At 37.1% G+C, this 126,317-nt stretch overlaps 20 protein-coding genes across 29 annotated transcripts; 10 read left to right on the top strand and 10 right to left on the bottom strand.

Annotated features, from left to right (window-relative positions):
• The first annotated feature begins 3,158 nt into the window (after window positions 1–3,158).
• Window positions 3,159–5,534, top strand: LOC119984954 (serine carboxypeptidase-like 45). 2 transcript variants are annotated; one of them, XM_038829082.1, is made up of 8 exons: window positions 3,159–3,456; window positions 3,549–3,650; window positions 3,755–3,850; window positions 3,944–4,101; window positions 4,176–4,469; window positions 4,572–4,696; window positions 4,820–4,912; window positions 4,992–5,534. In XM_038829082.1, exons 1-8 carry the CDS (start codon window positions 3,210–3,212, stop codon window positions 5,257–5,259), a joined length of 1,383 nt encoding a protein of 460 aa, XP_038685010.1. In that variant the 5' UTR covers window positions 3,159–3,209; the 3' UTR covers window positions 5,260–5,534. The 2 variants fall into 2 exon arrangements, with proteins under 2 accessions (XP_038685010.1, XP_038685009.1); XM_038829081.1 differs by having other exon boundaries at window positions 3,161–3,456; window positions 3,938–4,101.
• A 14,034-nt stretch (window positions 5,535–19,568) lies between these two features.
• LOC119985890 (protein AGENET DOMAIN (AGD)-CONTAINING P1-like) lies at window positions 19,569–21,968 on the bottom strand. 3 transcript variants are annotated; one of them, XM_038830345.1, is made up of 3 exons: window positions 21,789–21,968; window positions 21,494–21,585; window positions 19,569–20,153 (listed from the first exon to the last, which is right to left on the bottom strand). In XM_038830345.1, exons 2-3 carry the CDS (start codon window positions 21,497–21,499, stop codon window positions 19,710–19,712), a joined length of 450 nt encoding a protein of 149 aa, XP_038686273.1. In that variant the 5' UTR covers window positions 21,500–21,585; window positions 21,789–21,968; the 3' UTR covers window positions 19,569–19,709. The 3 variants fall into 3 exon arrangements, 2 of the variants coding, with proteins under 2 accessions (XP_038686273.1, XP_038686272.1); XR_005465172.1 differs by having other exon boundaries at window positions 19,571–20,158; XM_038830344.1 differs by having other exon boundaries at window positions 19,571–21,585.
• Window positions 21,969–24,777: 2,809 nt separating this feature from the next.
• LOC119986183 (salutaridinol 7-O-acetyltransferase-like) lies at window positions 24,778–28,434 on the top strand. Its single transcript, XM_038830740.1, has 2 exons — window positions 24,778–26,071; window positions 28,205–28,434. The coding sequence occupies exons 1-2, from the start codon at window positions 24,778–24,780 to the stop codon at window positions 28,432–28,434; spliced, it is 1,524 nt and encodes a 507-aa protein (XP_038686668.1).
• A 4,433-nt stretch (window positions 28,435–32,867) lies between these two features.
• LOC119986181 (salutaridinol 7-O-acetyltransferase-like) lies at window positions 32,868–34,250 on the top strand. Its single transcript, XM_038830738.1, has one exon. The coding sequence runs from the start codon at window positions 32,868–32,870 to the stop codon at window positions 34,248–34,250; it is 1,383 nt and encodes a 460-aa protein (XP_038686666.1).
• A 2,536-nt stretch (window positions 34,251–36,786) lies between these two features.
• LOC119985134 lies at window positions 36,787–40,594 on the top strand. The gene is made up of 6 exons (XM_038829321.1): window positions 36,787–37,045; window positions 37,898–37,962; window positions 38,080–38,109; window positions 38,218–39,178; window positions 39,364–39,636; window positions 40,240–40,594. Exons 1-6 carry the CDS (start codon window positions 37,007–37,009, stop codon window positions 40,306–40,308), a joined length of 1,437 nt encoding a protein of 478 aa, XP_038685249.1. The 5' UTR covers window positions 36,787–37,006; the 3' UTR covers window positions 40,309–40,594.
• Window positions 40,595–41,271: 677 nt separating this feature from the next.
• LOC119985681 (double-strand break repair protein MRE11) lies at window positions 41,272–57,437 on the bottom strand. 2 transcript variants are annotated; one of them, XM_038830003.1, is made up of 23 exons: window positions 57,302–57,437; window positions 56,728–56,771; window positions 56,176–56,311; window positions 54,818–54,975; window positions 54,197–54,287; window positions 50,115–50,234; window positions 49,959–50,027; window positions 49,782–49,873; window positions 49,495–49,597; window positions 49,266–49,373; window positions 49,105–49,167; window positions 48,967–49,038; window positions 48,753–48,830; window positions 48,133–48,195; window positions 47,975–48,035; window positions 46,710–46,792; window positions 46,391–46,504; window positions 46,126–46,203; window positions 45,540–45,611; window positions 45,152–45,408; window positions 44,032–44,164; window positions 43,154–43,348; window positions 41,272–41,845 (listed from the first exon to the last, which is right to left on the bottom strand). In XM_038830003.1, the coding sequence occupies exons 2-23, from the start codon at window positions 56,742–56,744 to the stop codon at window positions 41,813–41,815; spliced, it is 2,196 nt and encodes a 731-aa protein (XP_038685931.1). In that variant the 5' UTR covers window positions 56,745–56,771; window positions 57,302–57,437; the 3' UTR covers window positions 41,272–41,812. The 2 variants fall into 2 exon arrangements, 1 of the variants encoding a protein (XP_038685931.1); XR_005465116.1 differs by lacking the exon at window positions 44,032–44,164.
• A 3,531-nt stretch (window positions 57,438–60,968) lies between these two features.
• Window positions 60,969–62,234, bottom strand: LOC119986179 (protein ANTAGONIST OF LIKE HETEROCHROMATIN PROTEIN 1-like). Its single transcript, XM_038830737.1, has 2 exons — window positions 61,499–62,234; window positions 60,969–61,411 (listed from the first exon to the last, which is right to left on the bottom strand). The coding sequence occupies exons 1-2, from the start codon at window positions 62,232–62,234 to the stop codon at window positions 60,969–60,971; spliced, it is 1,179 nt and encodes a 392-aa protein (XP_038686665.1).
• A 264-nt stretch (window positions 62,235–62,498) lies between these two features.
• On the bottom strand, window positions 62,499–63,700 carry LOC119986178 (L10-interacting MYB domain-containing protein-like). Its single transcript, XM_038830736.1, has 2 exons — window positions 63,200–63,700; window positions 62,499–63,116 (listed from the first exon to the last, which is right to left on the bottom strand). Exons 1-2 carry the CDS (start codon window positions 63,545–63,547, stop codon window positions 62,499–62,501), a joined length of 966 nt encoding a protein of 321 aa, XP_038686664.1. The 5' UTR covers window positions 63,548–63,700.
• Window positions 63,701–67,220: 3,520 nt separating this feature from the next.
• LOC119985616 (cyclic nucleotide-gated ion channel 4-like) lies at window positions 67,221–72,991 on the top strand. Its single transcript, XM_038829902.1, has 7 exons — window positions 67,221–67,804; window positions 69,365–69,580; window positions 70,783–71,096; window positions 71,587–71,695; window positions 71,780–72,016; window positions 72,122–72,208; window positions 72,302–72,991. Exons 1-7 carry the CDS (start codon window positions 67,277–67,279, stop codon window positions 72,815–72,817), a joined length of 2,007 nt encoding a protein of 668 aa, XP_038685830.1. The 5' UTR covers window positions 67,221–67,276; the 3' UTR covers window positions 72,818–72,991.
• A 356-nt stretch (window positions 72,992–73,347) lies between these two features.
• LOC119984979 (dynein light chain 2, cytoplasmic) lies at window positions 73,348–74,145 on the bottom strand. Its single transcript, XM_038829120.1, has 2 exons — window positions 73,884–74,145; window positions 73,348–73,667 (listed from the first exon to the last, which is right to left on the bottom strand). Exons 1-2 carry the CDS (start codon window positions 74,019–74,021, stop codon window positions 73,488–73,490), a joined length of 318 nt encoding a protein of 105 aa, XP_038685048.1. The 5' UTR covers window positions 74,022–74,145; the 3' UTR covers window positions 73,348–73,487.
• A 1,238-nt stretch (window positions 74,146–75,383) lies between these two features.
• Window positions 75,384–77,562, top strand: LOC119985146. Its single transcript, XM_038829341.1, has 2 exons — window positions 75,384–76,153; window positions 77,074–77,562. Exons 1-2 carry the CDS (start codon window positions 75,692–75,694, stop codon window positions 77,431–77,433), a joined length of 822 nt encoding a protein of 273 aa, XP_038685269.1. The 5' UTR covers window positions 75,384–75,691; the 3' UTR covers window positions 77,434–77,562.
• A 284-nt stretch (window positions 77,563–77,846) lies between these two features.
• LOC119985123 (probable glycosyltransferase At3g42180) lies at window positions 77,847–78,596 on the bottom strand. Its single transcript, XM_038829302.1, has 3 exons — window positions 78,450–78,596; window positions 78,208–78,365; window positions 77,847–78,126 (listed from the first exon to the last, which is right to left on the bottom strand). The coding sequence occupies exons 1-3, from the start codon at window positions 78,478–78,480 to the stop codon at window positions 78,016–78,018; spliced, it is 300 nt and encodes a 99-aa protein (XP_038685230.1). The 5' UTR covers window positions 78,481–78,596; the 3' UTR covers window positions 77,847–78,015.
• On the bottom strand, window positions 78,498–80,278 carry LOC119986177 (probable glycosyltransferase At5g03795). Its single transcript, XM_038830735.1, has 5 exons — window positions 80,171–80,278; window positions 79,799–80,083; window positions 78,911–79,188; window positions 78,694–78,755; window positions 78,498–78,604 (listed from the first exon to the last, which is right to left on the bottom strand). Exons 1-5 carry the CDS (start codon window positions 80,276–80,278, stop codon window positions 78,498–78,500), a joined length of 840 nt encoding a protein of 279 aa, XP_038686663.1.
• Window positions 80,279–84,152: 3,874 nt separating this feature from the next.
• On the top strand, window positions 84,153–89,214 carry LOC119985926 (probable serine/threonine-protein kinase abkC). Of its 3 annotated transcripts, none has more exons than XM_038830405.1 (6): window positions 84,153–84,416; window positions 84,979–86,317; window positions 86,793–87,062; window positions 87,437–87,592; window positions 88,300–88,422; window positions 88,829–89,214. In XM_038830405.1, the coding sequence occupies exons 1-5, from the start codon at window positions 84,409–84,411 to the stop codon at window positions 88,417–88,419; spliced, it is 1,893 nt and encodes a 630-aa protein (XP_038686333.1). In that variant the 5' UTR covers window positions 84,153–84,408; the 3' UTR covers window positions 88,420–88,422; window positions 88,829–89,214. The 3 variants fall into 3 exon arrangements, with proteins under 3 accessions (XP_038686333.1, XP_038686334.1, XP_038686332.1); XM_038830406.1 differs by lacking the exon at window positions 88,829–89,214 and adding an exon at window positions 88,559–88,783; XM_038830404.1 differs by lacking the exon at window positions 88,829–89,214 and having other exon boundaries at window positions 88,300–88,783.
• Window positions 89,215–90,383: 1,169 nt separating this feature from the next.
• LOC119986206 (ubiquitin carboxyl-terminal hydrolase 14) lies at window positions 90,384–100,527 on the bottom strand. Its single transcript, XM_038830769.1, has 20 exons — window positions 100,283–100,527; window positions 98,674–98,845; window positions 97,374–97,486; window positions 96,924–97,260; window positions 96,663–96,757; window positions 95,267–95,400; window positions 95,130–95,186; window positions 94,964–95,041; window positions 94,681–94,735; window positions 94,542–94,580; window positions 94,115–94,195; window positions 93,540–93,738; window positions 93,402–93,459; window positions 93,199–93,321; window positions 93,000–93,088; window positions 92,729–92,818; window positions 91,956–92,126; window positions 91,709–91,833; window positions 91,454–91,589; window positions 90,384–90,822 (listed from the first exon to the last, which is right to left on the bottom strand). The coding sequence occupies exons 1-20, from the start codon at window positions 100,388–100,390 to the stop codon at window positions 90,644–90,646; spliced, it is 2,439 nt and encodes an 812-aa protein (XP_038686697.1). The 5' UTR covers window positions 100,391–100,527; the 3' UTR covers window positions 90,384–90,643.
• A 3,312-nt stretch (window positions 100,528–103,839) lies between these two features.
• Window positions 103,840–105,721, top strand: LOC119985881. The gene is made up of 2 exons (XM_038830332.1): window positions 103,840–104,454; window positions 104,891–105,721. Exons 1-2 carry the CDS (start codon window positions 104,098–104,100, stop codon window positions 105,452–105,454), a joined length of 921 nt encoding a protein of 306 aa, XP_038686260.1. The 5' UTR covers window positions 103,840–104,097; the 3' UTR covers window positions 105,455–105,721.
• Window positions 105,722–106,060: 339 nt separating this feature from the next.
• LOC119985879 (tRNA (guanine(37)-N1)-methyltransferase 1) lies at window positions 106,061–112,607 on the top strand. Of its 3 annotated transcripts, XM_038830329.1 has the most exons (9): window positions 106,063–107,020; window positions 108,151–108,249; window positions 108,804–108,923; window positions 109,027–109,193; window positions 109,395–109,465; window positions 110,030–110,172; window positions 110,640–110,751; window positions 112,095–112,207; window positions 112,342–112,607. In XM_038830329.1, the coding sequence occupies exons 1-9, from the start codon at window positions 106,166–106,168 to the stop codon at window positions 112,483–112,485; spliced, it is 1,824 nt and encodes a 607-aa protein (XP_038686257.1). In that variant the 5' UTR covers window positions 106,063–106,165; the 3' UTR covers window positions 112,486–112,607. The 3 variants fall into 3 exon arrangements, with proteins under 3 accessions (XP_038686258.1, XP_038686259.1, XP_038686257.1); XM_038830330.1 differs by lacking the exon at window positions 108,151–108,249 and having other exon boundaries at window positions 106,061–107,020; XM_038830331.1 differs by lacking the exon at window positions 112,342–112,607 and having other exon boundaries at window positions 106,061–107,020; window positions 110,620–110,751.
• Window positions 112,608–113,346: 739 nt separating this feature from the next.
• LOC119984973 (universal stress protein PHOS32-like) lies at window positions 113,347–116,242 on the top strand. Of its 2 annotated transcripts, none has more exons than XM_038829112.1 (3): window positions 113,347–114,187; window positions 115,639–115,699; window positions 115,874–116,242. In XM_038829112.1, the coding sequence occupies exons 1-2, from the start codon at window positions 113,401–113,403 to the stop codon at window positions 115,644–115,646; spliced, it is 795 nt and encodes a 264-aa protein (XP_038685040.1). In that variant the 5' UTR covers window positions 113,347–113,400; the 3' UTR covers window positions 115,647–115,699; window positions 115,874–116,242. The 2 variants fall into 2 exon arrangements, with proteins under 2 accessions (XP_038685040.1, XP_038685039.1); XM_038829111.1 differs by having other exon boundaries at window positions 113,348–114,187; window positions 115,861–116,242.
• Window positions 116,243–118,010: 1,768 nt separating this feature from the next.
• LOC119985990 (zinc finger protein CONSTANS-LIKE 9) lies at window positions 118,011–119,080 on the bottom strand. Its single transcript, XM_038830499.1, has 2 exons — window positions 118,497–119,080; window positions 118,011–118,322 (listed from the first exon to the last, which is right to left on the bottom strand). The coding sequence occupies exons 1-2, from the start codon at window positions 119,022–119,024 to the stop codon at window positions 118,149–118,151; spliced, it is 702 nt and encodes a 233-aa protein (XP_038686427.1). The 5' UTR covers window positions 119,025–119,080; the 3' UTR covers window positions 118,011–118,148.
• Window positions 119,081–124,855: 5,775 nt separating this feature from the next.
• On the bottom strand, window positions 124,856–125,673 carry LOC119986200 (calcium-binding protein PBP1-like). Its single transcript, XM_038830762.1, has one exon. It carries the CDS (start codon window positions 125,498–125,500, stop codon window positions 125,171–125,173), a length of 330 nt encoding a protein of 109 aa, XP_038686690.1. The 5' UTR covers window positions 125,501–125,673; the 3' UTR covers window positions 124,856–125,170.
• Between the last annotated feature and the right edge of the window lie 644 nt (window positions 125,674–126,317).

The raw sequence follows: 126,317 nt of genomic DNA, 5'->3' as shown, positions 1-126,317 counted from the left end.
TATGATATCCAACTCCCATCCAATTTATTGTTGAAAGCTCTCTGTTATAAGATAATTGGACTATAGTCTAGTTTCCTTTGGCTGCTCGCCCTGTAGGAGGTTTCTTGATAAAGATGCCATATCATCGTATTTGGTGATTAGTTTGCCCACTACTGCACATCATTATCAGAAAAACCCTTTTACTTATTAGGAAAGGGCAATTAAGCCCTTACATTTTTTTTAAAAAGTCAAATCAGTACTTCGACTTCAAACAATGATACAAAGAAGCATTTTGACCACTTTTTTGTGTGGAAGACAATTTTTATCACTGAAATGTCTGATCAAGTTCAACTCAGTCACTCATTTTTCAAATATTTCAATTCAAATTTATAAATTGTTTCAAACAAATCATACGTGCAGTTTTTAGCTATTTCGAGTAGTTAAATTACCTACATGGCATAAAAAAACTAAAAAAAGAGAGCTTACTTGACATTAAAAATTAAAACAAACATAAAATATATCAATAAAACTTCTTTGCTCTCCCAGCTTCTCATCTTCTCTCCAGTTAAATCCATGAACCCTTACCAAAATACTAATAGAAGTTTGGTCGTGGTGTTGTGTCCTGCTAGAGAGCAATTTGGAACTTTTGAATATTTTTTTATGTTTATTTTCTTAATATCCAAGTCATCCATTTGTTAGGTCACACCAGTAAAAATCAGTTGAATTTGATTTTTTTCTGCCATGTCACAAGTTTGATTGACCGAAATAGCTAAATATTGCCCGTGTGACATGTTTGAAATAGTTTAAAAATTTGAATGCACAAATTGAAACATTTAAAAAATTGGTGACTGAGTTTAACCTTATCAAATATTTAAATGACCAAAAGTTATCTTTCCCACTTTTTTGTTATAACGGAGATGATATGACAATTAACTGGTGATGCATAAATTTTTTTGTTCAATTAATATTTCACGTGGAAACACTTTTTTTTATTAATATTTCGTTGCACATGGAAAAAAAAATGAACATTATTTACACCCAATTAAACTTTTAAAAACATACTAAAGTGGAGTGTACTTAATAAAAAATGGGATACAAATAATGTTTATATAAAAAAAAATCAAATCTAATTCTTATCTCCATCTCTCTAGAGCAGCGCCGCCGGTGGCATCATCACCATCTCCATTTCTCTCATCGAATGCCGAAGCAGGCATCAAAAGGGAGGAAATCCACATACACACAGTGTCTGACGAGATCGAGGAAATCCATCTCTACATGTACACTGATTCCCTATTTCAATATGGAATTGAATCAGCACACACAAGACAGGAGAGAGAAATGGGATTATTCTTGTGAAGGAGGGCATTTGATCTTTCTCCATTATACTTGTTCCATCTCTTCCCTTGAGATCAATTGTATGAAAGGTATCATTCATACAAGATAGGTACTTTGTAAATAGTTTACTATTCTCATTTGCAGCCATTTTTCAATCCATTTTGGATTTTGGACAACAGAGAAGCTAATATAACATGAATCAGACAAATAACCATCTTAGGCAACATGCTTTGCCTCTCAATTCCATATAATCAAGCATAAAGTTAGTGAGGTACAAGGGCAAACTCTTTATGCAATAGATACTTCTTGAGAATCTATTGTAATAATTAACATCGTCAGAACCAATTAGAACCCACATTAAAGAAACACAGTAATACATTACAATCATTTTCGCAATGACATTTGCTGCATTGGGGATGTCAGAAAATCATGAAAGCTCAAAGATAAGTAAGAAATGAGCTCATACAAATTTGTCATCATCTCATACCCTTTAATTAGTTCCAAAAAATAGTTCGTCTACACTTCACACATAAAGCCAGTGTGACAGTTCACTGTAACTGGCTTTGTCATGGCCTAATTTCATTGATGCAAATAGTTGGGGTCTTTTATCGAACACCTGGTGTGCTCTTTCATTCTTAGTAGCTTCAATGCATAAACATCACTTAAGAAGCTCCAATCCGCAATAAATTAAATCTCAATATGCATATATCAGTTCACTAGCTCCACTGGGAAATCCACCCAATGCAACCCAACAACAATATCAAACGCAAGGCGTGTGTGCCACAAAATGAGTATCTGACCAGGAACATAGTATAGGGTTAAGGGATGTTGATTGGAGGGTTTTTTTAATCAGACTGAAAGTTTCTGCACGTTATTTTATATTCATTTGGCCTTGTACCAAACTTATGACCTTACTGGTTACCAACATATGGAATTATAATCTTTCATTCTCCTTGAGGAATGAGTTTGCTCCCATCTAATTCAACCTTTCCCACGAAATCTCATATGGAACAGAATTCTCAAAGTCCTAATACGATAACAATCGCAAGCAATTAGATTAATATCAATCAGACATCCAATCAAGCCCTCCGTAACTCGAAAAGCAAGAAGATATGAAGCCAATAATAAAATCTGTTTCTACGTTGTTGAAGCAGGACATCAATCCAGAAGATGAAGACGGAGCAGGAGGCGAGAGGGAGACGGTGATTGTGCGCGGAGTTCCTTGACCACGGCGGCTAGTGCCTCCGGGTTGAGCCCAAGGCCGCATAGTGCAATGATGAGCGAGAGCCAGATCCAGTGACTCCCTAGCCGTCTTCGCCTCCTCTGAATCCGTCTCCGATCTTCCAAAGCAGTGAAGCAAAGTTTCACAACAATAGGCCTGATAAACGAGGCCCGATTAATCTTGCTCAACCTACAAACCCAGTAAGAAACTCTTCTAAGCCCAATATTTAAGCCCATATGTCAAACACACGATTAAAGTCCACCATTCAGAATCCCTAAATTCGATTTTAAAACCCCTAATTTGCTTTGTCTCGGGCGGCTTGATTGACCTGGTCATCCTCTTTATTCCTAATCCTACTTTCTCTTTCTCCAGTTGTATATGATGTAAAGTTTCGATCAGTAGTCCAAGTTGGAGAAAACAGACTGTGGACTCTGCTACTTTTCTATCACAATAGTCAAATTTTCTCATATATTTCATTTTCTTGGATTGAAACTTTGGAACTGATTGATCAATTATTTCCACAAGTATGTTCTCAGGCAACCATCTATCAAGCCTCACGCCTTATGAGCTTGCATTTGGTGGTTCGAATTCGCCATTCCAATTCACTATAAATAGGTACCCTGTCCTGCTTCATTCCCTACCTTTCAAATGCGTACATAAACAACGTGCGGTGATGCAGATTCTTAAATGCATGATTGCTCTGATAATCTACTCATTTTTCATTCACACATGCTTCGTTTCAGGGGACCCAACAGAGGATTTCAAGATTGAGAGGTTGCCAGGGCAACCCTATTTCACGTTTCAACAGTATGCCGGCTATGTCTACGTCGATAATGCAAAAACGAGGGCTCTTTTCTTCTATTTTGTTGAAGCAGAAACTCAGCCCGAATCAAGGCCACTTGTTCTTTGGCTTAATGGAGGTGAACTTTATATAATTTTTTAGGGTTTTTGCAAGATTGTGAAAATCAATGCTATGTGGGTTTTGAACTATCTATTTGTTTTCCTGTTCAAGGTCCTGGTTGTTCAGCTGTTGGTTCTGGAGTATTTATTGAGCATGGCCCCTTTAGGCCAAAGGGAGATATTCTGATCAAGAATGAGTATAGCTGGAATAAAGGTTCCACACTTTCTCTTCCCGAACAAAAAGCCATTTTTATTTGTTCTGTTTCTTTCTATCAACGAAGTGAATGAATAGTGTGGTGTAATTTGTTTGCTTTGCAGTGGCCAATGTGTTGTACCTGGACGCACCAGCTGGAGTTGGTTTCTCTTATTCAACCAACAAGTCTTACTACACCTTGGTGAATGATCACATGACTGGTTGGTATACATGCATTATGCACATTGATTTAGCTATATCTTTTTGATATAAAACCGTCGTTGGATCATACTCTTTTTTGTCTGAAGCCCAAGACTCTCTTGAATTCCTGAACGGCTGGTTTACCATATTCAACAAGTACAAGGAACATGATTTCTACATTGGTGGAGTGAGCTATGGAGGTCACTTTGTCACACAACTTGCGAACCTTGTTGTTGAGAAGAAACCTTCTTATAAACTGAAGGGGATAGCTGTGAGTTTTTTTTACCTTCCTATTTTTAAAATGAGATTCATTGAGCTTATGCAAACAATTATCATTTGATTCAGCTCGGTAGTCCTCTTCTGGACTTCAGTACTGACTTGAATGCACGGGATGAGTTCTACTGGTCTCATGGATTGATTTCAGACAATGTTTACCATCTTCACCTGACTGTTTGTAACAGTTCTCAGAACTTCAGGGAGTCGATGATTACAGGCAATATTTCTAATGCGTGTAATACTACTAGTATCCTTTCTCTCGAACAAGTTGGTGCTTCTACTAATCTAGGTGATGTCAATGGTGATATCTGTTTATCATCTGGTACATCACAGTCGCAGACAGACAGCTCTATAAATCCTCAGGCAAGGCCAATACTATTTGTCAACAGCTTACGTTTTGTTTTGTAAACTAATTTTAAGTTTCTCTTCTACCCCAAACTCATTCATGTTTTCTCTTGCTTATAGAAATTTGGAACATACGTAGACGTCTGTGCAGACGAGACTACAACCAAGTACTTGAACAGGGAAGATGTGAAGAAAGCTCTTCATGCAAAACTTGTTGGAGTCAACTCTTGGGAACTATGCAGCGGGTAATGCATGGTCATTTTCTTTTAATTGGAGTCCTCAGAAAACATTGAACTGAATGTTTCATTTTCTTTTAAAATGCATGGTCATCTTCACTCTTGTATTTTGTTTTATGCTGTTGTTTCCAGAGTCTTGAGATATGATTACAGAGACCTTGAGACACCAATGCGTGGTATCTTGAGCTCCTTGATTGAGTCTGGCCATAGGGTCCTTGTTTACAGGTAACATATATATATATATATATAATTTGATCATTTTGAGGTGGAAAAGTGATGTAACTTTAAAGAAATATGATGACAGCGGAGATCAAGATGCAGTTGTACCATTCCTTGGCACTCGAACTCTGCTAAATGAAATAGCAAAGGAATTAAAACTGAATGTAACTACTCCTTATCGAACTTGGTTTGAGGGAAGACAAGTTGCTGGATGGACTCAATCTTATGCTGATGGTAGGCTAACCTTTGCTACTATCAGAGGAGGAGATCACCAAGCTCCCTATAATCAACCAGCAAGATCCTTTACACTGTTTGAGGCATACCTTGCCGGGAGACCACCACCGACACGGTGACTGATTATTGCATGCTTATTTCAATAAATATTATGTGATTCAGTCCTACCGTTTTGAAGTATTCTGTATGTATTGGCATCAATTGAGAATGTAAAAGCATTTGCCATTCCAAATAATTATAGGTTTGGTTGTATATGTAAAAATAAAATTGTGTAATGTGGTTGTGGTCGTATATGAGTGAATAAAAGAGCAGAGCTTTTAACATCTGAGTCTTGAACAATTATTTTGATTGTATTTCTTCAAACTATTGCAGGTGACCTCCGATTACAAATTTACAACTCAATTCTGTCAAGACTTGTGATCCCACATCGCTTGGTATTCTCCAAGACTCCATTTCTCTCATCGAATGCCGAAGCCGGCATCAATAGGGAGGAAATCCACATACACACACAGTGTCCGAGGAGATCGAGGAAATCCATCTCTCTACATGTACACTGATTCCGGCGATTCTCGGAGAAATCAACGGTTGATATTGAATCCACATACACCATTGCTATGGAGTCGATTCTGAAGAACCAAGGTCAAAACCGATTATGTTAAAATTATGGGTTAATTTGTTTAATTTGAATTCTACGACACCGCCACCATCCACCGCACTCTCTCATTTCCAGAAATTCTCTCCCAATTCCTCTCTCTATCAGTTCCTCTCTCACATCTGGATATCTTAGTTATGGAATTGAATCAGCACACACAAGACTAGGAGAGAGAAAAATGGGATTATTCTTGTGAAGGAGGGGATTTGGTCTTTCTCCATTATACTTGTTCCATCTCTTCCCTTGAGATCAATTGTATGAAAGGTATCATTCATACAAGATAGGTACTTTGTAAATAGTTTAGTATTCTCATTTGCAGCCGTTTTCCAATCCATTTTGGACAACAGAGAAGCTAATATAACATGAATCAGAAAAATAACCATCTTAGGCAACATGCTTTGCCTCTCAATTCCATATACTACCTGTTTGGCACAGCAAAAATCGGAACGGATTCGTTAGCCGAGCCGTTTCAGCTTCTGCTGTGCCAAACAGCACAATGAAAACAGCGGATCTGCTGGCGCTTTATAAGCTCCCAATGGGAGTTTATAAAACGGTTTCCACTGTCTAATTTTTTTTTTCACAAAATAAAACGTGGGGCCCACAGTGGCCCCACATATCATTGTACTTTACTTGTTTTTTATTAAAAAACAGTCGGTACCTACAATCTCATTAATATCTTTATTAATATATTATTCAAATAAATTCTTTATTAATATATTTTATAACAATTTATTACACATGGGACCCATGTAATATAAACAGTTTATTCATTTTCCTTTAAAATTTATACTTCAAATTTAAGTAATAAATCACATTTATTAAATTAAATTTAAGATTAAATTATTAACAGCATTATTTTAAAATATAAATTTTAATAAATTAGTTATTTTATTAATAAAATTAATTGTGCTTAAAATTAATTTTAATAAAATTATATTTATTATATTCATCTAATATTAAATTTAATAACAAATTTTAATATAAAAACCAAAAAATATAATATTATAATACTTTATTTCAACAGTTTTTCCTCTAGCGTCAGTTTTTAATTCACCAAACACCTCACAACATATTTCATAGCTTTAAATTCATCATATTTTTCACAGCATTTCCGTTAGCATTGAAAATCAAGCTTTCCGCTATGCCAAATAGAGTATATAATCAAGCATAAAGTTAGTGAGGTATGGGGGCAAGCTCTTCATGCAATAGATACTTGTTGAGAATCAATCGTAATAATTAATATCGTCGGAACCCATTAGAACCCACATTAAAGAAACACAAGAATGCATTACAATCCCTCTGAGCAATTGGTAGAATCTAAAACATTTACGCAGTGACCTTTGCTGCATTGGGGATGTCAGAAAATCATGAAAACTCAAAAGATAAATAAGAAATGAGCTCATATAAATTTGTCATCATGTCATCCCCTTTTTAATTAGTTCCAAAAAAATGAGGCAAAAAATAGTTCATCTACCTTTCACACATAAAACTGGTGTCACAGTTCACTGAGATTACAGTGGGACTTTTCCTCTGCCATTCAAACATTTCGAATAATTAACGGACAATACTCAAAGAGTAGACTTTCATTACTAGGAAAAATCATGTCAAATTCCATTGAAATAGATGTTATTTCCTCACGTTAGTGTGTTTCATGGAAGGCACAAACTATAAACAGATCGGTCTCATTGAATGCTTCTCAATTCAAAGATAAAGCTAGTGTGACAGTTGAGCAATGTATTGATGCAACACCACATATCTTTGTTGGAATGATCCCACTGATAATCCTCCACAGAAATAATTTCAATATGTTTTGAATTTGTAGGTACCAGAGTTTGTTCCACTCTTTGCTGGAGAATGGATTTACATGAGAGTGATGCTCACGAACAGCATGGAAAGCTGATGATTTGACTGAGAATTCACCATTCTTGGATAAAGCCCAAAGAGTTCATAGTAATCAAATGAGAAATCAAAATTTCTCATCCAAAGTTTGTGAGGTATGGGGCAAGCTCTTCATGCAATAGATACTTCTTGAGAATCAACCGTAATAATTAATATCGTTGAAAACACAAGAAAGAATCCATTACAATCCTGAGGGAGGCACACTCCCTTCGGACATCAGGCAGAATCTAAAACATTTTCGCAGCGGCCTTTGATGCATTGGGGATGTCAGAAAATTATGAAAACTCGAAGATAAACAAGAAATGAGCTCACATAAAATTTTCATCATCTCATCCCCTTCTAATTAGTTCCAAAAAGTAGTTCATCTACACTTCATACATAAAGCTAGTGTGACAGTCAACTGTAATGATGCAACACCACATAGACATTGAAAAATCCACTCAATGAAACCCAACAAGAACATCGATTATGAATTTTGATCCCCAGCAATCGAACAAAACCTTCCCAACTTCCGTAATTTTTTGACGATTGAGTTGTAGTTATAATATATTCAACTTCCCCTAACATCAACTGTTTCAACTTCCGAGCAAACCTTCATGTAGGCATTTCGCCATTCGGAAATGTAAACATGAATCTCTGAGAAGACCATCTATGAATGTCCACCATGCAAAGAGTTGTCAACGAGGATCGTGTATGGAAACTGGAAAGGGAAAGTTTGGCAGTACGATAAGATAGGGATGATATCTCAATTGGGTTCGAGTGGGATTCTCATGGAGAACCACACAAGCAATAAAGGCATCACAAACAAAAAGCTGCAACAGTGGATCGCTTGGAAAATAAAAAACAACGGAGCACATTTAGTAACACATGAATCAAACAAATAATCATCTTAGGCAACATGCTCTGCCTCTCAGTTCTGTAACAAATAATCATCTTAGGCAACATGCTCTGCCACTCAGTTCTGTATAATCAAGCGCAAAGTGTCAGTACATGTCAAATGAATGTGATGTCATGCCACTTCCAGGAGCTTACCCTCACAGTTATGCACAATTGATTCCGGATTCACGAGGGGGAAAACTAACCCATAATAAGGAAATTTGACAAGCATGGCACAGAAGCTCAAAGGAAACAGTAAAAAGACCTTATAAATGAGTAAATAACCCTTTCTGTCCAGCAAAATGTCATTATCAAAGAGTTCATAGTAATCAAACCAGAAAGAAGAATTCAGAAAATCAATAGCCATCGAGTGCTTCCCCATGCCAAGTTCCTCTCTCACCGTTCATTAAATCTTTTTCAATTTTGAAATTCAAAGCCAAGTGTACAGTAAAGGCTCCAGGAAATAGATGTTATTTCCTCGAGTACGCATATTTCACAAAAAGCACGAAATATGCACATTTAGAGCTTCTCACTTTTTCACCATGCCAAATCCTCTCACACCATTCATTTACTCTCTTTCATTTTTGAGATTCTAAGTCAAGTTAGTAGCCAAGGCTCCAGGAACTAGATGTTATTTCCACATGCTAACATATTTCATGAAAAGCAAAAAATTTAACGAACCTACCCATTGATTGCTTAACACTTTTTTCATGTGGCAAAGTCCTCTCTTACTGTTCATTCCTTCTTTCTTTTTACAGTACATCAAAGGCTCCGACGAATAGATGTTTCGTATTGAGTATATTTCATGGAAAACACAAAATTTAAACAGACCTGCCCATTGAGTGCTTCACACTTTTTTCCCATGCCAAAGTCCACTCCCAACATTCATTCAATCATTTTCAGTTTTGAACTTCCAAAGCAAGTGTACAGCAAAGGCTCCAGGAAACATATGCCATTTCCTCAAGTTAGCATATTTCGTGAAAAGTACAAAATATGGGCCTGCCCATTTAGAGCTTCTCACTTTTTCAACATGCCAAATCCTTTCTCACCACCATTCATTCAGTCATTTTCATTTTTGAAATTCCAAGTCAAGTAAGTAGCCAAGGCTCCAGGTACTAGCTGTCATTTCCACAGGCTAGCATATTTCATGAAAAACACAAAATTTTAAACCGACTGCCCATAGAGTCCTTTACACTTTTTCATGTGCCAAAGTCCTCTCTTACCCTTCATTCATTCATTTTTTTTTTCCAGTACAAAAGCTCCAAGAAGTAGATGTTTCCTACTGAGTATATTTCATGAAAAACATAAAATTTAAACGGACCAGCCCATTGAGTGCTTCTCACTTTTTCCCCATGCCAAAGTCTTATCTCACCATTCATTCAATCCTTTTCAGTTTTGAAATTCCAAGCCAAGTGTATTCCAGGAAAAACACAAAATAAAAACGGACTTGCCCATTGAATGCTTCTCACTTTTTCACCATGCCAAATCCTCTCTCATCATTCATTCAGTCTTTTTTCATTTCTGAAAGTCCAAGCCAAGTGAGTAGCCAAGGCTCCACGAAATGGAAGATGTTTCCTCAGATTAGTGCATTTCATGAAAAGCACAAAATTTAAAAGGATCTGCCCATTGAGTGCTTTACACTTTTTTCATATGCCAAAGTCCTCCCTGACCGTTCATTCATTCATTCATTTTTTATTTTTTTTTGTTTCAGTACATAAAAGGCTCCAGTAAATAGATGTTTCCTATTGAGTATATTTCATGAAAAACACAAAATTTAAACGGACCTACCCATTGAATGCTTCTCTCTTTTTTCCCATGCAAAAGTCATGTCTCACCGATCATTAAATCTTTTTTCACTTTTGAAAAACCAAGCCAAATGTACACCAAAGACTCTAGGAAATAGATGTTATTTCCTCAAGTTAGCATAATTCATGAAAAGCACGAAATATAAACGGACCTACGCATTTAGAGCTTCTCACCTTTTCCTCTATATATATACATAGACCAAAGTCTTATCTAACAATTCATTCATTCATATATAAAAGAAAGGTAAAGAAACATACATTTACAGAGGCATTGTTGATTGTTGATGTCAAAGAAGGATTGATGCAAATGCACCGAAGGCGTACTCATTTTTCCATCCACCTCAGCTTAGACAAAGAAAGTCTTATATAAAGAAACCATAGAAATCATCATATATGGCACAATTCAACAAATCAAGAGAATCGAAATAATTGTATGAAACAATAAATTGCCCACATTAAATAAAAATAATCAAATTCAAAAATGACAACAGAGAAGGAAGAAAGAATTAAAGGATAAGATTAGTTTCTCAAAATACTTGCCCCTTTGGTACCATTATATTCGTTCCTTCTCGATAGTGACCTTTCTGTCCTTTTTCCACAGGGGTAATTGTTCACTGTCCTGCAATGAAATAGAAATGACATATGAATAGGATTTTGATTCGATAGCCCCCAAGTACTTGATGAAAAAAGAGAGTAGGAAACCAGATATCACTAACCTTTGCATCGGGTGGATCGTAACTGAAAACCAGATATCAGGATCATAACTTTCAGTCACTCCCTTCTCTTCAGAGCTCTATCGATTTATTCATTTTCATTGTTCCCCACCAATATCTCTTTGATTCTAAGAAATCAAAAACATAAATCTGTAAGTAACTATGTTGTCTGACCACTGACCAGCTATGACATTTGCCATCAACCCACAATTCAACTCCGTTTGTTTCTGCGTCCACCAGCACAAACTTTTATTTTGCGTGGTTCTTCTCCATTCCTCACTACTCTAGCCACAATTAGAGTCCAAAAATGTCAAGCAACTAAAAACTTTCCATGACATACAAATAGAGCTTTACTGCCTCAGAACTATAACCCCAACAATAAATTTTCTCATTTTGAACAGTGCATTTTCTGGGTGTCTTTTACTGTCAATTGAAAGCAAGTGTCCAAAAATATGAGACGCAAAATCTAGAAGTGCCTACCCTTCCTGTGCTGGGTGTTCTTATCAAATCTGGCATCGTAATCTTGGTTTACAAGTAATGAAAATGGAGTTAATACTCCTTAGTCCCTTCCTTTTTCACCATTGCCTTGACCAAAGCCGACTCTACCGATGCTTTCAGACAAAACATATCCCCTGAGAGCAGTAATATAAACACTTTTATGGGGATAAAATGCCATATATTCTCAAAAAAACACCCTTTTGCATATCACTTGGAGAATGACTACCTAAGACTTGCATCTAATTGGTTTCTGTTATGTTTTAACATATATCTAACTTCAAAATTCTGCAGTGGAGATCAAGACTCAGCGGTCCCTCTGACCGGAACACGAGCCCTAGTAAATAGATTGGCAAAAGTAGTTGAGACTAAACACAGTATTGCTTTATAGGGTCTGGTTTGAAGGAAGACAGATTAGTTGGTGAATGAACATAAGTTCTGAACTTAGGCTAAAATATCTGGTATACATTTACGCTGGGGCCTTTGAGCATTGGGGATGTCAGACAATTATGAAACTCAAAGATAAACAAGAAATGAGCTCACATAAATTTGTCATCATCTCATCCTCTTTTTAATTAGTTGATAAAAATAGTTTATAGCACTGTTTGGACTAGTTACCCAGAGGGGCTTTCCCCATCTAAAATCTACTCCATAAAATGGAATCTTGCACAAGCTTGAGGACACATAAGTATTTACTGAGTTTTCCAGAAGTTTTCTATTTTCGATGAGAGACTTGCACATTGCCTCATATAGCTCATCACCATGAAATTTATTCACGTCTTCATTATAGAAGTTCAATGAACTTCTACTTATATTGCCAACCATTTTGTTTAGTTCCATCTCATCTTCCTCAAACACTACTGGAATCGACCAAATGATGTTCACCATCGTAACAAAGAACACTTTTCTACTACTTGCTTAGAAGCCACCTGTTCTTTGGCCAAATGGAGGTATGTACACAATCACGGTCCCATTGGACCATTAAATCGTTAAGGGCAATTACGTAAATGAGTAAATAACCCTTGCTATCCAGCAAAATGACATTATCAAAGAGTTCATGGTAATCAAATCTGAAAAAAGAATTCATAAATCAATTACGTAATCTAATTTAGGTACCAGCTAGTAGAATGAAAACGGATTTTCTCATCCAAAGTTAGTGAGGTACAGGGCAAGCTCTTCATGTAATAAATACTTCTTGAGAATCGACCGTGATAATTAACATCGTTGAAACCCATCAGAACCCACAGTAAAGAAACGCAAGCAACAATGCATTACAATCTTGAGGCATACTCCCTTTGGGCATCAGACAAAATCTAAAACATTTACGTAGGGGACTTTCTTGCATTGGGGATGTCAGAAAATTATGAAAACTGAAAGATAAACAAGAAACGAGCTCACATAAATTTTTCATCATCTCATCCCCTTTTTAATTAGTTCCAAAAAATGAGGCAAAAAATATTTCATCTATACTTCACACATAAAGCTAGTGTGACAGTTCCCTGTAACGGCCTAATTTCTTTGATGCAAATAGTTGGGGACTTTTATCGAACACCTGGTGTGCTCTTTCATTCTTAGCAGCTTCAATGCATAAACACCACTAAAGAAGCTCCAATCCGCAATAAATTAAATCTCAATATGCATATATCAGTTCACTAGCGCAACTGAAAAATCCACCCAATGCAACCCAACAACAATATCAAACGCAAGGCATGTTTGCTACAATCTGAGTATTTGACCAGGAACATAGTATAGGGTTAAGGGATGTTGATTGGAGGGTTTTTTAATCAGACTGAAAGTTTCTGCACGTTATTTTATATTCATTTGGCCTTGTACCCAACTCATGACGTTACTGGATACCAACATATGGAATTATAATCTTTCATTCTCCTTGAGGAATGAGTTTGCTCCCATCTAATTCAACCTTTCCCACGAAATCTCATAAGGAGCAGAATTCTCAAAGTCCTAATACGATAACAATCGCAAGCAATTAGATTAATATCAATCAGACATCCAATCAAGCCCTCCGTAACTCGAAAGGCAAGAAGATATGAAGCCAATAATAGAACAGGAAAAATTATACCGTTATGAAGATAAAAGTGACCAACTGCCATTAGAAAATAATGATTGACCCTTCTGAACGAGCCAGCGACAACCAGAATCCCAATTGTCTTGATCGACAATCGAGTCCTCCGATTTAATTGGGTCGATCAAACGAAAGGGCACCAAGGCGAAACCCAACATGAAATATCGAACCCTAGATCTTCCAAAAAGAACCCGTAAGGAACAACAATCATAACCTCGTCTGATTTTCGGTCTCGAATTCAGAAAAGCAAAATCTGAAATAACCACCACCCATGGAACGACAAAATTGAACCTTGACAGTCTCAAACATGAATTATCATCAATAATTAGTAAAACCTAAACCCACAAAACCCATCTTCAGAGTCCAATCATCAGGATGCCAGAAGATAAACTCCGACAATCTGTAAGAAGAAACTTTATTTAAAAAAGGTCTCTATCATGTCTGTGAATCTCAATATGCAAATATCAGCTCACTAGCTCCACTTAAAAATCCACCCGATGCAACCCAACTAGTATATCAAACAGAAGGCATGGTTTGCTACAATCAGAGTATCTGACCAGGAACATAGTGTAAGGTTAAGGGATGTTGATTGGAGGGTTTTCAATCAGACTGAAAGTTTCTGCACGTTATTTTATATTCATTTGGCCTTGTACCCAACTCAAGAAGTTACTGGAGACCAACATATGGAATTATAATCTTTCATTCTCCTTGAGGAACGAGTTTGCTCCCATCTAATTCGGGATGTTGTGGGTTCTACATCAGACGGAAACTCCCTGCATGTTACTTTATATTTGTTGGGTAAAACCTTACATCTTGGAAGAGTAAGAACAGAAGAGTGGTTGCAAGGTCTAGCACAGAATCAAAATATTCAGCTATGACTTAGTAGTATCCTTCCACTCTCCACCATCATATGCTTCTCAAGAATACATCGTTTGCCCTTATTTGACCGCATTGCAAGTAATAAGCTACTACCCCATGGAATTGCAATCTTTTCATTCTCCTTGAGGAATCAGTTTGTTCCCATCTAATTGAACTTTCGTATGAATGCATTTTCATGTTCAGTTAGCAACAATTTTGAATATTGATCACAAGCAATTGCACAAAACCCTTCCCAAGCTCTGCATTTTTTGACAATTGAGTAGTAGTTATAATAGATTCAACTTCTTCTAGCATAAACTATTCGAGGAAATCAGGAAACCTTCATCTTGGGTCCTCCCCATTTCAGAATGTAAACATGAATCTATGAGAACACATTTCTCCAACCCATCCACGAGGACCATATATGGAAAGGGAAGTCTGGCAGTAAGAAAGAGGTGATATCTGAATTGGGTCCAAGAGCAATTCTCTTGGAGAACCAAACAAGCAGTAAAGGCATCCGAAACAAAAGGCTGCAACATTGGATCACGTGTAAAATAAAGAGCAACAGAACAACAGGTAGGGCAAGCATTTGCATTTGCATGTTTCAATCACACTGCAGAAAGTTCCCAAAATAAAAATCCAATTGCGAGGAGTAGAAAACCCACACGATTTACATCAATATCAGACGTTAGCCACAGTAGGATCTGCATTGATGCAAAAATGTCATGCAACTGCCCGAAAAAAATGGAATCTGAATTCTCAAGTATAAAGTATGACTCCTTCTGAAAAGAGGCAATCCATAATAATTCCAAGAACATTCTCCCAAAAGCCACCTTGCCATTTAGAGTAGATGAGGATAGAATCGTTTAGGGGAACTACTGATTCAAAAGTTTCTCAACATCGTAACTTCCAACTATAACCAAGCCCCAATGAAATTCATTAAATTGTCAAAAGAAGTGTTGAAAAATGATATATGGATCATATAAATAAATGGCTTGAAGACTGCACGATTAGAGCCCCATAAGAATTCTCCAATTAAAGTTAAAAAAATGTGAAAAGGTAATCAAAAATCCATCATATCTAACAAAATAGAAAGTAAAAATCAGAAAGTCCAAAAATAGTAATATATATATATATATAAAAATAAAAGGCTCGAAGACAGCACAATTAGAGCCCCATAACAATTCTCCAATTAAAGTCCAAAAAAACGAGAAAAAAGTAATCAAAAATCCATCATATCTAGCAAAATAGAAAGTAGAAAGCAGAAAGGCCAAAAATAATAATATATATAAATAAAAGGCTCGAAGACGGTACAATTAGAGCCCCATAAGAATTCTCCCATTAAAGTCCAAAAAAAGTGAAAAGGTAATAAAAAAAATCCATCATATCTAGCAAAATAGAAAGTAGAAAGCAGAAAGACCAAAAATAATAATATATATAAATAAAAGGCTCGAAGACAACACAATTAGAGCCCCATAAGGATTCTCCATTATAAAACGTGAAACGATAATAAAAAGTCCATCATATAGCAAAATAAAATGTAGATAACAGAAAGTCGAAAAACAATAATATATATATATATATATATATATATATATATATATAAAAGGCTCGAAGACTGCACAATTAGAGCCCCATAAAAATTCTCCCATTGAAGTCCAAAAAAACGTGAAAAAGGTGATAAAAATCCATCAACCATCTCCTGCTATCGGATTTCATGCCAATTATTCCAGCAGTTTTTCTCATTGCAGCATAGTTTTCTCTAGAATCAAGTAAATTAGGTTTAGCAACCAAGTAGGTTAACACTGCAACTTATAAGTAGCTTCTGAAACCAGAAACAAAGTACTTTTCATAAGAATAAGATATCATCATTGTCGAATCTGAATAGATCATACAAACAATTAAACAATGTAGAGAGAGCAAAAACATCTTATAAAAATCTTCCTTTCTTGTGTCTCAATCTTCTTTATGTAGGAAAAATATAATTTAACACTCCACAGGATATCTCAAGACAGGTATAGCAAGTATCCAAAATAAAAATCCCACCGCAGGGAGTAGAAAGCCCACACGATTTATATCAATATCAGACATTAGCCACAAACAGTTGGGTCAGCATTGATGCAACGTCATGCAAAAATTATAATACTGCCAGAAAAATATGGAATCGAAATTCTCAATGCCCTAATTCGATAACAATCGTAAACAAGTAGATCAATATCAACCAGGCATCCAATCAAGCCCTCTGGAACTCGAGAAAGCAAGAAGACATAAAGCCAAAATAAAACAGGAGAAATCATACCGTTATGACAACATCAGTGACCAACCACCATAAGAAAATAATGATAAACCCTCTGAACGGACCAGCAATAACCAAAATTCCAATTGTCTTGAACGACAATCAAGTCCTGTTGATCAAACTGAAGGGCTTCCATAAAACACCAAAGACCGAGGCTAGACCCCAACATGAATCATGGAACCCTAGATCTCCCAAAATGAACTTAACAACATTTCGGCCTCGAATTTCGAAAAGCAAAATCTGCAAAAATCACCGCCCACAGAAGTCATCTTTCATGAATTATCATGAATATTAGGAAAACATAAACCCACAAAACCCAAAGACCGAGGCTAGACCCAACATGAATCATCGAACCCTAGATCTCCCAAAATGAACCGAACAACAATCAAAACCTCGACTTATTTCGGCCTCGAATTTCAAAAAGCAAAATGGGTAAAAATCATCTCCCACAAAAACCATCTTTCATGAATTATCATGAATATTAGGAAAACCTTAGCTCCCACATCTTTCGATGTGGGACAATCCTATCAATACCCTCCCCTTCAAGACCAATGCCCACGTTAGTCGTGCACCATGGCAGACCACTCCGGCAGGCGCACCCCCGTTGGTTGAGCACCATGGCCGGTCACTCCACAGGCGCGGCCCCAAGGGCCAGGGGCACAAGGCCCATGAATACCGGAGCTCCCCACAGGGCAGGAACGAGGGCTCCGATACCAATGATAGAGTAAGAGGACCATCACTCAATAACCAAGCCCCAACCCATCCACAGGCCATTGGGCCTGGCCCATACCATGCAGTCCAAGGCCCAAGGGGATTGTGGCCAAGCCCTTCTATGGAAAAAGCTTGGTTACTAAGGAAAGAGAATACCTCTCACCTATATACAGCACTTCCTCCCCTCTCCTAACCGATGTGGGACTCTATCAATACACACCCCTTCAAGACCAACGTCTACGTTGGTCGAGCATCTTGGCCTGCCATGGTAGGGTACTCAGACTCAGGACTCGAGACCCTTCCCTATCCCTATCCTTTCGGCCCCATATAACAGAACACCAAGGCCGGTCACTCCGCAGACGCGGCCCCAAGGGCCAGGGGCACAAGGCCCATGAATACCAGAGCTCCCCATAGGGCAAGAACAAGGTACCCAATACCAATGATAGAGTAAGAGGACCATCACTCAATAACCAAGCCCCAACCCATCCACAGGCCATTGGGCCTGGCCCATACCATCCAAGGCCCAAGGGGGTTGCGGCCAAGCCCTTCTATGGGAAAAACTTGGTTACTAAGGAGAGGGAATACCTCTCACCTATATACAGCACTTCCTCCCCTCTCCTAACCGATGTGGGACTCTATCAATATCCACCCCTTCAAGACCAACGTCCACGTTGGTCGAGCACCTTGGCCTGCCATGGAAGGGTACTCAGACTCAGGACTCGGGACCCTTCCCTATCCCTATCCTTTCGGCCCCATATAACAGAACACCCAAGTCAGGCCCAATGGCCTGTGGATGGGTTGGGGCTTGATTATTGAGTGATGGTCCTCTTACTCTATCATTGGTATCGGAGCCCTCGTTCCTGCCCTGTGGGGAGCTCTGGTATTCATGGGCCTTGTGCCCCTGGCCCTTGGGACCGCTTCTGCAGAGTGGCCGGCCTTGGTGTTCTGTTATATGGGGTCGAAAGGATAGGGATAGAGAAGGGTCCCGACTCCTGAGTCTGAGTACCCTGCCATGGCAGGCCAAGGTGCTCGACCAACGTGGACGTTGGTCTTGAAGGGGTGGGTATTGATAGAGTCCCACATCGGTTAGGAGAGGGGAGGAAGTGTTGTATATAGGTGAGAGGTATTCCCTCTCCTTAGTAACCAAGCTTTTCCCATAGAAGGGCTTGACCACAACCCCCTTGGGCCTTGGACTGCATGGTATGGGCCAGGCCCAATGGCCTATGGATGGGTTGGGGCTTGGTTATTGAGTGATGGTCCTCTTACTCTATCAGTTTCTGTAGTGGAGATCAAGATGCAACGATTTCTGTAGTGGAGATCAAGATGCAACGATCCCATTGATCGGTACAGGCATTGGCAAAGTAGTTGGGACTGAACACTACTGTGCCTTATAGGGTCTGGTTTGGAGGAAGACAGGTAAGTTGCTGAATTTAAGAAACTTTTAGGGCTTAAATGTATGATATACTTAATTTCGTTGTTGCTCTTCAGTTTGGTGGATGGACAGAAATCTAGGGCGACAATGTCTTATCTTATGCAACTATTAGAGGAGCGTCTCATGAAGGTCCATTTTCACAGCCAGAGAGATCACTTGTCCTATTCAATTCATTTCTAGAAGGAAAGCCAATGCCTGACCAAACTCATGCAGGATTAATCCTTTTGATGATCTGATGTTGATGTGTTTTTTATATTGTTTTGTTTTGTTTTGTTTGGAGATTGAAAATCTGATAATGAGTAAGACAAAATGGGTAATTGTGTGGTCTGACTCTTACACATGGAAAAATCAGTCGCTTGACTTTCCTTCAATCACCAAATATATTTTCCAATTTTAAAATTGAGAGTTCGGATGCTTTCTAATTGAAAAAATCTCCCAAAAAACCCTCCTTCCCTAACCCTAATGAGTAATGACTACAACAAAGAAAGAATCTAACAAAACAGAGTGAATGATTTTCAACACCCAACTGAGAGCCATAACAGATTAAACAAACCAATTCAGTAATCAAATAGCAGATAAACTCACAAATTGAATAATTTTTTTGAAAAAAAAAATAACACAAATTTTGTTTCAATTGCTTGTACGAGTTCAAAAACAAAACAGAGATCCTCCGAACAAACCCAGTAACCACTAAACACTAAAATAACAACAAACAAAATCAACCCAGTTTGATTCTTCAATCACAGACATCAGAAAGATCTCTTCTTTTTTGAACCCAACTTGGAATTCAACGATTCAAGCTCCGCCTTCCTCTTTGAAGAGACCCACATTCCAGAAACCCAATCACGATGAGTCCTCAACCTGTAAACAGGGTAAGCAATCATTTCACTAGTAGTTTCAAAGTAAACAAAGTAATCCACTCCTCTTCTTGCAGTCAACCTCCCAACCCACCAACCATCATTGTGGAGCGCATCAACTGTGTCTCCCACACAGAATCTTGTCCACAGCGGGGGCCCTGGAGGCCGTGGCCGGAGCTCGCTCCCCGACACGGTCTCGATCAGATGACTTGATTCGTCTTCGGTGAACAAGTTACTGTACTCAACTTCGTACGATTTTGGGCCTACTTGTCTCAAAACTCTGGCTCCGTAGAATGAACCTTCAAATCCTTCTTCTTTGCTGCATACTTCAACTCTCTGGCCTACGAGAAAACCACCCATTGATGTGATAAAGAAGAAGCTTTGATTGTGAAAACGAGAGGACTCTGTTCCATGCTTTTAAGGAGAAGCAGTAGCAGAGAGAAACTTGGGGCGCAAGGAAATTAAATCCTTTTCGGACTTGGAGTCACTAACGTTAAATAGTAACTAATGCATAATTATTGAAGGATTTAAACAATAAGGCAAAGACCCATTTCTTTTTTTGAATCAAGAAGGGGAATTTGAACTCTGATAATCAAAGTGATACATACCATTTATTCTAACTAATGGTTCGGGTGTAAGGAAAGATCAATTAGGAATATAACACTTAATTTAAACAAAAAATAATTTATAAATAATTACAAAGTACAAACTAAACTATTATCCGTCTTGCGGGTTATCCCTTGCTTGGTATCTAAAAAAAAACACTAAACTCTAATCCATAATTTTAAAAAAGGAGTATATATCAATATATGTAATCCACCTTATTTAAATAAATGTACATAATATTCAAAAAGAAAAATTGAAATAAATAAACAAACAACAAAACATAAATTTGGAAGGATAGCTTAAAAATTAAAATCACTAGCTAAGTATATTTTATTTTAAATTTGAAAATACTATTTTTTTTAATAACTCTTGTTTAACTAAACCATTTCAAATGAACTAGGAACAATTTAGATTAGGTAAATATCCCAAGATTCGGTAGAGATTGAAAATTCAAGTTCTAAATATGTGGTGTAATTTTTTTTTTTGAAAAGGTGAAAGAGTTAAATGTATTATGTATTCATATACTTCAAATTTCAAGTAAGAGACTATGAGTCCAAAGGGCACTCAAGCTATCAAAAATGGTGGAATACAACCCACAAACACATGAAAACTACAAAACGAAAACAAAATAGACTTAACTCTCCCGATACAAACAGACACCAGAGGTACTACACACCGGAATGAACACCCAACTTTAGAAATAAAACAAAAACACAATATAAAACAAATATAGAACTATTGTCTTCACACTGATGTTGGGTTAAAAAAAAAATAGTTAAAATCATGGTTAAAGGTATGTTTGGTATATAATTAGGGTTTACATATGTTTTAACCAAGACGAAAAGAAAAACCTGATCCCAAAATCATGAAATCCATACACCAATTGAAATCCATGACACCAATTCAGTCATCAAAAAACAGAGAGACTCACAAATTGAAGAAAATTAGAAACATACAAGTTTTTTCTTTTCAATTACCTTTACTAGTTCAGCAACAAAATAGAGATGCTGAACACAAACCCAGAAACCCCTAAACTCTACCCAGAAAACCCAGTTAGATTCTTCACTTACAGACATCAACAAGCTCTCTTCTTTTTCGAAGCCAATTTGCAATTCATCCTATCATTCTCTGCAGCTCTGTTCTTTGTTGCATACTTCAACGCCTACGCGAAAACCACCCATTGATGTGAATTTTGTTTGTGATAAAGAACAAGCTTTGATTGTAATAAAAAAAAAATAAAAAAAAAAGAGGAGAGGAGAGGATTCTGTTTCAAGCTTTATGTAAGGAGAAGCAGTAACAGAGATACTTCTCAGCCAATGGATTCCTGATAATTGATTAGTATGTGTGAAGGTCGAGGTTGGTTACCCTTTGCCTTTGCTTAAAGAACTCCAGCATCTGCTTCTTCTCAGTTCTCTCTCGGCAGTGGGCGAAGAAACATCCTCTCTGCCTCGGGGGTTCTCCAACATCGCTTGTCTTCTCGTTGGTGAAGCCATGGCTGCCCGACTGGCTGTTCAAGAAGCCATTGACAATGGCGCTGCAGTAAACGACCCCATTCTTGTGTCGTTTTGAACAACGGAGGCTTCGATTTATACCATCCGAGTGGGCCTTACTAAACTTCTATTGGATCAGTTTATGGGGTTACGAATATGATAGCCCAATTCGTAATGGGCTTGTCATAAACCTCATGGCCTTAGAGCATCTGAGTGGGCCGTAGTAAACTACTAATGGACAGTTAAGAAGATCATTGGTTATTGGATCGGGCTTAACCCAATGAAATAAATTCTAGTGTTAGGCAAACAGTAGTGCTAGGTAGTCCAAATCTATGTGGCAATGTTGACTCATCATGTGACATGACAAATTTGAAATCAGTTCCAAAAATATCCTTATTGCTTTAAAACTGATGCTCATATTACTATTTTTTTTTGAACTTTTTTCTATCTTAAACGAAGTTTCAAAACATTTTAACTCTCAAAATACGTGTTAAATCTTTTTTAAAAAATTATATATTCGAAATCAGTTTATAAAACTCTTTCCAATAAGATACATTGTCGATAGTTTTTAGGGGGTCATTCTTAATTCCATTGTTTTAAACAATGAAATTGCAAAAAAAATAGATTATGAACTAGAAACAATAAATTCTAGAGTGGTTCTTCTAAATAACAATGAACTCTGGATTGGGGAGAATTCACAACTTTGTTTCCACAAGCAAAGAGGAGAGGGATATGCCTATTCAGTGACGATCGACATTGCTTTATTGAGATTTGAATTTGGCCTATGAGAGGCATCGCAGTTGGTTGATGTAGTTGGAGCACTAAGAAAATATGATGATGCTGATGGGGTAAGTTTCGGAGTTAATTCATGATACCTTGTTTTTGCTCGAAGATTCTTATGAAAGTGTATTTTGAAATGAGTATTGTATATATCATTCCTGCCATCCTATTGGCTCTCGGGAGTCTCTTTATAAGATACTTGGCCAAAGTGTGACCTGTTAACCCATAAGTACGTATTGTGATGAAGCAGTTGTTGCTCACCCGACACGATTCTATGAGGTCACAATTCACCCAGGACGATCATTCGGGGTGACCAATAATTGGGGATCAGATGTGGGCGAAATTCCCGCCAATGGTTGAGAATACCAACCCCTCATGAGGATAGCTAAAGTCTCATTTAAATGCTTTAGAGAGGCCTTAAAGGACAACTTGTTACAGGAATCAAAACCTATATAAGATAAATGTAACATGCCCTAGAAAACTGAAGGAAGTGAAAAAAAAAGAGAGAGAGAATATGAACTAAAAACAATCCAGGATTGGACCGTGCTTTCAAAAAAAATAATGAATTCTTGAATAACTGGATTACGTCAATAATAAAATCGGCAACCTCTCCATTTTACGTCGGCAACTCAACACAAACATATCAAACTTCAGAAGAAAGATACTTATGTGAGGGTTGAAAAAAATCCTATTTGCTAGTCGTCCACAATCAACCAACACATACAGCAAACTGAGGCTCCTTAATAATATCTTGTGCATATTAAACAATTGTAGGCTCCTTTGTTTGTCTAGGAAAAAATGTTTGGCCTTCTGAGGATAGAAAGCTATATTAATTAGGAGACATAAGGTAGTTTAATGGTTGCACTAGTGACGGTAGCCCATTAGTCATAGTGGGTGTTTTTGTGTGGATTTTGGACAACTGTAGTTGGTGGTAGTAGCAAAGACCCATGGTTGTTTAAAATGATCTTTTGCATCAATATACTCAAACCATGTAGAAGTGGAAGCAAGACACTAGCTACTCAAAGTAAAGAAGGTAGGTTGATTAGCAAACTATTGTGTTTTAACTTTTATGTATTGTTAAAATTAGTGGAATAATTAAATTCTTTGCTAAAATCAATGAAAAAGTTAAATTATAGATATATATATATATGTATGTATGATGTACATCAATTCTTACATAAAAGTCTAAAGTAAGGGTGTAAAATAAGAGTTTATATTTACACTATTAATTTGAAATATGTGGGACCAAAAGCAATGGACCCCACTTGCCATCTCACTCATCCACATCATTAAAAAGTGACCCTGATTTTACACCGTTACTTTAAACCCTTATGTGAAAATTCCTCTATAAATTTAGATGAATTCTTACGTAAGAGTCTAAAATAAGGGTGTAAAATGAAAATCTATGTTTATCTATATATATCACCACGTGTGTATTACCGCCCATTTTAATTGACAAATATATATATAGTTTATAAAAAATGATAATTGTGTTCGACTTTTGGAACTATTCCATTCACAAAAAATGGACTTGGACAGCTTATAATTCCACTCAATACGTCCCTCTCCCGTCCATGTTTTCTCTAATAAAAAACAATAGTGCTTTATTTATTTATTTATTTATCATAACAACAGTGTTAACTAGGATGTTGATTGGACAAATGAATTCGATAATTTGAGATCTATTTGATGGGTAACCCAGTCTATTTGCACATAAGCTCATAAGCATATTTACCCATTAGACCATTGCCCATAAGCCCATGAATTTATAATCCCACTCACTTAAGATCGGTTAAATCAACAAAATCGGTAAGATCATACTATCTTACTAAATTTACAATTTTAAACCTATCCGAATCATTTTGTTGACATAAAATTGTAAGATTGTAGAATCTTACCATCTAAATCACTATTTTGACAACCATACTTGAACCTCTTATGTGAGAACTAATCACCAAACAATCAAACCCTATAATATTCCTATCTACCAGTCGCCATTCTCTCACGCATTTGTATATATAGACAATGAATTGGGATGCTCTTAGCACAAATCAAAGAAACTGAAAATATAAGATTCAGCGGAAATGGAGGTGGAGATAATATCTACAGAGTGTATCAAACCCTCTTCGCCAACACCTAGTCACCTCAAAACTTACAAGCTCTCCTTACTTGATCAATTCTCGCCTCCAGTATTTCTTCCATTACTTGTCTTTGTTCCCGCAAACCAAGCCTCCACCTCTACCAAAACATTACTAGTGTTGAAACACTCTCTATCACAAACACTAAGTCTTTATTATCCTCTCGCCGGAACGGCCAACGACGGTCTTCTCTCCGTTGATTGTAATGATGAGGGCATTTCTTATGTAGACGCTAGAGCTGACTGCAGTTTGTGTGGTTATCTCAAGCAACCTTTGATCATCTCAACACTTTTAAATTTCTTGCCGGATGTGACTTATACTGAATTAACACCAGGAGATCATGTTGCTGTGATACAAGGGACTCTATTTTCTTGTGGTGGTATTGCCATAGCACTTGTTGTACCACACAATATCTTTGACGCTGCTTCTCTGATTACATTTATGAAAACTTGGGCCGCGATTGCTCGAGACTCGTCGACTGCAGGAGCTCTAGCTCCCGATTTCAGTGCGGTGTCTATTTTCCCTCAAAGTAGTACCCCATTCCCTCAAGATCTAACGGCAACTTCGGTTACCCAACATCTCCTTACCGGAAACAAGATGAGTAGTAAGTTCGTGGTAAGGAGGTTTGTGTTTGATGGATCAGCCATAAACAATCTCAAAGCCAAAGTAATGAGGTCCGGCGTGCAGAACCCAACACGCGTAGAGGTCGTGTTTGCAGCCTTCCTCAAAAGCATAATTTCTGCGAAATCTGCAGGTGGACATGCCTTTTCTAGTTTGGTAACAAATGCTGTGAGCTTGCGACGAAAGACTGTGCCACCTATGTCAGGAAATTTTGTTGGAAATTTGGTTTTGATGGCAGCCATGCTATTGCTATCCCAAGGTGATGAGGACATGGAGTTGTGTAGTTTCGTGGTCCGGATGAGAGAAGCCATGTCGACGATGGTGAATAATGAGCTTGTGAAGAGCCTTGAAGGCGATGGGGGACTGAAGACGCTTTCTATGTATGCGGAAGAGCTCGGTGAATTATATTCAAAGGCTATGGCCATTGGAGCTGAACCAATATTGTTGAATAGCTGGTGTAACTTTGGGCTTTACGAGGTTGATTTTGGGTGGGGAAAGCCCTTGTGGATTCCATTTGTTAGTGCGAACAAGTCTTTACCCATCTTCTCAATCTTCTTAATGGATACCAAAGATGGTAAAGGAATTGAAGCATGGGCGAATTTGGATGAACAAGTGTTGGGTATGATAGAGCATGACATGGAACTGTCCTCTTTAGCCTCATTGGATCCAAATCCTCTACAAATTTGTTCACCAAGGTCAAATCTTTGATAAATGTCTGTTGTTGTTGTTTTTGTTTTTTGGGAGTTTCCTTCGAAACCAGTAAAAACAGCAAATCATGTTTTATGGTACATTGGTAATGGAATAAAAGAATGGTTGGGATTGGATGAACAACTTATGAATATGTTATAACAGGATAGACAACTTCTTTCTTTAGCCTCTCATTAGATCCAAGTCCTCTAGAAATTGGTTTATTAAGATCAAATCTTTGATCCATGGATGTTGTTCTTGTTGTGTTGAGAACGAAATCAATAACATAGAATAAGCGAAAATAAAGCAATTGAAAAATAAGACGTAGAGATTTACGAGGTTCGGTCAATTGTGCTTAAGTCCTTGGAGTTAGAATTTTCATTATTTCAAAGAATAGAATACAAGAAGCGGCTTTAGGATTACAAGCCCATTGACGGCTCGGGACCATCGGCCCTCCTCTCTGCTCCACGAAGTAAGGCTCCCAAAAAATCCATTCACAGGATCCGCAACAATCTTGTTGGGTCAAGTTATTGTGCATAAAAGAGGCTTTATACTAAATCCCAACATATTTAGGTGTTATAATTAGGGTTTGTCCATCCAAGGGAAGTGAATATTGGTTTTTGATTGATATAGCTAGCCTCCACCATGAAAATCATTTCACCAAACCATCATCTTGGTATCATTCATACAAAGAATAATTATTGGAATACCGGCCGGTAGAAGACTAATAGCATGAGTAGTGGAATTATTTGATAGCTAGCACTACCTAAACTCAGAGCACCCATAGTTTCCACGCAGGACCACAAGTTCGTTTTTTGTATAGTTTGTATTCAACTCAATCAATAATGCATTACATTAGCACCCATATTTTTCACGCCGGACCACAAAGTTAGTTTTTTGTATAGTTGTATTCAACTCAATCAATGCATTACATTAATTTTGCTAAAAATTGACATTTGGGACATAGATAGATATGTTGTCTGTTTGTCTGTCTCCTTCCTTGGATTATTGTACTTGATTTGTTTGCATTGGATGTTTGTTGTTTGCATTGGATGTTTGTTACTAAAAATTGACATGCCACTTAGCACACTTGCATTTTACACACCACAATATTATTATAATTTTCAGCTCGATTCATGTGGATACATTGAGCCCGCATGACTTTGTCTTCCCAAAAGGTCACCCATCCCAATAAATGTCCTAGCATAAGCACGCTTAGGTTACCCATCCCAATAATATCCTAGCATAAACACACTTAACTGTAAAGTTGTTATGGGATGTTGTCCACCAAGACAACACGTTGATTATGGTTAAAAACCAAAATTAATTATATATTGATGTAGGACTATCCCACATCAATAAAACTGGAGTCTTAACTTTTAAGTCCAGCTTATAAGGACGGACAATCCTCTCTCTGTCAACCATGATTTTCAATTATGATTTAAGTCCAAACTTACGGCGTTGGGCTTGGGCCCAGACCCACTAAACCCTCTTGGGCGTGGAAGGCCGGGCTGCATCATATATGTTCACAAATATCATGAAGCTAGAGATCTCCTTTTCTTCCTCAAACTAACTTTCCTTCTGTGATGGAAATCCTTGTATTCTTTTATAAAGTTTTGAGATATCCCACGATTCGGTAGAGATTGAAAATTCAAGTTCTAAATATGTGGTGTAATTTTGAGTTTTTTTTTTTTTTTTTTTTTAAAGATGAAAGAGTTAAACTTATTCTGTATTTATATACTCAAAATTTCAAGTAAGAGAATATGAGCTCAAAGGGCAGTCAAGCTACCAAAAATGGTGGAATACAACCCACAAACACATGAAAACTACAAAACATAAACAAAATAGACTTAACTCTCCCGACACAAACGAACACCAGAGGTACTACACACCCCGGAATGAACACCCGACTTTAGAAATAAAACAAAAACACAATATAAAACAAGCTTTGATTGTAATAAATAAAAAAAAAAAAAAAGAGGAGAGGATTCTGTTTCAAGCTTTATGTAAGGAGAAGCAGTAACAGAGATACTTCTCAGTCAATGGATTCCTGATAATTGATTAGTATGTGTGAAGGTCGAGGTTGGTTACCTTCTGGCTTTGCTTAAAGAACTCCAGCGTCTGCTTCTTCTCACTTCTCTCTCGGCAGTGGGCGGAGAAACATCCTCTCTGCCTCGGCGGTTCTCCAACATCGCTTATCTTCTCGTTGGTGAAGCCATGGCTGCCCTACTGGCTGTTCAAGAAGCCATGGACAATGGCGCTGCAGTAAACGACCCCATTCTTGTGTCGTTTTGAACCACGGAGGCTTCAATTTATACCATCCGAGTGGGCCTTAGTAAACTCCTATTGGATCCGTTTATGGGGTTACGAATATGATAGCCCAATTCGTAATGGGTTTGTCAGATACCGCATGGCCTTAAAATACTAATGGACAGTTAAGAAGATCATTGCCTCATTGGTTATTGGATCGATTAATGGGCTTAGCCCAGTGAAATAAATTATAGTGTTCGACAAACGGTAGTGTTAGGTAGCCCAAATCAACCCAAATCTATGTGGCAATGTTGACTCATCATGTGACAAGACAAATTTGAAATCAGAATTTTTAGGACAAAAATATCCTTATTTATTTCTTTAAAATTGATGCTCACGTCACTATTTTTTTTGAACTTTTTTTATATCTTAAACAAAGTTTCAAAACATTTTAACTCTCAAAATACATGTTAAATATTTTTTAAAAAATTACATATTCGAAATCAGCTCATAAAACTCTTTCTAACAAGATCCATTATCGATAGTTTTTGCGGGGTCATTCTTAATTCCATTGTTTTAAACAATGGACAATAGATTATGAACTAAAAACAATGAATTCTAGAATGATTCTTTTAAATAACAACGAACTTTGAATTGGGGAGAATTCACAAAACTCTGTTTCCTCGAGCAAAGAGGAGAGGGACATGCCTATTCAGTGACGATCGACATTGCTTTATTGAGATCTATGTGTATTATGCATTCTGCAAGTGTATTTATATCATTTTTTTAATCAAACAATGAAACAAAAAAAAGACAAGACCTACTAATACCAAATACGTTATGCATACTGACAGTGTAGTTAACTATATTTTCCGAACAAACCCTGAAACAAAATAATTACACTTTTCATTATGACAGTGCAATAACCCACTGTCAAGCTTCACAAGTAATCCATAAGATGTTCAATCAATAGAAAAAGCTAAATACATTGCCAAATGTATAGTGTAATAACACACTGGAGCATACCTTCGACGTGGGTCTCTATTTTCCGATGGCTGTTTTGGTCAACGAAGGGTTGGACTAGGTGCTCCTCACATAGGGGAGTCCATTGGTGGTGTCGGGTTGCTAAATTGACATCGGAATCAGCTGGATATATGATTTTTGTTCTGTGGATACTCATGGTTTCATGGTGGATTTTCGACAAAATCAACAACCGTTGATGGCAAGCGGTGGTTGGGTGTTGCTCCTAGGGGTCGGACGCTCCTTTTGGCGGCAGTGGCCGGAAGACGGAGGTCCGGTTTAGGAAGTGAGAGATGAAGAGAGAATCGTGTAAGAGAGAGGGGAGGGAGAGATAGAGGAGAGAGAAATGTAAGCTGGTGGATAGTGTAAAGTAGTGGCTAACGTACAAATAGAAAGAGAAATAGTAGACGGGAGGGAGACTAAGAGAGATAAGCGAGAATGACAATGGCTGAATCTTTAGGGTTTTGTGTAAAATATCTATGTGGCATGTCTAGTTGACATGCCACATAGATTATGTATTTTATGTATATCAAATATCATATATGCGTGTCATTTTCCAACCCTAAATTACGGTTGAATTTGACGTCTTTACAGAAATTGGGGGTATTTTGGGAATATCACATAAGATGTTCAATCAATAGAAAAAGCTAAATACATTGCCAAATGTATAGTGTAATAACACACTGGAGCATACCTTCGACGTGGGTCTCTATTTTCCGATGGCTGTTTTGGTCAACGAAGGGTTGGACTAGGTGCTCCTCACATAGGGGAGTCCATTGGTGGTGTCGGGTTGCCAAATCGACATCGGAATCAGCTGGATATATGATTTTTGTTCTGTAGATACCCATGGTTTCATGGTGGATTTTCGACAAAATCAACAATCGTTGATGGCAAGCGGTGGTTGGGTGTTGCTCCTAGGGGTCGGACGCTCCTTTTGGCGGCAGTGGCCGAAAGACGGAGGTCCGGTTTAGGAAGTGAAAGATGAAGAGAGAATCGTGTAAGAGAGAGGGGAGGGAGAGATAGAGGAGAGAGAAATGTAAGCTGGTGGATAGTGTAAAGTAGTGGCTAACGTACAAATAGAAAGAGAAATAGTAGACGGGAGGGAGACTAAGAGAGATAAGCGGGAATGACAATGACTGAATCTTTAGGGTTTTGTGTAAAATATCTATGTGGCATGTCTAGTTGACATGCCACATAGATTATGTATTTTATGTATATCAAATATCATATATGCGTGTCATTTTCCAACCCTAAATTACGGTTGAATTTGACGTCTTTACAGAAATTGGGACGGAAATGCAAAGAAGTTAATGTTATTTTATTTAAAAAAAAGAAGAAAGAGAGAGACGTGGGGAAGAATGAGCTGGGCCACAAATCCATCATGCAATCGGTGGCCATCAGATCTGATCTGGAATGCTGTCTAATTTTCTAATTACACAATTGCCCACCCTTCTCCATATTTACTCTAATGAACTGGGCCTGATTTGTCCTCACTTGTGATGGGCCTGGGTCTGCTTCTGGTGTCAAATGTGTTTTTTTTATAAAAACATTTCATTCTATAATAGCAAACCTTATACCTAATGTTATGTTAGAAGTCTAAAAATTTACAAACTCTAATAGAGAAATTACAAAGTCGAAGAACAAACGTCGGACTATCATTAGACAACACCGAGATGTATCAGAATAACCCTGAGTCGGGATACACCTGGAGAGACTAAACAAATGCATAAAGAAAAAAACAATACACATGGTTGGATCAAGATTTTTGGCTTATCCTTTATCAAGACAAACTTATCTCCACTAGAGTCTCATCAATGTGCACTAAATATGTATCGCTCGAACAACTCAATGGAACCGGTGTTGTGAATAATTTACAATAAATGGATAAGAAAGAATCATATTTCATCTCCATAGAAAACGGTATGGTGAAGAAATATTTCGTATTTTTATTGAACAAAAAAGATATTATTGATCTACAAATCAACAAGAGACAAAAAATAAATAAATTAAATGACATATTATAAAAGGTGTATGAAGAAGGAGGAGATGGTGGCCTCCTCCTCCTTCTCAGATATGTTCTACGAGATAAATTTTGGAAGAATCAACAACATTAAAAGAAACAAATTCGAGTTTCCATTAATCGGTTTTTCATTGTTTAAGATCTATCATAACAGAAAGGCAGTGCAGTGGGACTCAATCCATTTCCTTCTTTTTTTTCTTCCTGCCAATGATTTTACATCAAAACGGAGATTCCACTTAGATGATTGGGGTGGCAGCTCCTTTCTTCCTTGATTAATAGTTGAAGCTCTGAAAAGCTGAAGGATAGGAGGATTGTGAATTATTGTATTAACTTGAGTATAAAATTATGCCCTCCTTCCTGCTATGGTGAAGTTGAAATTTAAAATGAGATGAGCTAATCAGTAGAAGATAGGGTGTTCCTAAAAATTATGCCCTGGACTTGGTAGGCGTAATTTCACTTTGCATAAAACTAACAAAGTATACGCCATTTATATATTTCCCTCTTTTTAGCAGACCAATAATGGTTGGTGCTCGATCAGTCTTCAGTTGGACTGGTCTTTGGTGCGATTTCCAGTGCAAATAGCTTCAAACTGTGTCAGATGACAGAGGGAACCTACCTGCCTTTAAAAAATACAGTATCATATAGAGGAGGATATTAGGTTATTGATTTCTTTCTTTCGTGATTCAAAACCCAACTTGAAAGTTGAAACCTTTTTACTACTACTATTAAACACCGCCATGAGCATGCATGGTTTTGTCATTTATGCAGTGCTTTGATTCCTCTCCCAATGCCTTTTATCTCATTAGTTATTTCTGACTAAACTTTGGCTTGTATGATATGATAAGTGAGAACCAACAACCCATGTTACCTACAGATCGAATACACAGAGATTATAATGTTACAACACATAAAAACAAAAAGAAATGAACCAACCCCAATGCAAACCAGTTAAACAATTTAATAAACAATGCTATTCATTACAGCACCATTAATCCTCTTTAGCTTGTTTTAAGCAATTATTTAGTATTATATGTTCAAACACTTACAGATCCAGCCCATACATGAGATTCCCTTCGATCATCTCTACAGTTTGTTTTCTTAAGAGAGAGAGATGGGTCTTTAGGTTGCAGCAAAGTGAGAAAATTGGTAGGATCATACTATCTTACTAAATTTACTATTTTAAACCTATCCGAATCATTTTGTTGACCTAAAATCATAAGATTGTAGAATCTTACCATCTAAATCACTATTTTGGCAACCATACTTTAGACCCCTATGTGAAAATCTCTGTACACATAATACTAATCACCAAACTATCAAACCCTATAATATTCTTATCTACCAATCGCCATTCTCTCACGCATTTGTATATATAGACAATGAATTGGGATGCTCTTAGCACAAATCAAAGAAACTGAAAATATAAGATTCAGCGGAAATGGAGGTGGAGATACTATCTACAGAGTGTATCAAACCCTCTTCGCCAACACCTAGTCACCTCAAAACTTACAAGCTCTCCTTACTTGATCAATTCTCGCCTCCAGTATTTCTTCCATTACTTGTCTTTGTTCCCGCAAACCAAGCCTCCACCTCTACCAAAACATTACTTGTGTTGAAACACTCTCTATCACAAACACTAAGTCTTTATTATCCTCTCGCCGGAACGGCCAATGACGGTCTTCTCTCCGTTGATTGTAATGATGAGGGCATTTCTTATGTAGACGCTAGAGCTGATTGCAGTTTGTGTGGTTATCTCAAGCAACCTTTGATCATCTCAACACTTTTAAATTTCTTGCCGGATGTGACTTATACTGAATTAACACCAGGAGATCATGTTGCTGTGATACAAGGGACTCTATTTTCTTGTGGTGGTATTGCCATAGCACTTGTTGTACCACACAATATCTTTGATGCTGCTTCTCTGACTACATTTATGAAATCTTGGGCCGCTATTGCTCGAGACTCGTCGACTGCAGGAGCTCTAGCTCCCGATTTCAGTGCGGTGTCTATTTTCCCTCAAAGTAGTACCCCATTCCCTCAAGATCTAACGGCAGCTTCGGTTACCCAACATCTCCTTAAAGGAAACAAGATGAGTAGTAAGTTCGTGGTAAGGAGGTTTGTGTTTGATGGATCAGCCATAAACAATCTCAAGGCCAAAGTAATGAGGTCCGGCGTGCAGAACCCAACACGCGTAGAGGTCGTGTTTGCAGTCTTCCTCAAAAGCATAATTTCTGCGAAATCTACAGGTGGACATGCCTTTGCTAGTTTGGCAACAAATGCTGTGAGCTTGCGACGGAAGGCTGTGCCACCTTTGTCAGGAAATTTTGTTGGGAATTTGGTTTTGATGGCAGCCATGCTATTGCTATCCCAAGGTGATAAGGACATGGAGTTGAGTAATTTCGTGGTCCGGATGAGAGAAGCCGTGTCGACGATGGTGAATAGTGAGCTTGTGAAGAGCCTTGAAGGTGATGGGAGACTGAAGACGCTTTCTAAGTATGCGGAAGAGCTCGGTGAATTATATTCGAAGGCTATGGCCATTGGAGCAGAACCAATATTGTTGAATAGCTGGTGTAACTTTGGGCTTTACGAGGCTGATTTTGGGTGGGGAAAGCCCTTGTGGATTCCATTTGTTAGTGCGAACAAGTCTTTACCCATCTTCTCAATCTTCTTAATGGATACCAAAGATGGTAAAGGAATTGAAGCATGGACGAATTTGGATGAACAAGTGTTGGGTCTGATAGAGCATGACATGGAACTGTCCTCTTTAGCCTCATTGGATCCAAATCCTCTACAAATTTGTTCACCAAGGTCAAATCTTTGATAAATGTTTGTTGTTGTTGTTGTTTTTGTTTTTTGGGAGTTTCCTTTGAAACCAGTAAAAACAGCAAATCATGTTGGATGAACAACTTATGACTATGTTAGAACAGGATAAACAACTTCTTTCTTTAGCCTCATTAGATCCAAGTCCTCTAGAAATTGGTTATTTAAGCTTAAATCTTTGATCCATGGATGTTTGTTATTGTTGTGTTGGGCACGAAATCAACAACATTTTTTTTTTATTCAAGAGCAATAAATGACCAAGGAGTTGGAGAGAATAACCCAACAACGTACACAAGGGAGAATACAAAACTCGATCCACAGGAAGAGATCAAACGAACAAAACTGAATCCTAACTCATCAACAACATAGAATAAGCGAAAATGAAGCAATCGAAAAACAAGACGTAAAGATTTATGAGGTTCGGTTAATTGTGGCTACGTCCTCGAATAGTTTGGGCCCCTCAGTCCTCACCTCCGCTCCACGAAGTAAGACTCCTGAAAAATCCACTCACAGGATCCGCAACAATCTTCTCGAGTCAAGTCATCAAATAGAGTCATTGCGTACAAAAGAGGTTCCATACTAAATCCCAACATGTTGTAGGTGTTATAATTAGGGTTTTTTCCATCCAAAGGAAGTGAATATTGGTTTTTGATTGATATAGGTAGCCTCCACCATGAAAATCATTTCACCAAACCATCATACAAAGAATAATTATTGGATTACCGGTAGAAGACCGAGGGGTCCAAACTGATAGTTAGCACTACCTAAACCCAGAGCGCCCATATTTTTCACGCAAAACCACAAGTTAGTTTTTTTTTTTTGTATAGTTGTATTCCACTCAATCAATGCATTACATTATTGTTGCTAAAAATTGACATTAGGGACGTAGATAGATATGTTGTCTTGTCTGTCTCCTTCTTGCATTATTGTACTTGATTTGTTTGCATTGGATGTTTGTTACTAAAAATTGACATGTCACTTTAGGACACTTGCATTTTACACACCACAATATTATTATAATTTTCAGCTCGATACACATCAATAATATTATCTGCTTTGGATTGTTCAGTTCCTGTGGATATATCGGACCCGCATGACTTTGTTTTCCCAGAAAGTCACCCATCCAAATAGTGTTCTAACTTCTAACATAAGTACGCTTAACTGCTGAGTTATTATAAGATGTTGTCCACCAAGTAAACGCGTTGATAATGGTTTGAAACTGAAATTAATTATACATGTTAACAAATATCATGAAGCTAGAGATCTCCTTAGTCTCCCTCAAACTAACTTTCCTTCTGTGATGGAAATCCTTGTATTCTTTTATAAATTTATGGGCTGCATGCAGCAGTAATCCATCATGCATGTCAATATAATTCCTACTAACAAACTACCATGAGGGAATGTGAACCTGAAAAGGGGGGAAAAAAAAAGAAGAGAGGAAGAAAGTACCTCTTCAAAAATTTTAGCATAAAGACACAGGACAATACGAGCATGGTAAATTCCTGCACATCCACAAGGATATTGTCCGTTTAGTAGAGTAGAAAAATTGATTTTCAATATCAATAGAAAAGCTGTGAAAAAAAAATGAGTTTAAAACTGTGTAATATGTTATGAGGTATTTAACGAACTAAAAGCTGACGCAAGTGAAAATTCTGTTGGATTAAAATATTTCTTAAACTTTATAATATTTCATTTTATCATTTTTAATTTTTATAATATTTCATTTGATGACTAATCGTCTCAATAGGAAAGAGGCCATTGCCTTCCGCAAATGCACGAACCTCTATAGATTTGTATTTCGCATATTGAATTTCGAATGAAAGAGAAGCAGAGGCGTGCATGTAGAAGGATAGAAAGAGGAGAGGAGATGCATGTATAATGTATCAATTGAACAGCCAAGATCAAAGGACAAAAAAATAATCGAACGATCCGAGATCATTGTGACATGCAAAACGACCTGCCACCATAGCATGCCCTTACTTCCAACTTTATATATTAGTATGGATTTGGATCTGTACTTCATTGCCTTGAGTTTTCTCTTACGCCGTCCTTTGTTTAACAGTTGAAAAATAGTTCATTTCATTTGAATTTAACATCGCTTTGACTTGAATTAAAATTGATGCTCTTTGATTTGAGGTGGATTTGATCATGCTTTGACCTTGGTACTCGAACATTGGCTCGAGTCATTTTCTCTACCCTTCTTACCCGGAAAAATGGAGGGGTAGTACTATTTTCATATTTTGTACGGTTTTCTCTAAATAATAAAACATTAATATATATTCTGTACGGTTTCGGAAAGAATAAAGTTCAAAGAATTAGTCCACACCAATACAATGTGGCGTTCGCGTTAATAGGTGACCAACACGTGACGGTAAGGTAAACTCTGCTTTCTTTCATTGTGGACTTTTCGAAATTTCGCAACGGTCAATTAATTTGAGCGTACCATATGCGCACCACCACCCTGGTATCCAACGCTTTTTGACCGTTCGTTGTTTGTCCACGAGAAAAGTAAAGTAATCGGACGGTTCTTACCGTTGCCGCAAACGAAATATCTGAATAGCCGGAAAAAACGATGTCGTTTGTCTGCCTCAAAACTTGATATGGGGAAGGGAGAGCAGCCTGACTGCCAGAACCACAATTTGTGGAAAAGATGGAGCTATTTTTAGGGTCTTTCCAGAATCTAAGGCAGTAAGTTCATCGCTGATTTTGTGATTCCGTAAAGCGTTCGTCTTCCGAGGAGAGTTCAGAGAAGAAGAAATGGATGTCAAGAAGGGCAAAGATCACTGGGCCTTTTTGGTAAATTTCTACAATCATATTAATTCTGGGGTTTGATTAAGAATAATGTGTAGTTCGAGTCCGTGTAATTCAAGATTTTCATTATTTGTTTCCGGTTCTCAAATTGGGATTTGTAGAATCTTGTATTGTCTTGATGTTTGCTTTGTTCATTTGATTGGCACAATTTACCGGTTAGTTAATGGGCTTTGTCCCTCTTGGAATTTTGATGATTTATTCCTGGATTTATTGTGGGTCTTTTAATGAATGTTTCCTCTCTTGATCATCATATCCGTCTCGTTGTGTTTCTGGATTGGCATTGCCGTGTGAGGTTGCTCAGATTACTGAGCAAAAGTGGGGGGAAAGAAAAGAAGATATGATAGTTCGTTTTCTATTTATTTATTTTGCTTCTAAGTTTTCCATTAGGGTTTAGATTATCTTGTAGTGGTCTTGTTTATCCTCTTTGTCTTTATGTTTATTCTTGGCATCAAGATACTTGATATTGGTTTGCCTTTTTAGTTTAGGGATTCTTCATTCCCTGTGGTTTGATTGATTTAGTCATATTTCTTCCCTTGATCATCAATCCATTTCTTTATGTGCTTCGATTGGCATGGCTGTCTCTGGTTGCTTAGATTGCTGAGCAATTCTTAAGAAAAAAAAAAAAGAAATAACAAGGGGGGGAGGGGTCTTCGGTTTTACCCTGGTTATATATGTATATGGTAAGAATGCAAGTTTTCACCACTTAAGCATTTTTGTCTCCCTCCCCACCCCAACTTTGCATGCATTTTATGTGGACCCAGATGGATTGAACTGATTGATTGATTGGATGCAACTTCTCTTTTTGTTTCCAACTCACTGCTGCTGATTGATGTGTAGGAAGATATTGAGGCACCTATGTGGGTGGATCTCACCTTGGGGTCTGAGTTCTGCAACAAAGACATGTGAGTTTCTGTGAAGTTGTGCCTTTACATAAGAATTCTTTATCGCCCTCCTGAGAAGTCATATTATTTAGTTCATGTTTATGATATGTATTCCATTCAATTTTTGTCGAATTGCAGTGGTGATCAGTGGTTCTATACCAGCCATCCGTAAGCATTTCCTAACTCATTCTCGTCGCTTGTATGACCTTCGGTTATTTTTTTTAGATAGTATTACGCTATTAGCAAACATGGCTATAACTAAAAATTGATATACAGGTTCCATCAATGTTCTTCTCACCAGCTGAAGTCCACAATTTTTCATCCTTTTGAGGAAAGTACAGCCTCAGAGTTAGAGATGGAGGGGCCATCTTCCCCTAAAATTCCAGGTTCAGTTTCAAGATCAAGAGGGAAGCATTATAGGAAAAAGAAATGGAGTAGATATGATGATGCTTCTTCGGTCAATATGCAGCATCCTTTTAAGAATCTAAAAGGGAAGTCGTCATTGGTGAATTTAGGGAACAATGAAGAAATACAACCTAAGTCTAGCTTTGTCAATGCTAAAGGAATTTTAGGTAATTTGAAAACAAGAACATGTTTGTTCAATAAGAAGGATTTAACTAACAGTGTCGGAGCAAATGGTATGAAAGCTACACTTGTTCATGGAGATTCGAAGACTAGTTCATGTTCTGTGTCAGATGAGGTAGCCGAGAGCAATACAAGTACTGTTACGTATGAGAGTAGCCAGCAACAGCAGCAAAAGCTACTTGAGGTATCAAGTCAAGCATTTGGTCAGACTCATACAAGCGGGCTCTTGTCCGCCGTGAAGATTAGTCTTAGGAAAAGCTGTATTAACAGAAAACCATCTAGAGTGTTGATTAATAATGAAAGTGTGCAATCAGGAGACCAACCATCTTCATCTAGCAATTCTAATGTTGGATCATCCTTGACCACAAGATCAAGTGACCGTAGATCCACTTCTAGTAAATCCAGTGTGGGCTCAACTTCAAACCCTGTTTCCAGTGTTAAGAGCTCAACATCGACATCAGTACGTAAAAAACAACAGGCTCCATGTGGTAACAACGTTGTGAAAATGACTCAAGCGGCAAAGAACAAAGTAAAACATTCCAATGTGGCCAGAGCATCTACATTTCGTCTTAAGGAGGGGATCTCTGGCTCTAGAAGAGGAAACACATGTAATGTTAGAAAAGCGGTGCTCCTGGAGCCTGCAAAGTCTACGGTGAGAAACTTTGAAAGTTTTAGATAATTTGTGTTGCAAAATTAGAGAAATAACTAGAAATTTTTGAACCTCTGGAAGAGTACATCAGATATAAAATGGACCTGTCAAGTGACATGTGAATTCTAGTTTTGTCATTAATGATGCTGCATAAGGGTTATAGAAAGTGTGATTGTTTTAATTTGCAGGTTCATTATCAGAATCCACATGCCAAAGTTTCTACGCTGCTTGGAGTTAAAAAAGAAGAGTTGTTTAACGGTGCCAAAAAAGCTAAGGAGAAACTGAGAGTTAACAGACCCAACAGATATGAAGGCTTGGGAAAGGAGAACGCGGCAGGTAGATTGTTGGTAGTTCAGAGACGCAATGGCGGAGGCAATACTGCTGGAGCAATAGTCATAGATAAAAGGCCAGATCCAAAGCTGTTGCTCAGGAGTGGCAAAACAAGATTGATTGGTCCAAAGGTAAGATATTAATTTTGAAATATATGGCTTTGACTTGTGAATTCACATTCCCTCGCTTGCGTTTGGATAAATGGTGGTGAGGATCTTTTACATATGCTTGCAGAGTAAGCTATGTTTGTTATTACAATTTTTTGGTAACTTAAAAAGGATCACAATATTGGTTCCAAGGAAATAACTTGCATTATTGGTATACTCTTTGGTCTCTTTTCTTTGTAATCTCCTATTGTACTTGCTTTCCTTTTGCAATAAAAGTCTTTTCATTAGAAAAAGGGAAGTAAATCTTCAGGTTTCCTGTTTCTGTATGAGCCAGTCTCTTCTCCTCCTCCTCCTTCCTCCCTCCCTCCCTCCCTCCCTCCCTCCCTCCCTTTAATTTTCTGATAAATAACACGACTGAGTCTGAGATGTTATAATTGTACAAATACTTGTGCATTTTTGTACCACATGCACTTTTTCTTTGTCACTATTATAAGTTAGATGGTTACTATGACAGATTGTCCTCTTATTAGACACACATATGAACTGAAAACCCGAGTATTGGGATATGCTTTTACGATGAATATAAAAGCATCACTATGAAAACTGACTTAAATTCCTTTTGAGCAGGGAAAGATGAGTGACCGAAGTGAAGGCACAACTGGAACTAATGCAGTGCACAAGCTCTACCCTCGATGAATGAGTAGAATAGCTATGTGTTTGTATGTACTGTGTATATCCGTTTCTTCTTTAGCTTAGAGCTAACCTGAGATTATACAAGAATATTTTGCCTTCTTCGATGTTCTCGACATCATTTTCTGGATCTTACGGGTTCTAGGCTTATGGCCGGCGGCTAATACCTCTCACAACTTTGAATGTTTTGATTCTTTTTTTACTTAGGTATGATTGCCTTTATTTTGTATACTGCTTACACGTATTTCCATGGCTATGTTATCTCTATGCTGATGCAGCCTATCCCACATTATCAATAGTGTGAAGTTCAGATGTGCAACATTTCATAGGATTATGAGAGCCTGGAGTTACCTTGATGAATTTCAGTGGATCAATTTAAGGTTAAAATGTTTGTCTTCTTTTAATTATATATATATATATATATACACACACACACACGTGGGTGTTTGTGTTATATGGATGCCTGGACCTTGCACAGGAGGGTTTTGGACTGCACCATGTCCATTACGGGGTTCCTGCCCTATGAAGTCTTGGATAAATAACTCAAGATAGGATGACGAAAAACTGTCCCATAATAACCCCAACTGTTACAAACGAACATTGTAAAGTACAAGGAGTGAACTTAGGATTTATGATGCCCAAGGTTAGAAGTTCAATCCAACCAATTGAGATATTTCTTTGTGAAATCCTAATTCTGTGGATTTGTCTCACTTTCTAACCTATACCCGCATGAGCTTCGGCTTAGTCTTATCCATCGTAACGTGGTACCGTCTCTTCTGACAGTCCAGAGTTTACACCCACCCACTCAATTGTTTGAACTCCGAAGAACATGTTGGGCTAGGTAGTTCCTTCCGTAACAAAAAAAAAAATTGACAGTGTCAAAATATTGGAGCATTCTGAAAGTTCCACAAACATTGTTATGTTTGTAGACCTTATAATTGGAGCCACAGGAGGTTTCCTGTAATACAATTTTTTTTTTTTTTGAAGTAGAGAGGTACTAAAAAAACCTTCAGGGAGACTATTTGACAAATCCAGCATAATGTAAAGTAGAATACAAGTCTTCTCAAGCAATTTAACCACTCTGGCCTGTTCATTTCTTTTCTTTGTACCCACGACTAAATACAAAGAGGGAACACAAATTGTAGCTACACCGAAGTCCCAGCAGATGAACCATGTAACCTGCTTTATAAAAATTAACCAAATCCTTCCTGTACTATGCAAAACTAATTTTTACATAGTGAACATTCATGTGCAACAGTGAGCATCTATTCCCAGGAACCAAGTGATGCTAGGATGTTGGTCGTACATGTTTACCTTCATCTAACGCAACAACCACGGGCAAATGGAGAGGCCATATTCAAGATTATGATTTTTTTTTTCTTTTCATTTTTCTTCCTTCTCAACAAAATAGGTCTTCATGAAATCCCTCATACAAGGATGCGCCATAGTGTTGTGATCAAAGGACCGATGTTTGACCTGGATGTGTGAAGGTCCACGAGCCTCCCCATATTTATCTTCTTAAAGCACCATAATTCCTTGTTACCTAGAAAATTGGGAGAAAGGTTAGACACAAAAGATGCGAGATAAATACAGAAGCAGGCTCTAGGTATTAAGACTGACAAGATAAGCAAGGATTCATGATTTTCTGAGACGAGTCCACCAACAGTTTCTCTAACTAATGCATTCGAAATAAATACTCTAAAGCTTTAACTAATTTTTTAAACATAACTTGCCCTATTGTCATTTTGTTTTGCAAAAAATAGGCAGCTAAAAAACAAGGAAAAGGGATACGCTGAATCACATGGGATATCCAGTAGCTTCCATGTGTTTCCAGAAAACAGAAAACTTATCTCAAAATACAAACCCAAAGGAAAAAAAAAAAACTTGTGCTATTTTCTGGTTCCACTAATCATCAACCCCACTCAAGTTATCAAAGCAGATTTAAACTCAAAACTATCTGACAATTAGTTTCAGCTCCTGTTGTGATTTTGTTTTTAAAACTAAAAAACTAATACAGGGAACTTCACAATATGATCCAAGCAAGTTGGACTCAGTGAGCGGAAATGAACCAAGAAAAAGTTTACTGCTTGAAATTCAAGCCTCAGTACACCAATCAGATGGTTCCACACCCCTCAGAAAGCACAGCAAAAATTTTCTTCTCTACATCACCATATTTTCATCGAAAGCGTACAATACAATAAAAAAACGGTGAATAATGTCATTCCTGTCTTCAAGCTCGACTTGGCAATTCAATGGCAGAATGCTACATTACTATGCAATGGCAAGACAATAGGGCAAGAGGTCAAAATCATTCATCTAAATGGAGTGAGAGTGGTGTCATACTGTTATATACAACTTCAAAGGCAGAGTTTTCAGATCTAATCTAACAATTCATTTTACATGAAAAGTGTAAAATTGAAAGAGTTTCGAAATTTACAACTCCTTTTATAACCAGCCAAGATTCTTCAAGTTGGCATATTATTTTTTATTTTGACCGAGCTAAAACTAAATGAAGTCCTTTAAAGTTTGATGCTATGTGAAGAAAATGGGTTGTTTTACTACTATGCAGTTTCACACACATATGAACGATAACCAAGACCTACATTGCGTTCCTAGTTACAAAAAATAATGAAGTCACATCAAAATAGAAATCTTGGCATTTTATATGGCTCGGAACAGAGAAAAAGCCCTTGTGTATCCTGAAACTGAAGCAAGCAATGACCTAGAAAAGAAAAGGATGGCCTATCTTGAAAAAACAGGGACCATCATTCTTTAAGCAAAGAGCATTGCATACGAAAATTTCTGATTTTAAATAAATGGCATAGGCATATAAAAGGCTGAAAAAAACAACCCGAGGTTGAGACTTATTTAATTTCTTTCCCACATCATCATCCTCGTCGTCATCATCATCTTTGTTTATGAGCATTCTATGAAATGAAGAATTATCTGATTTCCTTCCACGCTTGGAGGATGATGTAGAAGCTCTGACTCTTCCCCTTGGAGCAGCTCGCTTGCGTCCTTTTCCTTGGAGGCTTCCATCATCTTCCTAAAAAAGATTAATGAAATTTTATTTAATTCACGTAATTATTACATGAAGAACTCTCAGATAACGATATAGATTAGCTCTGCCAAGCCAGCAAACTCAAGGAAAAATAAACCGAGTTTGTGACTCCCATTGACTGAAGAAAGTGTAGTAACAAGTAACATACTCAATACAGCAATGATGACTAAGAGAATTTTTATTTGTAAGTCAGTAAGTGATGACTAAGAAGTATGCAGTTAATAGATTTTGAACAATTAGAAGCAATACTGCTGTATAAACTGTTGGGAATTTGGACCGGGGGTGAGCCCAAATTACATGGGCACACATGGGCTTACTAGGCAATGGAGGAAAGCTAATCTTACTCAAAATCATAAGCTCTTGAGTTGGACCTCCCCATGCCTTATACACCACACCACTTCTTTCTATTTTTAAAATGCGGGACTTGTGTTGGGCTCCAACATAAACTTTAATCACAACCAGAAGTTATACTTGGTGTCTCATGGTTGCTTGACAGTACTTCTCGGAACGTCTTGTATTCGAAAATGTTCCTTCTTTTTTTTCCTTAGCCAATATTCATTTGTTGGCTTAAGTACCACATTGTATATGTGGTATTGAATTGCACAAGAGAAACTAAAAATTAATAATGGATTGGCACAAGAAATCAACCAACAAGATATACTTCATACCGAACTATCATGAACCTCATTAGTTGTATATTTCTCGCCTTCTTCACTTGAAGCAGAGTCCACATTCTCCTGATCATCAGTAATGCTTCGAAATGCAACTGATGCAGCAGCAGATGCAGCAGCAGATGCAGATCTGCAGCAACACACTATGATCTTAGAAAATTTGCAAGTAATATCAACTTTTTTGCAACTAAAAGAAGGCAAAAGGGGGGAAACGAACATTTGACCATTCTCCTCTGCCCCTTTCTTGGCAAACCCATCCAAAGAAGGGAAAAAAGGGGGAAAAAACATTTGAATGGAGCATACTTAAATTAAATCCTGTGAAAAACACTGGTTCTCCTCTGCCCCTTTCTCGTCACCACTTGCTAATGCTAATTTTAAGAGTGAACTCTTGGATATAAAAAAAATTCAAATAAATATCATAAACTTTCTGGAAACGACTTGGACAGTTAGCATTACTTTCGTTTCTTTGTGCCTCCTTAGTTGTTAAGTTACATGGAATACACTTTTCCTAAAACTTCTTTCCAGCATCTATCATTTATAAGAAGGACAACAAATGAGTACCAATCTAGTCAACTTTAACATTCAGTACTCTGTTCCTAAAACCACTTTCCAGAGTCTATTATTTATAAGAAGAAAAACCAAAGCTTGGTCCTGAGAAGCAACAGTGGTCGGGTCCTCACCATCCTGCCATTAGGGCAGGGATTCAAGTCCCCCTCCCTGTTTAACAATCCAAGAGAAAGAAAGATTTTCCTGGCTTCTAAAAAGAAAGGTTGAGAATCATTTATTAAACATCTTTCAGATTTAAGTTTGTTTTTAATTGATTAACAAAAATTGCATGCTATATCATTCAATTAACCTAGCAAAAACTAGAAATATTACCATCACAAGCCCAACATAACTAGCATTCAATTGATGCTTAATACTCATGGTCACTTCCAAAGCAGATTCATACCCAAATATCAATCATAATGTACAAGTAAGCAACAATAGAAGGTTATTTCTAAACAGAATTACAACATATAAACTTAAAACAGATTGTTGTATGGGATAAGAGAATGAAAAGAGAAACAGAATTTTTAAACAGAATTTCATAATATCAGTTATCCTCAATGAGTACCTTTGAGACTGGCGGAATCCCATAGCTGCATCAATAGTTGTCTGCTTCAAGGTACTAGAGCCCCTGCCCCTGCCCCTGCCCCGACCCCGACCCCTTCCACTTGGATGTCCCAAGGCATCCTGATGTGAGCTAGAACCCACTGATGACCCTTTCCGCCCTCGAGTGGCAGACTTTACACCAGTTATTTGGGTTGTGTCTTCATCATCGCTAAAGGAAACTGCACTTCCAATTCCTGCAGCACTCTCACTTCTGGTACCCTAGAGTATATAGAAAACAAAATTTTAGACTGCAAAAAAAGGGCACTGTCTTTGTTAAACCTATGTGGCGGCGGCAATGTAGTCCAACAGAGGTGATCACTATGAATAAACATGACTCTAGAAAGAATTACCTCCAAGGACAGGGAACTGGACGTGAATTGTGGGTTATCCTTGGAGTGTAAAGGTCTCTCTTTGACACGTTCCTACGAAACATTAATATTTTCAATTATCAGTAACATAGGTATTGCTTATATACTATACACAAATATAAATACACAAAACAGCCTCCGAAAGCATCAGAAACATACAAAAAGTATATATACATAAGGTGAAGCAGGGTCAGGAACAACGAATCTCTTTATGATAATAAGATTCATTTTGCAAGTTCGTTATTACGGGTAGTTCTTACAAAGGATCGACATGCGTGCATGAAAATAAAAGCATGAGACAGCCACACACAAAAATGGAGATGAAAGCGCATGCATGCAAAAAGACAGTTTCAGCTGCAGGGAACATTAAATCAAGTTGAGCACTGCCAAAGTCACCCCATCTGCCTCATAAGCTTCTACTTTTATATATGTAACCTTTTATGTATCAATCTTAATTGAAAGCAAATATTAGCAGTACCAGACAATATGTAAAGCCAATGAGCTAGCATTTTGAAAAAGAAAATTTAGAGGAGAGAGAGAGATGGAGAGCGAAACTTCAACTTCTTGCCTCCAAACACTCTCCAACTTTAAGAATTAAATCTTCCTCTTCATACTTCAGATTATCAGCATCCTTAGCTATTTTGCTCTGGCGAAGCAAGAAAAGGAGACAAGTATTAGAGAAACTATCCAGAGATAGAAAAGAAAGGGAAACGACAACCATCAGCAGGAAGATATAATACCACATACACGAACATATTTAAATATATACGTGAAATAGGCAAAAAAAAGTATTTTTATAGCCGTTCCCCAAGTAAGGCAATAGAACCACTTACACGTGTTTCTTGAAGATTGTATTGCACACAAGAAAAGAAAGCCAATTTGTCATCTTTGTTTACAAAGTTGTGCAATGCCACGTCCAAATCATTGACTGGAAGGACCTCCATTTTCTGCAAGTTCGGACATTATCGGCATTCAAAAAGAGGAACAAACTATAAGATACAATGGCACCGATACTATAACTATTTTCTTAGTAATTTCACTTATGTTTAGAAGTTCCGCCAAATACAGTTATTCAATAAAGCTGTCCCTCCCTAGAATTAGTAAGCAAATGTAATGAATAGAAAAGACACATGGAAACTAATGATTGCATACCAGATTACTTTCAGCGACTAAGGCCTCAATGTTTTGCTGATTTAGTTCTTCCGGGCGAAGCCTTTCCGAATCATCAATTTTAGCTACAATCATGGACAGAAATTTCATTCATAATCAGCTTGAACACTACTACTATCTAACTCATAATCAATAATTGGAATCAGAGAACAAGTAGAGGACACTTCTTAATGCTGTATTGAGTCCACGCTAGATCATGAAGCAAAAAATTGACACAACATGTGATATTTCAAGGCTGCATGCATCTGCCCTCCTTAAACCCAAAGGATGGCAGGAGTACGTAAACTGTGTTGACTTTTTTCTTTTTCTCTACCATCCACTCTAAATCCCTAGGGAAATGATTTCAAGACCCCTCTTAGGATGGGAATATTTTCTTATATGAATAATATAAGCAAAGTCAAGCTGAGCACAGTAAAAATAGTATTCCCTGTAAAATAACCAACATGCCGGCTAATGCTTAATTTCGAAAAACTTGATATGATATTTTTAACTCTTTTTTGATAGGACTCATAGTGAAGAATCTAACTTACTTATATTTAAGAAGGTTTATAGGTAAGAGTTGGTTTGCAGCTCAACCCAATGGCAATCTTAAGTCAGCTATCTGGAATTAGATATCTATCCGCAAATAACATCACTGAGAAAGAAAGGGCTCCCATAAAAGCTATGGTTTAGATTTCCACACGTAATGTGTACTATTATTACATTATAACCACTAGAGTTTCAGTTTTGACAAGGGCATTTATTCCTGGTATACTTTAATCAGTTGCATAGAGAAAAGATCTAGGATGTGCTAGCTCATGATTATAACATTTTATGGAGATATTTGCTAAAAGATTGTGTTGACAGCAAACCTTTTCATATATAGTTTGATGCTGACAGATTGCGTTGACATTATTTAGTAGAAGTAGAGTGCAAGACTAGCACTCATTTTTATTTGATTTCCGTAGTTATAGCCTCTGATTTATATGATTGATTCCAGAATCCTCGATATCTAGTGTGTGTCTGCGTGTATATATATATATACAGATTGAACGAATGAAATATCAAGCCTTCTGATTCTTTCTACTCTTTCTATCATTCTGTTTCATCACTGTTCAGTCTTTCAACAATATCATAATTCACAAACCTATGTATGTGGCAAATCCACCTTAGCATGTGACAAATGAAGCATCAAACATGGTTAAGTCCATAGCACAAAATAGTCAAAATAGAGTACATCTGAAAGATTAAGCTAATACATATATTACCTTCGCTACGACCTTTTCTAGAAGCCTTTGAGAATATAAGAATGTCTTGGGGATTGGCAACCTGCAAATTGCAGATACAAAAGTTCAGCTTCAGAAAGGTGCTCAAAAGACTTGAGTGTCAACTTCCAGATCTAGGACAAATGATAGGATGAAGATACCTTGCCCACATATTTCTGCCCAAACCTTTGAGGATTTATAGTCATGTACCCAGAGTAATCAACCTGCCAAATAAATGAGAAATCATGCCACTGAGGGTCAGTAATGACTAACGACAGATTCTGCCAGCATCTTGTCAAGAAAACTCGTTACAGATCAAATGATGTGATATTTTAAGAAAAGAAAGTACACCTTAAGAAGCCATGTAAAAATGCTAATAAAAGGAAAGGCCAAACTCAAGGGAAACAAAAGCAACTTAGGTCACCATTATGCTTTATGGTAAATCATGAAGAACAAATCTAGCCTAAATGACAAAGTTAAGGTGAGAGTGCTCCAATATAAAAGGGTTCACCAAGAGCATGCAATAGAGCTGCAGTTAATACTTAATACACGTTGAAAAACAATCAAAGATTGTTAAGTTTTAGTGCATCTAGAAAAATCAAAAGGTTAAAGTGTTTCACACAGGAAGGTAAGGGTTTGTGCTTCCTTCAATTTTGTTCAATTGAAGAACTAAGACGATTACTATACTTTAGTCATCCCCCCATACCCCCATCAAAATCGCTAAATGAGGGATGAGGGAAAATCTATAAATGTAATGTATTAAGACATAAGAGAATATTACCTTTACACGGATTAATGGAAGCTTGATATCTGACTTCTTAACAGTCTTTTTCCTAGATTTCTCTATCAAATTATGGACCTAGCCATACAATAACCAAGGCACATTATATTTCCAATAGAAACATCATGTACAATATAAGAACTTTTAGACCTAATAAAGAACACTTGAAACCTTAGATCCAAAAGTTCTTAGACAGTAGAGAAAAAAATCATACCACTTTGTCCAAATGTTCTAGGATTGAGTTTTGATTGTTGGGATCGATGTCAGGTTCATCCTTTAATACTATCTGCATCATGAAATTGGTGAAGTCAAAGAAGCACTCTATGTATAAACTCAAGATGATAGTAATTACCTCTGTATATTCAAATGGCCTCACTGATGTCAAAGGTATCTTGGTTGGGCGATACTGATTTCCCTACAAAGCACTACAAAGCATCAATGGTATGAAAAATAAACAGAGTAACTTTACATTATCAAAACACATTGTTCAGTAATTTTTTCCTCAAAACCAACCTTAATCTCTAGAAGAAGAACATGCTTAGGTTTTGATTCTCCATCAATCAGTGATGTTGCAACTGAAGAACCTGGTTGAGTAATGTGAAATCCCATCCCCGAAACTTCCTTTTGTAATCAAAATCAACAATCAATTCCATGACATACGTTTTTTTGGAGGGGAGGAGGGGGTAGGGAGCAGAAAAATGAAGACAAAGCTAACAGGAGAGAATTAAATTTCCAGTGGCACCTGAGGATCAACTAAACATTCATGTTCATGTCCCCACACAATGAAGTCTAGGAATCGTGGCAAAAAGTGTTCATTTATTGAGTTTTTTGGGTTTGTCTTCACCCTGCATACCACATAAGAAGCTAAAATTCAAAGCTCACAAACATTGACACTGAAGTATTACTCTAGAGACCACGTAAGGACAAAAGGCTCATGGTCAGGCACTGAAGACAAATTAAGGTTTTTTTTCTAAATCTGAGAAACAAAGAGACACACACATAGCATGCACGCATAAACTAATGCACAACCTGTTCTGGTGCAGCACCAGAATGTTGAACCAGTCTGACACTGGGCACTCTTCTTGAGCTCCAGGCCGCATCCATTGTACAGCATGAGGCGTCTGAGAATTAAATATAAATTTGATTTATGTCTAGTATCTTTTGTTACCATATAAACATTTGCAAAACAAAGATCAATTAAACAACCTGAAACATTCTATTGAGCCGTTCATCCCTAATGTTCCCAAGACCGTAGAGAGCAACAGATGTTGAACCCTGCAATTTGTAGACAGTTACACACTAATAAAGAGATTTGTAAGTAATACCACTCCCACCTTCTGCCAAAAAAATCCCACAACGGACCTTCCTTAAAAGAATAGGATGGAGTGTGATCTGACCAACACCAGAACCTCCAAGGATCATTTTCCCAAAATAGTTCACTAGATTACATGCTGAGAGAATATCAACAGCTGAAAGATTATCCTGTCAGCAGAAACCACAGGAAAAAAAAATACCGACATCAGCAGACATCCGCAGCTGAACTAACAGATATGGAAATAAGCATGAAGTTTGGGCTTTTATTTACAAAAAGGGCTCAGGTACAAAGTAAGAAAATGAGTTAACTGAATATATATTCGACGACAAAACTAAACTTAATATTTGAAAGATAACTAGCTGTTCTAAGAATGCAAGTCCTAATATAAGATATTTGGTACTGACAATATGATAGAGTCACACTAGAAAAAGGAGATATATTGATAAGATTCCTGAGAATTACAGTCCTAAGAAGATGAAATAGCAAACAGTAGATAAACCCTAGCAATTCGAGGAGCTAGGAAACCTCCCAAAGAAAACACTAGAGTCCAAAAGGCTGAGGTCTCTCTCCTCAGACCCTCCTAAATAAAACAGAAAACCCAAGAGCAGCCAATCAGGATAAGACAAGTGCTCCCAATCCCATCAGGCCACGTGTCCACTCCTTTTATTCCTTCTTTTCTCATACTGCTTGACCATGGGTCTAACAATACCCTCCCCTAAAACTTGCACCTTGTCCTCAAGGTGAAGAATCAGGGAAAAAAAACTGAGAAGTAGTCAAAATCAGGGAGCCCCTTCCCTTAACTAGAACTTTGAATTGACCATTGAGGAGCCTGCGGGTCTGCGTTATAGTTTCCAAAAGAAGCATTAGTTCCAGCTCTTCAATGAAGCATGAAGGTAAGGGTTGGCTAATGATCCCAGGGAGCAAGACCTTCCTTGGTTGGGAACATGAAACACAGGTTGTATTGCAGTCTCGGGTGGTAATGCTAGGAAGTATCCAACATGAGCAGCCTACCACGACTTCGATCTAGTTTCCCTGTCGCAATTGATTCAGTTTCACACCGCCAAATTGCAGTAGTTTCACCATCCACCATGAGCAGGACTTGCTAAACCAAGGCATAGCCATCAAACATAAGTGCATGAAAATTGTAGTAATACCCAAAATCCAATCTCCATCATCACCGCCTGGATCAAATACTAAAACTATACCAGTTCCCTGCTGAACAGTACCTCCCAGCCCTTCACCAAATTCCTGAGCTGCCCACCAAGTTGTTACTACTGTTGTCATGTAAGCTACTAACGCTGCTACAACATAATTCCCATCATGACTTAATGAAAGTATAGCATTACTCAAGGGGCTGCTCATGGTACCTCTTGGAGTATCATTTTTATCAATATCAGACCAAGTACTCACAACTGTAGAGAAATAATAAACTTCAGAAATACTTTGTCCCATCCCTCCATAATGAACAATATATAATGCAATGTCGGCACATAATAGTTTAGCCAACATTTTGACACCATCAATCAACCCATGAGCTCCACCATTAAGCTGACATGCTATCACAGTATACACCTCTTTTCCACTCACCTTGAAATCAACCTTGTCCTCAAGATTGCTGCCTCTAAAAATTTCCTGAAAAAGGACATACTTCCATTCCAATGGAAAATGCTTGCTCACACAATGATGAAGGAGAGTTAAAGAATGCACCAACCATAACATGCACCATTTAAGGTCAAGTAGAGTGCCACTACTCAAGTTCTCATGGCCAATAACCAGCATGAAAATTTCCAGCACACGATTGTATGCAAAAGCACAATTTGAGATCTGAATTTTCTGTTTTGTAATGACTTGAATTTTACTTGAGGAAGGTACTAGCATCACAGCTGAGCCAACTATTTCACACACATACCTTTTGAAATGCCCAGCCCTAGGAACATAAAGAATGAATATAATGGCCCATATGTTTAGACCACCATTTTTCATTGCCACAATCACTACCATTGATGCATCTAACTGGTATGTCTCTTTATCTTTACTGATTTCTCTATATTCCACCATCTCCAAAGGCAATTTTGTCCTCAAAATTATCGAGGCAGACATGCCTAACAAACAACTTTTGATGTTGTTGCCATAAGATGCCAAGACAATAACTATGGCATGACCAATAGCAATCCCAAGACATGAACATAGGACAGAGAAAGACACTTGAGGATGACTAAGGTGGACAGTGGTAAGAGAGCAAATTATGCTTGGATTAATACCTGGATCCCAATTCTTCTCTATATGCCCCATAGCATTCACAAAGGCAATCGTTGTTGATCCACTATGTACTGGAATACCCACTAATACAGCTTCTAATATTTGCGTGCATGTTGAGTGTAGCATTTCATCAAACATCTTGAAGGCATATTCAGTTGCTTCACCATGCTCCAAAATTTTTGTGGCCGTGACCCAACCTGTAATCACTCGTCGATCTCTTTTTGCCTCCTCAACTAGATGGTCATACGTCGAATTGAATGCATGGACCTGATTCCAATCTTCTCGGAGTCGAAGATCTGTGCGGTCCAATCGAAGAAGTGTGCGATCAATAAAGGTGCGCATTTTGTCTTTCATCTCAGGCGGAAGACTTGGTTCTTGTGTTGAAAACATGGTTCCCCGATCGAGGGACCTCCGAGCAACTCGAATGCCAGGATTGAGAATCATAGATGAGCGCCTCGCCGTGCTAGAATCTGGAATCTGCCAGGAGCTAGCTGTTTTTGCTTTACCCTTGTCGAGAGAACCATGCTGCTGCAACAGATCTTGCAGCTGGAACATACAGGTTTTCATCTCATCCATGTCCTTTTTCAAGATCGCGACACTGTTCTTCATACCCACTCGTATCTCTCTCCAAAACCTCTATTCTTGCTTCCATTTCGTGGTTACCAGAATCGTACGGCTCCGATCCCATTTGATAGAGTCACACTAGAAAAAGGAGATATATTGATAAGATTCCTGAGAATTACAGTCCTAAGAAGATGAAATAGCAAACAGTAGATAAACCCTAGCAATTCGAGGAGCTAGGAAACCTCCCAAAGAAAACACTAGAGTCCAAAAGGCTGAGGTCTCTCTCCTCAGACCCTCCTAAATAAAACAGAAAACCCAAGAGCAGCCAATCAGGATAAGACAAGTGCTCCCAATCCCATCAGGCCACGTGTCCACTCGTTTTATTCCTTCTTTTCTCATACTGCTTGACCATGGGTCTAACACAATATAAACCCTTCATCAATTACTATACGGAGTCCATTATGGGGAGTCCTCTCAACCTCCCTTCATCAATCACAGTCTCAACCAATCCTTTAGCTTACATACTCAGTACTTTTATTGTATGCCTTCTCAACCTCCCTCCTCTCGTTTTAAAATTTCCTGCCAGGGTTTTATCTACCACCATTCAATGAGAAGGAAATTAGTCACCTTAAATTTGCATCATCATATTTTTGAAAGCATGCATCAACTACAAAATCTTTCAATAATAACATATAGCAACAGAGCACGCCCATGTTAAGCAGCTTCCTTCGCAATTACCTAGAAATGCGCATCAAGGAGCTGATTGGTCAGAGGAAAAATGAGCTTTCACAGAAGGAGCACTCACCCCAGCAGATATTTATTTCCATTTTCTCTCTTATTTCATTCTCCCCTTTACCTTTTTCCCAATTTCTGACACCAGTCTCATTTTCTGAACTTGCTAAACATATTGTAGATGACATATTAGTTCAGAAAAAGAATCCCAAACTAACTTCACAAGAAAACGATAAAACAATCATCAGTTTGGAAAATTGTCTAAATTTTTAGTTTGCTCAAAAAGACAAAGAGTGGTCGAAATACGAGCCCATTTCCAGCACTTCAATCCATTCTGGGAAAGGAATGAGGGGAAGGAAATAGAAGGTAAAATAAATGTTTGAGCTCACTAGGAGATACGAACAAAATCCATTATATCATCCCTCCAACTAATATTAGAATAACTTAGATGGCTTCGGCAGTATACTATGGTCTAAGCGAAAGGCAAGTTGGTCCATCACAAACTCCATGAACAAAATAAAATAGCCATGGCTGAATCTAAAAGGGAAAAAGAAATTTGTTAAGAAATCCATACCACTCCAGCAGGATCATCATGATTTCCATGAATACTGAATACTGGCAAGCCAACATTGAAATGAGGATCTTCATAATTAACATGACCAAATCTGTTGACCATGACAAGTTGTTACAACCAAAGCATTTCTTCTTTAATTTTATGAAGAGCAACACGAACATTTATCTAATCTGTGCATGAGTTTGCATGTACCTTCACACAAGTATAAGCCAGATAAATACCTTTTCTTTTTGGTGATTCGATAAGCTAGACATACAGCACTTACGATGGATGGCTATTAAATATTTAAAGAACAAAAACTGGGAAAAAATATATTTAAAGTTGTTAGTATCAAGTTGACAAAAAAGATAATCGTGAAGTAAAGAGGGGCACAAACTCAAATTTAATGTCACAAGATGACAGTGTGGTTCAACCATAAGCATTGTACTCTATAAATCATGCTTTAAGATTGAAGTAATGAAGCTTGAACATGGGGGAGCCAGGGGTTAATACTAGATCCCCCTACCGAAAATCCAAAAAGAAATCAAAGAAAAAAGTAGACAAGACTCAAGAGTATTTAAAAACCACTATTCTAAACAAACAATATAAAGTAAATGGAAAGTGCAGATAAAAAGTCATTACGAATTAGCAAAATTCACAGTCTGGTCGCTAACAACTTGGAACCGCACTGGATGATCATTGAGACAGTGGCGCCTGAGAATTTCAATGGCCTTAACCAATGTTGACCTTGAGGGCTTATTCTCATGAAAAAGATCACCACCCAGGAGTATGAAGTCCACCTGATATCAAAACAAATATCATAATACACTAATCCATTAAATTTAAACAACAAACTAACATAGAATAAATTCCCTTTGTATAGCCAACCCTAGTAAATCCTCATTTCAACATTAAACATGACAGAGGGAAAAAAAAATTTATTCTAAATCCAAAGCTAAAAGCAACCAACATTTGGGTATAGGAAATCTCCAAATTGAATTAAAATGAAGAAGAGGGATTAGTGATAGGTACATATTTATACCAGTTATTCCATAATATTTACCCATCTTTCTTGGTTAAGTCTTGGTAATTATGGTTTGTTACTTCCCTTTTGTGTTTCTGTAGGATAATTTGAAGTAAAGAAGAAAAGGAGCAAGGTCAGGCTTAAAATGTCATCGCAATCCTGAATCATCTGTTCAAATTAGTCAATTTTTGATGATTAAACGGTGTCATCTCAGAAGAAAGTAAGAAACCAATGATGGAGGCATACACCGTTGGAAAGATATAGATGTCAGCTCTCTTAGGAATTTTACGGATCTCGATTTGGTATTTCCTAGAGCAAGTTGTTGTGATTTGAGTAAAGATACTTCAGTATAGAAGGTCTGCATGCAAGAATACTTTTGATGTAATATGATGTCATGATCATTAAACACCTAAGAAAATTGATCATCAACATGGAATTAACTTGCTAAGCAGGGTAAGGGACGGGTTATGGTGAATTCGGTTGCTCTAGTGAATTAGAAATTATGATTTCTACAATTTTAACCATTTTCTACAAGGTCCAGCATTTGAATCTTTATCTTTATTCAGTAATTTTCTTTAATTTCAATCTCTCAAACAAATTTTCATAATCTTAAGCTTTCCAACTTAATTTTAAATTTAATTAGCAAGAACAATAGGATTAAATCAATCTTTGTGGGAAGATATCCTATTCACTAGCTATACTATCTTTTGATTCGTACATTTGCGATCATTAAAATTTGATACAATTAGGTACACCTAGTTATCTAGCAATTAGCATGGTAGCAAATAGCAGAAGATGGCTGTGCCTATGAAGGCCAGGGAAGCCAGCTAAAGGAAAGGGCTCACAAACCACCAGGTGTTTGAAACAGGACCACAAGCAGAATTTACGGTAATAAAAAGGAATAATTGATAAACCAATAGCCGGAACTTGGAAATGCAAAGAGCCAAAGAACAATAGGTTGAAGATAGTTTATTACTTGCGATTTTTCTGCTATTGAGCATATCTCCTCAAATGCCTGGAAAGAATCTTCGCGGCGAATTTCATCCTTCTCCATGTAGCCTAGGTGGCAATCCGTTGCAACAAGTATACGAAGTGTATCGCTATAATCATCACTGAAATTTCAATTCATTTAATGCATCACTAAAGACATCCAAATGCTGAAATAACAGAAATACCTAAGACCAAAATTTAATTCAAAGTGGGAATCTCCAATTATTTTTCTTAAGCATTGAAAACTTTCAAAGTTCCCCAGATCCATATGTGCGCATACATTCATAACAAGCATATATCACCTAAAAGGCTTAAATGTCTTGTAACCTCTAAAAAAACACAAGTTCCCTTGATACTGAAGCTCCAACGGAAAAATGAATGGTTACATATTTGACAATTACCTCCGCAAAACCTAACCTTGACACAATCTAAGGCTTTGGGAATTTTTTTAAAAAAAATTAAATGTCATCAACCACAAAAAATTTTAAACACATCATCTTCTTTTCCATGAAACATAAATTATATAAGACCTAATTACCTTAACAAATCTCCCATGATTCCAAGACTATAAACTCTTCAAATCTGCACAAAACGAATAATAAAAGATTGTAGTTAAATATCAAATAAATTATCCCTTCAGTTCCAATGCTCAAGGTCTTCGGAAAGACACTAGGCATTAGACCCACAATAAGACATGAAAGTAAGATTAAAGAGACAATAGAACCCTAGGAAAAAAAATTGGACACAACTCTGAAATTGAAATTTCATATAAAATTAGTTTAATCCAAAGAGTAGAAAACACCAAAACACAACATTGTCCCCGCTAGCATATGATAAGAAACTAACGCTAGCAAATAAGCTTAGCTGATGAGGCAATAAAATAAATACACTCGAGCGCTCCATTTGACAGCAAAGAAGCTGTACAAAGAGAAAACAAAATGCAGCAAAAACCAGCTTATGATATAGGAAATGAAGATGGAGTCCCAAGTCTTAATAGGGCTCCAGATTTTATTTTCTATGCTATTTTCCCAGACGTTCTCAGGAAACAAACAGAAGATAGAAAGAAATTCAATATGGCAAGTATAAACTAGTGTTGTAATGTGAAAGAGTACCCGATTGCGTATACAGATGAAGGAGAGAATACTGTGCTTTGAAGCCCGAACTGGTAGAAGTAGAGAGACCCTAGAAAGCGTTCGCTGGCGGGGAATTTCAAAGACCAGAAGAGAAGGACCTTGTGCGAGACTGGCGGACTGCGAGGTGTGTAACGTGTGTTTTTACTTTTTCACTTTTTTTATTCTTTTAAATTCTATACAGAGGTAGGCCTCATTTGGGCCGCTAAACCGGGCCGCAAGACGACCAAGACAATATTAAGAAGGCCCATTACGGTTGGTGGACTTCATAGTTCATATATAATAAATTCCCTTTCTAGTAGACTAGTACCAAATTATTCAACAGTCTATCTATACTTCATAATAAAAAGTTTGAGGGATTTTAACATTAACACATCCGAACCATTAGCTGGAGTGGTAAGAATGATGTGTATCACTCTAATGATCAGGGATCGAATCTCCCCTCCCCGTTTTTAACGAAAAGACATTGTCGGTCTTTTTTTAACCGAGAACGATACTATATAAATTTTTGTCATATGCACATTTGTCACGAGTCTAAAGACCCACGTACAAAGAAATTTTTCACCTAACGATATGATAAATTAGGTCAAAACTCAAAAAGTGACGTGGCTGCCCAATTGAACTATTTGGGACTCCACATATTTGTTGAGGGTATTTTGGTATGATGGAATCAATCTCTAGAGATTGCCAAGTGGTGCAAGCTTATGACACGAGCGTTTTCATTGAATTGTGAGACCACTTCATTGTTTGTATTTTTGTGTTTGTGCATTCACATCCTCTTTTTGTGCTCCTCCATGGATTTTGATATTTGGACATTGAAGGGAAATGACAAACTGAGCCTGTTTGGTTACAATTTTCAAAACTGTTTTCTGTTTTTAAAAATTCAAATGAGATTGAAAATTCGTTTGGGTGGATGTTTTTAGAAGCTGTTTTGTAAAATTGAAAACTGTTATTGGTTTTTAAAAACCAAAACTTCTATTTGAAGTTTTGTAAAATTATTTCATGTTTTCTCTTTCATCTTTCCTCTTTCTCCGTGTTGAATCCTCTACCAAATGAATTTTGTTTTCATCATTATTTTTTAAAATTGTTTTCAAAATCTAATCTTAAAATCAGTTTTTGAAAATAAAAAACCAAAACCATTTCCAAACACACAAAAAAATCTTTGAGGGAAAATCCTTGAAAAATACTAATGCACTTGTGGACAAACACCTTTGCTTCATTACATAAGGAAACTCCAATACATTGCCATTTTTATGCATTTCTCTAGTATATTTTTCTCATACCTTGTCAATCATTGTTCTTTGTGTGATGATAGCTATTTGCCAACCATCAAATCTCTTCAAATATGTTGTACAATGATACTTTTTAAAGAAAAAAATGGAAAAAAGAAGATAGTTGTGTCATATTTGTCTTTATACTATAAGAATCCTTATCATGGTTAGCTTGTCACCTAGGGTTAATCCTTTGCGATTGAATGTCATCCTAATTTACACTATTTATAAATAAAAAAATTGCAACTAATATAAAATAGGGAAAATAACACTCTTTAAAAAGGATAAAAATTAAAACAATTTTATATATTATTGAAATTATTAGCTCAAACATACCAACAAAATATAGTTGTCTTCTTTGAGTTTATCGAATCACTATGAATTCATCTGACCCACAAGATTTTGTTCTTCATTGATCTTCGCCATTAATGATACTTAGACTCAAAAAAACGTGTTTAATTATATTCTTTTACATATATATCTACCCCAAGAGAGCATCCAATTATTTTACTTTAAGCTAGAAAGGAAAAGTTGAAAAAAAGAAAAGAGAGAAGAATACAATTTCACCAATTATTCTTGTGTCCTCCCATAAGAGGCATCACATGCATGGGACTAATGAAAGAGCTATCTATAGTCATGTTACCTCTCTCAGAGACTGGTCAGGTTGTAGGGCAGACCCAAGATTGGACACATTTGGAACCACCAAACTCATCAATCCAGAGGCGCCCGAGCCAGACCTAAGCCAATATTTTTGTTTTTGCTGAATATAAAATAATGTCAATCCATGCAAATATCATTGTCCATCGAAACCATATTATTCCACACTTTGGGGACCATTGCTTACATAATTGTAGAGCTTTGTAAGTACTACCCATCATTTATTGCACATACATATATTCAAATATAGGCATGAAATTTATGGACATAAAACATATATATATATATATATAAATTCTCCTATGCACAACTAAATTGTGCACTTAAAATATGCACCACTTTTTAAGAGTGTGGATGAGTGATATATCTCTATGGAAATATGATAATATTCATTTTTTTTTAATTCGATTACAAAAAATACAATCTTAATTGTCTAGCCAAATCAATCACACAGTGAGAGCCCAAAATACTATCAACGCTAATATCTCCCATCATATTGACATAATGCAATCTGATTGGTATATATGAAAGTAAAGGTTTTGCACCTCTCACATTATAAGTCGTTTTTTGAGTCTAAGAGTAATAGGTGACGGTCCACGAAAAACAAATATGTGCGGGCTTATGGTCCAGAGCAGACAATATCCTTGATGTATTTCGACTTAGTTTATAAACATGGTCTCGGAGCAAAGTCTCAGTCCAGTTGGACGGGTCTTTATATGTCAATTTGTTGGGTCTGTTATAACTCAACTGATAATTAAGTGTGAGGAGTGTCAAGACTAAAATTCCCTCATTGGTTTGACATAACTCAATCGAGTGATTTATAAACAAAGCACAACTCCTCTCTATCCGTGCGGGCCTGTGAGACAATATCATTCATGTGTTTAGGTTTGGATTTCAACAAATACAAAGCAACTAGTGCACGATAGACCATCAAAAATTTATGTATGATAAGACTAAAACCATGGAGGGATTGAGGGACACAAATATACCAGATTACCCTAGCTAGCCCTTAACTTATATATATATATATATATATATATATATAGAGAGAGAGAGAGAGAGAGAGAGAGAGAGAGAGTTTTGTTTGTTTTGTTTCTCTAGGTATAGGAAATGGTGTTCATAAAATTGATGAACAAAAAAAACAAAAGAAGGAAACTGCATGGAACCTGTGAATATGTGAATGAGTCCACAAACCCACCAGTTCCTTTCTCTATACTCCCACACTTGCCTTACTCTCATCCTCTTCCTTTGTTCCTTCCTGTCTTTCCCATTCTACCCTTCATCATATCCATCACTGCCATCCGGCCATATCCTTCATCCTTTAGTACATTATTATATATATTCTTTAATTCAAGTCCTATGGAGACATTGGGTCTGTTTGGGCGTGTGTTGGGTTTTCAGCTGTTGTGGTGATGTGCTGTGAGTTCTAAAACTGTGGTGCTGTGCTGTGAGTTAATGAAAAAAAGTGTTTGGCGCGTCAATTAAAAAACTGTGTTGAGGTGAGGTAATGATGTAGTTTTGCGTTTGGCAATTACAAATTACGTTGAGGTGTGATGAGAGATAATTTGTTGTTTAAATTATACATTGAAATAAATATATTGTTACATAAAATAAACATTATTGTATTTTAATGTCTAATATTCTATATATTGAAGAAAAGATCGTCTTTAATTACATATATATATATAATATTAATATATATTTCTAAAATTACATTAAACTTATATTTCAAATAATTCTGCTGCAATCATATCTCGTAAAGTCGTCATTTCAATATCTTCTAATACCCCGACGTCGACCTCATTTGCATAGCCATAAGTAGCATTGACGTTGACCGATTCGTCATTGTACGTAGTAAAATCTTCATCCTCAAGCTTGTGCAAGCGTACGAAATTATGTAGCGCCATACAAGCCACTACAATCTTCACTTGAGTTTCAAACGAATATGATGGCATTCGTGATAATATCAACCACTTTTTTTTTAAAACCCCAAAAGTCCGCTCAATAACACTCCTAAGAGACGAATGAGCACGGTTGAATGCCTCACGGGGACCTTGAGGCTCCTGACCATTTTGAAAAACTTCAAGGTGATACCTTTGTCCTTTATATGGTGCAAGATATCCCCGTTGATTAGGATAACCGGCATCGACCAAATAATATTTACCTACATAAAATTTTAAGTTGATTAAACTAATAAAATAAATATAAAATTAATGAATTTGACAATGACAGTAGAGTGAGAATCACTTACCTTGAGGAGGCTGAGGGAAATTATTATTATCATTTCCAAGAATCTCGTGAAATATACGAGAATCATGTGCAGAACCTTCCCATCCGGCGCATACAAATGTGAACAGCATATCGAAGTCACAAACAACCATCACATTCTGAGTAGTCACCCCTTTCCTTCCAATATATGGCACTCGTGCGTCCTGTGGAATAACTGCAGGTATATGTGTACCATCAATGGCGCCGATGCAATCTCTAAAGAATGGCCAATACCTTTGATCGTCATATATTTTCTTAGGAATATCTTTGAATTCGGGATCACGTGGCTTGATAATATCTTTCGACATGCGATATAGGCTTTCTAGTACATTGTGAAAATGCCTATGAATTGTTTCACCAGAGTGTTGAAAACGATCCTGCATTGTTCTATTACCAACACCTTGTGCGACAATATAAACAAATATTGCGACTATCTCCTTCGCCCCCAGCTCACGTGTAGTAACCAATCCATATTTTGTCGTTAACTCGTTGCATAAATCGACAAACACACCTTTTTGCATCCTCAAAATTGCCATGGTTTTTGCAGGATTCCCCTTTATCAGATCGGTAATGTATTTGTGGCCTGTAAGTGAGGATGACCAACATGGCAAATGTTCTTGAAACAACGGATCAAACTCGGTGAAGTAAAATACTGACCCTGCAAATATGGCAATTGTCTCCAACTCTTCATCATCGCTATCATTCCTATTGTCATCCATACCTGAATATATTTACCCATTAGGAACATACAGATAAAATATCCAATCATAAGAATCATTAAAAATATAATCATTAAACACAGAAAATCCAAGCATTTAATCATTAAACATAAAAAATTGAAACATAAAATATCCATAATACAATCATGTTAGAGTAACAGGTGGTAGTTATGACACAATAATAAGAAATAACATTCAACAGTTTCATAATGAAAGTAGGATAACAATAACATAGCAATAAAACAAGAAAATCAAACAACAATCCTAAAGATGATCAGCAGATCCTGGTCCATGAACTTCTTCATACTTCATCTTCAACCAAGTGACCTGCCACTCCGGCCTATTGATCCCATTGAAGTAAATTCGATGTTCTTTATTTTCAAACAACTTCAGGGCAAAAGCTAACAAAGGACCACCATTTGCTGTCTCAGGTATCTCCTCCAATCGAGAACATACATCCTCAATGCAACCATGTAGACAAGATTGGGCTGTGGACTGTGTGCGACTCTGTACCGCAGATGCAAGTAAGGAAAATGATTGGCTAATCTCAGCTCTGACATCATTAACACGCCTCTTCTGTCTACCCCGATTGCCTTGTGCATTTGACCTTCGTCTTGGATTTCCTACACGCACGGGAGGGGTAGGACTACTATTAACCTCACCTACATCAGCACCTGCATCATACTCTGGATCATTAGAATCATCTGGTTCAGATAGATGTACATCATCATTTCCAGGTTGTACTGCATCTGGAACTTCAGGTTCATTTGCTGATGGATTAAGAGCATATAACCCGGTTGCTCCTTGTCCCCCAAACAGAAATTGAAGTGCTTCTCGATTCTCAATCCCATGATTTCGAAACTTTGCGCACCTTCTGTCTTGCTGCGATTAATGAAAGAGATTTATCAAACATATAGACAAAGTTATTTATTAGAATATAACTAAAAAAAACTAAATTGGATTACCTTAATTTTACGTTCCCACCATTCATTGTCAGCGACCACTGTTTCACGTGTGTTATCCCATCCTAAACCAGTCTCCCCTATAACTAACTTCTCCCAAACTCGCCAATCTTTCTTAAGGTTGTCCCATTTATTTTTGAATTGTGGCTGGTCATATAGCTTACCAGTCTTGTCAAAGAAAGAAGAAATTATTTTCTTCCACCCATCACGAGTAAAGTGAGTGTTAGGTCTATCACCGGCCTTCACTCGTTCAACACAAATTTCAAGAAAAATAGCAGTCAAAGCCTGCTCCCAATTTGCCTTCTCTGTTTGGGGGGCTTCATCACATCCATCATTCCTTTGTTGACTCATTTTTACCTAATCTAAAATATTGCATAAATTAAAGACAAAGATAAATAGTAGCATATAATCACTAGCATTGCAGCCAAAATGGTGTATGGTATATATATGTATATATATGTACATGTATATACACATGGGTTTGGGTCTTTTGAAAAAACTAGAGATAGAGAGATGAGTCTTTCATACAAAACGGTATCTCACAAAACAGTATCTCACAAAACAGTATCATAATCAAAACAGTATCTCACAAAACAGTATCTCACAAAACAGTATCATATACAAAACAGTATCTCACAAAACAGTATCTTACAAAACAGTATCACATACAAAACAGTATCTCACAAAACAGTATCATATACAAAACAGTATCACATACAAAACAGTATCTCATACAAAACAGTATCACATTTGCATTTACAAACTGGGTTGGAGATGGTCTAATGGATTAACCCATACTTAGACCTACAGAACAAAGTGCAAGACCATAATAGGCAAAGCTCTTTCCTGGCAGGGTAAGTATAAGGACACAGGTTCCTTGTATACCGCATTTAATTTATGCAATATAGATAATGTAAAGTATATATGTTTCCTGCATGTATGATGCTCGTTAAAGCAGATTGAATAGAACAAGATTCATGGGCAAAGCTCGGTTGTATAAGTAAGGGAGAGCATGGTTTTATGGGCCGAATCCCCACTTTTCTATGCATCAATTCACTAGCCATTCAATCGATTGTCAAGAGGGGAATCTTTACGATATGGATTTAGCTTTCAGCCACAAGCAAAAGACAACTTTAAAAACAAACGGATTTTTTTCCCCTCACCCTCAGTCAATAATTTGTTTTTAATGGGGGGTACAAAAGACTAGTACAATGGTCCTCAATCGAAGACCAAGCAAGAGCTGGGCATTAACGCAAGCAACTATCAGGGCCTATGATCACCATTAATCAAGTTCAGCTAAATACATTATGATTATCAAAGAACGAATATAGGAGAATAGCAAAATATCTAACGGAGTAGAAAAGCAAACACTCACCCAACTACTCCTCTGCTGCTATTCTGAAAGAGATCCAGACCCTTTATGTGCTGAAACGAACCCGATCCAATGTCACGTTTCAACGCTATTTTCGTCGATAAAAAACGCATACAAATGTTAAGAGAACGGATAACAAGAATTGATGAACAAAAATACCAATAAACAAGAAAAAACTCTTTGGAAACTACCTCAATCATGCCATTTGACAGGAGGATGTCGTGCTTCAGGGAGAGAACAGTGGAGGAGCGGCTGGACTTGTTGTAACTGGTAAAAGAGAAGATGATAGGGTTGAGGGTAGAGTTGTAATAATAAAAAAATTAGGAGGACTTTTCTGACATTTCATTAACGTATCTGACGGAAGGTTTAGCGTCCCGCGTGCGTTTAACTTCCACTTTTTTGCTGGCCATAGCTGTGATCTGCTTTACTAAAAAACTCAACTCAGGTGTGGTGAGGTTGCTGCTACCACATGCCCAAACACAAATAACCCAGACGCATCCATATAAAACACAATGAGGTGCGTTTTGCAGTGTTTGAACTCACTGCCAAACATACCCATTATTGTTTGTTGCATCATTTTGGTAGGAAGTGTCATTGTCATCTAAAATTTTGGATTAATTATATATATAATGATTATAGTCTAAACTCATTGATAATTTCGATTCTCTGTCTTCTAGTAATCATTAAGTACATGTAAAGCATATCAATATGAGGTGACTCGGTTGGTAATCAATTGCGTTAGGTATATATGCATCAAGGTTTGAAAGCATATTTTTTTGCGGCAACTTCGTAGATAATGCCAACTAAGAAAATTAAAGGCAGTGCTGTTTGTAGATGATGCCAATTAAGGAAATTAAAGGCAGTCCTGCTATAATGAAGTGAAGGGGAAAAAAAAGTTAAAATAGGTTGTTTGCATCTCCAAATTGTAACGTGAAGTGAAAATGCTAAGAAAAAAACAAAATGAATTCAACAATCACTTAGACAAAATCAAAGAACCATTAGTATGTTGTTGAATAGAAATAAGGAATGTCAATCTTTCATAATTTTATCATCATCTAATTGTTTTCGAATAGGTCCATTTAAAAATATAAATATCAAAGTGATCCTATAATTTTAAGTATGAATTACTTGGACCCTTTAGGAACAGCTCTTCAAATTACGAATTATTCTTCATATTCATTTTACCATTTTATAACTCATAGTCAGATCTCGGTAACTAAATATAATTTAAAAGAGAACGTTCAAGAAATTCATGGTAGTCTGCTCAGGGTTCCAAACTCAACTATGGTAACTAAACACGAGGGTTGTGCTCGTTATGGGACTTCACCCAACACCTTACAACATGAGCTGATGACAATCATGCACCACCTATGTCCGCGTTCCCGAAGGCACCCCCTTCTTTCAAGAGGATTCGTGGCTTGTCAAGCCCAATAAGGTTCTTTGCTTTGCATCGAATTAAAACATGGTCCACTGCTTGTGCTGGGTCCCATCAATTCCTTTGAGTTTCATTCTATCTTGCGAACATACTCCCTAGGCTGGATACTTAAGGCGTTAGCTACAACTCTACATGGGTCAATACGTCCAGCGCCTAGTATCCATTATTTACGGCTAGGACTGCTGGGGTATCTAATCCCATTCATCTCTCAATGTAAGTGTCAGCCTGATAGAGTGCGTTTCGCCATTGGTGTTCTTTTCGATACCTTATCAACTATGTGTGAAGTGAAAATGCTAAGGAAAAAAATAAAATTTTCTTATGTGTCCATCTCCTCATTTGAGATAACTACGACAAAAAAAATACTAGGAAAAATAATGAAGTGATCAATGAACTTGCAATTGATAGGACATGAGTGCATCTATACTTTTTGGAGGAGTTTAATTAAAGTAATTAAAATCAGTGTATATCACATGTTGAATAATTAATTAGTAGCAACATCAATCAATTTAATCTCTTCAAAAGATATTAATTGGGGGCCCTTGAGATTAAAACATTTGACTCTTCTGTGATATCTTGACTATATTTTCTTCCCCAAATATTCCAAACTGTTTATATAAATTAAGAATTGATTTTGAGATTCTTATATTATAGCAATATGAATATGAAAATTGGATTGTGTCAGTTCACAATATTTGCAAACCAAATGTGGTCTGATTTTTTACTATTGTCAGGTGGGAAACTTCTATGCGCACAGGCATGATAGTCGGAGTTTAGGTCCATATTAGATATCCAAAAGACAAACTTATATGATGTCGTTTTCGGTTTAAAAAACAAATAGGACAACTATGCGCACATATGAATAAACTTCAACGAAACGGTTATTGAAGTGTTTTGGTTGTTTGCCAATTAATCTTGTTGTGCTATTTAGGGAAGATCATTATTATCAGATTGTGTGAGCCCCACACTTATATCAATTACGAGACAATATGAATTACTGGAATGATTGAGATCCTATTTACTGGGATCCCTAATATTTATGTATTATTATTAGGATATTTTTGCTTGAATTCAATTATGTACCATAAATAAACAATTAAGGAGGCAGGTGGCCTCCCACTGAATCCGCACTGAGGGCAATCAAGTAAATTCACAAAACTGTCTAATTCCTTCTCTACCACCTCCTACTTCTACCTCTCCAGTTGTTGTATGTCCTTTCTTGGACAAGTTTGAAGCCAAATCCTCCAAAAATCTCTGTACATAAATCAAAGAAAAAATGGCTACTCATCACCAGCAAGAAATCTCACGTGCAAGTGACGTGCAATACGTATACAGTACCGACTCAGATGACAGCGAACTAGAAGGAGTAGACGAAGAAGAAGGAGAGGAAGAAGATGAAGAGAAACACCAGGGTGTGCGTTTCACGTGCCGTCATTGGATGGGTCGGGTATTGGACCCGAGAGCGAAGTGGATTCAAGAATGGAACAGAGGTTATCTGCTAGTATGCACAACGGGTCTTTTTGTGGACCCTCTCTTCTTTCACTCACTCTCCATAAGCGAGTCCGGGATGTGCCTGTTTGTGGACGGTTGGTTAGCCATCACCGTCACTGTTCTCAGGGGTATGACGGATGCTTTGCACTTGTGGGACATGTGGCTCCAGCTCAAGATGGGGAAGATGTCGTCGGGTGGCGCCATCGGTGGTGGTGATGGAGGGTCTCGTAGTGCTCGCAAGGCAGCGCTACGTTACTTGAAAGCCAAAAGAGGATTCTTGCTTGATCTCTTTGTTATCCTACCTATCCCCCAGGTAAGAAAAAATGCTAATTTCTACAATGATTAGTTAATTAATACTGTATTTTTTTAATTCAACCGCGTGCGTTCAACTCTGCATATATAAATAATTTCTGAATAAGTTGCGAGATGTCAATATGATTAGTGAAATTTGAGTTCCCAATGATTCATCCTAGCCAACCTAATTACTCTGAATTGTTCGTGTAATGATGATTAAAACTAAGTTTATGTTTGATTCAAATATATGAAAACAATTTATAGGATTTTGTGTAATAGTGTATTTTTTATGTTAACTGTGTATATTCGACTTTGAACCATTTGAGCGATAGTATCTGATGGTGAACTTATCCCGTCATCGCATGAGAAATTTTTGTGCGATGTGGGTTTCACAGTCCGATTTTAAACTCATATAAGACAAGTGAAATTTGAGTTTATGGTAATTCATCGCACGCCAACCCGATCACTCTGAATAGTTTGCTCACTGTTGATAAAACCGATGACTATGTTTGTTTGGACATATACATAGATGAACAGTCATGGGGATTGGAGATGTGTTTAGGGGTGACAAGTGCATCCTATGAGTTGCTTTCAAGCGTGAACCATGTGACATAAAACTTGTCTTTATTAATACAGTAAAGACTTTGACAGCAATATTATTATTTTGCCAAGAATTGCATTATATATATATTCTTCTGATAATGTGATTCTTGTTTGTGATAATTCCATTACATTATTGTGTGTACTGACATTACATCATCACAAACAGACTAAATGCAGTTAATGAGTTAAGTCACCACGAATAGGACAAATGTGATAAATCATGTGGGTGGGGTTAAATTTATTACCTTTTCAAGAGCCTATAATTCACTATACAGGAAAAAAAATTAAAAAAAAAACACATAGATTTGTGTCTGTGTGTGCAACTGCGCATTATATGAGTTTTTTTTTTTTTTTTTTTTTTTTTAAATTAGGTTTGGTTTGCCACATTGATACCTTAGAACTCGCCATACACACACATAGAATTATAGAACAGTAGAGAATACCGTTCAGATGCGAACATCCACGGACAGATTCCGCTGTTTTTTGAACAATCGGGTCCAAAGCAGTGAGCTCATTTCTTATTTCACTTTGCGGAATTGCTCAAGAAGCAGAGTCCGTAACTTAATAAGGTATGGACGTCTACACTTGAGCAGTGGTGTGTATATATATATATCTCTCGAACATTTTATTAGGTGAAGTAAAAAAGTACATGATTATCTCAAAAAAACTAATAAGCTTGAGAACAAATATATATTTTACAATATGTTAATAGATGAACAATAAGTTTACGTTAAAATTTAATTTAACTATGTACTACTGCTTAAAAATGAAATATATATAGACACGCACACACATATGCATGTGTCTTTAATTATGCCACCTAATTATTTTATTAACCGATAGTTTTGTATGGAATATGAGTATTAATAAGATATTTGGTATGGGAAACTGAGAAATGAAGAAAAGGAATATATATTAGAATTGTATATATATTTACTCTCTCTCTCTATATATATATGTATGTGTGTGGGTGCAGATAGTGTTGTGGGTGGTGCTTCCTTCACTAATGGAGAAAGGATCAGTAACAATGGTGATGACAATGATGTTATTGACATTTTTGCTGCAATTCCTTCCAAAGATCTACCACACAGTCTGCCTCCTTCGTCGATCGCAAAATGCAGCTGCTCATGTCTTTGGTACTGTTTGGTGGGGATTAACTCTCAATCTTATTGCCTATTTTGTTGCGTCTCATGTAAGTATATATTCCTACTCTTTGATATAGTACTGTCGTTTTCGGTTACCCAAAACTTATACTTAGAGTGTGTTTGGATTGAGAGATTTGAAAGGAAATGAAGGAAATGAAAAGAGAGTTTCCTTCAAATTCCCTTGTTTTGATAGTTTTAAAAAAAAATTAAGGGGGGGGGGGGATTTGAAGGGAATTGGAAGAAAGATTTCATTAAATTTTTGTCAAAATTCTTCCTCCCATAATGGAGTCATTTGGAGGGAAGAGATTACTAATTACATCATTTATAAGTTAAATACCTATTTTACCCTTGTACATAATATTTAAACATAAAAATAAGGATAAATTAGTAAATTAAACAAATTTTCTCTCCTTCCTTTTTTTTATCTATCCAAACATGGGAGAGGGAAAAATATTCCCCCTTTCCCTCCCTTCCCTCCCTTCTCTTCCCTTACCCCCAAGTCCCTCAATCCAAACACACTCTTAGGATTACATAGTGTCGTTTTTTATTACCAAAAAAATGTGTTCCTACACTAAAACTTATACTTAAAGTGTGTTTGGATTGAGAGATGGGGAGGGGAGGGGAGGGGAGGTAAGAGAATGGAAAGAGCTTCCTGCCAATTCCCTTGTTTAAATAGTTTATAAAAAATTAAGGGAAGAGATTTGGAAGGAATTAAAGGGGATATTTTATTAAGGGAAGGGATAACCTATCAAGTTGTTTATATGTTAAAAACTTATTTTACCCTTGTACATAACACTCTAACATAAAAATTAAGGATAAATTAGTAAATTAAACTAGTTTTCTTTCTTTCCCTTTTTTTATCCATCCAAACATGAGAGGGGAAAATTATTATTCCTTCTATTCTCTCCCCTCCCCTCCCTACATGGCAAAACTTTTGAAAAATGATTCACCTGAATCAAATTAAGACAGTCAATTATATACACAAAATCATAAACAGTACAAAAGTTAATAATTCCAAACTCTTGTAGTTCAAGGACTTTAATAAAGTAACTTTTGAATTTTAGTTCATTTAATCCAACATCAGATCATGCAAGTAATGAGAATGTTTCTGTAAAGTATGTCTTTCTATTTTCTACTCTTTGTCCACTTACGAACTTTCAAAGATTCAGCAGTGATGAGATATTTATATATATATATATATATAGGGATCCATTTAAGGCCATGTTTGGTTAAATTGATTGATTTACAGGCAGCAGGAGCATGCTGGTACTTGTTAGGGATACAGAGAAGTACAAAATGCTTAAGAGAGCAGTGCAGTGTAGCAGAAGGATGTTCAGTGAAATTATTGACTTGTAAAGAGCCTATCTATTATGGAACAACAAATATGTTGACAGACAGAAAAAGATTTTCATGGGCAGAGAACAAGGGTGCAAGGTCTACTTGTCTTGACACAGATCAAAACTATGACTATGGTGCATATGCTTGGACTGTTCAGCTTGTCACTAATGAAAATCGATTCGAGAAAGTACTTTTTCCAATCTTTTGGGGCCTAATGACTCTGAGGTATTTATTCTTTTTGTTTTTCAGTTGAAAATTCCGGTCCTACTCACATCAAAAATATTGTCACCGGTTCCTGTGAGTTTTCTTATATATCATATGGTTTGGGTTTACCAAAACCAATGTGGTATATCGAACACTCCCCTGTACTTGTAGGTTGTGAACACTCCCCTGCACTTGTACGTTGTGTTATGTCATATCCAACAATTAGACAAGTAGATGCTCCGATGCCATATTGACAATCTCAGCTCTACTCATATCAAATATTGTCCGCTTTGATGTTACTGATTTTTGTGGATACATCGGGTCCACACGACTTTATTTTCCTTGAGTCGTCTGGTCCGTCTCACATAATGGTACTTAAGCCGAAAATACCTCTTAGATGGATCTTGGATAGAGACATGAGTTTTCTTATAAACCACATGGCTATATCTAACATTTTCATAACAGTCTCTTTGCAATGCAATATAAAGCTACATTTACTTGTTATGAACAGTACTTTTGGGAATCTGGTGAGCACAACAGAATGGTCAGAAGGGCTATTCAACATCATTGTTATAACCACTGGACTTCTTCTAGTCACCATGTTGATTGGAAACATCAAGGTAATCAATGAATGATCTTATTGAAAAGAGTACGTACTTTCATGGTAGCTGTTATAAACTCTTGTGTTTTTTATGGTCATGAAGGTGTTCTTGCAAGCAACAACATCAAAGAAACAAGCAATGCAATTGAGGATGAGGAATATAGAGTGGTGGATGAGGAAGAGGGAATTGCCTCATGGATTCAGGCAACGAGTACGCAACTACGAACGACAACGCTGGGCTGCAATGCGCGGTGTCGATGAGAGTAAGATGGTTGGTGACCTCCCTGAAGGCCTCAGGAGAGACATCAAGTACTATCTTTGCCTAGATCTAGTTAGACAGGTAGAACACAAGTACACACATGACACATTTCTTAATTTAAGGAAAAAAAAACCCTCATAATCTTCTCTAAGAAACCTTTTTGATGATTTTTCGATTATGTTTAAGGTTCCTCTTTTCCAACATATGGATGATCTGGTCCTCGAAAACATCTGCGACCGAGTGAAATCCTTCATATTCACAAAGGGAGAAACAGTGAGTTCCAGTCTCATACATTCGAACCATCTTATTTATTCATTTGTTTGATTTTACTGTCAAACAATACCATGTTACTGTCTAACAATGCAGATAACAAGAGAGGGAGACCCAGTTCAGAGAATGTTATTTGTAGTGAGGGGACATCTTCAGAGCTGCCAAGTTCTCCGAGACGGTGTGAAGAGTTGCTGCATGTTAGGCCCTGGAAATTTCAGTGGCGACGAGCTCTTGTCGTGGTGTTTGAGAAGACCATTCATTGAACGACTACCGCCATCTACGTCCACACTAGTCACTCTCGAAGCTACAGAGGCATTTGGACTGGAAGCTGAAGATGTCAAGTATGTGACACAACATTTTAGGTACACATTTTTGAATGACAAGGTGAAGAGGAGTGCAAGATATTATTCACCAGGATGGAGGACTTGGGCTACTGTTGCAATTCAGTTGGCTTGGAGGAGGTACAAGCACCGGTTAACGCTTACTTCTTTGTCGTTTATTAGGCCGCGGAGACCACATTCAAGGAGTTCTTCAATGGGGGAGGACAGAGTCAGGCTTTATACAGCCATGTTAACCTCACCAAAGCCAAATCAAGATGACTTTGATTTCTGATAAAATGATCACAAGGTGTTTGTGTTAAAGTGCATTCCGGAGGCTCTATATGTTCTTTAATTTGTTGAATTTGTATGGATTGAAAAGCTACATCCACATACATCTTTTTGATCTTTTAACATCTATGGTTGTTCTTGCCTTTCTTTTTACCGATTCAGTGATTCCTATCTATTGCAAGTGATTTGACGGAAATAGTTGATAGTAGTCACAAGAAATGCTAAATGAGTTAGCCTATTGTCTATTGAAAGTGATTTGACGGAAAAAGCTGATTACACCAACATAATTATTGATTTTGTATTTCAAAATGTTACAAAATTCATATTTTTAAGTAATATATGACATTTAAAAAAAAATTCCTCAAAAGGGCCTATTTTTTAAAGTTCGTCCAATGCCCCTGAAGACTCAAGTATGTCGTTGACAGCAAAGTTCTGATGGGATCCCCTATATTAATATGGAGTATACTAATTTGATACATTCGACATATATTTGTTAGGCAGGCAGTGGATTACTGAGTCACAATTGTATATTGTCAAGAGAATCAAAAATTTAGAAACAATTTTAAACAACTCAGAATGAAGTGAATTTTGAGGTAAGAAAATATTCATATATTTTTTTCCTAGTCTATCAAACCAAGCAGGCGAGAGTAAATGCAGAGAATTGAAGCAAAAAACTAGGCTTTCACAGCCAACTGATTCTCTTCTCGCTGTGTCACTGCAGAGCCCCTAAAGAGCAAAATTGCAAGACTTCCAACGCAGAAGTAGATGAAACAACCATAACAGTGAGTGACAAATGACCCAAAATCAGTCCCTACAATGCATTGCCATCCTGCTCCATATGCCCCATCAAATTCCTGCATATCAACCCAAAAAATACTTTAGCAAAGACTTTTAAGAGTAAATGCAGAGAGACTGATTTCATTCAACAATTGATGACTTTTTTTAGTGAAAGACTTAAAATCCCAAGTTAGTCCAACGTAACCCAATAACCCAGTCGAGCGGTTTATAAATAAAAAAACTCCACTCCCTCTCACACAACCAAGGCCTTTTTCAAGTGTGCAGTTGCTTACCTTCTTTATGAAGCGAGCGATTTCAATGGAGTCAGTGACATCAAAGTAGTCAAGTGCCTTTGCTGCAAGATCAAGTGCATATTGTTGCATGGTTTGTAGCATATCAGTCTCTCCAATCACTGCTTTCCCTTCTAACATGTTTATTTTATTTCTCCCAAAGAAAAGTCGTTGAAGCTAAGAGTGCTGAACTGGGAGTGAAATTCAGTTCATATATATATATATATATAGATACACACACACACACACACACACATATACATACATATATACAGCAGATTGAGGTTTTGAAGAATTAACTTGTGGTGTTGGTGGATTTAGAGGGGCTAGTCTTAGTTTAGATCCTCTCCTTGTGGTCCCCAACTTAAGCTGTAGAATTATGCCTATTTTGGGTTCATTATTTGATAATGATAAAAACTAGTGGGTCTGCCAAGTTTTGATAAACTAGTGGTCCGATTTGATATTGACACGTGGTAGGCTGTTAGGAGCTTTCCAGTATGATTGTGCCACGTGTAAGAGTGTAGAAGTTTGTAATATTTTGTCGATTTCTACAGGTGTGATCATTTTGTAGACTGAAAGCTTGGGGAGGAAAAAGAACTGTTCGTTGTCTGACTGTGCACCATGAGTTTAAAATGGAGAACGATTGCGCCTTGAATTGTTGGACAACTAACATTATTAGTCTAAACACGACCGTCAGACGGTCCATGGATATAGAAATTTTTCACTTGATAAGTTAAGTCAAACCCTAATACGTAATAAATTGATATTCAATACCATCATCTTCAATTAATCACCCATATTGTCATCTTCAGTTGATCTTCCATTCATTCTCAAATCCCTCCACCCGAAATCAAGAAATCAAGTCGCTCAAAGCGAAATCAAGTTCTCCAAATCCGTCACTAATCCCTCCAAAATTGTAGTGTCGCTCCTATAATCTTCTCCGACTCTCTTTTTCTAACACTTGGGCAAATCCCTCCCTCCAAGCTTTCTCTCTACAAATGGATAGAGATATAGAAAAAAAACTTCGTTTCTCAATCCCGTTAAATTTAATAAAACTATAGAAAAAATAAAAATAAAAGGCTTGGCCCGGCCCTTGGAGACCTAGCAGGCCGGGCCGGGCCTCATGTTTGCAAGATCGCTGGCCAGGTTGGCCCACAAAACAGACTGACCTATGTATGGGCCGTGTCATGATTGGCCTGTCCACATTACACCTCTATACTTGCATAAAAATGTGAAACATCGATGAGCCGAATAAAGTGGCAACTATCAAAATTCATAGCCCAAACTCATCAAATGAAATATCGAAACGGCCCATTGGGTCCAGTTAGGCAAAGCAAATTTCGACATTGCATAGCTTATCAAGGTCAAAACCGCGTTATTACTGATTAGAGATCTATAGAACACGTAACAACAATGCAATCTTAAACTAATCAACCATTTTGACAAAGATCCAACAGCAAGAACATCTGTATCGCGGCAGCTGTAAAGTTGAACTACACTTTCTTTAATGGCTCAGATTCCTCTCCAACCAACCATGAACCATGACAAACTACCTGTCACCGACTTGTTCACGTCGGCGAGGCAACGAACCCAAAACATATCCTTCTATGAAAAGCATATTTTACGCCGCCTTCGTCTCTTCTCCATCAACTCCACACATATTACAACTCTCTCTCTTCCTCTCTCTCTGTTCTCAATCATTTACACATATACATACAATTTTAATTTCTCTATATCATCTCTATCTTCTCCTGTAATCCCACCTCCGCCACCACTTAGGGAATTCGAGGCGACGCGAAATTTAGGCAAAAATGGTGCGCCGTCTCTTGACCTGCTTCGGCAAGGACAGCACTACTACTACGTCGTCGTCATCAGCGGCTGCCACGTCAGTGACGGTGGACACGACGGAGGAGGAGAAGCGGCGAGGGGGAGCGGTGCTGGTGGAGCTATTCACGTCGCAGGGGTGTAAGACGTCGCCGGAGGCGGAATTGCTGTTTTCGCGGCTAGGGAGGGGGGATTTTGGGCTGGACTTGCCGGTGGTGGTGCTGCTTGCTTATCATGTGGACTATTGGGATTTTATGGGCTGGAAGGATCCGTATGGGCTGAGCCATTGGACTGTTAGACAAAAGGCCTATGTTGAGGCCATGAATTTGGATACCATGTTTACGCCCCAAATTGTGGTCCAAGGCAAGGCCCAGTGTGTGGGGACTGAAGAGGATGCTGTGTTGTCTTTGATTAATAGTGCACCAAGATTTCCTGCTCTTGGCTTCCAGGTAATTATTTAATTCCTTTTTTTACCTACTAATTTTGTGCATGATTTCTTATATATACATATATATATATATATATATATTTGGATTTTTTAGTTAGGATATGTTTTACCATGAAAATTCAATTACAAATTATCCCAATGATCATTATTACTAAGTAGTAGAGTCTTGATATTAGGGTAATGTCATTTTTAATCAGTGAAAGAGTTGTCAATTTCCAACTCAATCACCAAATGTTCAAACGTTTCAATTTGAGAACCCAAAATTGAAAATTGTTTCAATGTATATGCACACACGGTCAGATTTTTTAATGTTTGGGCAGATTCTTTATATTGATTTTTTATATTCGGTAATCTAGTTGGACATAATCAATTCTTTCAGTGTCCAAAAGTTGCATTACGCCTCCCCCCATGATATTCCATGTCAATACTTGCGGAATCAAATTCTACCATGTTTAAGGCGACAAAGTCTAGAATATTATCAGAAATCTCAGCCAACTCAAATCAACAAAATTCTTTGGTTTGAGTTTATATGTTCAATGTGGACACGTCAAACTTGCATGAATTTGTATTTTTAGCATCGCAAACAATCCTTGAACCTAGACTTGTTTTTCATTACAAATGGTAACTAGTCCCATAACTAGTAACTTGGGTTTAGAAACGCATCTTAAGCAATGACATTGAAGACTTGCCGGCCAGTCGCAACTAATCTAAAGATCTAATCATTAGTTAAGATATATAATCTATTATCAGTGGATTGGATTATCATACTCTTTGATTAATCTGGCATGCTTTATTTACTAATGCCCTTTTTTAGATGGATAACATACGACATTGTAACTCATCATTGTTCAATGAAAAGTGCAAGCATGATTTTTTAACTTCAAATAATTACTAATACAAAAAAGTTCTTTATGTGAACAGGCAACCTTTCAAAGACCAACATCAGATTCATTGCAAGTCTCACTGAAAGGAGCTTTGAGGAGCAAAGTTGACGGCAATGGTGCCAACGTCATGGTGGCTCTATATGAGAGTGGATTGGTGACTAACTGTCCAACCGGAGAGAACAAAGGGCGCGTCCTATCCAATGACTTTGTCGTAAGAAAGCTCGAAAAGCTCTGCGCCGTCAAGGACATTTCGGCCAAGAAGACTGTATCCGGCACTGTCAACTTCACTCTCTGGGGAAGCTTCAATGGCAGCAAATGTGGAGTCGCTGTCTTTGTCGAAAACACTTCTCATCAAGTTTTTGGTTCTCAGAACTTCCAATTGCCTGATGATATATGAAATTTAGAGTACTGTTGTGTACAGGATTTGTTGTTTGTGTTAGGAACTAATGATTGATTTGTTGTTTGTGTTAGAGAAATGTGGGCAATTATAATGCCTGTGTCAATCTCTTCTTTGGGCAGTCAAAAACCGGGTGTGATTATTATTGGTAATGCTGTTTTTTGATCAAACCCATCACTAGTCTAATCTATGCCACCCTCACATCTCATGGAACTGCATGCATCGTCAGAGCCTACCCCAAGAGCCCCACACGGCCACACCCATCAAATCCATCTTGACGTATAATCATTTAATTGCACAAAACTCTTCTTTAATGCTGTATAAGAAGACCTTGGTGAAATAATCCATGTAAGAAATTAGTTTGAGAAACAGAGGAATTGATGATGTATTCAATGGACCTGGAGCTTCCTTAGGCCGTCAAAAACAAAAATGAACAAAGAATGGAACAAATTCTTGCTAGTAACACATATTCCTTAACTTCGAACTTGATCTGGTAAAGAAAATGGTATATTTGTGCTCGTCACTGTAACTGATACTAAGTTGTGCACATCTTTGTGTTTCGGAATGTACACAAGTTCAGGACTAATAAGAAGCCTGTGCTAGGACTAGGTGACGCAACCAGAGCTCGTACATTATCATATGGAAGGCATCATATCTTCTTGAAGGTGAATTCCACTCGAAGTGCCTTTGAACCTGACAACATCAAATATATATATATAAACTGAGAACATAGACAGCTGATTATCACCAAAATGCTATAGAACACTAACTCACCTTGACTGTGTTGTGATGCAGTTCAATGAATTTGGAATCTGATATGGATTCAAGGATCTGCTCTACCAGATGAGCAATATCCTTATTGATTATTACAGAAAACTTTCTCCAGTCAAGGATGTTATTGAATGGCAGTTCATATTCATCATACAAGATTACTGCAGAGAAGGCATGCAAGAAACTAGTTAAAAAACTCTATTAAAAGATACACACAAGAAACACAATATAAGGATCCTTCTTACCAGGAACACATCCGGAATGGATTGAGTCCATTATACAAATTCTAGTGATTAAGTATGGTCCGTCGCAAATGCAGTACTTGGATGTTTTGAATTTCTCTCGGTTTGGGTCATCGTCCCATGAACTTGCTCGCCAAGCCCAGAAAGCGAGTGTTGTCCTGCAATATACACGAGGTGAATGCCAAATATGTTACAGATAAAACATATATCAGCCAAAGAAAATGGACTTTATTTCCAATGTACAAACTGCCTGCACCACATCTAGTCATAATTCGGAAACTTTTTCCTAACAACCCGAGATTATTAAACCTACACTATACTGAAATACCTGAAAAGGAGAAGAGAAAAAAAAAAGGTTGTAGAAGCTAAATTGTAAACAGAAATTTGTACTGACAAGGACAAAAGGAATGTTTATAGTAAGTCAATGAAGAAGACATGCAAAGTGTTTGACCATCTGGAGGTACCTGTTGTGTATGTCATTTCCACCAGCTCGAGCAAATGGCAGTCGTATCTGGGGGAGAGTTATATGGTGATGGTGGCGCTTGTGGTGTACGCCATGTTTGTGTTCATAATGTGCGCAACACAAGACTGTGATTGAATGATTCAATGGGGCTTTTTCAGAAAGTCTTGCTCCATCGTCATGGCAAGTCACGAAAAAGTGATCAACACCTGTACTTCGATTCCAGTGAGGGTACTCATCAATTATGTACCGAATATAATCCTCACCATTAGCATAAACTCCCTGCATACAAGAAGGGTGAAAGTCAGAGATCAATCACGCTGCATTATGTGAAAAGGAGACTAACACATCAAATTTTCTCATCTAGCCATTTTTTCAAATATGGGATCTTCATATAGTCACAAGTCACGTAGTTCAGTTTCCATGATCGAGTAGTCATTGATGTAGTTCCAACCATTTTTGAACAGAAAAAAAGAAAGAAAGGAAATCATTTCTTTCAGCTTGGCATTTTATCAAATATAAATTCTTCATCCCTCATGACCCTCTAAATCTTTCTTCTGTGAATGTTTATTTTATACCATGCTTTTACAATAATTGCAATTACACTGTAATTCTTGCAATTAATATCCATGATCTGTGCTTATCAACAGCCGTGATTCATGTTCTATCATTGACCATAATCTGTGTTTGTCAGCAGCCGTGATTTATGTTTCTATCAACCCTAACAAGTACAAATGGCAGAACAAGACAAATAAACCAATAAAGAGATTTTAGAGTTCAAGATACATAAAGTTGTATAAAGACACGATCCAAAGAAGAGTACTAAGGATCAGATACATTGATTTCTTGAACTGTCGCCAAAAAGAATTTCTTCGAACAAAAGAAATCGTACCTTGCCAAGAATTTGGAACCAAGTAAGGGGAATGAAAAACAGATGAGCCTTAGAGTGATCACTCGCACGAAATCTGTCAGAGGATAAGAGATTGTAATGGAAGAACATTTCACTAGAAAGCATCCCGTGAATTCTTCTCTGATTAAAATAAGAAATCTCTTCATCTTTGTTTGGGTATACGAAGATCTTGAAATCGTCTTCCATCTGAGCGTAATTACGCAAGAAGACATCGGGGTACTGGAAGACTTCCTCGAAAATACCAGAATCGTGAACTGGGTACTTGGGCTTCGTTGGCCAAGAAAAAAAAAATTGGCATCAATGAATGAACAAACCTGAAAGAAAGTGAAACACAGAAATAGAAAGTGAAGGCACCCGATCATTATATGAGGCGATTCTATAAAGAAAAGAAGACCGTAAGTAAACTACATTGATAGCAGCAAAAGCAACCATGAGGAAGATGAATTTTCGACGGAGCGACATTTTCTTGGGAAAATTGGGTTTCTGGAGAAAATGTGTTTTGCAGAGGAGAGAAAAGCAGAGAGAGAATGGGAGAGTCAAGAGCAGGTCAGAGAGTGTCTGTGTGTATTTCGGTGATGAAAAGTCCAAATGACGGTTTTGTTAGTTATTTCTGGTATTTGTGAGTTGTGACAGGTCACTGTATAAATGTATTTACAACCGGTACTATACGTCAATGTATATTTATACTGTATCTATAAAATAATATAACATTACAATATACCAAATGCAATCGTTTCAAATGTAGCAAAACTGACTGAGCTGATATTCTCTCACTGTCGGGTTCTCTGCTTTCTTCTTTTCTTTGAATTTGACTGTTTGAGTATGAGCTTCAATTTTTAACGAACGCCAACCTATTTCGTTTGTCAATTTTTAATTTGATTGTTCGTTAGGTTATTTTGCTTGTTAATTTGAAATTTCGAGTGTGTATTGAGTGATAGCATGGTTGGTAAATTTTTATGGGATCAAACCGTATAAATTCGAAGGATTATGAGTTCGATTCTCACTCAGAAAAACACTGTTATGGCCATGCAATATCTATGCACACGTGTCGACCCGAGTTTATGCACATGTCAATTGTTCAAAAGGACCATGCAACTTCTGTGTGCGTGGATTGGCCCGAGTTTAGGCACATGTCATCAAAAGACACGTTATCTTCGTGGCCACGCAACTTTAGAGAGAAGTATAATTCATGAAACAAAGTAGATGCTAATGAGCCTACTGGCCATGACTTGCACTCTTGCAGCATGGTCCAGGCCTTCGAGCCAAGTTCTATGCAAGGTTTTTGCATGGCCGATGCTTCAAGCTCAAGTAAGTACCTTCCCTTGGTATACATAAAGACATGTTTGATCCTAATCTGCACCATTTTTCTCATCAATACAATACTTCTAGCTTTGTAGCAAGAGTGAATGGTCATGCCTGCTTGGACTCAAAGAATGTTGTGGACCAGCATTTCTTCCTTAGTCTCCTGGAGATTCCCGAGATGATGCTCCCTGGCTGTTCGCGTACGATTTTCCGATGCGGCATCTCGATCATACAAGATGTTTCCAGCTCGGCGATTCTTTGCTCATTATATCAGTTACAGTGTCAATACTATATATGAATAGAATAATTAGTATGAGAAACAGAGGAATTGATATATGCAATGGAACCAGAGCTTTATTAGGCCGTAAAAAATACAAATGAACAAAAGAATGTAACAAATTCTAACTAGTAACTCATATTCCTTCAAATTCCAACTTGATCTGGTGAAGAAGTTGAGGAAATGAACAAAGAATGGAACCAGGTTGTGCTCATCTTTGTGTTTGGGAATGTACAGAAGTTCAGCAATAATAAGAGGACTATGATAGGGATAGGTAGTGCAACCAGAGCTCGTACATTATCATGTGGAAGACATCAAATCTTCTTGAAGGTGAATTCCACTCAAAGTGCCTTTGAACCTGACAACATCAAAAAATGTATATAGCTAAACACTGAGAACATAGACAGCTTATTATCACCAAAATGCCACAGAACACTTATTCACCTTGACTATGTTGTGATGCGGTTCAATGAATTTCGAATCTGATATGGATTCGAGGGTCAGCGCTAGGAGATGAGCATTATCCTTATTGATTATTACAGAAAACTTTCTCCAGTCAAGGATGTTATTGAATGGCAGTTCATATTCATCATACAAGATCACTGCAGAGACGGCACGCGAAACTAGTTAAAATCTCGATTTAAAGATACGCAACAGAAACACAATATAAGCAACAGAAACACAATATAAGGATCCTTCTTACCAGGAACACATCCGGAATGGATTGAGTCCATTATACAAGTTCTTGTGATAAAGTATGGTCCGTCACAAATGCAATACTTGGAAGTTTTGAATCTCTCTCGGTTTGGGTCATCGTCCCGTGAACTTGCTCCATAAACAAAGAAAAGGAGTGTTGTCCTGCAATATACACGAGGTGATGTTGTGTAGCCAGAATATGGGATGCAATGTTTCTTGTTTCTACTAAAACATGATATGACAGTCTTATTCCATCAGATAATTCTCCATACCTTACAAATTAGATAAATGGAAAATTTCAGTGAGAATGACAAATATTTGACCATGGACAGAAAAACAAAACACAGAAAAAGGAAGAACATTTCACTAGAAAGCATCCCGTGAATTCTCCTCTGATTAAAATCATAAAGCTCTTCATCTTTGTTTGGGTATACGAAGACCTTGAAATCCTCCTCCATCCTAGCGTAATTACGCAAGAAAACATCGGGGTACAGGAAGACTTCCTCGAAAATGCCAGAATCGTGAGCTGGGTACTTCGACTTCGTTGGCCAAGAAAGAAGATGGAATCAATTACTGAACAAACCTGAAAGGAAGTGAAACACAGAAATAGAAAGTGAAGGCACCTGATCATTATCTGAGGCGTTTCTATAACGAAAAGAAGGGGATAAGCGAAATGCATTGAGAGCAGCAATAACAGCAAGAATGAGGAGGATGTATTTCGGACGGATCAACATTTTCCTGGTAAAATTGGGTTTCTTGAACAACATTTTCTTGGGAAACTTGAGCTTCTGAAGAAAATGGGTTTCGCGGAGGAGAGAAAAGCAGAGAGAGAATGAGAGAGTCAAGAGCAGGTCAGAGAGTGTCTGTGTTTCGGTGGTGAAAAGGCCAAATCACGGTTTTGTTAGTTATTTCTGGTACTTGTCAGTTGTGACACGTCATACTGTATCTATAAAAATAATATAATATTGCAATATACCAAACGCAGTCGTTTCATATGTAGCAAAACACCTTGAAAATAACCAAAATCTCTAGTTCAAATAATATTCATGTAAAATGATACGAGTAGCTAAAATAGATAACGAAAAGACCGTTGCGAAGATGTTACTATATTATTATCGGTAAAAAATAGTTAAAATAGATACTTGTAAGAGTGGTTCTCTAGTGTGAAGATCAACTTCAAAATCTCTAAATATAAAATATAATATAATAATATAATATATTCTATCCTCTTTCCAAAATGTGTAAGCACACCATTTTAAATTTTTATATAAACAAGTAATATTTAATGTTGTAGAGATTTATGATAGAGATACAGATGTAATTGTTGTTATCTAGGCATGGTCTGAATTTTCAAAAAGTGATGTTCGAGTAGATAAAATGGAGAATCTGTTAAGAAACACTTATGGAGTGCGCATAATTTAAACTTTTCAAGTGTGTATTGTAAAAATAATCTTAAAAATAATATTTATGGGTTTTTACCATAACTTTTTTGTTTTTTTTGAAATATCGTAGAAAAACATGCTTTACATTGAAATCGATTCTTGAACACACATTTTTGGATTGATGAAGGGGAGTGAAACTCATCAAGGTAAAATATTTTTACCTATCTCATGTTTGGATACGTAAAAGAAAAAGGGAATGATTTGTTATTTCTCTTATTTGATTCAACCATCATAAAATATATACAATGGTAAAATAGAATTTAACTTATAGATAAATTAATTCAATCATCTAATTCGCTTCAAATGACCCAATTTTGAGAGAAACTATTCTGACAAAAATTTGATCAAATCTTCTCTCAATTCTTTTCAAATTCATATTTATTATTTTTTTCTAAACTATCCAAATAAAAAAATTTAGAGAAATCTCATTTTCATTATTTTCCAATTCTCAAATCCGTCGGTCCAAACATACCCTCAAAGTAACTCTATTTATGACAAACCCTAAGTAAATACTAAACTCCAAATAATTTTTTTTAAAAAAATTAATTCTAAACTCCAAATATTTTATTATTATTATTATATTTTTCTGTGGCAAATATTTTAGCGTGGATCAGGAGACAGGGATCAGCGACCGAACACAGAATTATACAGAGGAGAGGACACCTGTAAATACAGAGGAACAATCACCAATCACGCGCTCAGTATTCTCTATTGAGATGCGCCACCAAACACCGCTCGTCACGGTGCCGATGGCTGAGATATCAGATGCCGGTTGCCAACGGCGTCGTTTGAGAAACATTTAATAAGATGCTTGCAATTATCGAGTGCCGCCTCTGTATTTTCGAGCTGCACGATCATAAACCGACGCCATCACTATGTCGAGGTCACAAATCATTTCTGCAACTCTATAATCGAATCTATGTTTGCTTTTTTTTAGCTTCAAATTCGGATTATGGATTTCAGTTTTTTGAAATCGTATAGTTTGTTGAATTTGCCCTTCGTTTTTCTCGGCAATCAATTATAAATTTATAATTGTAATTCTCATTTAGATTCAAACATCTTTGTTGGGATTTCAAAACCATTTTTATTCAGGAAGAATTATTTTCTCCCTCTCTTGCAAAGTCTAGGAATTTTAAGAGAACTGCACGAGGATTGTCGCTGTTGAACTGTTATAGTGTTCTTGAGAATTTATGATTTTGTGAATTCAGAAAGCTAATATACCTTTTGGTATGTTGAATCCTGATATTGATGATAGAGCACCAAAAGTTAAAACAAAAGGATTGATGAAGCTGATACACGTTTGGCTTAAAGTCATTTATCTATTAGCATCTGCACCAGCAGTGCGTACCTTAGCTATGAATAATGTATTTGTTGTTTGTGATTGTATACTTGTTTTATTTGACTCATACTGTGTAATATTCGGAAAAAATGGTTGCTATATGCAGATTTTTGTTCCCTCATAATAGTAGGAGGGTTGCACATTATTTTCTGCGGAATAAGAGGCCTAGATATGTTGAAGCTAATAATAATGGAAAATATTCTACTGTTGGGATCCCGTACAACTTGTGCAGATTATATCAAAGGTATAGAATCACTTGTGGAGGACAGTCTCCATTTCTATTATACAAAGTGAATGGGAGTTTACAGAGAAATGGTGGTTATAGAAGTTTCTCTGCACTTTCAATGAGTAATTCCCTTCAACAGCAAGCCCATGTTGCTTGGAAGAGGCTTTCTCAATTATGTTCCTATGGGGGTCAGACTTTTCCACCAATTGGTAGGATTGCTTGTGCAGTGAGTCTGGCTTTAACGAGATCGAATCTAGTAGCTCCTGGTGTTCTTGCATTCATAATAGGGGAGTTTGCTCGGACTGGACAAACGTGGGCAGAAGCAGAATATTTGCCCAGTAGGGATTCTCTTTACATGCAAGCACAAGATGGGCAGACTTGTCTGACAACTTTTTTGTTCTCGCTTATTGATGGTATACTTATTCTTCTACGAGCTATATATTTAGCAATGTTGTTTACACCATGCATAGCTATGGCTCCATTTGCAGAACCTATAGGGGGTCAGTTTAGGAGAACTTGGCTTCATATTGTCCATCATACACTGGAAAAGGCAGGCCCCGCATTCATTAAATGGGGTCAGTGGGCTGCAACAAGACCAGATCTTTTCGCCAGAGATCTGTGTCGTGAACTCGCAAAACTGCATACTAGTGCACCAGCACATGATTTTTCCTTTACCAGAAAATCTGTTGAGAAGGCATTTGGTCGCAAGCTGCATGAGATTTTCTCAGAATTTGAAGAGGAACCTGTGGCATCTGGAAGTGTAGCTCAAGTTCATCGCGCTACTTTGAAGTACAGATATCCAGGTCAGCAGATAAAGCCCATTCTAGTTGCTGTTAAGGTTCGACATTCTGGTGTGGGTGAAGCAATCAGAAGGGACTTTATTATAATCAATTTTGTAGCAAAAGTATCAAATTTCATCCCTACATTGAAATGGTTGAGATTGGATGAAAGCATACAGCAATTTGCTGTCTTCATGATGTCTCAAGTTGATCTTGCAAGAGAAGCTGCCCACTTGAGTCGTTTTATTTATAATTTCCGTAGTTGGAAGGATGTCTCCTTCCCAAAACCTGTATATCCCCTGGTGCACCCAGCTGTCTTGGTGGAAACTTATGAGCATGGAAAAAATGTTATGCACTACGTTGATGAGCTTGAAGGCCATGAACGGATTAAAAGTTCCCTTGCTCGCATTGGGAGCCATGCACTTTTGAAGATGCTTTTGGTACATACCTCTTATTATCCTAATCCTTTATGATTTAGTTTTGCTGAGTTATTGCAAAAGTTACAAATTTCTGGCTCTTATCAAATTGCTTTAGATATTTATTCCTTGCCAAATTATAGGATTGATATTTTATCGTGTTGGAAATTCACATCATGAATGATTGTGTGAGTGATGAATACCAATGTTTCCAGTAGATGCATTTTGCAGCTACCTTAAAGTAAATCAGGAGCTACACAAGTTTGAAACAAGCTAGCACATCAGAAGGGAAAAAAAAGAAAAAGAATCATGATTGAGCGTTCTTAAGTTTTATGCATGTTCTCTGTTTTTGAGGATAGGGAAGACGAGATTCCCTTTCATTATGGTTAATTATAATCTGCAGCATGATATGTGTCTTCTTGATGTATTGAATTTGCTAGAAATTAATTAATTCGATTAGTATTGCATGCAATCTTTACAACCATCCCTCTCATTTCAGGTAGATAATTTCATTCACGCAGACATGCATCCAGGGAATATTCTTGTCCGAGAAACTAAGAACAAACCACCACATAAACCTCTCTTTGGATCAAGGCCTCATGTCGTATTCCTTGATGTAGGCATGACTGCTGAACTTTCTAAGAGAGATCGAGCCAATTTACTGGAGTTCTTTAAGGCTGTTGCCGTGCGAGATGGTCGCTCTGCGGCAGAGTGCACACTTAGGTTATCCGAGCATCAAAATTGTCCGAATCCAAAGGCTTTCATTGAGGTAATTTCTTTTTTAATGTTATTCTTTTTTGCATGAGAGATAATGTGTTGTTTTATTTTTTAAAATGGGGGCTTACTTTTATGACGTCCATAGAAGTTTTTTCTTGCTACAATAATTTGCAAGCCTTTGGTAACTTGAGCCTCCAACATTTGCTTCTTTTTTTTCTTTTTTCTTTTTTGTATTCTAAAGCTGAATTTGCCTTTAGTTTTCTGTAGAATACCCATCTTATTTTGGTTTACTATTTAGGTCTACTAACGTGTTACCTTTATACTAATAAGTTGTTTTCTTTTACTACTCTTCCCTGATATTACTTGGTCAATACAAAGCCTAAAATGTATTTATTTATCGTTAACATATGTTACATTGGTTTATAGGAAGTAGAAAGATCTTTCAATTTCTGGGACACTACAGAGGGTAATCTTGTACGCCCCTCGGAATGCATCCAGCAATTGCTTGAGCAGGTTAGACGTCACAAAGTCAATATTGATGGCAATGTTTGCACTGTGATGGTGACTACTTTGGTTCTTGAGGTAATGTCTTGATTGTTCTCAGTATCATTTGTAAAGTCACCACTTATTCCCCTGGTCACGTGTTGATTTTTCTCAACTAGATAAATGCAAAAAATTTGCTATGAAAACACCATGATGATCTGTCCTGGTAGCAACACTGTTGTGTGGCTCTCTCTACTTTGAGAATTCTTCATTTTAGTTAAATAATAACTTCTTAAACCTTTATTAATAATTTTAACAAGAGTTCAATTCAAGCAGTTGTGGAGGATCAGTATCATCTTATTATTCCAGACGAGCATGTATAAAGGGATCAAACTATGATTACATTTTTTTTTTCGCTCATTTAAGTAAATTCAATTTGAAGACCTTGAACAAAAAACTGTTAAGAGTGCAACGCACAGTAAAGGAATGGAAGACATTGTTGCTGTAGAATGTATTTTACATTCATAATTTACTTAAAAGAACATACCCTGTGCATAAATGTCCTCCAGCACTGTGGTGCTTTGGGTATGTGTGCACTGTCCAGTCTTATGTGGAGAGGCTATTCCACAGTTGGAACCGGTGATGTTTAAGTGGCAATAGAGAAATTTTAACACTACATCAATGACCATCCTTTTAGATTTACCATTATTTCCGAATATAAACGTCCAGACAAGGCAGCTAAACAAATATGGGATTAGTTATGATATGTTCTTAAATTTGGAGGTCTTTTTACTCCTCTCTTGTAGGGTTGGCAGCAGAGGCTTGATCCAGGCTATGATGTTATGCGCACATTGAAGACGTTGCTCTTTAAAGTTGACTGGGCAGAATCACTAAGTTACACCATTGAAGGACTCATGGCCCCATAGAAGGTAGCTATCTGGGTTCCTTCATAAATATTTTGATTTTTAATAGCAACTTAGTTAGTAGCAATTCATTAGCAACTGGTGTACCTTTTTTCTGGCCTGATTTGATTTGACAATTTGCTATACTCGCAATTTCCAAAAGTAAATTGGAAGAGATGATGATGATAAGAGAGGAGCTCCTTTTCCCTTTCTTAACGGCCGATGGAAAAGATGCTGTCTAATAAGGATCGAATTTTTGTTTAAAATACAGATTGTAAGAAAGATGAATGGGGTCTGGAATAAAAATGAAAACGATGATCGTTCCGTGTTTAATTGCTTTTACTTTGAGAACTTTGTCGACATTCTAACGGCTTGTGAGACTTCTGTATGATATTTAGCATTGTTTACTAATTGGCTCGTATCATAATAGCAGTAGTACTAGTCAGAAGTAATTGGAACCCTAGATTGCTACCTCTTGATGAAGCAAAGGAACCGGGGTTGGCCACCAAGGGAACACAAGTGAGAAGACTGACCGGAATATCGAGGACGGTCGAATTGAGGTGAGAAGTTTAAGCACAACTCCAACCTGCTTCTCCTGGAGTTGCATTCTAGTATATTTCTGCCAATGACTAAATACAGAACATCCCATCCTCCGACTGTATAGCCACCAGAGCAATCCCGACCATAATTTTCTCTCATGTAGAAGAACGGGAGGCTCTCCTGTCATTTCATCACCAAGTTCCAAACTCCAGATTCCTTGATCTCCCAAACAATTAATCTCCCCGGACAATCAGCTTCTTCCACCAACAATTAATTTTCTCAGATTATTTTGACTTTAGAGTGTGTTTGGATTGAGGGATTTGGGGGGAAGGGAAGGGAAAGGGAAAGAAGAGAAGGGAAGAGAATGGAAGGGAAAATACATTTCCCTCTCTCATGTTTGGATAGATAAAAAAAGAAAAGAAGGAAAAGTAATTTAATTTACTAGTTTATCCTTATTTTTTATGTTTAAGTGTTATGTCCAAAGGTAAAATAGATTTTAAACTTATAAGTAACTTAATTAGTAATATCTTCCCTCCAAAATGACTCCATATTAGGAGGAAAGAATTTTGACAAAAATTTAAAGAAATCTTCCTCCCAAATCCCCTCAAATCCCTCCCCTCAATTTTTTATAAACTATCCAAACAAAGAAATTGGAAAGAAACTCTCTTTCCCTTCTCTTCCCTCCCCTCTAAATCTCTCAATCCAAATACACTATTAAAAATCATGAAAATCACTCCCTCCCTACAATATAGACTAATAAGATAGCTGATCGCTTAGCCTCGTTGGGTCGCATGTCTGATAGTGAGGTCAGAGTGTTGAACAATGTTCCGTCTATCCTGCAGGAGATCTACCTTGCAGAATGTTATTTGCTTCCTTCTTAATGAAGTTCTTTCCTGTTGCGGCCCTTGCGGGCGTTGGAGCGAGGACAGAGGAGGGTATGAGAACGAAATTTATACATTCATGTTATACATAATAATAAAGAGGGCAACAATATGGATTCGTTTTATATCATTTCCCAATATTTCATGTATTAAAGTTTTTTCGGTGAAGTACCTAAATTTTGATGCAAATTATGGACTTTGCTGTAATCCAAGTTCGAACGTTAATATTGTTAAATCAAAATTTTAAAACTGGTTAAGAAAAGATGAGTTTCTAGCTTCCACAACCCTTTTTTTTGGTTATCGAGAACGACATCACCGGGCTCGACTATTTTGAACATTCAAGTTGAGCCTAAACTCGGACCACACAATCCGCATGCACAACCCGACGACAGATAAATTGGGCCAAACCCCGACGCGAATCCGAATGGGTATAGATCCCATTGGGGATCAAGCCATGGAAATCCCGCAGGCATACGCCTTCGTCCAATAACCAACTTGGCTATCCCAATGCTAATTGGAGGTACAAGACTAGCCAGGTTGGCCAGTAGAAGTAAACAAAATTCAATGAATGGGAAGATCACTATGTTAACAGATGATGCAAATGATAATATCTTGCGATTAAAAACACCTAATTCATGTTCTTAGGGAAAAAGGAATGTCACAAGCTTACTGCGCTTGCCTAATGCATGAACAAATTTTGGAGCAACAGCAAAGTTACCTTCAAACATTGCCGAACAATTGCTTAAAGCCTACCTGTCAGTTCAGTAGCCCGACTTAACGCAAATCGGGTAAGTTCACTCCAATTCTGTGCCTTTATGTTGCCTGTCCTAGCTGTTAAGCCTCTCAAAGAAATAGAGATATCCCATGTCCTTTGGAGGATTTACTGAAGCCCCAACCTTGTTATCATTAAAAATGACCCACCTTCCATCTTTACGAATGTGAGCTACATAGTGTCCACACTGTGTAGATGTTCCAATGTGGCTCACTATTCCAAAAAGCTTGTATCCTGCACAGAGGCACACGAGCTTAGCGATACTTGTCAAAGTAAAATAAACATGTAGAAGCATGGTTGTCAAAGTTCAACTGTTTCAAGGAGTCGCTAACATAAAAAATATATTGACGACATGGGCCTGGAGCAAGACCTAAAATTCAGCGGTCATGATACTATGTTTATGTAGTTTCTAAAATAACGATGGGGGTACATACAAAAAAAATCGCTAAAAATGTGAAGATGAGGCCTACATCTCTTAGATCGAATCTTACATCAACTACCTTTGAGAGGATCCACATCATAAAAGGGAACAAAAAAAAAAAAAAAAACATAACTTGATCAAAGAAAAAAGCAGGGATAACTGGAGGAAAAAATGACAAAATTGAGTTTCGGAATTTCATATTGTATGTAGAACTACGCGAAGGCCAAGCATGCCTACTGAATAAGTTCATACTGAATACACTAATAAAATTTTAAAATTATTTTTGCTCTTTTAGCTACATAAACAGAGTTTGCAAGAAGGAAAACAGCAAAAAGAATTTTTATAGAAAGACCTAAAATGCTCTATCCAAGGAGTCCTAGCACAAAATGATTTATAAGCATATATACTGGTGAGAAGATTTATGAATCGGTTCAAGAAACTTACTCCCTACACCATCAGGTAAAGTGTTATCAACTGAAGCAGGTGTAGTTGTTGATGTTGTAGCATCCATATCAGAAGAAACAGTAGTAGCATCGGGGTTGTTAAATATCCAATCTGTAGCTCTCTCTACATCGCCACCCTGTAGATGATGGATCATATATGTCACAAAGCAGTTTGAGAATTTCCATTATTTTATAGGATACAATAGCTATGTGTCCTGTCTTGTCCTCAAAATAGTTTACAGGCAAGTAATCTTACCGATGCCTTCAATGCCTTTCGAGCTATTTCTTCTTGAAAACCAAATGAGATCAAAGTATCTACTTTAGATTGATCAACATGGGAGGAAGCTTCAGAGCCCTTTGCCTCAATAGGAACATCAATATCTAGAAGGAAAAATAGCTTCGGTATCAATCGCCTTATTAGATATAGTGAAACACTGTTTGCAGCAATATTCAGAAATATTAGGATGATATTAAGTAAGGTGAGTTTGGTCAAACTTAAATACCTGGGTCATCCATGTGGGAAAGTAACCAATTCATAGCCTCCTCAACTCCAGTATTTGAGGTATATATGGCAGCTTTCTGACAATGAAGGTGATTAAACCCCATGGACAAAAGCTGTGAGACAATATCCTCATTCGCCACAGGCTCATTTGATTTGGATTCTTCTCCAGGAACTGTATAACATCCGTAACAAATTCAAATTCAAATTCCTCTGTTATCCAGTTTTCAATTTTAAAAGAATAATACCACCAAAAAGGCACCATAAAACAGGGCAGCAACCAAACATGATAAACAAAAAAAGAAAACAAAGTACTAAGCTAGGACTGAAGGTGAAAAAAGAGCAAAGATCATAAGTTAAACACAAATGCTTCCGAGTCACACCAGCCCATTCCCATTCCATCTTCCCTATATCAGAAGTTTGGCTACTCTTCAGATCCACAATAAGTGGCAGAATGGAGAAATCCCTTAACCTCTAAACTAAATAAACCAGATACCAAAGGAAGCAGGCAACAAGATGCAAAGGAAACAAAAGAAAGGGAAAAGATTCTCCAACGGTACCCTAGAGAGGAGGAGGGGGGGGGGGGGGGGGGGGAGAGAGAGAGGCATGGGGAGGATATATAACCATGAAACAATGAGCTCTATGATAAAACATATAAAGCACATGCAAACAAGGAAAAAGCAAACACCACAAAGAAAGGAATGGCTATGAAAATTGGGTGATGATGGGGAGGAATGCCCCATTATTGGAATTTAAAAGCACAAATGCATCACATACCATCCTCAGGTAACAGCTCCTCTCCTGGTTGAAGGCCCTTGCTACGCATGTGGCTAATATCAATGATATCGGGAACATCTATGTAGACATCTGAATGGACAAGGCAACAGACCACAATAATAATTAAGCATGTGACTAATATCAATGATATCGGGTACATCTACGTAGACATCTGAGTGGACAAGGCAACAGACCACAATAATAGTTAAGCACAGAAGTAACGACATAAACAACAATGTGCAAGGACATCATGGACAGCAGGGAAAAATACCAAGCTTTTTTGGCACCCAACCCTTCTCCATAACAAATTTACGCATATGCAACACCAAATAATCAGGGAATGAAGTTAAACCAGCCATCCTGAAAAAAGAAAATGCAACTTTGCATCAGCAGCTTTATTCATGCCTAAGAATTTTCATTTTTTTTTCCAGTATCTGTGTGTTTGCCCAGAGAAATATCCCAAGTCTTACTTCAGTGCCGTTGTCTTAGCCTTCAAGGCTGTGCTGTAAAAGTCATGTATCTCTTCAGGAGCTGAGAAGCTCGAAAGGCATGCTTCAAGAGGAACTCTTGGACGTACAATTTCATCATTTGATCTGTTACAACTAGAAGAACTGAGCAAAAGTCTAAATTGGGAAAGGACTAAAAGCATTACATTCAAACTATTTGAGCTTACAGATCTTTCCCTTCTGAGACCTTTTCTGCTTTCAGTTTGTGAAAAGCTGCAAGTTCATCTGAATTCTCAAACAATCAATTAGTTAATCAAGGCAGCCCAACAAAGAACAAATAAACGAGAAAGAAGAATTTAATATACCTTTATTAGTAGCTTCGTGCAGTGGAATATTTAGAGAAAGAATATAGTCAATTCTTTTATTGTAAGCAACCTTCCCAGATGAGCATAAGATACGGTCTTCAATACCAAACTTGAAGCTCCTTGAGGGATCCACTTCGGGGTTTCCACCATTAGCACGTTCAATATTATCAAGAAAATGCAAAAAGAATTCCAAAGCATCCTGCACGTAAGCTAATGTCAAGAATTTATGCAACTTGATTATGCCAGGAAAAATAGGCTATGCGTTACGTATGCCCAGCCCAATCAATAGCCATCTTTGCATCACTGTGCCTCAGTGACATTGCCTATATTGCATACTCTACTTAAATGTCTATAATCACACTGAAGAATTCCAATTGCTCAACTACATTAATATGTTTCACCTTCTCCAGAGTTCACTACTAGCAGGTGTGACACATTTCTACTATGTGTAATTAAAAATGTGAAATCATCTTCCTTGCAAAAGTCACTTGTAAGTCCTTGTAAGAAAGAAAATCACAAGTGATGGCCAAAAATAGCATCCTAGTCACATTACAAGCATAAAATGGAGAATGTACCTGTTGCCTCACACTAGAAAATTCAGGATGGCCTACAGCAATAACTGATTTGAACATTCTAGGGGGAATTCCTTCCTGTTTCTGGTATTTTCACATCGTGGACATGAAGTAGAAAAATTAAAAATCAGTAATAAACTCCATGACCAGAGGCTAAAAATAAAAGGTTGTATGCGTAGATAACTGATAGCACAATTGAACTAGTAATGTTGCAACATGTTGCTCATATGAGCAAGAATTGAAACATATAAAAAAAATCTACTGAGACCTAAAAAGAACAAAGCACATATGCAAGGCCAACACAAAAGATTCATGGTCGTATGATAATCATATCAAACCGTTCATCAGAGATTTTACACACTACAGATTAGAAATCTTCAAGATCAAGCTAGACTTGCTCAGTATGTGCACAAGTTTAGCAAAAACTTACAGCGGTTACTGAGGTTCCAGAATTTGCATGCTCATCTTTCTGGAAAAGGAGGAAGGAGGAAAACATAAAAAAAAAAATTAAAAAAAACCGAGAAAAGAAACCATGGCATAAAGGAAAGCAATTAGCTATATTGACTAACCTCCAATGCAGGAACTGAGTATCTACCGGATAGTAAACCATGTGCCAGCTTCGTCCTGCCAAAGAAGAAACAATATTTGCAAATAAATGATATTTAGATATAAGACATACAAAACTGGGAAGAATAATGCTCTCAAATCCTTAATACTTTATCGCCCAACATGACAAAATTGTAAATGGAAAGAACACAGGAAATTCTTCACGACTTAATACGAATTCCATACTAATATACCATACACATCAGGATTAGGGGAACCAACATGAAAGGCGTGATAGTGACTTACAACTGCATATTCAAATCAACAGTTGGATCAGCTGGAGCAAGGTCAAATGCTCTTTTCAAGCTTTGATTCACATAGTATCTGAGTATTTAAAAAAAAATCTGAGATATGGATATAGAAGCATATAGAACTCCAAACTGAAAGTGTGTAACTGATGCACACTACTGACCGTGAACGGAAGGAATGTGTCGAGAACACAACTTGCATGGTTGCTGCTAAGTAACAGCTGCAAGAAAAGAAAACAATGAGAAAAGAAAACATTTTATGCATACAATAACACAGCAGAGCTCAACGAAGACCTTCTACCTGTTTCCAAGATTGGTAAGTCCTGTATAACCTGGTCCAAATATTGGTTCAACTTCCTGTCCACTTTCTTGAATTCGGTTCCAATCGAAATTGGTATTTTGGTCAAGTTCCCTTTCCGCAGTTGTTAATTCAGTCTGTGACAGACAAATTCAAATTTTGAATCATTCTTGTCATGCCATAACTTGTAAAACACAAAATTTACAAAGCACAGGCCAACAGCCCAATGGGCATATATCAATGCATATGAAAATATAGATAACCCACACCAGGAACTAGTTCGAGCAGCAACAATATGGAAGTTAATGAGTCAGCAAGAAATCAAGTCACATCTAAACTGGCCACCTTAAACACAAAAGAAAAAAAAAAAAACTATTGCCACCTAGAAAATATGATGAGAAATTTGTTAAAATCCGAAAACATGCAGATTCAGACACTCTAAAATGTAAGGTCTCCCAGAGAGTGATTTAATGCATGCTCTCCTAGAGAGTGATTTACATAAAATAAAAAAAAAGTTGCCTAAGAAAAAATGTAGCATTCCGCAATTGCAAGAACTATACAAAACTTTTAAAAATCGTTCAGACAACTAACCTTTAGGAATCTGAAAGACCGGACAATTTCAAGTATGTACAAACTTCATTTACTTAAGAAAACATTAAGTTCGTGGTTTAGCAAGTTATAAAAGGGTTGATGTCAGTTATATACAGACAGAAAACTATCATTTTGCGGATAAACCCAAGCAAACGATGCAACTTATATTTAGGAAAGTACTCAGTATGTACATTGTATCTTTTCAGCTCTATTTGGTTTTCTTTATCACGCTATATGTATTTGGATAGACGCTTCTATAAATAAAAGTAATTAAAATTCCAAGTATTACTACTTGACGGCATACAACCACTGACAAACTATCCCTAAAGTGTTGCACATATAATTAGAAGCTAAAACAAGATAAAAACATTCTGAAATGCTCTAAACTTAGGAGAAGATAAGTCAATTGTTAAGCATTCAATCGAGAACAGGAAAGATCTACTAACACCATATCTTCGACCCTACTCGCCGCTAGCACTCTCATAAATGATTTTTCAAACAAGAAAAACACATGTTCTTTTTGTATCCAAAATTAGTTTTCGAATGCGTACTTATGATCTTGAATAATATATTTTCTGATGTTTCCCCACTGGTCTTAAGGAAAGAGTTGTACCAAATGTAGGAATGATGAGATGAAGACACAAAGTTCAACTCTTCGGGACCAAAACAAGTTCTTCTATCAATCAGTCAGAAACATAGTTCCAATATAATGTTTAACAAAAATGTGTGACGCAACTACTTTGACAACAAAAGTTCCATTTTTGAAAGACTACCGAGCCTCATTTACAGTTGAATAAGAATAGCTAACCTTTTGTAATGATGAAAAATCAATGCCAAAAAAGGCCAGATGTTGTGCTAAGAGAGGGTCCAAAACGCTTTCATCCTCCGGATAAGAGAAAACATCTGAGCTGCCACAATACGTTAGCCATGATAACTTCTCAAAACATATACAAGCATATCCGCAAAGACAAAGTGCATGGATGAAAATGTAAGTATAGGAAAGCAAAACAACTATGAAGATTATGACTTGAAACCATTTATATGGTTTCAAAATGCAAGGTGGTATTACCTGCTGCCTCCAGATCAGCAGTTATTGTCCCAAGCTTTACAGCAAGAGGGTAACCTGTTTCCTTGTAATGTTCAATGGCATGGTTGTTTCCACCAGTTCCATCCCAATTTTTTCTTCCACAAAGAATCATTCCATCAGTAAGATTCAGCCAGAGATTATCTTTTTTGTCACACTTGATGCATTGCCATCCAGAGGGTGGTACGGTAACACCATTATCGATCTGCTGCAAGTTCATTGCAAATGAACTAACATGTTTCTTGTCAGCTGTCCAGGAAGCAAGTTGCTCTTTCCGCTCAGCCCCTTCAGCCATTAATATAGCATCAACTGCTAGTCTTACCTGCAGTTTTTCACAAAAAGTGTCAATGAGTCTCTTTTCATGCAAGAAATGGAATAGAATTTTTCTCTCACATTCACAATCTAAAAATAAAATTAATGGCAAATAACAAGCACCTTCTCTGGCAACTCCACAGATGGAAATGGAAGTTTCACATAATCAGGAAGTATGACTATGTTGTGAGCTTCATCATACTCGGTCTCATTGTTATCGAACCCCCCATCCACACCTGCAAACAGTCTGTGTAGATTAAAATATGCATCTCTATTACAGGAGCGCCAAAACTGAGAAAAAGCTTGATTAACGAGCAAGGGATATAGACAATAAAAACGAGTTATTGTCAACTTCATGGGAAAATGGTCTAATTGTTGTTTCTCACACAATGCTGTCTGAGGCAAGTCAGGCTGTTGCTGAGTTCCTTAGGTGAGGCAAGCTGAGGTATTCAAAGCCGAGACCCTAAGGTGTGGTGGCTTCATGATGCACTGCATGTTTAATTATCCATAAGAGGGATATCTCACTTTGCTCACGTCTATCTACACAAGAAATTCCCGAATTTCTAGTTCTCTTCAGCACTTAAAAGGATACACGAATATGAAATTCAAGTGGAACAAAAGTGATATTTCAAAGGTTTCTATCCGGTATGAATAAAGAGTTACAATGTAATTCCAATTCGACAAAGGATTCTCACTAGTTTGTGATTCATTGATCAATGAATCTATTAAGAAACTGGTGTCTCACATCCTTACTTAGGCAATCACCTGCTTAATGCCAGGCACGGCACCTAATGCCATACAAAGAAATAATACCTTTACAGGTGTCCTCTTCCATTTGACTGCATCATTCTCCTTTACTTCCATTCCAGATTTAGTCATACTAAGATGGTGGCCTATATATTTCCAACATCACGTCAGAAGGCGTTTATGTAACATTTCGTAATTTGAGAGCTCTTTTAATCTATATTTTGTCCTATGTTGACAATAAAATTGTAGCTTTTTTCTGCACCCACATTGACTAACTCCAATCTCTAATATACAGGATGTTGAACTCCAAAAAGGAAGATAATGGTTAGTTCAGCTGGAGTAAGTAACCAAGTACGAATGTTTTCAGTAGTTCTTTGGTTCAGTTGGCTAGATTATTGAGTAGTGACTAGTGAGGTCTTACCAATACGGCCCTATCGATTAGTATTACACAGAAGAAATAAATTATAGACACTAATATAGATCTGCCCTTCATAGGGTAGGATCCAAAAATGAAAAAATCACTCATAGTTGGTATTAAAGTTGTAAATCATCCACTTCAACAAAAGGAAACATGTGAATACCAAAAACCTAGAATGCATCTCATAGAAAGACTTATGATGCCAGTACCATAAAGCTTCACTAAAACACAGGTATAAAGGTTATCGACTTTATATACCTATAGCCAAAAGAGTTGGTTTCTTCAAGGGCCTATCTTCCGGAACCAGCTTTTTTGTTTGCTTTATATGCAAATAAACAGGATTTCCAGTCTTCTCATAGTTCCAACTCACGTAATCCTTCCCAAAAGCAAGAAATGTATTCATGTCGATGAACAACCCACCTTCAGATCTCTGAGAAAATGACAACAGCACACAAAAATCAAATAGCCATTAAATTCTCAATAAAACAGCTAAAAGTTCAACAAAATTTATAAAGCAACAAAATAACAAAACATTATATAAGCACTAAGGAGGTACCATCCAGTTACAGCAGAGGGATAACCAGCAACAAGATATGAGGTCTATAACATTGAACAAGATTTTTTTTATCTCTACTACAAACACCAGGTAACAAATTAAATTCAAATTTCTTCATAATTGGATCCTACGATAACAGAAAACTTCAATTTAACTCAATAATACAGTAGGGTCATCACAAGGAGATGGAAAAAAGATAATATAAAGTAGTGCTATATCACGGGCATCACCAACAACTACAAGTCTACAATCACCAAGAACCTGAACTTCAAATGAAAAATGCACCCTAACATTTTATAATTATAAGATGGCCAATGATCAGAAATTCAAAGTCAATGGAAACTAATAAAATTCAAAACAGATATTATGTCCAACTCATTACTTGTCACTCATATCACATAATAAGCTAGCCTTTACGATGCCCAGTGGGGTTGAGGGAACTTGCCTCATAAATCTTAGCCCTACTTGCTAGTTGCTTCTTTCCTCTATCACATTTTTACACACTAACCAAAACATACAAGGAAAAGAAGAAAACCTTAGACAGAAGAAAAACACAATACACTTGGAAAATAAAAACGTAGCTTCAACAGGAATAGGAAAGGTTAACACTTAACAATCTACTTATAGCCACACATTGATTTCCAGTTAAAAATCTACTTATAGCACATTGATTTCCTCTCCTGCAATTGACTAATAAGTTTGGGAGAGGGGATTCCTACATACCATCAGCAATTATATAAAAGCTAAAAATATTCAAATCAAAAACCTAATTGCTAAAAGAAGCTCCATAAATATTTAACAATATGAAAGTTCAAGAAAATACTAAGAATTCCATTTCCTTGAGAGCAGGGAAGAAATGCTACCTGTATTTTCCTCCACTCCTCTAACCACCAAAATAGAAGATAATAAAAAAAAAATAGTTCAAACAACAGCATTAAGACACGAATTAGAATTCATTCAAAAAATTGTTGTTGCACTCACCAAAAAAAAATACTCCAATTACATCGACCATGTAGCTTCACTATTATTGATTGAAGTTTTCACTAAGCCGAGTTCTAGTGTTCTAATCAGCTTACTTTTCCTTCGCTTTCTTGATAACTATACAGTAACCAAGCTTAGAAAACAGCATCAAAACACCGAAAAAATGCAACGCAAACACAGCTTCAGTAGAGTAGCAACTAGTCTTTAGTAAGAAAAAAGAGTGTGCGCCAAAACGTCATCTAATTAGGCGTTCTGGTTTTGCATCGCTTTCTCCATTTTCAATCAACTTCTCGGCAACCAAACAGAAAACGAAAAGGAAAACAAAATTACCGGAGATTCGAAAGAGACGCAGCATTCCTGCTTGTAGATGCGATTGGTAGGCTCGGGGATCCGAACTCGAGACAGATTGGCACGGAGGAGGTCCATAGGTTCCGCCATATCTGTCTATCCCTGCAAAATCTCAGAGACTGTGAGAGCGAAAGATAATATTCTTTGCCCTAAAGCTTATGCAAACTCTGATTGAGAGAAAATTGTTCGTAACGTGCTTTTGAAACTAGTCTTCGTCCTTCTAGCGATGTTCACTGCGTGCGACACGCTACGAATCAAATGGACCTGCAATCTAACGGGCCCTTTCCGGTCCTCAATGAACAAGGAAAGGGCCCTCGACAACATCAAATGGGCTTTCTAAGAATACAAGCCCAGTGGGTCATGTTTTACCTACTCGCCCGGCCCATTTTAATTTTCAATCTACCTTTTTTCAGTAGAGCACAATAAAAAATTAAAAAATTCTTTATATGAGATGAGGGTACTTATATCTCCGAGATTTATCATGTAGGAAGGGATTCAATGTGATAGTGTGTCGTATGGGCTCTTTATTAAAAAAAATAGTAATAATAACTAAATTTAAATAATAATAAAAAGGGATTTTAGGCAAGAATGACATCAGAATATTGAAATAATTAAACCACTTAGATGATAGTTTTAGTCTAAACCAGGCCCATTTTTTTAATTTTCAATAGAGCACAATAAAAACAAAAATAGTTTATAAAACAATCTCCAATAATTAAACCACTTAGATGATAGTTTTAGTCTAAACCAGGCCCATTTTTTTAATTTTCAATAGAGCATAATAAAAACAAAAATAGTTTATAAAACAATCTCCATGATAAAAGGTTATGTAATTGTCTAGTGCATATGAGATGAGGGAACCTTTTTTTTTTAAATAACACAGAGAATTACGCTTGTGGTTGGAATCGAACCTTTGACACACATTTGTGTAACCCAATCAATTGTCAACCGAGCCAACTCTTGTTGGTGAGATGAGGGAACTTATATCTCCGATATTTATTATGTATGGATCTAATGTGGTCATGTATCGTATGGCTTCCTTGTTAAAAGAAATTAGTAATAATAATTTTCTTTATAAACTATTGAATTTAATTTCAAGAGTTAGTAATAATAACAAAAGTTATTATATTGATAAAATTTAAATGATACAAAAAAAAGAAGAGATTTTACACAAGAATGGCATCTGAATGTTGAAATAATTAAATCATGTAAATAATAATCTAGTCGATGAATCTTTTTATTTTTTTTTATTAAGTAAGAGAAATGAACAATAAATGGGAAGGAATCCATTTGATTGTGTTTGTTATAGTTTGAATACTAACTTTGTATGTTTAATCATTGAAATCTCTTTTCAAGACATAAACAAGTACTATTGGTCGTCATCTCCATTCATTGTTCATAGTCCTCAATTTAGAAGGAAAAAAAAAACATATAGTAGTGGTCATAGTCCACGCTCTAGAAGACCCATTCAAAGTCATTGAAAAAATAATAACATGGGAATCCGTTTACTTGCAAAAGCTTCTTTGTGGTTTTGTCCGTAGCTCTTATATGTTAGAAGAAATGGTCCAAGTTAAAGAGTGTTCATAGTCAGTTTTGGTCGGATTTTTTTTTCCAATTTTTTGACATAAATTTAACCAACCAATTGGTCGATTATGGTCGTTTTTTCAGTCGATCATCACTAATATATATTTGATAATAACTGACCAATCGATTAGTTTTACGATCGGTTCAGTTTGACAAATTTTTTTTTTTTTTAAATCCTTAGTCCAAGTACAATTAGGGTGATATTCTTCATCCTCTGGATCAAAGGCTTAAACAAATTCATTCTCTTGTTCGAAGTACTTAAGCTTGTAAAATGCATTATTTATGTGAGAAGAGCTGAACCTTTACTTATATACCATTCAATTAGATTATGTGAATCCAATATGAGACTACAAGTCACATTATAGTACGTAAAATGCCGCATATTAAGATACAATGGTTTACATTTTATTTTATTTTTACATAAATAGATATATTGAATACCTAATATTTTTGAAAAGAAAAATTATACTTATCATTCTAAAGTTACTTGCAAATAAAACATGTGTTATTCACTACTAAAAAAGGAAGAACGAAAATATATCTTAGGATATTGATGAGGTAGGTATCCAAAAAATATATATTTAATATATGAAGAATTCACATAATAGCATATAACATAAATAAATGCAATACAAACCCTACTATGAGGTTTGCAGCTAAATAATTAATTAATTAATCAATTTAAAACGTTTGGGCGAATGTTTTTTGGAGTTGAAATAGTTGCATATTCCACTAGTATTGTGTGGTTGCTCTTACTCAATTGAATATTTGTTCAATTGGACAATGTAAGTATTTTAGTGTAAACATCATTTGAGCAAATATTAGGATATTAGCCATACTTTGAAAAGTTGAATTAAAAAAAAATATTATTTTCTTATAACCAATAATGAAACGATACAAGTTTGCGCGTTTTGCACATCTCATATACACCCTTACTAAATACTAAAATCCAAAAGTCCTTTCTTCCTCTCTCTAAAAAAAACCTCTGAACTCTCATATTATCTTCAAAAATCGATTGGGGAGGATTATACGGCTCTTCTCCTACTCCCCACCTCTTCCTCCTTCTCCCATGAGTTTGATATGTCATTTCTCAATCTAGATCTGTTTAATTTTTTAATGTTTTTGTGTTGAATTAGGATTTTGCAAGGTTTCTCTTCTCCAGTTATAGATCTTCTCCATCCGTCACGGATCTTTGATCATCGGTGTTTTATGGTGTGCTCCGACGACATATAGTTGATTTTATAGTGATAAGATTTTCATATCCGATGGAGATTAGCCTCACTTGTTGAAGGGTTAGCCAAGATCCTTACTGTAAATCCGAATTGTAATATGTGTGTTGGTTTTTTTTTTGTTCAGCCTTTGTTACCTATCGTAGACCGGTGAAGTATGAAATCATTTGACGGTCGTCTAACAATGTCCGGTGTAATACAATATCATCTACCAATGATCGTCTTTGTTTTTGTGTCTTTCAATTTATTTTTTTCTTTTTCTTCTACTTTTGGTTGTACTCCATCTTTTTGGTTGTCTTACAGGGCTTAATTCTCTAATTTATTAGGTAACGGAAGCACTATACATCCATAGAATAAACATCCATAGACTTACATAAAAATGTGACATGCCTATGTGGCTTCTTTAATAATTTTTTTTTTAATCTATGTGGCATGTCTATTTAACTTGCCACCTAGATTATATAAGTTTATGGATGAGAAAATTATGAACATATATCATTCTGGATTAGGTAAACTTAATACAATCTCGTTTATGATCTTTTTCAAAAAATACTAAATAGCAGGATTATTAAAATCAGAATACCCATAAATTGCACAAATTTCCAGTTCAGCCCTCATAATGAAAATTAAAGTTCTTCATAATTACAACCCACTATTAATTAATCACACTATAAATGCAATTTTTGTCAGTTGTGATTTGCGAAGAAGACTAAATGGAGCATAGAGAGCCCCGCCATTGACGGTCCATATCTCTATCTGGTATAACGAAACCAAACGTCACACACTCCTCCCCCATTAAAACCTCGTTAACACACGAAACACACAACCAAAACAGAGACTACTCTGATTAAATTCACTTTCCCTCGTTTTCTCAGGTTTCTTCCAAGATTTTCTCGCCCCACAAACACCTCCCTCAAATACCTGCTAAACAGCACATTTGTCTCAACGACCGCTAATTTTTTTTCCCTCTATAAACAACCAAAGATGCAATCAACAAATTTAGAAACAACCAACAAAGAAGAGAAGAGAAGCGAGAGGAACCCTCAGAGGAAGAGGAAGAAGAAGATCAAGAACGCGTTCTTCTTGTGCTTTCAACCGGTGACCATGGACGGTCCAGTCAATCCAGATAGCGGACTCGGCGACGGAAATCTGGGTTTTAAGTGTATTTCCGTGAAAGATAAAGATGGCGGCGTGGTCTTTACAAATATATTGCCGGATTCATCATCACCGTCGATGGATAACAAATCAGCCTCTGCCGACGCTGCCACTCCTCGGAAAAAGAGACTTGGTCACCGGAGTTTTTCGCGTGTGTTGAAAGCCCTTCTCTTTGAAGCGTCCCTGGTTAGTTTCTAAGAATTCTATTGATTTTGTTTGCTTGATGAATGATTGTTTCCTCCCCTGTCTTTTTTTTTCCTTTCCAAATTTGAATCTTATTCTATTATTTATCTTAAATTAGACAAACTGGGTTACTAATTTTTTATTCTATGCGATGATTCATGGATTTTCTCCCACAATGCCGATTAAGAAGCTGATTCTGTAAGCTTAATTGTATTATTATTTCTTAAAATTCTCTGTGGTTCGTATGGTTTTGTTGAAATTGGTACTCTGTTTTGGTAAGTCAAACGTCACTAATCAGAATCCAAAGAAAAAAATGCTCTCTTTCAAACGTGATTCATGCTGATTGAGGCCTAGTTATTACTTATTTTCTACACAACCAAACAAGTTTTTAAAATCAAGTGATGTGGCTGACAATGACATTGTGATTTTTCTTTGGCAGGTCAAGAAGTTAAGGAAAAGGAAACTTAGAGAGAAATTGAATCGTTCACATCCCGAATCGTCAGAAAAGACTGTAAAAAATTCAAAACCGCCTTTAGAAATTTCAATGTCAAACAACCCAGAAAGCAACACTAATGGAGGAAGAAGCAGCATTTCCAATTCATCATCTTCGTTACGTTTGTCTTCAGTGATCACTTCAACCACCTTGTGTTCTTCGTGTGGTTCATCTTTGTCTGATCGAAACAACTCAAACAGGTCGTTTCGATTAAGTTCATCGGAGCAAAGAAAGATGAAGGACAATATCAATAATGTGCAAGAGCAAGGAAAAGGGTATTATGGTGTTAATTTTGGCTTGTGTTTGGTTGTTTTGAGTCTGGTGGTTTTGGTCTTCTGGGGCAAGGTTTGTGCCATTTTTTGTACCTCGACATGGCTTTTCTTCGTGCCTCGTCGGAGTATCAGGAGTGAGTGGAGAAATGAGGGCGCGTCGGAGTTTGATTCCGAGCAGTACAAGAAGAAGATTATCATGCAAGGGTTGCTGGAAAGAAACCGTATTCGGAGCTTGTAGCCTTCCTGAAGAAATTGTTACAGTGATGATTTTTACTCGCATAAGATTATTCAATTAGTTTTGTAGTTTGTGGTTTAGGCCTTCTGTGCATGCATATAGCTTGGTTTTGGTTCTGTGATAATAGGAATTGTAGGCAGTGACTTCTGATTCATTTTTCATTTCAACAATTTTGTGGATTGATAAGCTTGTTTCTAATTTATTGAGTTCCTTCTGTACCAGGAATGAAATTATCCATAATCAAACGGGTGGTATATAAGTAAAGTTTTAGTTATTCAAGTACTTTGGAGATATCTCGGATTACAAATCAATGTGAGCATTTGTCCTAGAGTGGACTATCATTTTGATGTGTCTGGGTACATGTTTACACTAGTTAGATCTTGCATAATTGAGCCTAGGAGTGTAGAGGAGAGCGGACAATATAATTTTGATGTATTTAGACTTAACATGGTATCGGAACAAATATTCCATCCATTTGAATATGACTTTTATCCGTTTCTACTAGTTGGGCCTCTCATAACCGAATCACAAATGTGGGATAAAGAAAAAGTTGCCTAAAAGTGAAAGGGTTTGCAATGTATTGATAGACAAATAAAGATAAACCCCAAATAAAGATAAAGCCCCTTTGAGGCTTAAACCCTCGGTAAAACCTCCTTATCCCTTCAACCATACAATCCAACCATTTGCAAGAACTGAAATGCTGCTACACATGCCATGCTCACCAAAGTACTTCTTAGACCCAATACTCTCCTCCTCTCTTTCCCGCTCTTCTCCGCAACCCATCGCTTCTTCTTCGCAAAACTGACCACCTCCACTGCCACCAACACAGATTCTCTCTTTTCCGCTCAATCTCTGTCTTACACGGCGTCATATGGACCATCCCTTCACAAGGGCAAAATCCCAGCTCCCCAATTTCCAAATCAACATGAGGAGAACCTCGACGAAGATGGTGTTGAAGAAGACGGTGATGGTGTAATTGATGAAGATAGCTTCACTAGAATCTTCGATGTCTCGGCGCTTCGAGTCCCTGCGAGGGACTGTTCTGCTCTCGAGAGCCGAATACGTGGCCATCTCCTCAACTGGGCCCGAATTCGTAACATTGCTAGAGTACCCGGAGATGATGTCGAGGATGACGACCCCATCAAGCGTTTGATTGTTGTGAATAAAAATGTTGATGAAGAAGAGACTGAAAGTAGTCTAGATTCGTTGAATCGAAGGATCTATGGGAGAGCAGAGAGTGATGGAGAAGCATTGAGTCCGGTTTTGTACAGGGATAAGCTGGCGAGGGAGTTCAATTCGCGGGGCTATGCTAGGTTTAGGCATTTAGCTAGGATTTCTCGACCGAATAAAAAGAAGGGAAAGGGAGGGGAAGGAGAGGAAAAGAGGAAGGGAAAAGAGAGAAGAGAAATTTGGACGGTGGAAGTGGTGGATGAGGAAGTGGAGGAACTAAAGGGCTTGTTGGGTGAAGGGTTTAAGGGGAGGAGGAAATGGAGTGGTCCCACGAGGTTATTGCTTCTAGATGAGAGGTACGCAGGGAAGGGAGTGGAAGACTTGCCAGAGGCTATTAAGGTGGCTATCTGTGAGTTTGGCTTTTTTTTTAGTTTCAGAAATCTTTGTGCATTTTGTTTTGTGTTGCTTTAGGTTTTTGTGTGGTGCCTCTCTGTTTTTCCATGCCAGTTGGTTAAGTTGAGTAATTGAAATTGGATGGAAAAAGTGAGCTGTTTACCAAATATCATGGTTACCCTTGCAGAATTAACATTGGGTTCTACATCCTTGCCAATATTATCTACTTTATGTGCATGATGCTGTTTATGGTTTGCTATGGCGATTTTTTTTGTTGGCAATCCTTAAGATGGGTCTTTACTCAAAATTGAATTTCGAACGCGCAGCATTGTGAATTGCATATTGTGGTTGTATATTGCTGTTCTCAGTTTGGTATTCATAATCAAGTTTTAAGTCTTCACAGTGAGAGGATTCTGGCAATATTGTCCCTTAATTTTCTTAGGTAGAAAAACGATTGAAACAGGGAACTTGTAAATATTTTTAGTTGATATTGCTACTTCATTAGAATCCACCTTTACTATTGACGGAACAAAGAGTTTCTTTGAAAGTGTCGAGGAACTTTATTTCCAGTTGTAGCTTCATTGCATTCCAATCTTAATTGTATGCAGCACTGCTGCTGGTTCTTGATGGCTTAATTTTTTTTGTTGAATCCAGTAGGATTATTATCTTCTAAACACATTTTCAATAAGCATCCACACTAATATGGAAGTTCATGAATGCTTTTGTTTCAAACTCCTTTCTCAAGGCATAAGGGCTTGTTCTTGACCAAAAACTTTGTGGAGTTTTAAAGCTGAAGAGAGTACCTTGGGTCATTAAAGCTGTTACCTAAGTTAGCTGCCTTTCTCCAATTTAGCCATTTTAATGTCAAAGTTGTTTATGACATTTTGTTAGTTCTCAGACATGGTAATTCTAAGGCCTTTTCATACATTGTAATAGTCCCATGCCTTTTTTTCTAATTTCTTTTGTTTTAACATTGGTGGAGGAGAAGAATTGTCCATTTGCTCTTATGTATCTTTCCTAGTTGAGTTTTGAGAAGATTTGTACTGGTTTTGCCTTAATCTTGAATCGCTATACTTTGTCCTTTTCTGTCTATTCGTGGTGATGTTATGTATAAATATTTTCATCCTATGTTTCAGGTCATTCTGGATGAATATAAGAGAGGAAGTATCTCATCTTCGATTGAGCTCGTTAGATGCAAGCTGACTTTATTTTATGATTACTGGCAGATGAATGAGGTACTTGTCTCGTGCGGAAGATAAAAAAACTTATTTAATTTTGGTCGTCGTGAAGTTTGTGAATCTCTCTTCCATGTGGGCTTTTCTCCTTGCTTTCTGTTTTTCTTGTCGAACTTTTACTTCTATGTTTATGACAATGAGTAAATTTATCATGGTGACTTTCCAAGTTTAAGCGCAGAATTGAGTGGAAAAAGAGGAATGTCAAGGTCACAGACTCACAGTTTATTGTCCTCCATGTTAGGACGCAAGTGCTACCCTTGTTTTGCATCCTGTCTACTTATTCAACTTTTACTCCTGTACTTTATTACAGCGTGTAAATTTATCAGACTTGCAAGTTTTAAGCCCAGAACTGGAGGGAAAAAAGAGGAATGTCTTGGCAATGGTTTATTTTCCTCTGCTAGAGACACAAGCATTGCCATTTCTTTGCCTACTCTGTGTGTGTTTTTACTGTCTTCTGTAAGAGGTGCAGGTGTTGCTCTTAAAATGGCACCCCTTTTTTCTTGTATACTTTCTATCTCAATCACTGGGATTTTTAATTATTATGTGTCTAGCAGGTCTTGGAGGTCTTGCTACCTAAGAATTTGATAATTCCATCAGCTTTTGAAACAGTCGGACACATTGCACATCTTAACCTGAGAGATGAACATTTGCCATTCAAAAAACTTATAGCAAAGGTGCTGAGCCCTATAGATGATCAATTTAACTGTTTCTGATAGAGTGCTGTATGTTTGGAGCTATCTAAAAATTATCTTAATAGAATGTTGTATTCCCTTACAGGTAGTTCTGGATAAAAATAGGCCCAAGATACAAACAGTTGTCAATAAGATTGATGCTATACATAGTGACTACAGAACAATGCAGCTTGAGGTTTTAGCTGGGAACCGATCACTTGTGACAACACTAGTTGAGAATGGATTGCGGTTTCATGTTGATTTGGCAACAGTGTAGGCTAATTAGCTTGCGAGCTAGTTGAGAAATTTCCTTAAATTTATACTATTTATTTCCTTGGTCAAAATTATTTTATGAGATTCTGGAAATTTAACAAGATTGGAAAAAAGAAGAATGGAGGAAAAAAAAGAAGGAAGAAAATGACAATGAAGTAAAGGCGGCTCTTACTTATTGTTTTCTCCCCTCATTCTGTGCAGGTATTGGAATTCAAGGCTCGCGACAGAAAGACAAAGACTCTTGAGTGGCTTTACATCCAATGATATTGTTTGTATGTTTTTTCTTGCCTTCTTCTACATCTTATATCGTAAGCTTTCCACTGTTGTACTCTACTGTGGAGCTAAGTATTTGTTTTCTGAGTTTTATGTTTATCATTTTAGTTTGCTGGTGATGTTATTTGTGACCAGTACATTAGAGGTACATTGGAAATCCTCATCAATACAAACAGCTGTTCTCCTTCTAAGAACCTAGAATTACCAAGCAGAAGAGAAAATAAGGAAAATAAATGAATACGTCATACCAGTTACCATCTGATCTTTTGAAGCATGTGTCTAGGCTATGTTTCAATTCCAATAAATATTTATTTGGTTGTACCATATCTGGGATGGGTAAAATAGTAATCACAGAGTTGGTCTTCATCATTTCCAGTGCTCGTGGAGTGTTTGAAAATAGCTGTTGAGTAACTAAGCTTTACATAGTTACTTCTTCATATCTAGTTTTTTCTTGTTGAAAAACAGTCTTTCTCCTGCTATCTATTATGTTAAAAGCTCTTGCTAGTGATAATGGCATATGATATCAACATTAAGGTGCTTGTGGCATTTTTGGCAATTGGCAGGTGATGTTTTCTCTGGGGTTGGTCCAATATCTATAGCTGCAGCGAAGATAGTGAAACGAGTATATGCCAATGATTTGAACCCATATGCAGTTGATTATCTCGAAAGAAATAGCATCCTCAACAAGGTTGAAAGGAGAATTAAGGTATGCTCGTTTTTGTAGTTGATGTTTCTGCCTGCCACTTCCCCTTGCTTGGGGGAAGTTTATACAAACAAACTTGTGATTTTAATAGGTGAGGTGAAAATTGTTGCCATGAGCTGATGTCCATAATTCCTTCACTACACTACCATTTTAATGGGGTCATCCAAGGCCCAGTACTCCAGTGGTAGAGACATAGAGTTACCTAGATTCACCCTAAGGGTTATACGTTCAAGTCGAAACAGCCTTGTCATTATGTGGGGATTAGGCATACGCTAGTGATCACTGTGTGAGCCTTGTGCATGGGAGTTGGTTACTTTTGCGTTTTTAACCTTACTAGAAACTCTCAATTCAGTTTGTTTTACAATCTCTCACATAATACTGTGGCATTTATCGATATTTGCACAGGAAATCTTGCAATAGTAGTTTTATTCTGACGCCCTCTCTCTTGAGGATATTGTACGTCCTTTTAGGTCTTTAACATGGATGGGAGGAGGTTCATTCATGCGATGTTTGCAAGCGAGAAAGCGCAATCCATTACCCAGGTGGTTATGAATTTACCAAATGATGCAGCAGAATCTCTAGGTATGTCTATCTTGCAAGTAAACTTCAGAATTGTTTATAGTTGCTTGTGTGATTTGGTTATTTCTATACAGTTGCTCTTCTTTTAGAAGGGTTTTTTTAAGGTTGCTCGAGTTGTTCAAGGACTTGTGCATAGGGTTGCATTAATGGTGTCTAGGAATTTATGATAATTGGTGTGTGTGACTTATAGTTGGATTAATCATTTGAATAACTTTCTCAATTCATTTTTCTGGTTGATGATGGCTGGGGATTGCCTCTATTGTGGGGAGAATTGTTAAATGTTCTCTCTTATTGTCAAAGATTTTGTCTCTGTGGTTGTGGAACGATATTTCAATATAGGTTTTAGTAAACCCGATTTTTTTTTTTTTTTGCATTAAGAAAAAGCAGGGGTAGAAATAGTTTGGTTAGTGAGTACTAATCCTGCTATGCTCTGTTCTATGCCTAATTTGTTGGGTATAAATCATTTGTTAAAAACTGAGCCATAAAGGGCTTGGCATGAGCACTTCCTCCTTCGTTGGGTTCAGAATCAGTCGAGGTTTAAAGTTGATATGTTCTAACACATCCTAGTATTTCAAGTGTCTGTAGGTTCCCTTACAATCAAAAAAGAAAACGGAAAGTGTCTTGTGAGTTGTGATCCATTAGCAAATTTCTTTCTATCTAATATTAGCATTGAATAGATTGTCCTAGTAACATGAAGAAAAAAAATGCCATCATTGCTTCTTAATTCTTCCCTGGTTGTTATCATCACCATCATCATCATCAAGTAATTGTGGATCAGTACCTGAACCATAAGAGAATTTAATTAAAATTCACTATTTGTGGCCACCTTGCAAATCATTCGTGTTCTGTCCTGCCACTTCCAGCCCTATATTTTTTATGGGATAATACTAGACGTGCGGAATGAGTAATGGAATATTTCTCCCCACTGGGAACAGGGCACGATACGAGAAGATCTGGTCTCCATCCTTCCCCCATCCCATCGCTAGGTTGAAGGTGGCTTGTATTTCTTAGAAGTTAATATGGAAGAGGGCCTCTGGAAATTAGTTACTAACGCAGGTCTTATAGTGTTGTTAAGTTCCTAGCCTCAAAATGATTGGTTATGTTTATCAGTTTATGATATGCTAACAGATCAAGGTTTTGCTGGGGTTCATGTTATGCCTTCTAATACAAAAGGTCCTAAAAGGCTATTGTAGCTTTTATGGATAACCTTTACTTGCCATTGTAAACTGAAATCTGTTAGATAGTTTCTGTAAATAATATATTTGACAATTACCGTTCTGCAATTTTTTCTCCCCACCTCTCTCTCTCTCTAACGAGTGCTTTCACATTTGTTACCTTTGTTACAGATGCTTTCAAGGGAATATACAGAGATAAACCCAAGAGTGGAGAATTCACCTTGCCAAGGATCCATGTTTATGGATTCTCCAAAGCTCAAGATCCAGAATTCGATTTTCATGAGGTCTGATGCTAATACATTGCAAGAATTCGATTTAATGTCTCTGATGATTAGATACCCAGTTGCTTGCTTTATTTTTCGTTCCTATGCTGATCGTTAGTCTGTCGTAATCTTTTTTTCCTCTTTATGTGTTGCAGCGAATAAGAATCGCCTTGTCAGAAGTGGCGGTTGACGTAGAAATGCGAAGGGTGCGCCTTGTAGCTCCCGGAAAATGGATGCTGTGTGCGTCCTTTGTACTTCCTTTGAGTGTAGCTTATGCAAAGCCTCGGCTAGATTTATAAGCAGATCAAAATTTTGCAGTCATGTATCCCATTATGTGCATAGTACATTTCAATACATAATTCATTCAATTGTCAGCAGTAACTTTTATATGGAGTAGAAGATTGATTACAATTTTCACCGATGATGAACACGTACATTATCTTTGTTTTTTTTTGGGTAATCGAGAATAACTTGGTGGGCGTACCCTTTGGACAACCCACTAAGCTCAAACTCGAGCTAGATTAGGCATGCGTAAATTTGCCGGAGAGGTTAGTTGATGCGAGGTCAGATGCAAACTGCATGAAAATGGTGACGTTAGTTTGGAGTGGAACTCTCAATCTGGGGAGGGTTGAACTCTCAATCTCGGGATGAGTTTTTTTACGTCCTAAGTTTAGAAAGATAACTAGTTAGACTCTCATCAAGTGGTTTCAAATATTATCTTGTATTTCTATCAATTATCATGATTTCAACGATCAACTTCCATTGGATTGATAATAAAATCGAATTTTTGATCGCGAACAACGATTTGATTGATGATTAAAAAAGGACATTTTTTGGTTCGGTTCTGTACGTTAAAGCCTCAAAACATATTTTTAAAGCTGTTTATACAGTTCTTTTAGGTAGCTAATTAAAAACTAATAAGGTACAACATTCAAGTACAAGGCATTTAAAGTTCTTAATCCTAATCGAAAAATCGACATAATTAATTCAGGGTCGGCATGCATGATTTTCGTGGGTTTTTCTATCATGTTTTCAGTTTTGAAAGAATCCTGACTGGGCCTAAATTTGGTTACAGTCCAAATCCACAAATGGTAAAATTGGGCCTAAATGTGGTCCGGTCCAAAAAACTTAATAAGTGGAGGCGGTCCCATAAACTTCTACTACAACTTTACCTTCTTCGTTCGCCATTTCCAGAATCTTCACTGTTCGCTCCAATGAATCCCCAACAACACACACTGGACTCCGATCAACCCCAGCTCCCCAACATCAAGATCCACCACCCCTCCTCCCCCCGCCATCAACACCACCACTCCGGTGCTACCCCTACCCCAACTGCCGGCGCCCGCCGCAAGATTGGCGTTGCTGTTGACCTCTCCGACGAGTCCGCATACGCTGTTCGCTGGGCTGTCGACCACTATATCCGTCCAGGAGACGCCGTCATCCTCCTACATGTATCGGCTACGAGCGTTCTCTTCGGCGCTGACTGGGGCCCACTCTCCCACTCCAGTCCTTCTAAGAATGACAGAGACTCTTCCTCCGGCGGATTACATACGGAGAAAGACGGGAATATTCAACAAAATTCTCCATCTCGGAAAGATACGGAGGAGGATTTCGACGCGTTCACTGCTTACAAGGTTGCGGATCTCGCGAGGCCGTTGAAGGAAGCGCAGATACCATACAAGATCCACATTGTTAAGGATCATGATATGAAGGAGAGGCTATGCTTGGAGGTGGAGAGGCTTGGATTAAGCGCTGTGATCATGGGGAGCCGAGGGTTTGGAGCTGCCATGAGAGGCAGTGACGGGAAGTTGGGAAGCGTCAGTGATTACTGCGTGCATCATTGTGTGTGCCCCGTTGTGGTGGTGAGGTATCCCGATGATAAAGATGGTGGCCCGACGGTTGAAGAGGCCGTGTTGTCTGTGAAAGAAGATGGAGAAGAGGAGGCCGTGATCAGGCCAGTTCCTCATGCGGCGGTAGATAATGTGGCATTGAACCGCAAAGGTTAGTGTATGCAAATTCCTATATACTTGTAACTATGGTATGTTTGTTCTGCCTTACTTTGCTCTGTGATAGGTCTACGCAAATTGTATGTTGACTATTGAAATATGGGTTTTAGTTGCGATTCAAACTGAGTTAAATAAATTTCTTTTTAATTGGTGACTGCTGGGAAATTATAAGTTCTTCAACTATTAGTACTGTAACTTCTCTTGATAATGTAATCTACGAGGATAAATGGAATTGTCAGGGGTTCAATATAACGCAGATTGAGGATTTGCAATTAATAGGACAGTAAAGATGTCAAAGTGGAGGTAAGTTTGGTGGTCAATCCTAGCTTGTATGAAGGCATTGAGTTTTTTACAGCTCTTTCTCAGTTGAGATTGAATCATTTGTTTTTTTTAGATTCTGGGGATTAAGGCTTGTGTGTTGCATTTAATGGAATCTTATGTAATGTCATAGGAAATCATGTATCAAATTTCTCCATCTTCCTCATCTTAATGGAGGTTTTGGAGATCTGGAAGCCCTTTGTTACTGATAAATGACATTCTGTAGTCTACCCATAAAGCATAGCAATCTCACAAATTAGAATCTCGACTAGAAATTCAATAACCAATCTCTATTTTCAGTAAAATTTATTCAATAAGTTTGACTACTACATCATTGAAGTAATTCCTGTCTATGAGGTATTCGATTATCATCAAAGGTACTCTACAAATATCTATATTTGAATAGATGTCAGCAAATTGCAACTTATTTCTTGTAAATGTCCATCATATTATGGCATTATTAATGTGAGGCTTGTGGTTTGTGGGTGAGAATATATTTGTATTAATATCCTATAAAAGACATACAGGATATGGAAGAACTTGCTGTAATGGGTCAAGTTGTTTTGTAGAGAAATGAAGGTAACTCGTTAAGAGAAGAAATATGTTCATTACTAGGAAACTATGACGAGATTGTCAAAACTTCTAGAAGTTGATTGCTAGATTTTTTTTGGTGGTGTTTGATTGCAACTTGGCATGTTAGAATAAGTTTTTCCATCATAATTTTTGAGTGCTTACTGAATGCGACTGGCCTCGGAGGTATCTGATCAACATTGATTGTATTTACAACTCGCTCTATTTCAATTGGATGTTAACAAGGAAGTAATTCCTGGCCTAATAGCCAAGCAACCTTTGGTAAGGCCCTTGACCCAAAGAGGTCATGGGTCCATTCAAGTTCCACTTTCCCCCACTTGCCTATAAAAAAAATGGATGTTAACAAACTAGCCGGGTGCTAAAATTATTATGATTTTAATTTTTTTAATAAGAGTTTCATGTTTTCCCCAAAATCCAATAAAACAGAATTCTCAGGATCATCGTTAACATAAAGGATCATCATTAACATAATATGCCTTAACATTAAATTTGATGGTCTCTTCTAACAAACCACTGTGTTTAATTTGTCCATGACAGATGCATAGGACGGATTTGGAGAACAGCTGTGTCATCCTGTTGATAGAAGCTATGCATTTTGGTACCGTTATTGGTGCAATTTCATCCTCTCAGTTCCATATAAATGTTGACAATTTCCCTTTAAGAAATACAATCTGCCGGTGCTCAGAAACCTTCTTTTGTTGTTTGTTCTATGATGCTCAACTTGCTTTTGTTGTGATGCTTGTTCCTTTCTTATGGCAGCATTTTATTGTAGACAATGTAGACTTGTTCGAGTTACGAGGCTTTGCTGATACTTCAGGAGTTGCCACATATTCGCGGCGTGTAGTATTCCGCAAAATATGGCTGATTCCAGAGTTCTCTCCACAGTTTCGTAGTTGTATAAACTCCTGAGACTATTTGTCATATTTCCATGGTTAAGGTTTTTGCGCATCTTGAAGGTCTTGTGTAGTAATTTAATCTGCATTGTAGTGTATCTCACTACAGTTTCAGGGATCTCAGCGAGTTCATGTATTTTCTTGGGTTGTGCTAGCATGAGTTCATCGTAATTCTCCTTTTCTAGGTAAACTGTGGTGGTGGGACTTGCTTTCCCTTTCAAATAATGGAGACTACAAGTTGTGTTGAATTAGCTTTGTGATCGAGTTGACTAGGATGGGGGAGCTTCAAATCTTAACTTCAATTTTAGCTCCATTTTTTCTTTTTCTTTTTTTGAAAAATTACATATTGGAGTTTTAAGAGTTAGGTATTAATGCCCAAGGTTCAGGGTTTAGGTTTAGGGTTTAATTATTAATGTTTAGGGTTTATAAAATATAGGTACAATTTGTTATAGTATTAATATAATTTTTTTTAGTAGGGCAGTTATGCTTGGGTCCGCTGGTGGTAAGACTCTGTCTGGTTTAGGTGATCGAATTTTTCCGACTCGCCAGTTTGTGACTCATCGATAATTTCACGTGGGATCGACTGGTGGATTTGTACATTTTTCTCTGGAGGCGCGGTTCACTCAAATAGATATTTCGGGTCATGTAAATATTTCGTAACACATGATGTTGTTTGACTAGAACCCATCTAAAGCCATTTTTTTGCCACCCCCTAGGTCCTTCCCTGCACATAATCACTGTTTTCCCTTGGAAACACAAAAGAACATAAAGAAATCAAATACGAACTAAAATCAAACCAAAAGGAGAGAAGAATTCATGCCCTGCATCAACCCAGAAAATGTCACTGACCCGAAAGTACGAGACGCCATGGGACCACTTGACTTATCTCATCGATACTACTATTAGTAAAAGTCTTTTCCCCTCCATCCACTATGTCCTAGTCCTGGCGATGGGTAGTGGTACACAGCACCACAATTTTTTTCGGTGGCAACATTTGGTCCATCAAATTTCCCCTCCACATCTATTCTATCATTCATTGTCTCTACACTCCAATTCATAATCTAGCATCCCTATCCAACACTAGAAGGGTGCACCCCATAAGATCCATATGTTTATAAAGTGATCAATATTTGTCTCCCTACAACCCTATTGGAATTATTGAACTTAATCCATGTGGTCGTCCACCTTCCTATTCAACTATATAGTTTACATATGTTATATTGTAATTTCATTACTATAACATATGTAAACTATATAGTTAAAAAATTGTTTTTATATATGGTATTTGCAAAAATTTAAAATTTTGTACTAATTTTCTGTATTATACGGGCTCCCTACTAGATGGTTATGAAACCAATGCATAGTTTAGTGGTGGTACTCTCAATTAGCATGGTGCACTGGTTGTGAACTTGGGGCCCGATTGGTTACCCTTGTATGAAAATGATAATTGTATACATATTTCATGATAATTGTTCGGTTTAATTTTAATTTTAATTTTTTATTTTTAGTAATCACATTAGGAATACTTGACATATATTATAAAATTTGTAATCGCGATGCATGTCAAAACTTAGTGTTTTGATTACAAATACAATTGCAGTACATTAAAATCAAACACGGCCTTAATTCTTTCCGTTTACCAAAAAAACGATTCCAATTAGCAAATAGGACCACGAGCATCAAGCCAATCTAGTAACCAAAAGAAACAAACCATAATCAAACATGATAGAGCTCTTAAACTAACCGCTTCCTCCCACCAAAGCCCTACACAAACTATGCCATTGGTTGAATTCGATGTGAACTTGTAGTAGTTTTGATGGAGAAAGTTTGAACAATGTAGTTTTTATCCAAACTAGAGATGACGTGGTTTGAAGAAAATATCAGAATTGGCTGAGAAACTCCTGTACGTGTGAGTGTTGCAATATGAGTTTAGATTCATATCGAATGTTTTACTGAGATCGTTCTCCGTTAAAAAATAAATACAAGACAACTTGGAATGAAATACAATATAGAGTATAGACTACAAAGATGAAGAGGAAGATATATAACAATTTTGTTGTTATTTACACATCCTTTTCAACAAAAATTAGGATTAATTAGAGACAAACACAAGATTAGTAATTGAAAAAAAAAATGGAGTTAGTAACTCAGAAATCAACGGCCCTGATCTCTGCTCATGCCGCAGATCCTGACCACCGTCTCCGACGTACTGTCACCGCCAGTGACCTCATCTCTTCGAATTCGCTTCATTATAGCCGTCGATTTACACTGCAACTGACCACTTTCCCCACCGTATCCTTCTTGAGATGATGAATACCCAAGCTCATCCTGCATTTGGTGAGATATAAACAGTGTCAGTGTCTGTTTGGATGATGAGAAAACAGAGGAAAAGAAACAGAAAAAATTGAAGATCAAACGATCGAACAAAGAAAACGGACAGAATGACAGATCCACCGATTACATAGCATACATAGTGAAGAAAAAAAGAATTAACTAACGTACTTCAGCATCAAGATCGGTCTTATCTCTTCTACGCTTCATTCCCGAACCATTTCCAACAAATCCGCTCGAAATATCCCCTTCACTACTCGACGAACTGACTACAGCAGGCGGCGGCGGCGTTTCATCGGACCACGGTACCACCTGATTCTCACCGTCTTCATCCTCTTCCTCCTCGTCCTCCTCATCACTGTGATCAAAATCAGATTCGTCTGTTTCATCGTCCTCATCCGCCGATTCAGGATCGCTAGGTCTCTGGCTCTCACCAGTTCCCTCACTGGAACCTTCTCGCTCTCGCCGATTTTTATTAACAATACAGCTCTCGCAGACTGACACCGCCTGGCCAAGCTTAGATCCAGAGGCTTTCCATGGAGTGGAGGATTGACAGACCTGACAAAGCAGAGTCCGGCAATGCTTCGCCACCAGAAAATTCGCACCGTGAACCTTCTCATCGCAGTCCCAGCACAGACTCGCCGAGTCCGACTCACAGTACATTCTCGCTGCTCTACCACAAAGCTCGCACCCTTTCATCTCTCTCAAGCTCTATAGGAGAAATTGAGAAAACAGAAGCCGCAGAGTGATTTATGTAAAAACAACCCTAATTTCTCGCATCTCGTTACGCGATATTTATTTTTCAAAAAAACCAGCTTCCACTGCTTGACCGTACAAAAGAAAAGGTCATTTCGGTCATTTCGTCGATGAGTAAAAAGAATCTTACCGGTTTCTTCAAGTTTTGTGGCTTCTCCACAAAACTGTAACAACTTCTTCCCCTCGTACGGTGTACCTAGTCAGGTACTGGCTTGGCCCACCATTAACTGACGTGGCTGATTTCTATTGCTTGATATTCAAATATCTTTGTTGGTATTGCTACAGGTGTTCGTAGGCGATTGCTTTTGTGTGGTTTTAGTTGTACGTTTGACACTTTCATTTGCTAATTTAACGACACGTGTCACGTATATAATAAGCGTATTGTACTATCTTTCTTCTCTACCCTGCAATGAGAATCTGTACTTGTTGTTTTTGACCACCCAAGATATTTTTTTTTCCTGGAGTGAGAAAGAAAGAGAGAGAGAATTTAGTGCTGACCCGTGACCAGACCACACAACCGTCCTACGTGGACAAATGTAGACCAAAAGTTGATACTGGAGCCACGTGAAGGCCACCTGATTGCTTGATTGTTTCTCCTACGTGGCATGGGGAACCGACAGTCACTCCTATCCAAAGACTTTGTTTCATGTAATTAATTGATTAAACTCCTGATGGGCCCTAGTTGGGTGGAGATAAGTGGGCTTTGTTTTAATTTTTTTTTTAAAAATTGCGGGTACGATGAGGTGGAGGTGGTCACGTGAAGAGTCCTACGTGGCATATGGGCAACATGAGGGGAAATCAGGATTTGGGCAGTGGATGAACCACCTAGTGAGAGAATATGTGGATGAGAGAGAGAGAGGAATGTGATGAGATAGAGGGTTCTCTGTATCAAGCCTGGCTTTGGATAGAATTTACAAAAAGGAATGAAGCAGATGGTGAAGAATTGAGCCCCACATCCAGAACACCCCAATCAAACATATATATTATAGTATAAATATATCATACTTGCAAAAGAGAAAACAAACTGGCCCAATGGGCCGGCTCTAGAAGCTCCAAAAGCGATTGGATAGCAGTCACGGCCCATCAATTCATTTATTTGGGCTTTGGCCCATTATCTTATATTGAAAACCGAAAGAGAGAAGAAAAGACATCAAGGAATCAAGAGTTGAGTTTTACATGTCAAGACCAGACGGCTACTTCGCCAAGGATGGCCTCCTGAGATTGATCCATGTGGCACCATAAGACCAGATCGCTCCACGCGGCCATGCAGCTTCATTTCATTGCATGAAAAAGAAAAGAAAATAATATCTGCTGATATTTATTGCTCCCTCGTTTATAACTAGCTCCAAACCATCATTATATCAATTTTCAATCATGATTAATCATGTTTTAACCGAATTAAGTGATTTTGCAGTTGTTCATTTTCGGGTACTCAAATCTGTCCATAAATCAGTTTGTGTACACCTAATTCCAAATGAGATATCTATATTCATATGAATTCTGATTGATGTGATTCTTGAACTAAAATATATCCAAGACATTAACCTAAGTGCATTTCAATGAAACTCTTTTGAGTTTACATACAAATTGAGGAGTTTCACCCTCCTATTTCTTTGTAGGTTAAATCTTTTGATCGTCATATGAAGTCTACAAACTGATCATTTGGAGAGTGCTCGATACATATCAACCCAAAAATGGGCTTGGAGTCCTACGGTGTGCTTGCGTTCACGCAATTATCCACTAAGAAAGACATTATTCAAGTTGATTGAAATGAGCCTTAGGGCTGAATTATTTTGAGCTGCAAATTTGTGCTTCTTGTCTAAAATGGTGTAGGTCATGTTTGGCATCCTTTGAGAAAAGACTTGAGCTGCATTGAAGAGATATTTGAAGCCACCAAACAAGAGAGATTTTGAAGCTATTTTTGGTGCCAACGGTTACCTCATCAAGGGATGAAATTTAAAGACATTTTTGATGAAATGGATGAGATTGGCTGCTGTGTAGGAGGGTCAAGATTGAAGGGTGACTTTGATCCAAGGGTTGAGCTCTCTCATAACAACCCATTGCTTGCAAAGATATTTCTCGGAGACAAAAGAGGGCTAAAGGCTACCACATATGGCGCTTGGATTTGTTTGAACATTTCATCCAACGGTCAAGATGGGCTGCTGGTTTGGAAGGCCAAGATCAAGAGTCGGAGGCGATCCAATGGTCAAGAAATTAAGAGATCTTTGAATCAAATGGAAGGGATCTCCCTCCTCCCAAAGTTGGAGAAGGCATTGCAAAGAAATCTTACCTATTTGCTCTCAAGGGCTTATCAATATTTCAAGCTACAATCATTCATTGCTTCTATCCGAAAATCACATCTAGGCTTCACCATCAATTTGCCTCATGTTTTATCTAGCTTGATTGACATATGTACCTTGCACATCATCCTTCGACTCAAATTGGTGAAAACTTTGTTACCCTAGAAACAACTCATATTGTATCCGTGGCATATAGCGCATATATATATAGGTGGATTGAGTGCAAATACATTTTTGGTGATTTAGTTGCATTCTAGGCCATTATCAAGTATATTGGATTGCCTTGGATTGTGTTTCACCTATATTGTATCACATTAACCATCTTGCTTGAGAATATTGAATTAGGTGGACCAATTAGAGACCAACTTTTGCTTGTGTTGTGGTTAATTGGTGCATATCTGTTTTAAATTGAGTTAAAGATTCCGATTGGGAATTTGGAAACATAATTCACCCCGCTCGGCCGCTTTTATGTCAGTCTAGGTCGCTCAAAAAGTTGATGAGAGATCATTTAGCTTCTGATTCACGTGTTGTTGAAACTTCTAAGATATGGAGTCTAGCTTACTTTGTAAATTGTGTGTGCTCCTACATGAATTATATATGTAATTCCTAAAGATAAGATATATATATATATATATATATATATATATATATAACCTTACTACAATGGTGTCAAATCATTTTTGTGTGCGTTCTTTGTCTCCTCCCACCCTCCATCCCTCCCTCGCAATGTTGCACATTATTAATGACAAACGGGCTCAGGTGTTGTCTTTTGTTCTAATTTCCACTCAAATTTGCTAGGGCCATCGTTGGTCGCGTTGCCTAACTTTTTCTTTCTATGTTGTGTCCCATAAAGCTTCTTCTGTTTTAACTAATAATCGGTTCCAATATTTGCTACATATATATATATATATATATATAATATTGTTTCCATTCGGTGCATAATTATGCTTAGACATTAAAGTTACACAGACGGAAAAATTATATTTGTATTTTGTTCGGTTTTATGAACCCAACGATATAGTTTTGTTTGAAACAAAAAATCAAATGCAACTAGAAAAATGCATGAAATGTTTTTTGTTCTATTATAACCGTGAGACATTTGTGAGTGATTTGAGTGTTCCTCATTCCCATTAGCTGAGCTAGTACTAACTTTGAGTGAACCTTTGTACCCAAACACTTTGTAAAAGTTTCTTTGTTGGACAAATACCTTGTGAGGTGTAAAGTTTGAGGTTAAGCTTGTAAAACTCTAGTTGAAAGTGATCTTGAAACCTTGTGTAAGAGTTGGGAAATTAGCCATGGACCAATTACAGACCAACTTTTGCTTGTGTTGCATGTGCTAATTGATGCGTTTTTGTTTCAAAGTGAACTAAGGGTTTTTATTTGAAATTTAGGGACATAATTCACCCGCTCTTGTATGAACCTAGAGCCCTCAAAAAGTTGATGGCAGATCATTTAGCTTCTGATTCACGTGTTGCTGAATCTTCTAAGATATGATGTCTAGCTAACTTTGTAAATTGTGTGTTCTCCTACATGAATTATATATGTAATTCCTAAATATACGATATATATATATATATATATATATATAAATAACCTTACTTCCATGATGTCAAATCATTTATCTGCGTTCTTTGTGTCCTTGATCCCTCCCTCGTAGTGTTGCACATTATTAATGACAAACGGGCTCCCCTGCTGCCTTTTGTTCTAATTTCCACTCAAATTTGCTGGGGCCATTGTTGGTCGCGTTGCCTGACTCCCCCCCCCCCCCCCCCCCCCCCCGCCTTTTGTGTCCCATAAAGTTTGTTCTGTTTGAACTAGTAATGGGATTCTATGAGATCCTAATTTGAGGTCTTAAAATGAGAAGTCTTAATTTTTAGGGTTCAAAACACTTTTTTAAAAATTTAGAAAAACATATAATTATATTTTGATCGGTCTTATAACGAACCCAACGATATTTTTTTGTTCGAAACTAAAATCAAATTCAACATGAAAAGTGCACAATAATTATAAATCGTTGGATAAAAAACAAAAGATATTTCATATACATTTGAGGATGTATTTGATTTTTGTTTCAAACAAATAATATGCCATTGAGTTCGTAAGACCGATCAAAAATATAAATATATGTTTTTCAAATTTAAAAAAAATATTTTGAACCTAAAAATTAGGAACTCATTTTAGGACTTCATAGGAGAATTCATATATATATATATATATATGTGTGTGTGTGTAGCAAATATTGGAACCGATTAGATACTCATTTTAAGACTTCATTTTCAAATATACTGTTTCCTTTCAGTGCATAATTATGCTTATAACTTAGACATTTAAAATTATATATACTAAGGATCTATCAATATATACGAACTAGTTGAGCTTGAATAGCCTTTCTTAATTAATTCATGACACTGACTAAAATTGTTAATCAAACATGTTATGCCAAATATAACGTAACACAATAAAAAATGATTTGAGAATTATTATAATAGACAATTTAATATCAAAAGGTGTGAATCTTTTAATAATAAAATATTAGTAGAGGATCTACCGACAATTGTAATTCCGCTAATATAACGGAACTGATGGGGAGTAAAAGTATTTTGTATCCCGTTAAAAAAGATAAAGAGGATGGTTTTACTTTAACCGTGACTGATAGAGCTGCCCTAAGATGTGACAATATGGGTGATTAATATGATCACAATGATAGACTATATACCTAACAAAAATAACAATCAAACATGCATGCTGACTAAATTCATAATTTTTCATGATTAATATGATCACAATGTTAGACTATATACCTAACAAAAATAGCAATCAAACATGCATGTTGACTAAATTCATAATTTTAATTAACAGTACTAACTTTTCTCTGTTGTATTGCCCCAAATCATTTTCTACTTGTTTAACTAAATCTGCCTAAGTGTAAGCATATATAAAATGTGAAAAGAAAGTTCAAAAAACAACCAAATATAGAGTAATTTCCAAACTTCAACAATTTTTCAGAAGCTTCTCTCCCACAAAATTTGTGAAGCTTTTCCCAAGGACAATTTTCTCAATTTCAGGAAAATAAAAGAGTAAGGAAGTGACAAATTTTTTTTTTTAAGAATTTAACTTTTTTCAAAAAGCCATATTTGAAATTTTATGAGAGGAATTGAGGAAATTCATGGGCTTAATCTTCATACACCCTTGATCTAGATAGTGTTAGAAAATCGATCCGAAACACATCAATATGATATTGTTCATTCTGCGCCAAAGTCCACACATTTTTTCTACTAGTTAGGTTGTATCCAAAATAATTAGGTCAAGAAAACGCGTCATTTGTGTGAGAGGAGTTTGATCTTTGTTTATACTAGTTTACTTGAGTTATGCAATCCATTATGGGACTATAAGTCTTGACAGATAGCTCGTACTAGTTATATTTACAATAGAATGCATTTAGTTATATTTGAAGCCAAAAAAAACACACATACAAATAGACAAGGAAAATTATTTTTGATGATTTGAAGTACATTTATTATTGCATCTATGATAAAAGAGAGAAAAAAAAAAACACACATATAGACTATAGACATGGAAAATTAGGATTACCTAAATTAATTAATCGACAGAACATTATTGTGATCTACATCCAAAAATTTAGTATCCCAAGTGTCCCAAATATGATGTGTCACTTTATTTTCAACATAAACTCAAAGTACTCTCACAAATTCACTCATTACTTGACACGTCATATTTGAGACATAAGGGGCATTAAAAATTTGGGATCTCTGTCATTTTTTTATTAGATTATTCCATCCAGTACTGTTGCTTGGATCCATCAAAATTCAAACCAGGACTTAACCTAAACATGAGAATACAAAACTCCATCTGACTCAAGGCACCATCTCCATCCAAATCACCTTCCATCAACATGCACACAATCTCATCATCTCCAATATCATGCAAACCTAATATCAAACAATTCCTCTTCAAGCTCTCGAAAGTGATCAGTCCCTTACTAGCATCCATAAGCAGCCGGAACCCGCTGCAAAGCTCGAGAATGAATCCTTCTGCCCCCAACCGCGCCATCATCGACGGGAAATTGTCTTGGAATTCAGCTCCAAAATCAAAATCCATGGTTGATGTTGAATGCCAAAGAAAGAGAGAGTAATAAGTGTTGATATTGTTTGCTTATAAAGCAAAATATACAAGAAAAAGGAGGGGGAGGGAGGGGGGAGTACTATGTATAGAGTGAAAGTGAAAATGAAAGTTTATGAGACATGTGTGAACATATATATGTTGAAGAGAGAGTGAGTGAGTGAAGGAGAGAAGAGCGGTTGCTTATATAATATGAAAGAATGGCCTTCAAAGGTACCTAGGGTTGTAAATAAGAAATAATTGCTTTCAATAAATTTTGAGCTTTGTCTCTTAGTGTAAAGGCTATTCACCTCTCATTTTGTATTACGTGTCTTTTTTTTGTTTTGGCAATTTTGGGATACATTCTTTCTTTCTTGGAAGCTTCATGTGACATACAAAATGATTAATTAATTTGCACATGAAAATGCATGCCCTCAAAATGTACGGATTTGGGGCTCCAATATATCAGAATTTAAAATTTACATCCAACGACTTGAGAGGTGTGTCACATCACTCTATCAGATTATTCGTACACCGTTAAATGCAAATTTCACACTCTATCGAATTGCAGAGTTACTTCATCCGACATGTATCATGTATATATGTTGGAATTTAGATTAACAAGTTATCCAAATCATTGACTCGAATCACTAATAAATGTACAAAATTTGTACGTAAAATATATTACACATAACTGCAATACAATTTTAGTATGCAACTTCTCATCTCCTTTATACTTCATATAGAAAAAGGCAATCTAAGGTACCACTACCACACATGCCATATAGTATATAGTGTAAAGTTGATTAGTTTCACC

Source organism: Tripterygium wilfordii, chromosome 19 (assembly GCF_013401445.1).
Source record: "Tripterygium wilfordii isolate XIE 37 chromosome 19, ASM1340144v1, whole genome shotgun sequence".
Taxonomy (NCBI): Eukaryota; Viridiplantae; Streptophyta; class Magnoliopsida; order Celastrales; family Celastraceae; genus Tripterygium; species Tripterygium wilfordii.
Note: the sequence above shows the minus strand (reverse complement) of the source record. Positions and strands in the feature narration are given on the sequence as shown.

Bases quoted from the DNA above. Each gene is read 5' to 3' on its own strand.
- LOC119984954 (XM_038829081.1), top strand. From the start codon at position 3,210: ATGCAGATTCTTAAATGCATGATTGCTCTGATAATCTACTCATTTTTC. The intron at 4,102-4,175 runs GTGAGTTTTTTT...CATTTGATTCAG, and splicing joins ATAAACTGAAGGGGATAGCT to CTCGGTAGTCCTCTTCTGGA. The intron at 4,470-4,571 runs GCAAGGCCAATA...TCTTGCTTATAG, and splicing joins ACAGCTCTATAAATCCTCAG to AAATTTGGAACATACGTAGA.
- LOC119985890 (XM_038830344.1), bottom strand. From the start codon at position 20,177: ATGGGTGGTTTTCTCGTAGGCCAGAGAGTTGAAGTATGCAGCAAAGAA.
- LOC119986183 (XM_038830740.1), top strand. From the start codon at position 24,778: ATGGAGGTGGAGATAATATCTACAGAGTGTATCAAACCCTCTTCGCCA. The intron at 26,072-28,204 runs GTATGATAGAGC...ATAATTGATTAG, and splicing joins TTTGGATGAACAAGTGTTGG to TATGTGTGAAGGTCGAGGTT.
- LOC119986181 (XM_038830738.1), top strand. From the start codon at position 32,868: ATGGAGGTGGAGATACTATCTACAGAGTGTATCAAACCCTCTTCGCCA.
- LOC119985134 (XM_038829321.1), top strand. From the start codon at position 37,007: ATGGATGTCAAGAAGGGCAAAGATCACTGGGCCTTTTTG. The intron at 37,963-38,079 runs GTGAGTTTCTGT...GTCGAATTGCAG, and splicing joins GAGTTCTGCAACAAAGACAT to TGGTGATCAGTGGTTCTATA. The intron at 39,637-40,239 runs GTAAGATATTAA...CCTTTTGAGCAG, and splicing joins CAAGATTGATTGGTCCAAAG to GGAAAGATGAGTGACCGAAG.
- LOC119985681 (XM_038830003.1), bottom strand. The intron at 49,874-49,958 runs GTTGTTTAATTG...TTTAATTCTCAG, and splicing joins GGCTCAATAGAATGTTTCAG to ACGCCTCATGCTGTACAATG. The intron at 48,831-48,966 runs GTATGATTTTTT...TTGTATGGCTAG, and splicing joins TAGAACATTTGGACAAAGTG to GTCCATAATTTGATAGAGAA.
- LOC119986179 (XM_038830737.1), bottom strand. From the start codon at position 62,234: ATGGATGACAATAGGAATGATAGCGATGATGAAGAGTTGGAGACAATT. The intron at 61,412-61,498 runs GTAAGTGATTCT...AATTTTATGTAG, and splicing joins TTTCCCTCAGCCTCCTCAAG to GTAAATATTATTTGGTCGAT.
- LOC119986178 (XM_038830736.1), bottom strand. From the start codon at position 63,547: ATGAGTCAACAAAGGAATGATGGATGTGATGAAGCCCCCCAAACAGAG. The intron at 63,117-63,199 runs GTAATCCAATTT...CATTAATCGCAG, and splicing joins GGTGGGAACGTAAAATTAAG to CAAGACAGAAGGTGCGCAAA.
- LOC119985616 (XM_038829902.1), top strand. From the start codon at position 67,277: ATGGCTACTCATCACCAGCAAGAAATCTCACGTGCAAGTGACGTGCAA. The intron at 71,097-71,586 runs GTATTTATTCTT...TGTTATGAACAG, and splicing joins TGGGGCCTAATGACTCTGAG to TACTTTTGGGAATCTGGTGA. The intron at 72,209-72,301 runs GTGAGTTCCAGT...CTAACAATGCAG, and splicing joins TATTCACAAAGGGAGAAACA to ATAACAAGAGAGGGAGACCC.
- LOC119984979 (XM_038829120.1), bottom strand. From the start codon at position 74,021: ATGTTAGAAGGGAAAGCAGTGATTGGAGAGACTGATATGCTACAAACC. The intron at 73,668-73,883 runs GTAAGCAACTGC...GTTGATATGCAG, and splicing joins TCGCTCGCTTCATAAAGAAG to GAATTTGATGGGGCATATGG.
- LOC119985146 (XM_038829341.1), top strand. From the start codon at position 75,692: ATGGTGCGCCGTCTCTTGACCTGCTTCGGCAAGGACAGCACTACTACT. The intron at 76,154-77,073 runs GTAATTATTTAA...TTATGTGAACAG, and splicing joins TTCCTGCTCTTGGCTTCCAG to GCAACCTTTCAAAGACCAAC.
- LOC119985123 (XM_038829302.1), bottom strand. From the start codon at position 78,480: ATGGACTCAATCCATTCCGGATGTGTTCCTG. The intron at 78,366-78,449 runs GTAAGAAGGATC...CCTTCTCTGCAG, and splicing joins CCATTCCGGATGTGTTCCTG to TAATCTTGTATGATGAATAT. The intron at 78,127-78,207 runs GTGAGTTAGTGT...TGATGTTGTCAG, and splicing joins TGCATCACAACACAGTCAAG to GTTCAAAGGCACTTCGAGTG.
- LOC119986177 (XM_038830735.1), bottom strand. From the start codon at position 80,278: ATGTCGCTCCGTCGAAAATTCATCTTCCTCATGGTTGCTTTTGCTGCT. The intron at 79,189-79,798 runs GTACGATTTCTT...TCTTGTATGCAG, and splicing joins GGTTCCAAATTCTTGGCAAG to GGAGTTTATGCTAATGGTGA. The intron at 78,756-78,910 runs GTACCTCCAGAT...AGTATAGTGTAG, and splicing joins GGAAATGACATACACAACAG to GTTTAATAATCTCGGGTTGT.
- LOC119985926 (XM_038830405.1), top strand. The intron at 87,063-87,436 runs GTAATTTCTTTT...ATTGGTTTATAG, and splicing joins ATCCAAAGGCTTTCATTGAG to GAAGTAGAAAGATCTTTCAA. The intron at 87,593-88,299 runs GTAATGTCTTGA...CCTCTCTTGTAG, and splicing joins TGACTACTTTGGTTCTTGAG to GGTTGGCAGCAGAGGCTTGA.
- LOC119986206 (XM_038830769.1), bottom strand. From the start codon at position 100,390: ATGGCGGAACCTATGGACCTCCTCCGTGCCAATCTGTCTCGAGTTCGG. The intron at 93,739-94,114 runs GTACATTCTCCA...GCTTACGTGCAG, and splicing joins TTTCTAGTGTGAGGCAACAG to GATGCTTTGGAATTCTTTTT. The intron at 93,089-93,198 runs GTAAGACTTGGG...TTCTTTTTTCAG, and splicing joins GCTAAGACAACGGCACTGAA to GATGGCTGGTTTAACTTCAT.
- LOC119985881 (XM_038830332.1), top strand. From the start codon at position 104,098: ATGCAATCAACAAATTTAGAAACAACCAACAAAGAAGAGAAGAGAAGC. The intron at 104,455-104,890 runs GTTAGTTTCTAA...TTTCTTTGGCAG, and splicing joins TTCTCTTTGAAGCGTCCCTG to GTCAAGAAGTTAAGGAAAAG.
- LOC119985879 (XM_038830329.1), top strand. From the start codon at position 106,166: ATGCTCACCAAAGTACTTCTTAGACCCAATACTCTCCTCCTCTCTTTC. The intron at 107,021-108,150 runs GTGGCTATCTGT...CCTATGTTTCAG, and splicing joins ACTTGCCAGAGGCTATTAAG to GTCATTCTGGATGAATATAA. The intron at 110,173-110,639 runs GTATGCTCGTTT...ACGTCCTTTTAG, and splicing joins AGGTTGAAAGGAGAATTAAG to GTCTTTAACATGGATGGGAG.
- LOC119984973 (XM_038829112.1), top strand. From the start codon at position 113,401: ATGAATCCCCAACAACACACACTGGACTCCGATCAACCCCAGCTCCCC.
- LOC119985990 (XM_038830499.1), bottom strand. From the start codon at position 119,024: ATGAAAGGGTGCGAGCTTTGTGGTAGAGCAGCGAGAATGTACTGTGAG. The intron at 118,323-118,496 runs GTACGTTAGTTA...CACCAAATGCAG, and splicing joins AGACCGATCTTGATGCTGAA to GATGAGCTTGGGTATTCATC.
- LOC119986200 (XM_038830762.1), bottom strand. From the start codon at position 125,500: ATGGATTTTGATTTTGGAGCTGAATTCCAAGACAATTTCCCGTCGATG.